Source organism: Heterodontus francisci, chromosome 1 (genome assembly GCF_036365525.1).
Source record: "Heterodontus francisci isolate sHetFra1 chromosome 1, sHetFra1.hap1, whole genome shotgun sequence".
NCBI classification, from domain to species: Eukaryota; Metazoa; Chordata; class Chondrichthyes; order Heterodontiformes; family Heterodontidae; genus Heterodontus; species Heterodontus francisci.
The window spans coordinates 123,217,241-123,348,279 of NC_090371.1; the positions used below are offsets into that span (position 1 = coordinate 123,217,241).

At 43.3% G+C, this 131,039-nt stretch overlaps 1 protein-coding gene across 8 annotated transcripts; it reads right to left on the reverse strand.

Moving 5' to 3' along the window:
* Positions 1-23,392: 23,392 nt before the first annotated feature.
* Positions 23,393-91,762, reverse strand: pdgfra (platelet-derived growth factor receptor, alpha polypeptide). 8 transcript variants are annotated; one of them, XM_068035242.1, is made up of 25 exons: positions 91,465-91,762; positions 73,703-73,904; positions 70,196-70,283; positions 68,198-68,509; positions 65,454-65,720; positions 63,903-64,033; positions 52,971-53,145; positions 51,098-51,287; positions 49,681-49,796; positions 46,760-46,886; positions 46,312-46,508; positions 43,915-44,009; positions 39,822-39,954; positions 38,771-38,875; positions 37,988-38,098; positions 37,598-37,751; positions 36,254-36,420; positions 32,281-32,399; positions 32,018-32,140; positions 31,520-31,631; positions 30,410-30,509; positions 30,193-30,298; positions 29,138-29,382; positions 26,368-26,511; positions 23,393-25,515 (listed from the first exon to the last, which is right to left on the reverse strand). In XM_068035242.1, exons 3-25 carry the CDS (start codon positions 70,266-70,268, stop codon positions 25,482-25,484), a joined length of 3,336 nt encoding a protein of 1,111 aa, XP_067891343.1. In that variant the 5' UTR covers positions 70,269-70,283; positions 73,703-73,904; positions 91,465-91,762; the 3' UTR covers positions 23,393-25,481. The 8 variants fall into 8 exon arrangements, with proteins under 8 accessions (XP_067891343.1, XP_067891352.1, XP_067891388.1 ...); XM_068035251.1 differs by lacking the exon at positions 91,465-91,762 and adding an exon at positions 90,675-91,444; XM_068035287.1 differs by lacking the exon at positions 73,703-73,904 and having other exon boundaries at positions 70,208-70,283.
* Between the last annotated feature and the right edge of the window lie 39,277 nt (positions 91,763-131,039).

Here is a 131,039-nt window from a genome sequence, read left to right on the forward strand (position 1 = left end):
TGAGGATCAGCCATATCTCCTTGCTGTTGGTTGAAATATAGGGCTGAATTTAATGAGGATGTTTGGAGCAGGAATCGAGTTGTGGGGGCCGGAGAATACCATTGGACGCGTCCGCCCAGAAACCCAACGTCATGATGTTGATTCTGGATTTAGTCAGCGGCAGGAATGCTCCAAGGCGGCATTGCTATGACAACGCAATGGGACTGCAATTTATATTGCTGAACAGGTAGATATAATGCATTTGCATGCAGTTGACACCAATTCAATGTGGGGCTTGGAATTAAATGGATGACGGGCAGCCCACACATGCCTTCGGATCTCTGGCTGTTGAAAGGCAGCAGCATTGTAGCATGGCCTCAGTGCTACCAGGGGAAGGCAGCCATGATGACCACTGGATCAGGGAGGGGGGAAAGCGGAGGCCATTGTCAGCCTGTAGTCCTGTCAACTCTGTTCGGGTGGGCTTGGTCTCGGGTGGCTTTACTGGGTGGGCGTGGTCTCAGGCGATCTGCAGGAGTGACAATACTGCTGGGTGATCTGCATGGGTGGCCACATTATTGGATAGAGGATTGGATTTCAGCAAGGGTGGGCACCGAGGGCCATTTGCGTGTAACCCGAGAGGTGTAACAAAGGCAAAGTTGCCAAGACAAGTTCGATTCTGCAAGGACTGCAAGGACTGGAGGGGCACAAATATCCTGGCTGCGAGGTTTGCTAGCGTCACTCGGGAGGGTTTAAACTAGTGTGGCAGGGGGGTGGGAACAAGAGCAGTAGGACAGCAAGTGAAATAAATGAGGAGGAACTAGTGAATAAGGCCAGTAAGACTAAGAGGACGAGCAGGCAGGGAGATGTTGCGGAGCACAGCGGGACTGGTGGTATGAAGTGCATTTGTTTCAATGCGAGAAGTATAACAGGTAAGGCAGATGAACTTAGAGCTTGGATTAGTACTTGGAATTATGATGTTGTTACTATTACAGAGACTTGGTTGAGGGAAGGACAGGATTGGCAGCTAAATGTTCCAGGATTTAGAAGCTTCAGGTGGGATAGAGGGGGATGTAAAAGGGGTGGGGGAGTTGCATTACTGGTTAAGGAGAATATCACAGCTGTACTGCGGGAGGACACCTCAGAGGGGTCGTGCAGCGAGGCAATATGGGTGGAGCTCAGGAATAGGAAGGGTGCAGTCACGATGTTGGGGGTTTACTACAGGCCTCCCAACAGCCAGCGGGAGGTAGAGGAGCAGATATGTGGACAGATTTTGGAAAGATGTAAAGGTAACAGGGTTGTAGTGGTGGGTGATTTTAACTTCCCCTATATTGACTGGGACTCACTTAGTGCTAGGGGCTTGGATGTGGCAGAATTTGTGAGGAGCATCCAGGAGGACTTCTTAAAACAATACGTAGATAGTCCAACTAGGGATGGGGCCGTACTGGACCTGGTATTGGGGAATGAGCCCGGCCAGGTGGTCGAAGTTTCAGTAGGGGAGCATTTCGGGAACAGTGACCATAATTCCATAAGTTTTAAGGTACTTGTGGATAAGGATAAGAGTAGTCCTCGGGTGAAGGTGCTAAATTGGGGGAAGGCTAATTATAACAATATTAGGCAGGAACTGAAGAATTTAGATTGGGGGCGGCTGTTTGAGGGTAAATCAACATCTGACATGTGGGAGTCTTTCAAACGTCAGTTGATTAGAATCCAGGACCAGCATGTTCCTGTGAGGAAGAAGGATAAGTTTGGCAAGTTTCGGGAACCTTGGATATTGTGAGCCTCGTCAAAAAGAAAAAGGAAGCATTTGTAAGGGCTGGAAGGCTAGGAACTGACGAATCCCTTGAGGAATATAAAGACAGTAGGAAGGAATTTAAGCAAGGAGTCAGGAGGGCTAAAAGGGGTTATGAGAAGTCATTGGCAAACTGGATTAAGGAAAATCCCAAGGCTTTTTATACGTACATAAAGAGTAAGAGGGTAACCAGGGAAAGGGATGACCCACTCAAGGACAGAGATGGGAATCTATGTGTGGAGCCAGAGGAAATGGGCGAGGTACTAAATGAGTACTTTGCATCAGTATTCACCAAGGAGAAGGACTTGGTGGATGATGAGCCTAGGGAAGGGAGTGTAGATAGTCTCAGTTATCTCATTATCAAAAAGGAGGAGGTGTTGTGTGTCTTGCAAAGCATTAAGGTAGATAAGTCCCCAGGGCCTGATGGGATCTACCCCAGAATACTGAGGGAGGCAAGGGAAGAAATTGCTGGGGCCTTGAAAGAAATCTTTGCATCATCATTGGCTACAGGTGAGGTCCCACAGGACTGGAGAATAGCCAATGTTGTTCCTTTGTTTAAGAAGGGTGGCAAGGATAATCCAGGAAATTATAGGCCGGTGAGCCTTACGTCAGTGGTAGGGAAATTATTAGAGAGGATTCTTCGGGACAGGATTTACTCCCATTTGGAAACAAATGGACTTATTAGCGAGAGGAAGCATGGTTTTGTGAAGGGGAGGTCGTGTCTCACTAATTTGATTGAGTTTTTTGAGGAAGTGACGAAGATGATTGATGAAGGAAGGGCAGTGGATGTTATCTATATGGACTTCAGTAAAGCCTTTGACAAGGCCCCTCATGGCAGACTGATACAAAAGGTGAAGTCACACGGGATCAGAGGGGAGCTGGCAAGATGGATACAGAACTGGCTTGGACATAGAAGATAGAGGGTAGCACTGGAAGGGTGCTTTTCTGAATGGAGGGATGTGACTAGTGGTGTTCTGCAGGGATCAGTGCTGGGACCTTTGCTGTTTGTAGTATATATAAATGGTTTGGAGGAAAATGTAGCTGGTCTGATTAGTAAGTTTGCGGACGACACAAAGGTTGGTGGAGTTGCGGACAGTGATAAGGATTGTCAGAGGATACAGCAGGATATAGATCGGTTGGAGACTTGGGCGGAGAAATGGCAGATAGAGTTTAATCCGGACAAATGTGAGGTAATGCATTTTGGAAGGTCTAATGCAGGTGGGAAGTATACAGTAAATGGCAGAACCCTTAAGAGTATTGACAGGCAGAGAGATCTGGGCGTACAGGTCCACAGGTCACTGAAAGTGGCAATGCAGGTGGATAAGGTAGTCAAGAAGGCATACGGCATGCTTGCCTTCATCGGTCGGGGCATTGAGTATAAAAATTGGCAAGTCATGCTGCAGCTGTACAGAACTTTAGTTAGGCCACACTTAGAATATTGCGTGCAATTCTGGTCGCCACACTACCAGAAGGACGTGGAGGCTTTGGAAAGGGTACAGAAGAGGTTTACCAGGATGTTGCCTAGTCTGGAGGGCATTAGCTATGAGGAGAGGTTGGATAAACTCGGATTGTTTTCACTGGAACGACGGAGGTGGAGGGGCGACATGATAGAGGTTTACAAAGTTATAAGCAGCATGGACAGAGTGGATAGTCAGAAGCTTTTTCCCAGGGTGGAAGAGTCAGTTACTAGGGGACATAGGTTTAAGGTGAGAGGGGCAAAGTTTAGAGGGGATGTGCGAGGCAAGTTCTTTACACAGAGGGTGTTGAGTGCCTGGAACTTGTTGCCGGGGGAGGTGGTGGAAGCAGGTACCATAGAGACATTTAAGAGGCATCTTGACAAATACACGAATAGAATGGGAATAGAGGGATACGGACCCCGGAAGTGCAGGAGGTTTTAGTTTAGGCAGGCATCAAGATCGGTGCAGGCTTGGAGGGCCGAATGGCCTGTTGCTGTGCTGTATTGTTCTTTTTTCTTTGTTCTTTGACTCTACAAGCATTCTGGAGGCCTACTGATCAGCTGGGTCTCTTACACCCAGTATGGGGTTGAAGGTGATTTAGAGCTTTGGATCAGAAATTGGCTAGCTGAAAGAAGATAGAGGGTGGTGGTTGATGGCAAATGTTCATCCTGGAGTTTAGTTACTAGTGGTGTACCGCAAGGATCTGTTTTGGGGCCACTGCTGTTTGTCATTTTTATAAATGACCTGGAAGAGGGTGTAGAAGGGTGGGTTAGTAAATTTGCAGATGACACTAAGGTCGGTGGAGTTGTGGATAGTGCCGAAGGATGTTGTAGGGTACAGAGGGACATAGATAGGCTGCAAAGCTGGGCTGAGAGATGGCAAATGGAGTTTAATGCGGAAAAGTGCGAGGTGATTCACTTTGGAAGGAGTAACAGGAATGCAGAGTACTGGGCTAATGGGAAGATTCTTGGTAGTGTAGATGAACAGAGAGATCTTGGTGTCCAGGTGCATAAATCCCTGAAGGTTGCTACCCAGGTTAATAGGGCTGTTAAGAAGGCATATGGTGTGTTAGCTTTTATTAGTAGGGGGATCGAGTTTCGGAGCCACGAGGTCATGCTGCAGCTGTACAAAACTCTGGTGAGACCGCACCTGGAGTATTGCGTGCAGTTCTGGCCACCGTATTATAGGAAGGATGTGGAAGCTATGGAAAGGGTGCGGAGGAGATTTACTAGGATGTTGCCTGGTATGGAGGGAAGGTCTTACGAGGAAAGGCTGAGGGACTTGAGGTTGTTTTCGTTGGAGAGAAGGAGGAGGAGAGGTGACTTAATAGAGACAGATAAGATAATCAGAGGGTTAGATAGGGTGGATAGTGAGAGTCTTTTTCCTCGGATGGTGATGGCAAACACGAGGGGACATAGCTTTAAGTTGAGGGGTGATAGATATAGGACAGATGTCAGAGGTAGTTTCTTTACTCAGAGAGTAGTAGGGGCGTGGAACACCCTGCCTGCAACAGTAGTAGACTCGCCAACTTCAAGGGCATTTAAGTGGTCATTGGATAGACATATGGATGAAAATGGAATAGTGTAGGTCAGATGGTTTCACAGGTCGGCGCAACATCGAGGGCCGAAGGGCCTGTACTGCGCTGTAATGTTCTAATTCTAATTCTAATTCTAACACCCTGTCATTGAGGACCCCTGTCATTTCATGCAGCACCTCTGATGGAGGGAGAGCCAGGAGGCAGCTGTGCCTGCCCATGAAGCTGCACAACAACAACCTCAGCAGCCAGCCATGCCAAGAAGGGCCCATCTGCGCCAAAGCATGTACCGAACATGAGTCAGCTACCTTCAAATGTCCAAGCAGCATTGTCAGCAAAGACTGCAGTTCTTCAGGGAGGCTATTACCAACTTATGCACCATGCTGCAGGATGAGTTGCAACCTGTGGGATTTGGTGGTCACACTATGCCTGTGGCCTTGAGGATCACTGTGACATTTAACTTTTACGCATCTGGATCATTCCAGGGATCCACCGGGGACAAGTATGGGGTCTCCCAGGCAGCAGCCCACCACTGCATCGAAGGAGGTGACCCTGTTCAATCCCTGTTCACTGGACTATGTGCACAGCCACCCGCTCTAGTAGTGCACAATGGGTCGTGTAATTAGAGGCCAGAGAAAGGGTGCAGGCTCCGTCTTTAAAGCCCATGTGAAACACAGGAAAGGTCCTGCAAAGTTGAGAGCTGTGGACTTTGCTGAACGTCACGGTTACGTCAAGGGTATTGTCAAGGATATAATTCATGACCTAGGTCGTGATGCTCCTTTAGCAAAGGTGGTGTTCCATGATCCTTACAGGTTCAAAAGAAGGACTGAGCTGTTCATTGCAGTGGAAGGTATTCACACTGGTCAGTTTATCTTGATGACAAGATCTCCTTAGCTGCTGCCTTGTATGAGAAAGGTCTGCTGATGACTGAATATCCTCTACTGCCTAAGAGGGACTGATCTTTTACTTGGAGCTGGACCTTTTAAAAGAGTTTCATCTCCAGTTATAGTCTATTACAAGTTAGCATAGAATTGTTCATTGTACAAACTACTTTAATATCAAATCTTATTGCTACAGTTATTGTCCTGCTATTTTACGGTTTTAAAAATTGCTGGTAAGAGCACACATAAAAATAACGGAATGGGAAAGAAGAAACTCAAACTCCACAAACTTTATGGTTTTATTTTAATTAAAAAAAGTCAACAGATGAAACTCTCCGCCGAACAGTCAGACTGAAAGGGCCATTGGATTCAGGGCCAACAATGGCTTTCCCCAGGTGCAAGGTGACAGATTGTACGGATGTGGCCATCAAGGCTCCTATGGTCCAGCCAGCCCCCTTCATCAACAGGAAGGGCTTCCATTCCATCAATGGTCAACTGGTCTGTGACCACCGAAAGCGTTTCCTACTTCCCGGGAAGCAGTCACGCCGCCTACGTATGCTGACAATCCCAGGTGCCGCAGCTTTTCAGGCCCCCCACTTGCCTTCAAGAATGGATTCTCGGGGACAAGGGCTTCCCACTGAAGACATGGCTACTGACACCTGTGAGGAACCCTCAAAATGCAGCGGAGGAGAGAGGTACGCTTGCCATGGCTCCACCCGAGCAACCATTGAGAAAGTCATTGGGCTGCTGAAGTTACATTCCCAGTGCCTCGATCGATCTAGTAGAGCCCTGCAGTATTCCCCAGTGAGTGCCTCATGTATTGTGGTGGTCTGCTATGCTCTGCACAATCTAGCAGTGCAGAGTGGGGAGGCACTGCATCAAGAGGACATGACTGTGTGACATTCTTCCACCTATGAGGAGGTCACAGAGGAGGGAAATGAACAGGCAACACTGGATGTTGAAGCCGTTGTTCCGGAAGCCAGGCATATTGAGCGACAGGCCAAAGAGGCAAGAGACAATCTCATGCTCACCTGCTTCCAGCCACCATGATGGCCTGTTAGAGTGAACTCAATAAAGACTACTTTAATGCATTCAGTCTGTTGCCTCCTTTCTGTCTGGATTCGGTGCCTAGTACCCAGTTTACCCATGCACTCTGGCACATCTGAGGCACTTAACAAAGGAGGCTGTGCTTACATTGGCAGCCCAGTGAGGGATCAAGAGAGAAGGTAGCATCTCACAATTAAGGCATGAAAGAACAAGCATTTTCCGCAATGAATGTGAACTGCAATAAGAATAGAATTTTATAACACAAAACAAATGTCACAAGTCAAATACCCATGAAACCCCAAAGTCTGGATTGTGTTGTCCCGCCGCCTCTCACAGGAGCGGGTGCAGAAACTGGCGGCCACCCCACACAGAACCTGCGCCACCACGATTCTGCGATGGGCAGCCACTTAGCATATTGTCAGGCAAGCCCCCCCCACCCCCCCACACCTGCCAAGAATGAGGAAAATTAATTTCGCCACATGAAAATTAAACTTAAAATTGCAAGCCCCTGCCTGGAGCGAGATATTAGCATATCAACAGACAAGTACTTCAAAGGACAAAGAAGCTAAACCCTGCTCCAATTTAATCCACAATGGACTTTTGATTACCAGACATTGAAAGGGAAAGGCTAGCATTCCAGGTTAACTGCTAAGATGGCCAAATACACATACAGATGTAGTCACACCGGTTTGGTCATTCGTCTTTTGAATTTTGAATTTGAGCTTCCAACAAGGAATTTGAAATCAGAAGGCTGCTTTCTCCTGCACTGAGAACACCTCTTTCCTGTCTGCTCTCACCTCGCTCTCACCAGCTTTGGAAACCATTGAAGACGTATGAACCCCAAGAGATAAAAGTCTCCGACAATGAACAAGGCTTAAGAAGAATACTGGGCCCCAATGAAAAGTAAGAGCTGTTTACAATCAAGGACTCCAGGGGGAGCTAGAAACACAGAAACAGGAACAAGAAACCCCCTTTTCGAGACTGCCTCAAACCTGTCCATTTTATTTTTCTTCTGCTCTTTTCTGTCCCTCTTTGCAAGTGTGTATCACGTGTACATGCTGGAGTGAGCACGCCGTATATCCATAGCTGTTAACCATATTAGAGTTTAAGTTCAAAGTTTAATAAATTTCACTCTTCTTTAAACCTAAAGAAAACCTGTTGTGCTCATTTCTTTGTCTTATAATTGGAAAGCTGTGAACAAGGATTCACAAAAGGGGAGCTGAAAACAAGTGTATTTAAAATTAAACCCTGTTACAATAAGACCAGGTGAAGACGGTAAACAATCCCCAGACATCTTTCTCACCTGGTCGTAACCATATTCACGGCGGCTGCCCACCACCCCCCACCACCACCACCCCCCCCGCTCCCCCCCGCAGTTACGTGGCGGGGGCAGTCTAGGCGACACCATTCACGGCATCACCTGTTGAAGGAGCTGGTGATGCCACCATTTTTAAAAGGCTGCCAGCCCTGCAAAGAGCAGAACATAACACAAAGGTGACCCCCCACACCCATACAGTACAATAGAATGTAGTGTTCATCCCTTCCCCTTCCCCCCCATACAGTACAACAGAGTGCAGTGTTCATCCCTTCCTTCCATACAGGGATCTTTGGGAGAGATAGAGGAGCAGATAGGCAGGCAAATCTCAGAGAGATGTAAAAGTAATAGGGTAATAATAGTAGGGGATTTCAACTTCCCCAATATCAACTGAGATAGTCTTAGTGAAAAAGGCTTAAAGGGGGTGGAATTCTTAAAGTGCATACAGGAGAGCTTTTTGAGCCAGTACATAGAAAGTCCTACAAGAGAAGGCGTAGTACTGGACCTAATCCTAGGGAATGAAGCTGGACAAGTGGTAGAAGTGTCAATGGGGGAGCATTTCGGGATAGTGACCATAACTCTATCAGATTTAAGGTAGTTATGGAAAAGGACAAAGATGGACCAGAAATAAAGGTCCAGAATTGGGGGAAGGCCGATTTCAATATGATAAAACAGGATTTGGCCAAAGTGGACTGGGAGCAGCTACTTGTAGGAAAGTCTACATCAGACCAATGGGAGTCATTCAAAGAGAAAATAGTGAGAGTTCAGGGCCAACATGTTCCTGTAAAGGTGAAGGGTAGGACCAACAAGTCCAGGGATCCCTGGATGTCAAGGGATCTAGAGGATTGGATAAGGGAAAAAAGGAGGCTTATGGCAGATTCAGAGAACTGAAGACAGCGGAGGCCTAAGAGGAGTATAGAAGGTGTAGAGGGGTAGTTAAAAAAGTAATTAGGACAGCAAAGAGGGGACATGAAAAAACACTGGCGGGCAAGATAAAGGAAAATCCCAAGGCATTTTATAAGTATATTAAGGGCAAGAGGATAACCAGGGAAAGAGTAGGGTTCATTACGGACCAAAGTGGCAATCTGTGTGTGGAGCTGGAGGACCTAGGTGAGGTTTTAAATGATTACTTTTCATCTGTGTTCACTATGGAGAAGAACGATGTAGGTGTAGAGATCAGGGAGGGGTATCGTGATATACTTGAACAAATTAGCATTGAAAGGGAGAAGGTATTAGCTGTTTTAGCAGGCTTAAAAGTGGATAAATCCCCAGACCCAGATGAGATGTATCCCAGGTTGTTATGTGAGGCAAGGGAGGAGATAGCAGGGGCTCTGACACAAATTTTCAAATCCTCTCTGGCCACAGGAGAGGTACCAAAGGACTGGAGGGCAGCGAATGTGGTACCATTATTCTAGAAGGGTAGCAGGGATAAATCAAGTAATTACAGGCCAGTCAGTCTAACATCAGTGGTAGGGAAAATATTGGAAAAAATTCTGAGGGACAGGATTAATCTCCACTTGGAGAGACAGGGAATAATCAGGAATAGTCAGCATGGCTTTGTCAGGGGGAGATCGTGTCTAACTAACTTGATTGAATTTTTCGAGAAGGTGACTAGATGTGTAGATGAGAGTAAAGCAGTTGATGTAGTCAACATGGACTTCAGTAAGGCTTTTGATAAGGTCCCGCATGGGAGATTGGTTAAGAAGGTAAGAGCCCATGGGATCCAGGGCAATTTGGCAAATTGGATCCAAAATTGGCTTCGTGGCAGGAGACAGAGGATGATGGTTGAGGGTTTTTTTTGTGAGTGGAAGCCTGTGGCCAGTGGTGTACCACAGGAATCGGTGCTGGGACCCTTGCTGTTTGTAGCGTACATTAATGATTTAGATGTGAATATAGGAGGTATGATCAGTAAGTTCGTAGATGACACGAAAATTGGTGGTGTCGCAAATAGTGAGGAGGAAAGCCTTAGATTACAGGACGATATAGATGGGCTGGTAAGATGGGCGGAGCAGTGGCAAATGGAATTTAATCCTGAGAAGTGTGAGGGCGGACTAAGTGGGAGGACTAAAAAGACAAGAGAATATACAATGGATGGTAGGACCCTAGGAAGTACAGAGGGTCAGAGGGACCTTGGTGCACTTGTCCATAGATCACTGAAGGCAGCAGCTCAGATAGATAAGATGGTTAGGAAGGCTATGGGATCCTTGCCTTTATTAGCCGAGGCATAGAATATAAGATCAGGGGGGTTATGATGGAGCTGTGTAAAATGTTAGTTAGGCCACAGGTGGAGTACTGTGTACAGTTCTGGTCGCCACACTATAGGAAGGATGTAATTGCACTGGAAAGGGTGCAGAGGAGATTCACCAGGATGTTGCCTGGGCTGGAGCATTTCAGCTATGAAGAGAGACTGGATAGGCTAGGGTTGTTTTCCTTAGAGCAGACAAGGCTGAGGGGGGGACATGATTGAGGTATACAAAATTATGAGGGGTATTGATAGGGTAGATAGGAAGAAACATTTTCCCTTAGTGGAGGGGTCATTTACCAGGGGGCATAGATTTAAGGTAAGGGGCAGGAGGTTTAGAGGGAATTTGAGGAAAGAATTTTTCACCCAGAGGGTGGTTGGAATCTGGAACACACTGCCTGAAGAGGTGATGGAGGCAGGAACCCTCACAACATTTAAAAAGTATTTAGATGAGCACTTGAAGCATCATAGCATACAAGGCAATGGGCCAAGTGCTGGAAAATGGGATTAGAATAGATAGGTGCTTGATGGCTGGCACAGACACAATGGGCCGAAGGGCCTGTTTCTGTGCTGTATAACTCTATGACTCTTTGACAGTACAATAGAATGCATTGTTCACCCCTTCCCCCCACCCCATACAGTACAACAGAGTGCAGTGTTCACCCCTTCCCCCCACCATACCCAACCGAGTGCAGAGTTGACCCTTCCCTCCCGCTATGCCGAACATAGTGCAGAGTTCACCCCTTCCCCACCTCAGTGGCGCCAGCTTTCCCTGGATGGGAAAGTGAAGTATGTGAGTGCCGCACGTCGTGCTGAAAATTGGGAACTGAATGTAAGATCGCCACGTTACATTTTAACTCATGTAAAGATGTACTTTAAATATGTAAACTTGGGTCCCATCGTACAGTGGCAGAGTGGCCACCACGGAGCTTCCCCACCGTCGGGAAGATGGGGCCCAGCAATCCTGGCGTCGGGTTCCATGGTGGCTGCTGCCGCTCTGATTTTCCACATTCCCCCCCACCCCCTGCCCCCCACCACGAAACTCGACTTCAGGCTGGGATCAACATCCGGTCCCAGGTGTTTCTAGGTGGTTCTGACTGCCTCTGCCTCTGACTGCCTGAGGCCTAGAGGGTCCGAGTTGCCTGAGGGTTTCCTGCACAGGTGCAGGACTGTCCTCAGGCATCGTGGCTGCTGGAGCTGGGCTCACAGGCGGAGGGGCTGAGGAGCCGTTGTCCACACTCAAAGCACTCTGAGGGGAGCTGCCAGCTGTGGAGGGCAGCCTCTCCTCCTCCCTCTGAAGGCTCACTTGAACCTGTCTGCTCACCAGAGAAGGATGAGGAGCTGGAGAAGACTCCAGGGGCCTCGGTCTTCTCTCGCTTTGCCACTGCTGCATTGAGCTCATGGCCAAGGCGATGGTGTGCAGCTCTGCACACATCTGTGGGATCTGGCTCTCCATGAGGGTCACCAACATTGCAGCAGTCGTGACATGAATGGACTGCTCTGTCATCCGCTCATGACTGCACATGGCCTCTGGCATCTCTGCCAGATGTTGGCTTACCTCTCTCTGCAACTCCTGCATGCCCTGTGCTGTCGACACTAGAGGCTCGTCATCAGCCTGGGGCTCAGTATGGGCCTGGCCACCCAGAGTCTGCTGTCTCAGCCTCAGCCAGCTGCTCAGGCACGTGTGTGGTGCACTGTTTATGACCCTGATTTTACAACCAAGCATAAACCCACCGAGGTGAACGTATCAGCACAGATGGAAGGTACAGGAGAGTCAAGTGATGGTGCATTCTCTGAGTGCTGCTCCTTAGATGTTGATGGATGTCCCCCTTCAGTTGGAGGCTCTTGTGGATGCTAATCAGCATGAGAGAACACAAGCATGTGTGGGTTAGGCATTATATCCATGTGTGATGTGGATCTGTAGAAGTGTTGTGGATGTTAAATGAAGACAATCCTCACTCTCTTGCGCAGAGACTCCAGTCTCACCATCCTCTATTGAGCAGCCACCCTGGGTCCCCACCAGCTCCAATGCCTCCTTCTCAGCAGTTGACAGGGGCTGTAGATCTGGAATTCCTCCACCAGTCCTTGAGGTCTCCCTGTTGTTATGGGACCGCTTGTCCTGCAAATGGAAGGAGGCAGATAGTGAAACTTCGCAGGAAGAGCAAGATAACAGTGCTACCAGTGGCAGCCCCTCGTCCCCTGCCGGGGTTTCCATATAGCACATCCCCATTTCCGCTCTCAGGGGAGTTAATGGAGGTGAGCTGTGAAAGAAGGTGGTCTGTGGCCGAGATGCAGTCATGCATCTGGTAGGATCTGGTGATGCCTAACCCACTATGCCAACGCCTTTGTGGTGCCTCCCTCCCCATGTCACGCTGACTCCCATGTAGCCACATGCAAGCCCCAAAGAGGAAAGCGGTATGGGGCACTTACCTTGGCAAAACGAAAGAAGTCATTGGCTCTAATCTGCACTGCACCCATGTTCGGGGGTGATCCCATGGTTGCTGGCCTCCTCTGAGATCTCCATCCAGGTTTGCTTGGCCAGGCAGGAGGACATCTTCTTACCATCCCTGGGGAAGAGGACCACCCGAGTTTCGCTTGCAGCCTGGCAGAGAATCTCCAGGGAGGTACCACAAAACCGTGGGGCCACCCGATGTCTTGCCTCCGCCATCCTGCGGCATCCTTTTCCGGGGGGTTTGGTGATGTGGGGGGAGGTGGTGTGTGTCCAGGAGTCACTCCAACACTGGGTTTAGCAGTGAACAGCAAACAGTAAATGATTGAAAGCCAGTAACGAAAGCAGGGCTGGCAGGGCTTTAAATATGGCACCAGCACCTGTTCTGGAGACATCTAACACCACAATCAGTGCCTCGGAGCCCACCCCATTGTGTAATTGGGCAGGCCCCATGCCTCTGTTATGATAATTGGCCTCCCACCACATGATTGCGGTGGGTTAGCCACACACATGACGAGCATCAACAGCGACCACTTATGGATCCGCTGCCAGAATCCGTGACGGGTTCATGAAATTCAGTCCATGTAGTGCAAAATATGATGATGTCTTATGTTTATTTCTAGCAGTTGGTCTCCTAACTCAAAAGCATGGGAAAGTTGTGGAGTTCATCGAGAACAGCAAATGCTTAGGGTTATTGCACTATTCTTCTGATATGGTGGGGGAATTGTAACCTTAAAAAATTAGATGCATTTGTGTTGAGTTGGATGGTGGGTGGTGAGTGAGGGGTGTAAAAGTCTGAAAAATCTGTTTCTTGATCCAAACCCACCTCCAATCTACCCACTTCCAGCTTTAACTGAGGCTGTAAATGGGCGTGCGACCAACCCACTCCATGGAGGTGGGTGGGTACTTTAAATATGATAATAAGGCTGCGAGTCTAATTGTTATCAGTTTTTCAACTTTAACTCTGGTCGGTCGGGTTTCCTGAGGCTCAGGAAACCCAGCAGCTTCACCGAGGTGAGGACTTGGCAGATTCAGGAAGTGAGTGACTTTATACCTGCCTCCTGGGTCAAGGAGTGGAGACAAACGGAAATCCCTTTGGAGTGAAAAGCAGAACTTCTTCAAGGTGGACATTCCTGGAAGAGAAGTGGCAGTGAATTAAACACTAAAATAAAAGCAAAATACTGCAGATGCTGCAAATCTGAAATGAGCTAGGAGAGAACGGTCCCTTCAGAATGCTGACAGGAGAGTCTCTTTCACCTTGTTCACCTTCATTGTTTTCTATTCGCCTCCTGGTGTTCGATAAGGTGTCTACCAAAATGTGTTTTCACAGCCACATCTCCTTCCTCAGTGACTGTCTACAGCTCCAACTTACTCCACATGGATTCCAAGTGAAATTCCATCCTTCATGTTTCGAATCCACCCAGGATTATTGGTACCTCTGAGAAATACAACATTCCTCGACAGTTGTTCTTGCCGCATCCAGAGAAACACATTCAGTGCTATGCACTGGCACATGTACACACTTGACCTCTCTGTCCAGAAGCACTGACTCACCCTATCTCAAAGCTGTCCTGGTCCGCAGTTTCATTTCATCCTTCATTTTATCTGATGCATTAACAAAAACTTTTTCTCTTCCTTTCAGTTGTTAAGGACCAGTTCTGATAAAAGGTCACAAACCTGCAATGTTAACACTGTTTCTTTCTCCACAGATGCTGCCAGACCTGCTGAGTGTTTCCGGCACTTTCTGTTACGCCACCACCAAAGACATTTTCCCTTCCCCTTCCCTGTCAGCATTACAAAGGGACCATTCCCTCCACACTCATTTCAGAGTTCCAGCATCCACAGTATTCTGATTCTGCCTGAGAAGCCTCTGAAATTGGGTACCCCGCCTCCCCCCACAGCCCCAACAACCAATACCCTCCACTAGGCCTCTGATCCCCACCACAAGGTCCCCGAACTCCAGCCACCACCAGGCCTCCAAACCCCCACCTAAACCACCATCAGACCGCTGATCACCTCCGGGATTGGCAGCCCACCTGATCATTCCCTGCCTTCCCGATTGACGCCACCTCCCCCACTCCAAGATCACCCCACTCCAAGATCGCAGCCCAACCAATTGACCACACTTCCCACCCTCCAAGACCACCCGCCACCCCAGCACAGACTTACCTAATTCTGCAGTCTTTCCTCGCTTTGCTCAGTTTACAGGGGAAATGCTGTACAACAAATTTGTGTTTTCAGAACACAAATTGCAAATCCGCAGTGAAGAGAGTGATACGATTCTTCAGAGTGCTTGGATAGAAATTCTACTTCGGTAGTTTTTTAAAGAACATTGTTTAAATAATAATTTGCAGTATGCATAAAAAGATGATGGTAGAATTCAATTGTATACATTGTATTTTAAATTACGAGTTAGGAATTTGAAACTGTTTTCATTTAATCATCTTCTACACAGATGAATGTCCACAGATCTCTGAAGGTGGCAGGACAGGTCGATAAGGTGGTTAAGAAGGCATATGGAATCTTTTCCTTTATTAGCCGAGGTATAGAATACAAGAGCAGGGATGTAATGCTGGAACTGGAAAAAATACTGGTTAGGCCACAGCTGGAGTATAGCATACAGTTCTGGCCACCACATTACAGGAAGGACATAATTGCTCTGGAGGGAGTACAGAGGAGATTTACAAGAATGTTGCCATGGCTTGAAAAATGCAGCTATGAGGAAAGATTGAATAGGCTGGGGTTGTTCTCCTTGGAACGGAGAAGGCTGAGGGAAGATCTGATTGAAATGTACAAAATTGTGAGGGGCCTGGATAGAGTGGAGGTGAAGGGCCTATTTACCTTAGCAGAGAGGTCAGTGACTAGGGGGCATAGATTTAAAGTGGTTGGTAGGAAGATTAGAGGGGAGGGGAGGAAATGTTTTTTCACCTAGAGGGTGGTAAGGGTCTGGAACTCACTGCCTGTAAGGGCAGTAGAGGCAGAAACCCTCAACTCATTTAAAAAGTGTCTGGCTATGCACCTCAAGTGCAGTAACCCGCTAAGGGCTAAGGAGCAAATGCTGGAAGGTGGGATTAGGCTGGGTGGCTCAGTTTTCGGCTGGTGCAGATACTATGGGCCAAGTGGCCTCTTTCTATGCCATAAACTTTCAATGATTCTTTAATTCTATGCTTCTAGGTAGTAATTTACTTGAGCAATTTAGACACCAAAAGCCATGACAGCTTCACAACAGTGACTACATTTCAAAAGTATTTCATTGGCTGTAAAGTGTTTTGAGATGTGTCATGCTAGGCCCCCACCTGCCAAGAATGAGGCACATTAATTTTATCATGAACATTGATTTTAAACTATTACTGGAGTGAAGAAGACTTGTGAAACAGATCAGCCAGGGCTGGAAATGACGTTTGCATATTAACAGACAGTGTTTGGAAGGACAAAGCAGCCATTCCCTGACATTCAACCCACTGATCACCAGACGTTGAAGGTGAGGGAGCTCGTATTCCAGGTTGACTGCTAAGATGGCCGAATGCACAAACGGACATGGTCAGACCAGCTAGTCATATGACTAACCTGCTGGGCAACTTGAGTTTTTGAATTTGAACAAACAGTTTGGGCAGAAAGCAGAATGCTCCTGGACTGAAGAAGACCTTCTGTCTGTCTGCCTGCTCCCATCTCTTTCTCATGGAACTCCAAATCCACTGAAGACACACGAACCCCAAGAGAGAAAAGTCTCTTACAGCAAACAAGGTTTAATAAGAATACTGGGCCCCAATGAAAAGCAGGATCTACCTACAATCAAGGATACTAGTGAGCTCGAAGAACCGTAACACAAAAAAACCTCCTCAGATATTGCCTCAAACCTTCCCACTTTCGTTTTCTTCTGCTCTTTGCTGTCTCAATTTGCATTTGTGCATCACATTTGCAGCTAGTGTGGGGCATGTTGTGTATCCATAGGCATTAACTGAATTAGAGTTTAAGTTTAATAAATTTCAACTTTTCTTCCTTAAACCTAAGAAAGCGTGTTTGTGCTGGTTTCTTTTCCTTATAATTGGAAAGCAGTGAACAAGGATTCACCAAGGGGGAGCTAAAAACACGGTGTATTTAAAATTAAACCCTGTTACAGTCAGACCAGGTGAAGGCTGAAAGGGACCCCTAGACACATTTCTCACCTGGTCGTAACAGGTGGTCATGAAAAGCGCTATATAAATGTAAAATGCAAGTCAAATAAAATCATAGAATCTTGCAGCACAGAAGGAGGCCATTATAAGAACATAAGAACTAGGAGCAGGAGTAGACAATTCAGCCCCTCGAGCCTGCTCCGCGATTCAATACGATCATGGCTGATCTTATCTTGGCCTCTACTCCACTTTCCTGCCCGTTCTCCATAACCCTTCAACCCATTACTAATTAAAAATCTGTCTATCTCCTCCTTAAATTTACTCAATGTCCCGGCATCCACCGCACTCTGGGGTAGTGAATTCCACAGATTCACGACCCTTTGAGAGAAGTAATTTCTCCTCATCTGTTTTAAATCTGCTACCCCTTATCCTAAAACTATGACCTCTCATTCTAGATTGCCCCACCAGAGGAAACATCCTCTCCATGTCTACTTTGTCAATCGCCTTAATCATCTTATATACCTCAATTAGATCTCCTCTCATTCTTCTAAACTCCAGAGAGTAAAGGCCTAAACTGCTCAATCTCTCTTCATACGACAAGCCCCCCATCTCTGGAATCAATCTAGTGAACCTCCACTGAACTGCCTCCAATGCAACTACATCCTTTCTCAATTAAGGGGACCAAAACTGTACGCAATACTCCAGGTGCGGTCTCACCAATGCCTTGTACCGTTGCAGCAACACTTCCCGACTTTTATACTCTATTCCTTTAGCAATAAATGCCAAAATTCCATTTGCCTTCCTTATCACCTGTTGTACCTCCAAACTAGTTTTCTGCGATTCATGCACGAGGACACCCAGATCCCTCTGCACCGAAGCACTCTGAAGTTTCTCTCCATTTAGATAATAATTTGCCTTTCTATTCTTCAGACCAAAATGGATAACCTCACACTTATCCACGTTAAAATCCATCTGCCAAATTTTGGCCCATTCACCTAACCTATCCATATCCATTTGTAGATTTCTTATTTCTTTATTGCAACTTACTATCCCACCTATTTTAGTGTCATCTGCAAATTTGGCTATAGTACCTTCTATCCCTGCATCCAAGTCATTAATATAGATTGTTAATAGTTGGGGCCCGAGGACTGAACCCTGTGGCAGCCCAATAGTTATATCTTGCCAACCAGAAAAAGATCCATTTATCCTGACTCTCTGTTTTCTGTTGGTTAGCCAATCCTCTATCCAAGCTAATAAATTGCTCCTAACCCCTTGTGAACTTAACATTCTACTCATCGTGCTTGTGCAGGCTCTTTGAAACAGCTATCCAATTAGTCCCACTCCCCTAGTCACCCTCCATAGCCCTGCAAATTTCACCTTTTCAAGTATATATCCAATTCCCTTTGAGAAGTTACTATTTAATCTGCTTCCACTGTGTTTTCAAGCAGTGTATTCCTGATCGGAACATCTCACTGTGTAAAATAAAGTTCTCATCTCCCCTCGGGCTCTTTTTCTAATCATAATAAACTATTATTTAAATCCTGAAGTAAGATTATAGCATGGAAATCACTGTTCACACTTAAGTCAAAGCAGTAAAAATCACCAGACTGATGTTCCTCCATTTTCCCTGATGCACATGTTATGGTAGAAACAATGGGCAATACACTATTTGAAGGCATCCAGACTAAAAAGTTACTGATTGTGATATAATGCATAAAGATTTATGTACAGATCATCCACAGCCGATTACCCAATAATATTGAAGTCAACGGACCAATTTTGGCAGCCTTTCCTGGTGATAACAAGGTTGTAACAGCCTAAAGATAGCACTGGTAGCCTGAGTGGCCTGTTAACATTGGCACTGCCACCAGCTCCATTTTCAAAGGGGCCTACCACTGGGTGTCCAATGTGGCCACCTATTTCAAGCAATCGGCCCATTTCAATAGGGATATTGGGGTCCTATGATGTAGGATCCTGATTCCCATTTTAGTTTGAAACGGCTAGGAAACCATGCAGTGCAGGCTCTGACAAGTTCCACAGTCGAAAGAACCAAAGAGGCTAGGAAACCTCTTGCTGATTACCACCTACTGCCCTCCCTCAGCTGATGAATCAGTACTCCTCCATGTTGAACACCACTTGGAAGAAGCACTGATGGTGGCAAGGGCACAGAATGTACTCTGGGTGTGGGACTTCAATGTCCATCACCAAGGGTGGCTCAGTAGCACCTCTACTGACCAAGTGGGCCAAGTCCTGAAGGACATAACTTTTTTAATCGTTCATTGGATGTGGGTGTCGCTGGCTAGGCCAGCATTTATTGCCCACTCCTAATTGCCCTTGAGAACGTGGTGGTGAGCTGCCTCTTGAACTGCTGCAGTCTTTGGGGTGTAGGTACACCAGCAGTGCTGTTAGGAAGGGAGTTCCAGGATTTTGACCCAGCGACAGTGAAGGAACAGAGATATAGTTCCAAGTCAGGATGGTGTGTGACTTGGAGGGGAACTTGCAAGTGGTGGTGTTCCCATGCATCTGCTGCCCTTGACCTTCTAGGTGGTAGAGGTCATGGGGTTGGAAGGTGCTGCCGAAGGAACCTTGGTGAATTGCTGTAGTACATCTTGTAGATGGTACACACTGCTGCCACTATGCGTCAGTGGTGGAGGGAGTGAATGTTGAAGGTGAATAGTGTGCCAATCAAACAGGCTGCCTGGTCCTGCATGGTGTTGAGCATCTTGAGTGTTGTTGGAGCAGCAGTCATCCAGTCAAGTGGAGAGTATTCCATCACACTCCTGACTTATGCCTTGTAGATGGTGGACAGGCACTGGGGAGTTAGGAAGTGAAATAAAAACAAGAGGACTTCGGTTTGAATCCCATCATGGCAGATGGTGAAATTTGAATTCAATTAATAAATCTGGAATTAACAGCTAGTCTAATAGTGATCATGAAACCATTGTTGACTGTTGTAAAAACCCTTTAGGGAAGGAAATCTGCTGTCCTTACCTGGTCTGGCCTACATATGACTCCAGTCTCACTCTCTGAAATGGCCTAGGAATCCACTCAGTTGTATCAAACCACTACAAAGTGTAAGTAAAGGAATGAAACCAGACAGACCACCCGGCAGCGACCCAAGGCACTGGAAACGACAATGGCAAACCCAGCCCGGTCGACCCTGAAAGGTCCTCCTTACTAACATCTGGAGGCTTGTGCCAAAATTGGGAGAGCTGTCCCACATGCCAGTCAAGCAACAGCCTGAGATAGTCATACTCACTGAATCATACCTTGCAGACAATGTCCCAGACATCACCATCCCTGGGTATGTCCTGTCCCACTGGCAGGACAGACCCACCAGAAGTGGCAGCACAGTGGTATACAATCGGGAGGGAGTTACCCTGGGAATCCTCAACATTGGCTCCGGACCCCGTGAAGTCTTATAGCATCAGGTCAAATATGGGCAAGGAAACCTCCTGCTGATTACCACCTACTGCCCTCAGCTGATGAGTCAGTACTCCTCCATGTTGAACACCACTTGGAAGAAGCACTGAGGGTAGCAAGGGCACAGAATGTACTCTGGGTGGGGGACTTCAATGTCCATCACCAAGAGTGGCTCGGTAGCACCACTACTGACCAAGCTGGCTAAAGGACATAACTGCTAGACTGGGTCTGCAGCAGGTGGTGAGGGAACCAACAAGATGGAAGAACTTACTTGACCTCGTCCTCATCAATCTATCTGTCACAGATGCATTTGTCCATGACTGTATTGGTAGGAGTGATCACCGCACAGTCCTTATGGAGAGGAAGTCCCGCCTTCACATTGAGGATACCCCCTATCGTGTTGTGTGGCACTACCACTGTGCTAAATGGGACAGATTTCAAACAGCTCTAGCAATTGAAAACTGGGCATCCATGAGGTGCTGTGGACCATCAGTAGCAGCAGAATTGCATTCAATCACAATCTGTAATCTCATGGCCTGGCATATTCCCCCGCTCTATCTTTACCATCAAACTGGAGGACTAACCCTGGTTCCATGAAGAGTGTAGGAGTGCATGCCAGGAGCAGCACTAGGCTTACCTAAATTGAGGTGTCAGTCTGGTGAAGCTACAATACAGGACTACATGTATGCCAAACAGTGGAAGCAGCATGCGATAGACAGGGCTAAACGATCCCACAACCAACAGATCAGATCTAAGCTCTGCAGTCCTGCCACATCCAGTCGTGAATGGTGGTGGACAATTAAACAACTAATCAGATGAGAAGGCTCCACAAATATCCCCAGCACATGAGTGCAAAACAAAAGGCTGAAGCATTTGCGACCATCTTCTACCAGAAGTGCCGAGTGGATGATCCATCTCGGCCTCCTACTGAGAGCCCCACCATCACAGATGCCAGTTTTCAGCTGATTCAATTCACTCCACATGATATCAAGAAACATCTGAAGGCACTGGATTCTGCAAAGGCGATGGGTACCGACATAATCCCAGCTGTAGTACTGAAAACGTGCTGCAGAACCTGCCATGCCCCTAGCCAATCTGCTCCAGTACAGCGACAATGTGGAAAATTGCACGGGTATGTCTTGCCCACAAAAAACAGGACAAATCTAATCTGGTCAATTACAGCCCTATCAGTCTACTCTCGATCATCAGAAAAGTGATGGAAGATGTCATTGAAGGTGCTATCAAACGCCACTTAAACAGCAATAACCTGCTCACTGATGCTCAGTTTGGGTTCCACCAGGGTTACTCAGCTCCAGATCTCATTAAAGCCTTGGTTCAAACATGGGCAAAAGAGCTGAACTCAAGAGGGGAGATGAGAGTGATTGCTCTTGACATCAAGGCAGCATTTGACCGAGTGTGGCATCAAGGAGCCCTAGCAAAATTGAAAATAATGGGAAACGGGAGAAAACTGTCCATTGGTTGGCGTCATACCTAGCAGAAAGGAAGATGGCTTTGGTTGTTGGAGGCCAATCATCTCATTCCCAGGATATTGCTGCTGGAGTTCCTCAGGGTAGTGTCCTAGGCCCAACCATCTTCTGCTGCTTCATCAATGATTAACCCCCGATCATAAGGTCAGAAGTGGGGATGTTTGCTGATAATTGTATGATGTTCAGTACCATTCACAGCTCCTCAGAAACTGAAGCAGTCTGTGCCCAGACGCAACAAGACCTGGACAACATTCAGGCTTGGGCTGATAAGTGGCAAAAATATTCATGTCACAAGTGCCAGGCAATGATGATCTCCAACAAGAGAGAATCTAACCATCTCCTCTTGACATTCAACGGCATTACCATCACTGAATCCCCCACTATCAACATCCTGGGAGTTACTATTGACCAGAAACTGAACTGCACTAGCCACATAAATACTGTGGCTACAAGAGCAGGTCAGAGGCTGGGAATTCTGAAGCGAGTAAATCACCTCCTGACTCCCCAGTGCCTGTCCACCATCTACAAGGCACAAGTCTGGAGTGCGATGGAATACTCCCCAATTGCCTGGATGAGTACGGCTGCAACACCACTCAGGAAGCTCAACACCATCAAGGACAAAGCAGCCTACTTGATTGGCATCCCATCCACCATCTTAAGCATTCATTTCCACCACCAATGCACAGTGGCAGCAGTGTATACCATATACAAGATGCATTGCAGCAACTCACCAAGCCTTCCTTCAACAACACCTTCCAAACCCGCACCCTCTACCACTTAGAAGGACAAGGGCAGCAGACACAAGGGAACACCACCACTTGCAAGTTCCCCTCCAAGTCACACACCGACTTGGAACTATATCGCCGTTCCTTCACTGTCACTGGATCAAAATCCTGGAACTCCCTCCCTAACAGCACTGTGGGTGTACCCACACCGGATGGACTACAGCAGTTCAAGAGGCAGCTCACCATCGCCTTCTCAAGGGCAATTAGGGATTGGCGACAAATGCTGGCCTTGCCAGCAACACCCACATCCCATGAAACAAATAAAAAAAATCCTCCTGGGACCATAAAAATAACCTGGCCCGTAGCCACTTGGGACTGAATACTCTGGGTGGCTCCTCTTTATAGCCACCCTGGACTATTCTTAGACCTTAATCCAGCAAGCTGCACTAGGACTCCTGCTTGGCACCCTGCAGCTCACCTGCCAGATTTATTTGAGGCCAGGACTCGGAATTGAAGGGGCCTCTTCAGCACTGGGATGGGCAGCCAACCAGCACGTTCCACCAGTCAGTCACCCAACAGTCAAAATAGACCCCAATATAGATTATATTCTTCGGTCTATGTGTGAATGTTTAAATGCTCAATACCATTTGCAAAATGAACTGTAACAATGGGGGAAGTTTTGCTCTGTGAATTAAATTTTTTTTGTACACAAGGCACACAGAGAACAGCTTTGCCTCCCCCCACTCTGAATGTTATTGCACAGTCACAATTCATTGCCTGTCACAGATTTCAGGCATTGTGGAGGTGACATTATTATGGAGGAATCTTACTCATGGCGCACTGATCAGAAGTGGGTAAGTATAACATTAATTTTACAGCAAGAGTGCAGGAAAGATGGTACAAGCCCAATAAATAAATTCATCTGAATTTATTGAAATAGAGATTCTGAGTTTAGACAATGTGTATTTGATGTAACATAAAGAAATTTTTTTTAAAAAGGTCTTTAAAACTTTATGTAATTTCATCATAATAAAATGTTTGAGACTTTAACCTACATACAGTCCAGCATTCACAATTCAATCCCTTTGAAATCATTTGTTTTTTTTTTAATTTTAAAATATAATTTTTCTTTAGACATTCAAAAGTGCAACATGTAACGTGCCTGTGGAATACATCACAGTCAAAAATATAAACATAGGCAGTGATACAGCTAGACATAAATGTATGGCAGTAACTCAGATGACTACACTGAAGTACATATATATATATACAGAAATGATGTATAACATCATTATATATTTCCAATGTCTCTTGTCACTTAGTAAGACCATTGGATAAAAGTTTAACCACATTTTAACATTCAAGCCACTCAAAGATAAAGTCATGTTTCCTGGGTAATGCTACATCAGTTTGTTCTGCTGCATTAACTTGATCATTTAAGGTATTGTCTGAAATCCCTCTTTAAATGGAAACATTGAACAATCTAGACTGCAAAATTACATTTCATTTTCTTTACAATTTATCTTACATTTTATAAAAAAAACTTTCATAGGTATTCCAATTGTCACCTAATGTATGTTATTTGTTTTTATTTTAATACTGGATATGGAGGAAAATGTTTTTTGATTTCTAACATTGGTCTGAAAATTGAGCAATGGGTCACTGAAGTCAAGATATGTGCCTTGACAACTGGAAGCAGTTGGAAAAGTAGTTTGTGGTCAGTTTCCCTTGTAATTATTCTTTAATGCCACAGTTAGTACAGGAAGTATAATGTGCTATGGAATGTATATTATATTGCAGTAGGTTAATACCTCAGCAGATAGAATACATCAGCCCCACCTACTGGATCTGTTGTATATTGCATAACAAGTTTCATCCTGGACATCAGAATGCAAGAAAACACAAAAATAAAAAGTTCAGAAACAATGATGTCTTACTGACAGTCTTTGGAACTGGGAAGACTTATTATGCACTTTGTTCAATCACAAATAGATGTGCATGTATAGTGTCTCACCAAATTAGGAGCAAGCCAAATAACTAATGAGGCACTCTCAAAGTGGAGTCTACCAATCTTCAAGCCTACCCCAGTGACAATATTTATATGAAGACATTCATGAGGGAAAATGTAATGATTAGTTTGAATTTAAAATCAACAGATTAGAAAGTGGTTATGTAAATGATTGATTTGAGTTGACAAATATTTTCTCAGAAGGGTTCAAACTAATGAACAGCTCTAGAAGTTTCCATGGTATCTACATACACTTATTTGATGTATACAGAAAATCAGAAAACTTAATCCAGATCCTGGATGGATTATAAAGGCCTTCGCTTACAGTTCACAAACTAAAACTCAATGATTCTTGTTATACCTTGAATCTGCTGTTTGTAAATGTCAGGAATATAGACTAGTTATCAACATTAGTCAATGTATACTGTCCTTAAATGAGCTACCATCAAATTATCCAATGCACTAGTCATTACAAGAAAACCATTCAATAATACATCTGTCACTCCCTGATTTTATATTTAATCAGACAGTACAAGGTCCACCACGAATACACTGTAAAGATTTTAATTCCATATTTTGGGATATGTGTCATTTCTCCAGCTCCTGTCTCTGGATTGTTTATAGGTCCCTTCTCCTACTCCAGTGTGATATCACATCACTACCTCAATCAACATGTTACAGTGCCTGGAAACCAATCGACTTTCTGTACATCAGACGGTATGACTGCATTTACAACATTCACATATGGAATTCTGGGCTTTGTGGCATCCTCGTTCAAATTATAGAATCATTGCAGACAAGGAATCTCTTGAAGATGTTTGACTCTTTCAGTGTTGGTACCATTTGTTGACACTTAAAGCAAAGAGTTCTGTTGCCTGATTTGTCCATCGGCTCCTGACTCAAAGAGGCAACTTTGCTTTTCCTTTCAGCTCGCTTGAAAGCGAATCTTCTTCATCAACAATCCTCTTCACTATTCCTGACGTACCTTTGTCACAATCCTACCAGGTCACGTACAGCTGGTCGACCCACATCAATTTTTCAAACTTGGTAAATCCTTCATTATCCTATAGCAGATGCATTAACAAACAGGTCAAATTAGACTTTGGATCAATCCACTGGCCTGGTGATTACAGTCGATTCCAAAGTCGTAACTTTTAAATGTAGGTTGCAATAGGTCTGTTCCACATTTGTAGTGTTTTATGTATCACTGGTTTGTCTGAATTTGCATAAACAATTGAAACAGTTAAGTGTAGAATCTTGCAATGATGCAGTGTGTTCTGTACATGTAGTAACTTCCAAAAATTGTGCTTTGCAAACGAAACGTCATAATTCATCATGAGTAGGAAGTAAACACTGAAGAGAACACGTGTTAGGTGATGATGTGCACTGGCGTTTGAACACAGTGACAAACAACTTATTTTAACCCACCTGGGGAGCAATGTAGTCATTGTCTTTCTACTGCTACAGCGATAATAACATGATACAACAACAGGTACACAGCATACATTCGCAGTAATGGTTATCATTATCTATGTAAAAAGCAATCTGCTAAAGTAATAAATGTAGTCAATTATCTGAATAAAGGAACCATCTTCCATGTAGCAAAGGGCCTTTGAAACACACAACTAACTTTGTATGGCCTTATGTTTAGTCCTTGGGAATGGCAGTGTGTACACACACTAAAAAACACACTATAGAGAGTACCATAATAGAAAAATAATGCACTGAAATATGCTCATGATATGTACTACAATAGGAATCATTTTGTTTTCCCTGGATCTCTCTCCAAGTTGGGCCCTGTTATAATTTCTGCCTCAAAGTTCTTTCCTTGGCGATGCCTCAAAAAGTGGTTATAGAGAAAGTCATGTCTGTAATAGGATGAAGTTTAATTTCCCACAATAAATGCAGCTGCTTACAGGAAGCTGTCTTCTGCCAGGTCTGAGTGATCAATTGCTACATCATCCATTATTTCCATGTCTTCTATGGTTTCATCCTCGCGCTTTATAAAAGTCGAGCTGCTGGAACCTGTCTCTATCGCACTTTCTTCGGATGTCTGGGAACTGCAAAGGAAAAGGAATGTCAAAATAAAAGACAAGCGAGAGTAATATATGAAAACATCCAGCTGGTGCTGGTACCCTGTGCTGAGCCATGGACTGGCATGATGTGGTCAATGTGTGAGAGATAGTGAGCTCTCAATCATCTGGCTGCAACAAAAAATAATGAAAGTCTTCTTGGCATTATCCATTAGCAACAGATAACAACATGATATTTGAAGAGGATAGGAAACAGATTGCTTCCTGCCCTTTAAACCAGGAATGATGCATCATATCCTAAAGGAAAGGGGAAAGGAAATTTAAAAATTTGGGAAAACATATATTTAAATTCCATAAATATTTGTTGAGTTCAGCTCAAAATTTATTTTTCTGAACGATCAAATAGAACTAGATTATGAACTTTCCTCTGATACCTTTGGTAACTAAGATTCTTTCCTTTACATTCCAGACTGTTCCCAGTAATTTTTTTGTGTGTGAGAACAAAGTGAATACCTATCAGATACAGAAACAATAGCATTGCTGAACATTTAAGCAATGCAGTACTTTAGGCTAGAATTAACCCACAAGCAGCACTTCTGCACTGGGCCTTACATGAATTGAAAACTGCTAGTTTGGAGATGTGCTCTTATACTGCCACAGTGGATGAACATGTATTACAACTGCTGTTTCATTCCCCCTACAATGGGCTGAATTTTATGCCGCCCCAGCGGGTTGGATGGTGGCGTGGGGGCGGATGGGGGCGGCATATAATTGAGCAGGAGGCCTTCCCACCCCGCTGCTGCCTCCAGCCAATTTTACAGCAGTCGGGCTGGGGTGGGGGGGGGGGTGGGGAAACGGCCACTTATGGCCCTCACCTGCCTCCATGGGTATTTTACCCGTGGCAAGCGGGCACACTGGGAATGTGAATGGCCGCCCAGCGATAGCTGCCAGCCTTTCCGTGCGCCGGGGGGGTGCCATGGCAGTCGGGTACTGGGTGCCCGATTGAGAGCCACCCCCGCTTCCTGACCCACCCCCGGGACCCAAGACACCCTCCTTCCCCCCAAATGACCACCCTTGCCTTGCCGGGGTGTGCCAGATTCCCTCGGCGAGGCATCGACAACCTACCTTGGATCCCGGCTCCACGGCATCCTCTTCGGTCAGCTGGGTTGCAGTCCGCTCCCGGTGGCACTGCTGGGACTAATTGGGGCTGATTGGCCGGCAGCTCACTGAGGCGGGACCTCCTCCCTCAGGCATGTGAAAGTCCAGCCTTGGGACAATTAAAGCCTGGGGACCCGTAAAATGCGGGTCGGATCCCCAGGCTAGGCGGAAGCGGGTTCGCCACCGACTTTTACTTCGGTGGCAAAGTCCCGTCCGCCTATGGTAAAATCCAGCCCAATGTCTCACCTTTAACAAAGCATCACTACAACTAGTTAACAGACATTATTACTGGAACACCAGGAAGCATCTCTCTGACTTTCTCTGCAATCGGGCGGGGGGGGGGGGGTGCAGGGGATATTAGTAGTTTTCCTTATTTTCCTTCCTGCATCTGCCTGCAGAAACAGGGGTCGGCCATTCAGCTACTCAAGCCTGCTCCACTATTCCATTAGATGGTGGCTGATCTGTATCTCAACTCTATTTAGCTGTCTTTTTTCCATATCACTTATTCCTTAACCTAGCAAAAATTTATTTATCTCATAATTGAAAGCACCAATATCCCAAGATTTTAAGTTTCCTTTTCCCCCTTCCTTTAAGATGACATGCATCATTCCCTGATCACAGCTTTTTTGAGAGAATTCCAGATTTTCACTACTCCTTATGTGAAGAAGTGTTTCCTGATCTCACTCCTAAACTGGCCTGGCTCTAATTTTAAGTTTATGCCCCATTCTTCTTGCTTCCACCACCAGAAGAAATAGTAGTTTCTCTGTATCTGTCATATCAAATTATATATCATTTTAAAGACCTCAATTAGATCACCCCCAATCGTCTAAAAGCAAGGAAATACAAGTTAGGTTTATGTAACCTGTCCTTGTAATTTAACCCACTATCATTCTGGTGAATCTGCATTGTAGCCCCTCCAAGGCCAATATGTCTTTGCTGAAATGTAGTGCCCAAAACTGAATGCAATAGTCCAGATGTGGTCTGACTAAGGCTGTATATAATTGAAGCATCACTTCCTCACTTTTCCATTCCAACCCTCTTGAGATAAAGGCCAACATTCCCATTTGCCTTTTTGATTTTTTTTTTTTAAGACCTGTGCACTAGCTTTCAACAATTTGTGTACAAGAACATCTAAATCCCTTTGCTCTATATTTATTATTTTATTCAATCTCGGGATATGGGCATCGCTAGCAAGGCCAGCATTTATTGCCCATCCATATATAAATATATATTCCACCACTGCACATTCCAATTTGGAAAATATTGTCATTATGGCAGACTCATTCTGAAGACGTTCTTAATACTAACAACATACACACATTAATTTTCTGGGTGTTGTTCTGCTCCAAGCTGTGTTATGGGAACTGATTAAAAGTTTAGTTGCAATGCATGATAGAATGGTCCAACTGACAGACTTGTCCAATTTACAGTGAAACAAATGAATTTTTTCAGCCATGCTAGAACATGTTTCATCTCAAGGTACATGTTACTATACCTGTACCTGTGCCGGTTTCTTGAAGAGCCAGGTTCATTGTCTGTGACCGGGTCAATATCAGGCAGTGGGATGATATATCCACTGTCAGCACTTAGCCTCTGCTCATCAAATCCACTCTCCCGATCTTTCTTTTTATCTTCATTGGTGTAGGTAACTCCAATGTAAGAATCACTGGATTCCGCACGCATGCGAGCAACAGCGGGATGATCACTCTTCAGAAAGTCATCGTTCATCTGTTTGTAGCTCTGTTCAGTTAGAAAAAAATAATTAAAGGGCTTGTAAACAAAGTTTATGTCTGCATAATATGAGCTTCTGCACCATGGGATTATTGACAACAATGATAAATAGGGCGCACTGAGTCCCTAGCAACGAGCAATGTCTAGATTTGGCCTACTTGATGCCTATCAAATGCCTGGTCAGATCATTTATAACTGTCAGGTAGCATTCCACCCATTAAGGACGTACTGTCATAAACAGACCTTTTCACAATCAACTGGATGGTTCAAAATGGTAGCAATTGCCTGAATCCTTAAGGCACAAAGTATTAGACGATATAGCCCAATGAGTGGTAGTTATGAGGTCAGCTCATGGATGAAATAGTTTCTATGACTGTTGCAAATCACTGAATTATTCTCTGTGCATCAAATAAAATGTGACACTACCAAATAAGCATTGGCTGCAGCACAGAGACTGTGAAAGTAGAACAAGGAGACACAAGTTCAAACTAGTAAAAGGTAAAATTAGGCCAGATAGCAAGATGTTCTTTTTCACATAAAATGTGGTCAACACATGGAATGGACTTCAACGTAGAATAATGGAGGCAAAAGCCTTGAAACCATTTAAGAAATAGTTCAATATAGTAATGGGGGCTTTATGATCTTTCTGGATGGATGAGCCAAGATGGGGTGAATGGCCCTCCTCATTTGTATCTATCTTGTGATCTAGTAAGGACTATTTCATTTTAGGAAGGCAATAGCCAAGGTTCTTTCCTCAATGATCACGATGGCTACTAGTAACTAAAACTTTGGTATTGTACAACAAGCAACAGAATGTACCTTCCTGTAGTTCTCTGGTAACAAACGGCCAACAATTTCAGCCAGATGTGTAAAAGAAGGCCTCTTCTCGGGCTCACTATTCCAACACTTCACCATCAGGTCATAGCTACATTGGGAGGATTGAAACAGGAAACACAAATTTAACTTTAAAATTCAAGGCAGTTATTATTTCATGTTAATGTTTTTAAAACAAACAGCATGGCAGCTGGAAACATACACATCTGAAGAAGCATGTTCTGGTTTAGTCATTCTGTAACCACTCTTTATCTTGTTGTAAAAGTTGGAGTCCACCATCATTCCTGGATATGGTGTGCCACCTACAACAGACAAGATAATCCAGTTAGAAATAATGAGAGATGAGCTTATCTTACCTGCACAGCACTAGCACAGCAATTCATATATGACACTAAAAACATAAAAGTGACTGCTACAATCCTTTCAACAGTTCCCATGGATCATGCAGAAAACTGGTCTTAATCAATTAAGTTAAAGCTGAATTTACTGTTTCCTCGAGGGGTCACTTATGAACTAAAAATACAGAATTACTGAAGTTAGAAAAGTTTAATATCAAAATAATAGAAATTCATATTTGAATATAGTGAACATTAGACTGGGTGGGTCATTTTGCGGCCGGCGCAGACACGGTGGACCAAGTGGCCTCTTTCTGTGCTGTAAACTTTCTATGATTCTATGATTAACACCCTAGCTATTTAACACAGCCGAAAACTATTTCTAATTAAATCACAAAATCTTTCACAAAGTATCCTGAAGTGATTTCTTCAGTCTTTTAATTTGTGAGCAGTCCATTAGCAATGGTAACAACAGAGTTTAGTAGAGTAAGAGTAAGACCTAGCTATATTGATCAGACCATTAGCAGGAGATGTAGAGTGATGGAAAGGTGCTTCCTTAACAAAAAGGGAGGCGTCGATTCCTGGGATGGGTCAGCTGCTGAAGCTAGCAATAACTGATCCCTAGAAACCAGATGTCCCAGGTTCAAATCATGGTCTATGTTGAGTTACTTGTTCTCAGTCATGCCAGTGGTAGAGGTACTACAATTGCACTCAGTGACCATGGGCTAGGAAGCAGCAAGGCAGCCAAGGATTCTTGGGCCTTATCGCTATCCACTGACTCTTGTTGGAAGATGTGGATATTAGGTGGCCAATAGATCAGGTTCCACTGTGATCTCTCTCACTCAGTATTTAACTATCCTTACTCTGAAAAACATGGATTATACATTGAATACGATTCCATCAAAAAGCTGTTTATATAAAGTAAATCTTTGTTAAGATGTAAGGAAATAAACATCATTTACATAGTTTGCACCTACCTAAGGAGAATATTTCCCACAGAAGAATGCCATAAGACCAGACATCACTTAATGAAGTGTACAAGTTGTCAAATATGCTTTCAGGAGCCATCCATTTCACTGGTAGGAAAGTCTGAAAATATAGATTGAAAAGATCCAAGTTGACTTTAAAAGTGATAATATAATCATTGAAAGGGGTTATTGTTAAGATAATATAGAATGGTTATAAGAGGGGAATAAACAATAGTTTAGAACCTAAGATTAAGACTTAACAATGGAAGTGTAAGAAGTTATACTGCAGCAGTTGCATGGGATGCCTAGCTCAGTGCAGCCTTTGCTCTTGCAGTCACTACAATAGCACAATAATAGAGATTTTACAACGGCTGATCTAAGACACGAGCATGCTCGAACAATCCTAAAGCTAGACCAGCCATTGTTGTTTACTCTTTTTTTCTTTTCTGATTGCAGAATTCTTTTTGAAAGCATTTTCAGATCTGAGATGACTTGTCTGATACTCACGCTGCCTTTGGAAACATAGTTGGAGTCATGCATAATGTCTCGTGCCAGACCAAAGTCGCAGATCTTGACAATCTTTCCTTGTGCTAAGAGAACATTACGAGCTGCCAGATCACGATGTACACACTGTGTGAAAACAAAGAACCAAAAATGTCAATTTTACTACACTATAAAGCCAAATCATGTGAGATTCCCCTGTCAAAGTAAAATGAGAGTATTTGTGGATCTGCATTGATAGTTCTTCTTGTAAAATAATCCACACGTACATTTTTAGAAGCCAGAAACTCCATTCCTTGTGCAACTTGGAAAGTGAAGCTAATTAGATCCATAAAAGCGAGGCCCTCTGAGATGTCATCTGAGAGAGGGTTCCAGGTGTCAGTCATCTCTGCAGAATAAATGGTAAATGTTAGCCGTAGGACATGATCAATAGCTTGCATTTACTTGCATCATAATGGTCAATAAACAATCTGAGTGAGAGATTTAATGTAAAAAAGCAAGAAAGGGGAACTGGATGATGCAGTGAGTTAGACGCTGGCTTTTCACTTCTTGGACCTGGCAGTAAGTGAAATGAGTTTGGGCAGACTCCATTCAGTTACTAATGGGTATGTGCTTGCAACATGATGCAGCACTTAATTCAGCACTAATAGGAGGAAAACTGTCAAAACAATTGTGTGAAAGTTCTATCATGAGAACATCATTTGCAAGTAATGCAGTGATGTATTTCAAGGTGATTTATTTCATTACATCTTGTATTTATAAACAAAAATGGAAACAATATGTGAAGCATTTTCCATGCAGCCTATGCCTCTTTAAATTCTTAGAAATTGCATTACCTTGCATAAAGAAACATTATTCAAATAGCCAGTAGCCCAACTATGCCCCTGCCTCAGCTTAACTGCTGCTGAAACTCTTATCCATACCATTGTTACCTCTAGATTTGACTATTCCAATGCACTCCTGGCTGGCCTCTCATCTGACAGGCTCCACAAACTTAAGTTCATTTAAAACTCTGCTGTCCATATCCTAACTTGTACCAAATCCCATCCCCCATCACCCCTGTGTTCACTAATCTATATTGGCTCCCAGTCAAGCAACATCTCAATTTTAAAATTCTCATCCTTGTTTTCAAATCCTTCCATGACATTGCCCCTCCCCTATCTCTGTAGCTCCTCCAGCCCTAAACCCTCTGAGATATCTGCATTTCTCCAATTCTGGCATTTCATGTAACACCAATTTTAAACAAATAAAAGCAAAATACTGCGGATGCTGGAAATCTGAAATAAAAACAGAAAGTGTTGGAAATACACAGCAGGTCTGGCAGCATCTGTGGAGAAAGAAGCAGAGTTAACGTTTCAGGTCAGTGACCTTTCATCAGAACTGGCAAAGGTTAGAAATGGAATAGGTTTTAAACGAGTAAAGTAGGGGTGGGGGGAAAGAGAACAAAAGAGAACAAAATAGGACAGAGGGCTGGAGAGATTAACTGAAAAGGAGGTCATGGGGCAAAGGCAAAGAAAATGTGCTAATGATGTGGTGAAAGACAAAGTACTAGTGCAGAGGGAGTGCTAATGACAGAATAATGAGCAGCCCTAGCCAAAAGCACAAACATGAAAAAACCAGGAGGCAGGCACATGGTAAAATAACAAAAAAAAATGGAACAAAACAAAATAAAATTAAAATTAAAAAGGGCCTGTCATGCTCTGAAATTATTGAACTCAATGTTCAGTCCGGCAGGCTGTAGTGTGCCTAATCGGAAAATGAGGTGCTATTCCTTGAGATTGCTTTGATGTTCACTGGAACACTGCAGCAGGCCCTGGGCAGAGATGTGAGCATGAGAGCAGGGGGTTGTGTTGAAATGGCAGATGACAGGATGCTCGGGGTCATGTTTTCGGACTGAGCGGAGGTGTTCCGCAAAGCAGTCACCCAATCAGTGTTTGGTCTCCCCAATGTAGAGCAGACTACATTGTGAGTAGTGAATACAGTATACTACATTGAAAGAAGTACAAGTAAATCGCTGCTTCACCTGAAAGGAATGTTTGGGGCCTTGGATAGTGAGGAGAGAGGAGGTAAAAGAGCAGATATTACACCTGCTGTGATTGCATGGGAAGGTGCCGTGGGAAGGGTTGTTGTGGGTAAAATGTTGGAAAAGGTTATAACAGACAGGATTTATAATCATCTTGAAAAGAATAAGTTCATTTGCGATAGTCAGCATGGTTTTGTGAAAGGTAGGTCGTGCCTCACAAACCTTATTGAGTTTTTCGAGAAGGTGACCAAACAGGTGGATGAGGGTAAAGCCGTGGATGTGGTGTATATGGTTTTCAGTAAGGCGTTTGATAAGGTTCCCCACGGTAGGCTATTGCAGAAAATACGGAAGTATGGGGTTGAAGGTGATTTAGAGCTTTGGATCAGAAATTGGCTAGCTGAAAGAAGACAGAGGGTGGTGGTTGATGGCAAATGTTCATCCTGGAGTTTAGTTACTAGTGGTGTACCGCAAGGTTCTGTTTTGGGGCCACTGCTGTTTGTCATTTTTATAAACGACCTGGATGAGGGTGTAGAAGGGTGGGTTAGTAAATTTGCGGATGACACGAAGGTCGGTGGAGTTGTGGATAGTGTCGAAGGGTGTTGTAGGGTACAGAGGGACATAGATAGGCTGCAGAGCTGGGCTGAGAGATGGCAAATGGAGTTTAATGCGGAGAAGTGTGAGGTGATTCACTTTGGAAGGAGTAACAGCAATGCAGAGTACTGGGCTAATGGGAAGATTCTTGGTAGTGTAGATGAGCAGAGAGATCTTGGTATCCAGGTACATAAATCCCTGAAAGTTGCTACCCAGGTTAATAGGGCTGTTAAGAAGGCATATGGTGTGTTAGCCTTTATTAGTAGGGGGATCGAGTTTCGGAGCCACGAGGTCATGATGCAGCTGTACAAAACTCTGGTGAGGCCGCACCTTGAGTATTGCGTGCAGTTCTGGTCACCGCATTATAGGAAGGATGTGGAAGCTTTGGAAAGGGTGCAGAGGAGATTTACTAGGATGTTGCCTGGTATGGAAGGAAGGTCTTACGAGGAAAGGCTGAGGGACTTGGGGTTGTTTTCGTTAGAGAGAAGGAGGAGGAGAGGTGACTTAATAGAGACATACAAGATAATCAGAGGGTTAGATAGGGTGGATAGTGAGAGTCTTTTTCCTCGGATGAGGATGGCAAACACGAGGGGACATAGCTTTAAGTTGAGGGGTGAAAGATATAGGACAGATGTCAGAGGTAGTTTCTTTACGCAGAGAGTAGTAGGGGCGTGGAACGCCCTGCCTGCAACAGTAGTAGACTCGCCAACTTTAAGGGCATTTAAGTGGTCATTGGATAGACATATGGATGTAAATGGAATAGTGTAGGTCAGATGATCGGCGCAACATCGAGGGCCGAAGGGCCTGTACTGCGCTGTAATATTCTAATTCTAAAAAAAAAAGGGGACGAGGTGTCGGGGGTAATGGAGGAGTAGACCAGGGTGTTGCGGAGGAAACAAGCCCTTCGGAATGCTGACAGGGGAGGGGAGGGGAGGGGAAGATGCATTTGGTGGTGGTATCATGCTGGAGGTGGCGGACATGGCGCAGGATGATCCTTTGGATTGTAGGCTGGCGAGGTGTAAATTGAGAACAAGGGGAACCCTCTCGCCATTCTAGGAGGGAGGGGAAGGGGTGAAAGAAGAAGTGTGGGAAATGGGTTGGACACTGTTGAGGGCCCTGTCAACCACAGTAATCACTCCACCATTGGCAGCTGTGCCTCAGTTGCTGAGACCCTAAGCACTGGAATTCCCTCCCTAAACATCTCTGCCTCTCTATCTCTCTTTCCTCCTTTAAGGCACTCCTTAAAAGCTAGCTGTTGACCAAGCTTTTGGTCCTCTGTCCTAATATCTCCTATGTGGTTCAGTGTCAAATTCTATTAATAATGCTCCTGTGAAGCAGCTTGGGAGTTTTGGTTTGTTAAAGGTGCTATCTAAATGCAAATTGTTGTTGTAGAGAATTTAAGACAATTGCACAAGTGAGGTTCAGAAGATTCAGCTGCAGCAAAATATCACCTCACTATATTTTGAGAGGGGCTAAACTTCTACAAAATGATCAGTACTGATTCAGAAGTCATTACCAATCCAATGTGTTATTGGGCTCTACTCTTCTTCTTCAGTTGGATGTGCTCTGCAAGTCTACCATGCTTTGAGTATCATTGAATAAAATAGCACAGAATAGCTGGTTCTTACCTGTCAAGGACTTATTTTTCTGTAATGGTGGGTGGTCATACATGTACTGCTGTATGTCGGTGTATTTGGAGCCACCTTTCCTTTCCAACATTGGCACATACTGGGTGCTTTCAGCCTGTTTCATGTCCATGTAGTCCCCATTGTTCTCAAAGGACAAGATCACATAACTACAGAAACAAGAGCATAGCATTAATCTTCAGCACACAAGCAACTTTCCTAATCACTGAACCTTGTTCTAGAAATTGCACTGTAATCATTAGGCGTTTTGTATTCACATCACTACAGGATCTTTTCCTCCATATATTTGGATCATGGTCCTTGTTGTAATAGCTGCAATTTTGGAGGTGAAATTGGTCTTCACCAGTAGCTTAAAATACAATCAAAGCGCATTGGCTAAAAAGAAAATTGACCATGTATACAACAGGCTGTCACTTCACTATGAGCACATTTCATGCTACTGGCAAAGATCATTCTTACCATCTATATGTCTGTTGTACTCTTCATTCAATTTTAAAAAGAAGCATTCATTTAGCATCTCATCAGGTCTTTCAGAATCATCTCATGTATAAAATACATTCAAGTGCTATTGTGTAGGTCAATGCAGCAGCCATTGTATGAACAGCAGGATCCCACACAGCTATGGGAGGAATGATCAGTATAATTTGCTTTTTGATTATGTTGGTTGAGAAGGAATATTAGCCATGACATCAGGAGAACTTCCCACACTTCTCTGAATAATGCTATGGTATTGGAAACATTTATTTGAATGATTGGAACAAGCAGACAGGCTTTGGTTAACATCTTACTCAAATAATAGCATATCTGACAGAACAGCACTCCTTCAGAAGTACACTAGAGGCTCAGTCTAGATTATATGCTCAAGTCTTCAAATGGTACCCAAGTCCATAACCATAACCTTTTGATTCAGAAGTAAGCATGCTATTTACTGAGTCAAGCTGCTATTTAAAAGTTTTGAAGTTAGTTACAGGTCTTGAAAAAGACTACTGATTAATTTTCTATACATTCTGACATATTTTAATTAACTTGAATTTAATAGCAGTTAAATGGAAATGTTAAATTTATCAATCATCTATTTTTCATGCTTTTTATTTAATACTTTCAAAAAGCCCATTCAAGATATGATAAAAGTAACACTGTTATGAAGAGCTTCCATTAGGTCTCCCACATTACTATTTAAATGCATGCAATAGGATCAAGTGTTATCATGGTTCTTTTAAAGAGAGTACTTTGTTAAGATAATACATTGATTTGATTGATCTTAATGTAATCTAGTTATAAAGTAAATTATAAGAGGCTGCATTCCTATTTAGCCATTGAACTCACCTTCTTGTGGTTTCATCAGCAGGGTTTATACCAAAAATATCCACTTCCTTTTTTCCTTTTTCAGAGTATCGATTTATAAAGCTGTCTCTGTTCTTATGCAGGTAGTTTACCAGATCTCCATAGAAACAGTATTCAGTAATAATGTAGATAGGACCTATTAAATAGAAAAATAAAATTAGTACTGTGCATTTCAGAATGAAGCAAATTTTCTTCAATGATATGTTGTGTTGTACAAATATGAATTGGTTGGAAAAGAGAATTTGAATCTCTTCACACCCTGGTAATGTTTACAGTTCCTATTCTAAAGATGGATCCAAACAAGATTCAGAGAACAATATATTGAAAAAAGTGAGAAAAAATAGAGGAAATAATATGAAAAACAAAACTCACCTGCTTTGGTACAAGCTCCTAGCAGGTTGACAATGTTTAAATGTGGACCTAGATGAGTCATTATCTTCAGCTCTGACATCAGGGCCTGCTTCTCACTGGATCGAGCTGTAGCTGTGAAAACATTAGAAATACAAATCAGTTATAAATTGCTAGTTGAAAATGTCACTGTTAATAACACAATTCAAAATTTGTAAGATACGTACTTTTCATTAAAACAGAATCATAAATTTATCAAAGTACCTTACTTTTTTAACAGCAAATAACATGAAATGGCAGCCTGTATATTTTAGATCACTTTTTAAAAGAGTGTTTAACATTATTTTCTTTCCTTCCCATTTGTCAGTCTCCTTGTATCAACCATTATGTGTTAGCTGCTCCTAAGTCTCTACCAATTCTATGGCAAGGTACACTACAACAGTTTAAAATAGCTCTAGTCTTCCCTCCCAACACGAAAAAGTGTGTTTTCCACTTGTCTATTCACCATGCTGGCACAGCACTTTACAGTTTTAAGGGTTCTTGTACAAGAAGGTTTTAGTCATAGCGAGTCATTTTAACAGTGCTAATGTATTGTAAAGCCTCTGAGGTACCACTACAAAATGCAACAGTCTTCTATGAAATATTTATGCTTGCGAACTGGCACCTCCCATAAAAAAAATCACATTCATTTCACATATACCAAAGAATCCAGATAAAAATGTATTGCAACAATTTGCAAAATTTCCTCAAAGTAAATTGATGTCAGGCCAAGCCCAGCTATGCAATATATAACACAGGTTAACTTACGCTTCAACATTTTTACAGCAACTTTCATAACAGGCTGTGAGCGACTTAAGCCGTACGCAGTTCCTTCAACTACCTTTCCAAAGGCCCCAGACCCAAGAATGCGCCCTTAAAAAAGCACAAGGAATATAATAATTAGTGTGACATGAAGAATTTTATCATGAAAACAGCCTGGTTCTGGACATTATCAAACTACCAGAGATGACAGAACAAAAATGTCAGGATGGTCAAATTCCATTCTAGATTGTAATTAAGCTTGCATATTTGTTTTATAACAAAAAAGTATGTATAATGGTGTACTTAATATTCTAATTTTCAAGTGAAACAGTAGTTTTCTTCCAGCTAGGAAGCTGAAATTTAATTTGTTTAGTACGAAGGGTACCATAGAGATGGACTGGGGGTTGGGGTGCCTGCTATTGTTTCCTTTAATCCTGCTTGATCATTGTCATCTTTGAGGTAATTACAGGAAGATTCTATGTTGCTGATGGCATAAAAAGAAAGGAAAGGACTTGTATTTATATAGTGCCTTTTATAACCTCAGAGTACTTTATAAATAACGGAATACTTTTGAAGTGTGGTCACCATTGCAAAGTGGGAAATAAGGCAGCAAATTTGTGCACAACAAGGTCCCACTAACAGCAATGAGATGATGACCAGATAATCTGTTTCAATTCTGTTGCTTGAGATATTGACCAGGAGACCAGGGAGAACTCCTTTGTTCATCATTAAACAAAGCTATGGGATCTTTTACATTCACTTGAGATAGGCCCTCAGTTTAATGTCTCAACCTAAAGACAGCCCCTTTGACAGCATCAACCTAGATTTTGTGTCTCTGGAGTGGAACTTGACCCCCTGGCCTTCTGACTCAGAGAGTTCTACCAATGAGCCAAGCTGAAAAAAGTGAAAAGGACACTTTACTTAAAAGGATTAAGTGGCATTCTACATTATAGTTTAACAGTCCTGTAGCCTTACATCTGAGTAATTGTAGTTAGTTGCTAGTACGGTTCATGTTTAAGCCAGAATGCCTCTGAGCTCCAATGCAATGAAGACTTACCCAAAACAAGTCCATCCCTAGGAAACTCCCATCTTGTATCATACGGAAGTTGCATGGGGTCAACATAAATGTATTCATGCCCATCTGGACTTATAGATTCAATGACTCTCCATCTTATTTCATATCTTGGTTTCTGTACAAAACAAAAGATCAATGTTTTACATTATTGGAATGAGGGAATCTTCTAACTCCTATCTTAAGCAGACTATATTTTCTTCTTTGGCCTCCTTATCTCGAGAGACAATGGGTAAGCGCCTGGAGGTGGTCAGTAGTGTGTGGAGCAGCGCCTGGAGCGGCTATAAAGGCCAATTCTAGAGTGACAGGCTCTTCCACAGGTGCTGCAGAAAAATTTGTTTGTCGGGGCTGTTACACAGTTGGCTCTCCCCTTGCGCTTTTGTCTTTTTTCCTGCCAACTGCTAAGTCTCTTCGACTCGCCACACTTTAGCCCCGCCTTTATGGCTGCCCGCCAGCTCTGGCGAACGCTGGCAACTGACTCCCACGACTTGTGATCAATGTCACAGGACTTCATGTCGCGTTTGCAGACGTCTTTAAAGCGGAAACATGGACGGCCGGTGGGTCTGATACCAGTGGTGAGCCCGCTGTACAATGTGTCTTTGGGGATCCTGCCATCTTCCATGTGGCTCACATGGCCAAGCCATCTCAAGCGCCGCTGACTCAGTAGTGTGTATAAGCTGGGGATGTTGGCCACCTCGAGGACTTCTGTGTTGGAGATACGGTCCTGCCACCTGATGCCAAGTATTCTCCGGAGGCAGCGAAGATGGAATGTATTGGGACGTCGCTCTTGGCTGACATACGTTGTCCAGGCCTCGCTGCCGTAGAGCAAGGTACTGAGGACACAGGCTTGATACACTCGGACTTTTGTGTTCCGTGTAAGTGCGCCATTTTCCCACACTCTCTTGGCCAGTCTGGACATAGCAGTGGAAGCCTTTCCCATGCGCTAGTTGAATTCTGCATCTCGAGACAGGTTACTGGTGATAGTTGAGCCTAGGTAGGTGAACTCTTGAACCACTTCCAGAGCGTGGTCGCCAATATTGATGGATGGAGCATTTCTGACGTCCTGCCCCATGATGTTCGTTTTCTTGAGGCTGATGGTTAGGCCAAATTCATTGCAGGCAGCCGCAAACCTGTCGATGAGACTCTGCAGACACTCTTCAGTGTGAGATGTTAAAGCAGCATCGTCAGCAAAGAGGAGTTCCCTGATGAAGACTTTCTGTACTTTGGACTTCGCTCTTAGACGGGCAAGGTTGAACAACCTGCCCCCTGATCTTGTGTGGAGGAAAATTCCTTCTTCTGAAGACTTGAACGCATGTGAAAGCAGCAGGGAGAAGAAAATCCCAAAAAGTGTGGGTGCGAGAACACAGCCCTGTTTCACGCCACTCAGGATAGGAAAGGGGTCTGATGAGGTGCTGCCATGTTGAATTGTGCCTTTCATATTGTCATGGAATGAGGTGATGATACTTAGTAGCTTTGGTGGACATCCGATCTTTTCTAGTAGTCTGAAGAGACCACGTCTGCTGACGAGGTCAAAGGCTTTGGTGAGATCAATGAAAGCAATGTAGAGGGGCATCTGTTGTTCGTGGCATTTCTCCTGTATCTGACGAAGGGAGAACAGCATGTCAACGGTCGATCTCTCTGCACGAAAGCCACACTGTGCCTCAGGGTAGACACGCTCGGCCAGCTTCTGGAGCCTGTTTAGAGCAACTCGAGCAAAGACTTTCCCCACTATTCTGAGCAGGGAGATTCCACGGTAGTTGTTGCAGTCACCGCGGTCACCTTTGTTTTTATAGAGGGTGAAGATATTGGCATCACGCATGTCCTGAGGTACTGCTCCCTCGTCCCAGCACAGGCATAGCAGTTCATGTAGTGCTGAGAGTATAGCAGGCTTGGCACTCTTGATTATTTCAGGGATAATGCTGTCCTTCCCAGGGGCTTTTCCGTTGGCTAGAGAATCAATGGCATCACTGAGTTCCGATTTTGTTGGCTGTACGTCCAGCTCATCCATGACTGGTAGAGGCTGGGCAGCATTGAGGGCAGTCTCAGTGACAACATTCTCCCTGGAGTACAGTTCTAGGTAGTGCTCAACCCAGCGGTCCATTTGTTTGCGTTGGTCAGTGATTATGTCCCCTGATTTAGATTTGAGGGGGGCGATCTTCTTGATGTTTGGCCCAAAAGCTCTCTTAATGCCATCATACATTCCTCTGATGTTTCCGGTGTCTGAGGCCAGCTGAATATGACTGCATAGGTGCTGCCAGTAGTCATTTGTGCAGTGCCTGGCTGTTCTTTGTGCAGTGCTTCTGGCTGCTTTAAGTGCTATGGATGTTAACTCGCTGGGGGCTTTCTTGTAGTTCAACAGTGCAATGCGCTTAGCGGCTATGACAGGTTCCAGCTCTTCGTTATGAGATTGAAACCAGTCTGCATTTCTCTTCGCACGTTTGCCGTAGGTGGTCAAAACTGGCTCATAGATGGCGTCTCTGATGTGGGCCCACTTGGTCTCAGCATCCCCTGTGGGAGTGTTTTGAAGGGCTGTTACAAGTGAATTTAGAAATTTTTGTAACAGCTGTGGATGAGAAATTCTGCTCGTGTTGATGCGCGGGTGGCCCTTCTGCTTGGAATGATGCAACTTCTTTGGTCTGAGTCTAACCTTGCTGCACACCAGGGAGTGGTTGGTGTCGCAGTCTGCACTGTGGAAGCTGCGTGTGATTTGAACATTGTTTAAGGAGGCTCGCCTTGTGACGATGAGGTCTAGCTGGTGCCAACGACGCGATCTTGGGTGCCTCCATGAAACCTGGTGACAGGGTTTAGTGTGAAAGAACGAGTTGGTGATGCAGATGTTATGATAGGTACACAACTCAAGCAGTCTCTGCCCATTCTCATTCATCCTTCCAACGCCATAGCGCCCAAGGCAGGAGGGCCATGAGTAAATATCTGTTAAAATGTATCTACTTTGTACCATTATATTTATTTATAATAACACCATCAAAGCCCTGGAGTGCCATCAAATTATCTGTGATTAAAAACATTCCAGTGAAACATGATTACTTCTTTTGGGAAAACAAATTGTATGGAATTATATAAGGCTGCTGTAGGAATCATTTGAAAGAATCTTAAAAAGTATAATATGGAGCAGCAAATTTTGACATAAGTACTGAAATTCAACTACACCAGCTCTCCAACATTGATGCCGCCAAATTTGCAAAGCCTTTAGTGGTTTTGGGGCATTCCTCCCATTGAAAAGTCCAGCCAAGGGGGCTCAAGATAGCGGGGAGGTGGGGTGGCGTTGGTCCCCTCCAGAAACATTTTGTAGCTGCCTCTGTGGTCCTCTTTATAATGGGACCTCTAGGAAATCATTACATTAAAAAAATGAATTTTCAGGGTTCCGGGTCATGATTCTGGGCTAGAACTCCAGGTGGATCACATATCTACCCCTTTGTTGGCCAGTACACCTGATCTCACTAGCTGTTCCTGTACTGACCACACAATGAATCCCATAGGAGACCCTGGGTACAGGAACTTCAATGTTTAGAATTGTCAGCCCTGATCCCAACACCACCCTCCTGCCCCCCAACCTCGCGACACTGATGACCTTGTAAGGGAGGAGCAGAGGCTCTATCCACACAAAGCCATCCTGGAAACTTACACACAGATCCAAAGCTCTGCATTTTCAAGTCCAAACTGAATCCCAATAAATTATAGCAGGTGACCACCAAAATGGTTGTGGATTTTGAGTTCCATCATGACTAGCTGAGGAGAGCTAGGTTGGCCCAGAGCTAACTATTTACCCTACCTGCAAAATCAATCTTCTTTTTCAAGGTGCTGCCATGCAATGGTGCAGCAGGACCTGACAGAACTCCCATGGGCATGGAAACTTCAAGGGGTAAACAGATCTAAGTTTGAAGCCTCTGTTCTTCCGACCAGGGATCATTTGATCAACTTCTTGAGTTACTTACTTTTCACATTTAAAAATACCACAGGGATCTTTTTGAAAAAGGTGCACGTTTCTGCCACAGAATACACTTAGATTGAATGTTTTATTTGTTTCAATTCCATTTTAGGACTTGAAAAATGTATTTACCTGTTTCCAAACTATGACGAGCACTATCAGAGAAATGATCACAATAACCAACAGAACCAAGACTGCCGCAGCCACAGTCAATTCAGAATGTAGATCTGTAAATAATTTTTAAAAGACCGTTATTCCAAGTGTATACTTTATTAATGCTTTTGGTGGAAAATGTTTATCTGTAAATTAAAAGAAAAGGCAACTGTGGGGCCTTGTTTTCCATGTAAAACCTTCTTAAGGACTTCATAGCACTAGTCCTTAACAGCTATCTTACTTTACAGAGCAACTGTCAGATAATGGACTCTTCATGGAGCTCTGGAGACAGGCACTTCATTCAACTTCTTGTGAATCATGTCTACTGGCTGCCATTAGATGATCCCTGTGTGTTGCTTGAATCACAGATCATTGAAATTAACTGTCTTTTTATTTTTAGCAAAGACTGCCCTGTTTTATTATGAAGGCAGCAAATTCAGCAGGGATTGTACTAAAAAGCCAAAGTTAACTGTTGCTTGGGCTATCGAATGACTGCCTATGCAGAAATTGGTGCTGTCCAATGAGTGCAAGAGTTCCTTGCTTGATAGTGGCATGTGTTTGAAGGAATTGTCCCACTCTGGGCTTTAGAAAGGGGCTCTCCAGCAAACAAAGTACAGAAGCTGTTGATGGCGAACATTGTGGGCCCGATATTCAATAGATACTTCATGTGAAAAGCACATGTTAAATTACCTTCTTTTAAGATTATGAGGATTATCTTTCTTTTAAGATTATGAGGATTATCTTCCAAGTATCGATAAATTCACCACCAGATAGAAAATTGAATGTTGGGCAGCATCTGTGTTGTCTGTGATCATCCCAACAGCCAAAAGTCAAAAGGCTCCTATGTTTATTTGGACATGCTTTCCAAATCCACTTATTTTACCTGTTACTTTGAAGAGGATTTAATGAACTTTGAGTCATTGGGCCATGACTTTATCTTATTCGTGGAATTTGACCTATCTAATTCAGGTTTGAGAACAGGATAGAGTGGGGGGAATTTTATGGAAGTGACAGGGGTCTTGGCTCTGGCTGGAGAATCGGTGAGGGACCTACATTGCCTCCTTGGGGAAAGCCTGCCGAATGATAAGCCAATCAGGCACTTGACGGGCCCCCAGCAGGCCTTTCCCGGGAACAGGAAGTCCTGCCTGCCGACCAATCACAGGCAGACAGTTATTTTGCTCAGCAGCACCACTGAGAGGGTGGTGGCTGCTGTCAGAAGGATACCCACTGGAGGCCCAGGATCACTGAGTGACCCAGGCCAGAGGTAAGTGATGGCAACAAGCAAGGGGTGTCTCTCAGCAGGCCACCCCTTCCCGATGCCAGATCCCTTGATCACAGGTTTGCATGTTGTGCTTCCCACATGGCGACAGGCCCACCCACTGCTTGGCTAATACAAGCGATGGCAGGAAGAGGCCCTTAATTGGACATTAATTGCCCCTTGAGGGCATCAATTGGCAGCAGGGCAGGATGGTCATCCATGGGCCGTCCTGCCACGGATTAAATCAAGATGGAGGCGAAAAGGTGGCAGGGTCCCCACCCGCCACCATGCTGCCCGTTTAAATGCCCTCCCCGCCTCCAAACATGCCACAGGAGAGAGCATAAAATACCTCCCAGTGTGTCATATTGCTATTTTTCAAACTGTTTCTGATGAGACCACACTGATTATTTTAAGGAACAGTATAACATGCAAAAGGTCCCATGATCAGGCAATGTGTTTCCTGGTAGACAATAATCCAAGTTTAAGGATTTAAACACCAATAAAATTGGGGCATTACCAGAATGGGAGCCATTGTAGGTCAGATAGCTTGGGGAGGGGGGGAGGGGTGGGGGGGGCGGCAGGGGGAGTGAGCAAATGGGACCTGGTGCAAGTTAGGGTACCGGCAGCAGAGATTCGGATAAGCTCAGATTTAATGCTTTGCCAAAGGAAAACAAATCCCAGTTCATTAAACCTATCAGAACTAACAGCCCTTAAAATAGGTTTCAATTGATTGCCAACCTGACCACCAGACTTTTCTAATTGAGGGGCCCAAAAGTAGGCACCATATTTTAGATATGGGCAAAACACAGTCTTGTGCAGGTATGAATTATATTTCTAGGTTCCTATTTTATTGTCCTAGCCATTCAACGCAACACATTTGCAAAAGCCTCATGACAAGGTCATGGACCTTCAATGTTTCATGAACTACAACCCCAGGTCCTTCTCCCATGCAGCAACCCTGTGTGCACAACTTTGCAATGTATTTATATGCCTGGAAGCATCCCAGCCCAAATGAAGCATGCTGCGAGGGTCTTTATTGAAAGGCATTATGCCACACATGGGACTATTCTCCCAGATCTAGATCCACTGTATGGGATGGAATCGAAGCCATTACTTACTGTGAGCCACTAGTTTGACTTCACGTGCGACGACTGCAAGCTCATTCTTTGCAATGCATTTCACAGCCACTGTGTTATCGACTTTCTGAAAAGTCAGTTTGCTTTCCACAGTATTTTTCTTTGTCTGATGCGTCTCAATACTGATATCACTCGAATTGTTGTGGAGGACATTCCAGAGCATTGAGTCATTTGCACACCTATGGGAAGGTATAAACATTGTTAAGGCTTGTTTTTATTTCATTACCCATCAGCAATTTATTGTATCATAAGATATTTAAACCACCATTTACGAGATACTTGGAAGCAATGAGGGAAATAGTTTACTCAACTGCACCTTCTCATTTGGTTTTCCAACAGATGTGAAAATTAATAGAAATAGAAATTTTTATTCAAAGTAAGTATTTTCCTCACTTAAGTATGCTGCATGATTGAATGATTAAGTCCTCACTTTTTTAGATCCGTACAAATCAGCCATTCGACCTCTGGGCTGGGCGTCCCATCTGCAGAACATGAAACAATCTGGCCACTCGCAGAGCCATGGTGAAGGTCAACAAGATTGATGATTTTTGCTGGCACTGTAAAAGAAAATAGAAAAAGTTATGAAAAACATGATTTCTATTTGTCTGCCAAAAACAGTAGGAGACATAGCAATTTTCAAAATATTCTGCAACAACATCATCAAAGATATACATGACACAGGGTATTGCCCAATCATTACACTCAGTTAAAATGTGTCATTTATACAGAGACTTAGAATATCAGGTATCTTGCACAAGGATCAATAAGGCAAAATGTCTAAGGTCCTGGACCATTAATAGAAACATAGAAAATAGGAGCAGGAGTAGGCCATTCGACCCATCGAGCCTGCTCCACCAATCATTATGATCATGGCTGATCATCCAACTCAGCAACCTGTTCCGGCTATCACCCCATTCCCTTTGATCCCTTTAGACCCAAGAGCTATATCTAACTCCTTCTTGAAAACATACAATATTTTGGCCTCAACTGCTTTCTGTGGTAACGAATTCCACAGGCTCATCACTCTCTGGGTGAAGAAATTTCTCCTCATCTCAGTCCTGAATGGTTTACCCTGTATCCTTAGACTATGACCCCTGGTTCTGGACTCCCCCACCATCGGGAACATCCTTCCTGCATCTACCCTGTCAAGTCCTGTTAGAATTTTATAGGTTTCTATGAGATCCCCCCTCACTCTTCTGAACTCCAGCGAATATAATCCCAACCGACTCAATCTCTTCTCATACGTCAGTCCCGCTATCCCAGGAATCAGTCTGGTAAACCTTTGCTGCACTCCCTCTATAGCAAGAACATCCTTCCTCAGATAAGGAGACCAGAACTGCACACAATATTCCAGGTGTGGCCTCACCAAGGCCCTGTATAATTGCAACAAGACAACCCTGCTCCTGTACTCGAATCCTCTCGCTATGAAGGCCAGCATACCATTTGCCTTTTTTACTGCCTGTTGGACCTGCCTGCGACTGGTGTACGAGAACACCCAGGTCTCACTGCATATTCCCCTCTCTCAGTTTATAGCCGTTCAGATAATAATCTGCCTTCCTGTTTTTGCTACCAAAGTGGATAACCTCACATTTATCCACATTATACTACATCTGCCATGCATTAGCCCACTCACTCAACTTGTCCAAATCACCCTGAAGCCTCTCTGCATCCTCCTCACAACTCATCCTTCCACCCAGTTTTGTGTCATCTGCAAAGTTGGAGATATTACATTTAGTTCCCTCATCTAAATCATTAATATATATTGTGAATAACTGGGGTCCTCGCACCAATCCCTGCGGTACCCCACTAGTCACTACCTGCCATTCGGAAAAAGGCCCATTTATCCCTACTCTTTGTTTCCTGTCTGCCAACCAATTTTCTATCCATCACAATGCACTACCCCCAATCCCATGCCCTTTAATTTTGCACACTAATCTCTTATGTGGGATTTTGTCGAAAGCTTTCTGAAAGTCCAAATAAACCACATCCACTGGCTCCCCCTCATCAACTCTACTAGTTACATCCTCAAAGAAATCTAGTAGATTTGTCAAGCATGATTTCCTTTTCGTAAATCCATGCTGACTCTGTCCAATTCTACCACTGTTCTCCAAGTGCTCTGCTATAAAATCTTTGATAATGGATTCTAGAATTTTCCTCACTACTGACGTCAGGCTGACTGGTCTATAATTCCCTGATTTCTCTCTACCTCCCTTTTTAAATAGTGGGGTTACATTAGCTACCCTCCAATCTGTAGGAATTGTTCCAGAGTCTGTAGAATCTTGAAAGATGACCACCAATGCACCCACTATTTCTAGGGCTTAATGAAATAAAACTCCTGTCATATTTTGTTCTTTACTTAATAGAGTTTACTTCAACATGAAAGAGAATCTGTTTAAATGTCAAAAGCAAGTGAAAAGGTAGATCAGCATGTGATCAATTGTCAGAACTAACCAGTGGACCCATCAAAATCGATCTTAACCTTCCCTCCCTGGCAGAAACCAGGCAGGTGGTCAGTTAAAACTGAGCAGGTTAATGACCTACTCAGCGCTCACCCTTTTCCTGCCATCTGTGATCTTAGCCTATAGGATTAAGTAGGCGTAGGCCCCATGAATTTATATAAATCTGGGATAGCACCCTGATGGTATTTTAACCCAGATTCAAGCAGGGAAGCTGCTGTGGCTTGCCCACCAGCTGAAAGCAGGTCAGAAGTTTTCGGAAAGGACAAAGGAGAAGGTCCAAGATCAGTGGAGAAACTTTTTTTTTGTGTAACCTGGAGGAACAGGAGTGCTCCTTCAGGCCCCACAAGGAAATTCACAGCCTTCGCTGCCCCACATACACACAACTCCCATCCCCCATACCATCCCCTGTAACCCTTCTGAAATGTCTTTCTGACGGTTGACCTGCTTGCTGACAAGTCTTTCTTTGGTGCTGGCTGTTTCAGGCAGGTAGCTGACCAGTGGCATGTAGATGAGGTCTGGTGGTTAAAATTCCCTGGGCCTCAAAATTAGGCCAGCAAAAGCATTTTGCACTCGCCCCACCTCCACCCACCTGAAACCTACTGGGGGTTAAAATTGATCCTGCCATTTCTGAAGAATAGTCTATATCCGAAACATTAACCTGCTCCTCTTTTGAGACACTGGTGGACCTGCTGTATATTTCCAGTGTTTGAGTTTTTTTTTAAGGTTTTCATCATTATGCAGCTGTGATTTTAATCTTTTAAATTTGGAAGTACCACTACTTCAATTATTTACTACAACATAGTATAGCATTGCAAAGAAGTGTTAAAGCAGAAACGTATAGATACTACAAATATCGGCGAGTTAAAGGACACAATGGAGCTTGAGGACTTACCTTTAACCTGTAAGTAGAATGTATAAGTGGTACTATTATCTTCATTTTCAACAACAATGGTGTAAGCCCCACTGTCTTGTTTCTTTGCACGAATCAGGGTCAGATTACTCTGATACCTGGACAAAGGAAACAGCAAATAACAAGTAGGGAGTCAGTAAATTGAAGTGTCATCAAATATATCACGTTCTTAAACCTTTGTGAATTGAAAGACTTTTAGTTTAGAGTGACCTTAGGACATCATCACTGTTCAATGTAGGAAAGCAGAGCAGCCAATTTGCACACAAGATCCCACAAAGAGCAATGAGATGAATGGATAATCTGTTTTTCAGTTGTTGCTTGAGGGATATATATTGCTCAGGAGAATTTCTTGCTTCAAAATCGTGCTATGTGAACATTTACATCCATTTGAGAGGCAGATGGGTCCTCAGTTCAATGTCTCATCTGAAAGAGGACACCACTGACAGCGTAGCACCTCCTTAGTACTGCATTAAACTGTCCACCTAGATTTTGCATTGAAGTTTCAGGAGTAGAGTTTGAACCCATGATTCGCTGACTCAGAGGTGAGACTGAGCAAAGATTGATGCCCAAGGTACTCTCTGAAGTTTAGGAAAATTAGAGATAATCTCATTAAAAGACATAAGATTCTGAGAGGGCTTGAAGGGTAGATGCTGAGTGGCTGTTTTCCCCTGGCTGGAGAGTCTAGATCCATGGGGGCATAGGCTCAGGATAAAGGGCCAGCCATTTAGGATTGAGATGAAGAGAAATGGCTGTAAATCTTTGTAATTCTCTACTCAGAAGTGCCTGGATGCTCAGTCATTGAATACACTCAAGACAGAGATCGATTGATTTTGGATACTAAGAGAATCAAGGGATATGGGAATAGTGTAGGAAGGTGGAGTTGAGGTAAAACATCAGCCATGGTCTTCGTGAATGGTGCAACAGGCTTGAAGGGCCACATGGTCTACTCCAGCTCCTATTTCTCAAATTCTTATGCCACATCCCCAAACTGACAGAAAGATAGAGAAGGCACAGCAGAAGAAGCAACCACTCTTCCTTCATTATAATTTGCATGGCTGCTTTCAGGAGGTAGAAACCCAGCAGAGACAGGGTAGGTCCCAGTTTCTTGTCCCCCCTCCCCCATCCCCCACCCCACTGCTTAAAGCTACACTTCTGCCCCCAGATGGAGTAGAATTTGTAGACTGTAGTTTTTTAACCTGGTGTGACAGAAAAACATAAAGCCGAGAACTTATGCAATAGTGAATGAAAATGGAGTTGGCTGTTTAATGATGGAATTCTTGTCCTGGTGAGTATTGATCTTATCAGTGATGCAGAAGATAAATAGTTTTGTATGGATTTCTTTCCACATGTGTGGTCGACTATATATTGGGCTGGTGCTGTGGTGTGCGTTCTGCTTTACCTAATTTCCTGGGTTTTCACTGTGTTGATCATCACCTCGTTGTTATCCTCATGCAGGGTGACATTGTTTTTCAGCCACCATACAGTGGGTTCTGGGTAAGCCTCAATGTTGACCACAAACTGCTTGACTTCGTGTAGGTCTGCAAACTCTTTTGTTCCATAGTTGGGATCCAAATGGATAAATCCTTTCTCTGGGAATGAGGAAAAAAGAATAGTAAGTAAATCACATCAGCCTGGAAAGACTTGCTGTAATTCTCAGCAATAATGTTTTTAGACTGAGGATCTCGCATATTCTACTAGTTACCATTCTTATCTTCAAAGGTGGAATTACAGTAGGACTCCCCATTAAGTACCTTCAGTACTCACTGCCTCTTTCAGAAATTCTTAAATACACCACTGCAAAAAATATACTGTTGTTTCTTCCCTCTAACACAACTAATATAACATTGGTTATGATTGCACCTTAAGCTGATATCACACTCCATTCTCATTGAAATAAAGACTTGCATTTATATAGTGGTTTTCACAATCTCAAGATGTCCCAAAGCATTTTACAGCCAATTAAGTATTTTTGAACTGCTGTAGTGTAAGAAACACTGCAGCCAATTTGCACACAGCAAGCTCCCACAAACAGATCATGACCAAATAATTTGTTTTTGTGATGTTAGTTGAGGGATAAATATTGATCAGGACACTGCAGAATAATGCTATGGGATCTTTAACATCTGTCTAACAGAGGAGATGGAGCCTCAATTTGACATTTTATCCAAAAGACTCACCTGCACCACACTGACGTGTCAGCCTGGATTATTTGCTCAAGTCTCTGGAATGGGATTTGAAATCATAACCTTCTAATTGAGAGGTGAGAGTGTTACTTCAGAACCATGGCTGCCATTGTAACGTCTTGTCTTCACATGCCATAGGTTTTGGCTTTCAAAGAAAAATGAAACCGATTCTGGAATGTGACCTCCAAATCATTGGTGAAAATCCTGAAATCCCACATACCAAAAATATAGCCTTTCCCAAGAGATTGTGTGCTTAGGAAATGTGTCAAAAGTGTTTGGACTTTCACCATGTTTGGATGGGGCAGGTTTGACGGGCCAGCTAGTTTTTCCTGCCCCTCATTTTCATAAATTCATATGTTTATACTTATTTATTTACCCAATGTTGTACGGCATTGACAATCAGATTAATTAGGTGAATGTGTTCTTTCTGTTGGTTATTAGAGTGCTCTGTTTATAGCTGAAGTCATTCAGCGAGCCAACAGATAGCAGAAAATTGGCCAATTCCCATTTTAGCTCCTCCCACTTTTCCAAAGCAACCCTACTCCCACATTGTGTTTCTTTTCTTCTGCCTACTTGGCTGCAGCATGAAATCCAGATTTTAAAAAGTTTGATAAAATAATAAAATGTTGTGTTCATGCAACATTTTCATTCAATACTTGAGCATCTGTTTCCACTGCTTGCGAGTGCCAGTGGAGGTAGAGAGAAGAAATGGCTGGGATTCTTTCATATTGCCCACATGCCAATTCAGCATGAGTATCCCAAATTAGCAGAGGTTTCAACTGCCATGTCTAAGGGTTGGGCGGGGAGGGGTGTTTGGTAGTGGGGGAGACTGGGTGATTTCAGAGCTCAGGTGTTAACAGCAGTTCATTTCCATTGCATTTGATGGAATTTTAGATCTGAATCCAACATCTTTTGGAACATGAAGTGAAACATTTGGTAATGTTACAAAAATGTGCCTTATGTGACAGGCGACAATATATTAGAATTTTTTTTAAAGGGAACCTATTGTATGTGCGCTTGTGTTCGAGCGCATGCACCAGAATAAAAAAGGTAAGAAATATAGGCAAATACATATTAATTTATACGCACCACTAACATGGATGTGAACCTGCTTTAATCTCTTGGTATCTTGAGTTGCATGTAACACAGAACATTCATAGACTCCAGTATCTTCCAGAGTGGCTTCCTCGATTTGCAGGGTCTTCATTATTTTTAAGCTTGGTTGTCTTACTTCCTTAAGAACTTGGTGTGCCTCAGTTCCCTTCTGCAATGAAACAAGGAATCCATGTGAATGAACAAGAATGCTCCTAGTTTTCTGCTTTCGAATTAATAAATAGTCTTGCAACTTGTCACGCCAACTTGCTTTGTTGAATAATAATTTTCTTCAATCCACTGACCGGAAATCTGAATTTGTACTTTTTTTAAAAACATTTTTTTAAAAAACAGCTAAATGGATGACTTTGTTGGCAGGTTAGGATGGCCACCTGATTTGCAACACTGTATCCTACATTGCAAGGCTTGTGAGGATGGAGACGAGATGTCTGCTCATGCCCCAGCAAGAACCAAGACCCAGGAGGTTAAGGGAATTACCTGTTCATTTTTGCAAGAGAGAAATACTGCTAACTGCTATGTTTGAATCACTGAGTGACTGTCAAGTGACAAGCCCCTTCCCATCTGGTTTTAAGCTTGTGTCTTTCTGCAGCAGAGAAGAAAGAAGCTTCTGGACTCTGACACATAACAACCCAAGTGGTACCAACCTCCATTCCAGGTTGAAAGCTTTCAAATCCTGCTTTTTGACTGACCACCTTTGCGTACCCCAGCTACAATCAGAAACCCCTTTGGAGGAAATCATCTGCATTGCTGTCTCCACGAGACCCACAGAACTAATCATCTGCCTCTTCAAACTAAAAGCCTCAGGACTACCGAATTCAGCTAGAAGCCAGCCAAATCACCAAATGCCATAGACTGTATACCCCTTTTTTCTATGGACTCTAACTCAACCAATCTACCTTTCCCCACTCTGTGACCTATTTGTGTGTGTGTATACCTCTAGTGTGTGTGTGTTCGTGAAAGTTGGCATGTAGTTTATTATTTTCATTAGTTCGGTTTAGGTGCAATAAAATTAACCTCTTTCGTTGTTAAACTCAAGAAAACCTGTCCGGTTGAACAAAAGAACAAAGAACAAAGAAAATTACAGCACAGGAACAGGCCCTTCGGCCCTCCAAGCCTGCGCCGCTCCAGATCCTCTATCTAAACATGTCGCCTATTTTCTAAGGGTCTGTATCTCTTTGCTTCCTGCCCATTCATGTATCTGTCTAGATACATCTTAAAAGACGCTATCGTGCCCGCGTCTACCACCTCCGCTGGCAACGCGTTCCAGGCACCCACCACCCTCTGCGTAAAGAACTTTCCACGCATATCCCCCCTAAACTTTTCCCCTCTCACTTTGAACTCGTGACCCCTAGTAATTGAATCCCCCACTCTGGGAAAAAGCTTCTTGCTGTCCACCCTGTCTATACCTCTCATGATTTTGTACACCTCAATCAGGTCCCCCCTCAACCTCCGTCTTTCTAATGAAAATAATCCTAATCTACTCAACCTCTCTTCATAGCTAGCGCCCTCCATACCAGGCAACATCCTGGTGAACCTCCTCTGCACCCTCTCCAAAGCATCTACATCCTTTTGGTAATGTGGCGACCAGAACTGCACGCAGTATTCCAAATGTGGCCGAACCAAAGTCTTATACAACTGTAACATGACCTGCCAACTCTTGTACTCAATACCCCGTCTGATGAAGGAAAGCATGCCGTATGCCTTCTTGACCACTCTATTGACTTGCGTTGCCACCTTCAGGGAACAATGGACCTGAACACCCAAATCAATTTTCCCCAGGACTTTTCCATTTACTGTACGGTTGGTTCTTGTTATGATCATAATAAGTAAGTTATCAAACACCTACTGAATTGGCCAGTACATCCACTTTAAGAAAGAATTAAATCTATTGTAGTCAAACAAGGAGAGGGAAAAGAGGGAAACCCTTCAACCCTCCTCGCTTGACTATAACAAGCTACACAAAATATTCTATCTTTTTAGCAACAAGGCAGTTTTTAAAAGTCTTAGGATGCACTTACACACCAACATTAGTGTTAAATCAAAAGGTTTCCACTTCAGGGCAATGCTAAAGTTGGTATGTTAGCAGGGATTTCCCCAAGTGTTCTCACTATGGATCAGACTGGAGAAGTAGAATCCAGATATGGTCTCACCATGGGCCTGTACAATTGCAGTTAGACATTTTTATTCTTACATTCTAATCCCTTTGTAATAAAGGCTAACATACCATTTGCTTTCCTAATTACTTTCTGCACCTGCATGTTAAGTTTCTATGATTCATGAACAAGGACACCCAGGTCCCTCTGAATGTAAACATTTCATGGTCTCTCACAATTAAAAAAAAATTCTGCTTTTCTATTTTTCCTACCAGATTGGAAAACTTCACATTTCTCCACATGATATTCCATCTGCTATGTTCTTGCCCACTCACTTAACCAGTCTGTATCCTTTTGCAGTCTCTTTGTGTCCTCCTCACAGCTTACTTTCCCATCTAATTTTATATAGTCAGCAAACTTGTTTAACACTATACTCAGTACCATCATCTTAGTCATTGACAGAGATTGTAAATAGATAAGGCCCAAGCACTGAAACTTTACAGTATCCCACTAGTTACAGGCTACCAACCTGAAAACAGCACGCTTACTCCTACTGTTTTATGTCCATTAACCAACCCTCAATCCTCAATTCCACGAGCCCTAATTTTGTGTAACAATCTCTTGTGTGTCATTTTATCGAATGCTTTTTCAAAATCCAGAGACACTGCATCCACTGGTTCCCCCTTATTCCCCCTACTAGTTACATCCTCAAAAAATTAGATTTGTCAAACATGGTTTCTCTTTCATAGATTTGTATTGACTCTGCCCTATAATTGCCCTGTTATCAATTTCCTAATAATAGATTCTAGTATTTTCCCTACTGCTGATGTCAGGCTAACTGGCCTATCGTTACCCGTTTTCTCTCTCCCTCCTTTCCTGAATAGTGCTTTCCAATACAGGTAACAGTTCTAGATTCTAGCGAATTCTGGACAATCAAAACCAATGCATTCACTATCTCTGTAGCCATCTCTTATAAAAGCTTAGGATGTAGGCCATCAGATCCAGGAGATTTGTTAATCTTTATTCCCATTAATTTCTTCAGTACCTTTTCTTTACTAATACTAACTTCCTTTAATTTTCTCATTTTCACTAGAGCCTTGGTTCCCTGCTACTTCCAGAATTTTGGGGGTCTTCTACTGAGAAGACAGACTCAAAGTATTCAATTAATGTCTCTGCCATTTCTGTATTCCCCATTATAATTTCTCCTGCTTCTGCCTGTAAGGAACCCACATATACTCTTGCTAATCTCTTCCTTTTAACATAACTGTAAAAAAAATTTACAATCTGTTTTTATGTCTCTTGCTAACTTACTCTCATATCCTATTTTTCTTTATCAATTTCTTGGTCCTTCTTTGCTGAATTTCAAAATCCTCCTAACCCTCTTTTGGCCTTTTTCTTTACCTAATACTATTTTAACGTCCCTTGTTAGTTATAGTTGGTCCACTTTTTCTGTAGAATTTTTATTCCTTAAGGGAATGTATATTTATTGTGAATTATGAATTAATTCCTTATCTGTCAGGCTATCTCCAATCATATCTTTTAATGTGGTTCCCCAATCTACCTGAGCCAGCTCGCCCTTCATACCTACATAGTTTGCTTTGTTCAGATTTAAGGGCCAGAATGTTACGCCCCCCCCCCCAAAGGGCAGGAAGGTGGAAGGGGGGGCGTAAAATGGAGCGGGAGGCTCAGAGGGCCCCTCCCGACCCGCTTCTGCCTCCGCCGCCACTTTACGCAGGGCAGCGGCAGCGAAAAACAGCCTGCCGCCCCAGGCCAATCAAAGCCCTTAAGTGGCCAGTCAATGGCCACTTAAGGGCTTCCGCCCGCCGCCATGGAGATTTTACCCTTGACAAGCGGACGGCCCAGGCCCGAGAAAAGCTGCCTGTTAAAAGTGGCGGCTTTCTGAGGGCCTGTGGGTGCCCTCATGATCGGGCACTCTGTGCCCAACGGAGAGCTGCCCTCGCTGCCCTAACCACCCCCAACATGCAACACGTCCCTCGTCCCCCCAGTCGACCACCCTTGCCTTGCCGGGGCCCGACCAATCACCCCTGGCCAGGCAACAAAAACTTACCTTGGTTCTGGGGCTCCCCAACATCTTCTTGAAGCGGGGCTGCAGTACCAGCAGTAGCCACCACTCCCAGTGGCGCTGCTGGGACTAAGAGCTGCCAGCCCGCTGATTGGCCAGCAGCTCCATTAGGCAGGACCTCCTGCCTCAAGCGGGTGGAAGTCCCACCTCAGAACAGTTTAAGACCGGGGAACCGCAAAATGCGGGTCAGATCCCCAGGCCAGGCGGAAGCGGGTTCACCACCGACTGACAGCTAACAGCTCCTGTCCGCCGAGGGGAAAATCTAGCCCAAGACCTTTGTTTCTGACTTAACTAAATCACTCTCAAACTTAGTATAAAATTCTGTTATATTATGATCACTTTTCCTAAGAGGATCCTTCAATACAAGGTTATTAATTACCCTGTCTCATAGTGCAATACTAGATCGCCAATTACATGATCCTTAGCTGGTTTCTTGACATACTGATCTAGAAAACAAACCTAATTGCTGATTGCTTAAAACTCATAATACCTTGAAAGCCATGCAGTAACTATTATCTGTAGGTCTACATCATCATGTATTGCTAAAATATTAGCTGCACCATGAACATATGAACATGTGAACATACGAATTAGGAGCAGGAGTAGGCCACTCGGCCCCTCAAGCCTACTCTGCAATTCAATAAGATCATGGCTAATCTGATTGTAACCTCGACTCCACATTCCCGCCTACGCCCAAGAAACCTTCAGCCCCTTGCTTATCAAGAATCCATCCACTCTGCCTTAAAAATATTTAAAGACTCTGCTTCCACTGCCTTTTGAGGAAGAGAGTTCCAAAGACTCACGACACTCAGAGAAAAAATATTTTCCACATCCACCCTGTCAAGACCCTTCAGGATCGTGTATGTTTCAATCAAGTCAGCTCTTACTCTCCTAAACACCAGCAGCTACAAGCCTAGCTTGTCCAACCTTTCCTTATAAGACAAACCACCCATTCCAGGTATTAGTCTCAAAAACCTTCTCTGAACTGCTTCCATCGCATTTACATCCTTCCTTAAATAAGGAGACCAATACTGTACAGAGTATTCCAAATGTGGTCTCACCAAAGCCCTGAATAACTGAAGCATAACCTCCCTACTTTTGTATTCAATTCCCTTCGAATAAAAGATAACACTCTATTAGCTTTCCTAATTACTTGCTGACCCTGCATACTATCCTTTTGTGATTCATGCACTAGGACACCAGTATACCTCCACATCTCAGAGCTCTGCAATCTCTCACCATTTAGATAATATGCTGCTTTTTAATTCATCCTGCCAAAATGACAATTGCACATTTTCCCACATTGCACTCCATTTGCCAGATCTTTGCCCACTCAATTTTTTAAATTTGTTCAGGGAACATGAGCATCACTGGCTAGCCAGTACTTATTGCCCATCCCTAATTGCCCTTAAGAAGGTAGTGATGAGCTTCCTTCTCGAACCGCTGCAGTCCTGAGGGTGTAGGTACATCAACAGTGCTGTTAGGAAGGGAGTTCCAGGATTTTGACCCAGCAACAGTGAAGGAATGGCGATATAGTTCCAAGTCAGGATGGTGTGTGGCTTGCAGGGGAATTTGCAGATGGTGGTGTTCCCATACTTCTGCTGCTCTTGTCCTTCTAGGTGGTAGAGGTCGCGAGTTTGGAAGGTGCTGTCGAAAGAGCCTTGGTGAGTTGCTCAGTGCATCTTGTAGATGGTACTCACTGCTGCCATTGTGCGTCAGTGCTGGAGGGAGTGAATATTGAAGGTGGTGGCTGGGGTGCCAATCAAACAGGCTGCTTTGTGGTGTTGAGCTCCTTGTGTGTTGTTGGAGCTGCACCCATTCAGGCAAGTGGAGAGTATTCCATCACACTCCTGACTTGTGCCTTGTAGATGGTGAACAAGCATTGGGGAGTCAGGAGGTGAGTCACTCGCTGCAGAATTCCCATCCTTTGACCTGCTCTTGTAGCCACAGCATTTATGTGGCTGGTCCAATTCAGTTTCTGGTCAATGGTAACCCCCACGATGTTGATAGTGGGGGATTCAGCAATGGTAATGCCATTGAACGTCAAGGGGAGATGGTTAGGTTCTCTCTTGTTTGAGATGGTCATTGCCTGGCACTTGTATGGCACAAATGTTACTTGCCACTTATCAGCCCAAGCCTGGATGTTATCCAGGTCTTTCTGCATATGGACACAGGCTGCTTCAGTATCTGAGGAGTCACAAATGGTGCTGAACATTGTGCAATGTCCCCACTTCTGACCTTATGACGGAGGGAAGGTTATTGATGAAGCATCTGACGATGGTTGGGCCTAGGACACTACCCTGTGGAACTCCTGCAGTGATGTCCTGGGACTGAGATGATTGACTTCCATCAACCACAACCATCTTCCTTTGTGCTGGGTATGACTCCAACCAGCAGAGAGTTTCCCCCCTGATTCCCATTGACTCCAGATTTTCTCAGATACACTGTCAAATGCTGCCTTGATGTCAAGGGCAGTCACTCTCAACTCACCTCTGGAGTTCAGCTTTTTTGTCCATGTTTGGACCAAGGCTTTAATGAGGTCAGGAGCTAAGTGGCCCTGGTAGAACCCAAACTGAGCATCAGTGAGCAGGTTATTACCAAGCAAGTGCCTCTTGATAGCACTGTTGACAACCCCTTCAATCGCTTTGCTGATGATCGGGACGAGACTGATAGGGCAGTAATTAGCTGGATCAGATTTGTCCTGCTTTTTGTGTACAGGACATAACCTGGGAAATTTTCCACATTGCAGGGTAGATGCCAGTGTTTTAGTTGTACTGGAACAGCTTGGCCAGGAGCGCGGCAAGGTCTGGAGCACAGGTCTTCAGTACTATTTCCGGAATATTGTCCGGGCCCATAGCCTTTGCAGTTTCCAGTGCCTTGATATCACAGGGAGTGAATTAATTGGCTGAAGACAGGCATCTGTGAGGCTGGGCACTTGAGGAGGAGGCTAAGATGGATCATCCACTCAGCACTTCTGACTGAAGATGGTTGCAAATGCAAATGCAATGCAAATGCTTGTCTTTTGCATTGATGTGCTGGGCTCCTCCATCATTGAGGATGAGGATGTTTGTGGAGCCTTCTCCTCCTGTCAGTTGTTTAATTGTCCACCACCATTCACAGCTGGATGTGGTAGGACTGCAGAGCTTAGATCTGATCCGTTGGTTGTGGGATTGCTTAGCCCTATCCATTGCATGCTGCTTCCACTGTTTAGCATGCAAGTAGTCCTGTGTTGTAGCTTCATCAGGCGGACACCTCATTTTTAGGTATGCCTGGGGCTGCTCCTTACATGCCCTCCTGCAATCTTCATTGTACCAGGGTTGGTCCCCAGGCTTCATCGTAATGGTAGAGTGGGGGACATGCCAGGCCATGGGATTAAAGATTGTGGTTGAGTACAATTCTGCTGCTACTGATGGCCCACAATGCCTCATCAATGCCCTGTTTTGAGTTGCTAGATCTGTTTAAAATCTATCCCATTTAGCATGGTGGTAGTGCCAGACAACACAATGGTGGGTACCCTCAGTGTGAAGACGGGACTTAGTCTCCACACGACTGTGCAGTGGTCACTCCTACCAATACTGTCATAGACAGATGCGTTTGCAACAGGTAGATTGGTGAGGACGAGGTCAAGTAGCTTTTTCCCTCTTCTTGGTTCCCTTACCACCTGCTGCAGGCCCAATCGAGTAGCTGTGTCCTTTAAGACTCGGCCAGCTTGGTCAGTAGTGGTGCCACCGAGCCACTCTTGGTGATGGACGTTGAAGTCCCCCACCCAGAGTACATTTTGTGCCCTTGCTACCCTCAGTGCTTCTTCCAGTTGGTGTTCAACATGGAGAAGCACTGATTCATCAGCCAAGGGGGGTGGGTGGGCGGTAGGTGGTAATCAGCAGGAGGTTTCCTTGCCCATGTTTGGCCTGATGTCATAAGACTTCATGGGGTCTGGAGTCAATGTTGAGGACACCCAGGGTGCTCCCTCCCGACTGTATACCACTGTGCCGCCACCTCTGGTAGGTCTGTCCTGCTGGTAGGGGAGGATATACCCAGGGATGGTGATGGTGGTGTCTGGGACATTGTCTGCTAGGTATGATTCCATGGGTATGACTATGCCAGGCTGTTACTTGACTTGTCTGTGGGACTCCTCACCCAATTTTGGCACAAGCCCCCCAGATGTTAGTAAGGACAACTTTGCAGGGTCGACAGGGCTAGGTTTGCCCTTGTCATTTCCAGTGCCTAGGTCGATGCCAGGTGGCCCATCCGGTTTCATTCCTTTTCTTAGACTTTGTAATGGTTTGATCCAACTGAGTGACTTGCTAGGCCATTTCAGAGGCCATCTAAGAGTCAACCACATTGTTGCTGGTCTGGAGTCACATGTCGGCCTCAGTAGGTAAGGACGGCAGATTTCCTTCCTTAAAGGACATTAGGGAAGCAGATGGGTTTTTACAACGTTCGACAATGGTTTTATGATCACCACTAGACCAGCTTTTTAATTCCAGATTTATTAATTGAATTCAAATTGTTTTGGGATTTGAACCCATGTCCCCAGAGCATTAGCTTGAGGCTCTGGATTACTAGTCTAGTGACATTATCACTACGCCACCTCCTCCCCTCACTTAATCTATCTACTTCCCTTTGTAGCCTCCTTATTTCCTCTTCACAATTTACTTTCCTACCTATCTTTGTGTCATCAGCAAATTTAGCAACCATACCTTCAGTCCCTTCATCCAAGCCATTTATATAAACTTTAAAAAGTTGAGGCCCCAGCACTGATTCCTGCATCACACCACTCGTTCAATCTTGCCAACCAGAAAATGACCTATTTATACCGACTCTCTGTTTCCTGCTAGCTCGCCAATTTTCTATCCATGCCAACATATTACCCCCTACACCATTAGCTTTTATTTTCTGCAATAACCTTTGATGTGGCACCTTATTAAATGCCTTCTGGAAATCTAAGTACAGTACATCCAGCATTTCCCCTTTATCCACAGCACATATTACTTCTTCAAAGAACGCCAATAAATTGGTTAAACATGATCTCCCTTTCACAAAACCATGTTGACTCTGCCTGATTACCTTGAATTTTTCCAAGTGCCCTGCTAAAAGGTCTTTAATAATAGCTTCCAAAATTTTTCCTAAGACAGATGTTAAGCTAACTGGCCTGTAGTTTCCTACTTTCCGTCTCCCTCCCTTTTTGAATAAAGGAGTTACATTCGCTATTTTCCAATCTAACGGAACCTTCCCTGAATCTAGGGAATTTTGGAAATTTAAAACCAACACATCAACTATCTCACTAGCCACTTTTTTTAACACCCTAGGATGAAGTCCATCAGGACCTGGGGACATGTCATTCCGCAACTCCAACAATTTGTTCAGTACCACTTCCCTGGTGATTGTAATTTTCTTGAGTTCCTTTCTCCCTTCCATTTCATGATTTACAGCTAATACTGGGATGTTACTTGTATCCTCTATAGTGAAGAACGATGAAAAATAGTTGTTCAATTCATCTGCCATCTGCTTATTTTCCCTTATTAATTCTCCAGACTCACTTTCAATAGGGCCAAAGCTCACTTTGTTAACTCTTTTCTTTTTCAAATATCTATAGAAACTCTTGCTATCTGTTTTTATATTTCTAGCTAGCTTTCTCTCGTACTCTAATTTTTCCCTCCTTATCAACCTTTTAGTCATTCTTTGCTGTTCTTTATATTCTCTCCAATCTTCTGACCTGCCTCCCATCTTTGCGCAATTATATGCTTTTTCTTTAAGTTTGATACTATCTTTAACTTTTTTAGTTAGTGGGTCCTCCCCTTGGAATTTTTCTTTCTTGTTGGAATGTATCTATTCTGTGTCTTCTGAAATATCCCCTTAAATGTCTGACACTGCATATCTATTGACCTATCCCTTAACCTGATGTGCCAGTTCACTTTAGCTAGCTCTGCTTCATGCCTTCATAACTGCCCTTATTTAAGTTTAAAATACTAGTCTTAGACGCATTCTTCTCTCCCTCAAGCTGAATATAAAATGCAATCATATTATGATCGCTGCTTCCTAGGGGCGCCTTCACTATGAGGTCATCAATTAATCCTATCTCGTTGCACAATACTAGGTCTAGTATAGACTGCTCTCTGGTTGGTTCTAGAATGTGCTGTTCTAAGAAACTATCCCATAAACATTCTATGAACATCTAGACTACTTTTGCCCATCTAATTTTTCCAGTCTATATGTAGATTAAAATCCTCCATGATTATTGCCGTACCTTTCTGACAAGCTCCCATTATTTCTTCCTTTATACTCTGTCTTACCGTTTGGTTACTGTTAGGGCACCTATTACACCTCCATTATATTCAACAGGTAAACACTGTTGTCCCAAAAGTTGATTTTTTTAAATTTAGAGATACAGCACTGAAACAGGCCCTTCGGCCCACCAAGTCTGTGCTGACCAACAACCACCCATTTATACTAATCCTACATTAATCCCATATTCCCTACCATCTACCTACACTAGGGGCAATTTACAATGGCCAATTTACCTATCAACCTGCAAGTCTTTGGCTGTGGGAGGAAACCGGAGCACCCGGCAAAAACCCACGCAGTCACAGAGAGAACTTGCAGTACCCAGAATTGAACCCAGGTCACTGGAGCTGTGAGGCTGCGGTGCTAACCACTGCGCCACTGTGCCACCCTGATTCCACATGAAAAAACCAATTAAGCCAAGAAAAAAATATAATCAGTTTTACTTACATTTTTTCTTGGATAATTCCAGTCTATATTCACCACTTCATTATCCATTACTAGACAAGTCACAAAGATGGGTTCACCCACTTTCACCACTGTTTTATGAGCTTCTATTTCAACTTTAAGGTCCTTAGCCACTAAAACATAAAGTTCAAAAAGAAAATGTTAAAATCCATCTCAGTGGGAACAGATATAATATTTTAATTTATCAGTAACATTTGGCTGTTCAAAAATGGAAAAGATATAATTTATAATTTTTAGAAAAAGTTTCTGTTATTTGTTACAAAATTGTAGAATGCATTTATGATTTTAATACAAATGGCAAAAAGAGTAAAGACATTCTCATTATGTCAATGAAAATAAATTCAAAAGTAGACGTTATTTTATAGCCTGATAGTATCCCTACTTAAATACCATTATACAGTAGGTAATAATATAAATCACCATGTATTTGGTGATGTATGCTGGTTGATCACTATTCAATTGTACCTGCAAATTGTGTTATATACCATTTAATATCAAGATGTCAAAATTACCATAAATGTTCTTCTAATTTAGACTTCCTTAATCTTTCAGAGGTTATAAAGTTAAGTATTAATCCTCAAAAGGTAATAATAGTATTAACCACCCTTAATTGTCTTTACATTTAGTCACCAGAGGAGCAGTAATCATGTGATTATACAAAGGTTTGTGATAGGGACTAAGTGGCACAATGTGCTTACACCATGCAACCCAAGTTTGAAATGAATCAAGTCCAATGGAATGAAAACCTCTTCTATTTTTTTCACTATAAAGGACTAATTGGTTTAGGCAGTCTCCATTTAGTTCCTAATTAGTCTGGGTGTCACTCTCCATAATTTGGCAATATCAGTCAGAGAGGCTAAAAGGAAAAGATAAAGAGAAAAGACTTGCATTTATATAGCACCTTTCACAATCTCAGAACATCCCAAAGTGCTTTACAGCCAATAAAATACTTTTCTGGAGTGTAGTCACTGTTGTATGTAGTACTGCAGTACTGCACTGGAGGGTTAACCTAGATTTTTATACTCAAGTCTCTGTAGGACACTTAACCCCTCAATCTTCTGACTCAGAGGTAAGAGGGCTACCAACCAAGCCATAGCTAGGTGAGCAACGTGAGAGAAAAAATTATACTAATATAGCAGACAGCACTTTTCTGAGGCTTGAGTTCAAGCACATTATTGGACGGAGTACAGGGAGTTCATGCTGTATCTGTCTGTACTACACTGGGCCCAGGTGGGCTCAATACTTCCATTCCTCAACACTGATATCACCTACATTAAGAAAAAGATCTTTGAAAGAAATAATGAAGTTTAATTTTTTTTTAATGCATTTATTTTCAATACCAAAATCCTTTCATACTAACTAGTAGTATAGTATTCAAATGTGTAAACAAAATTTCCCTAGCTCTGGCATGAAGGTTGTTGACTGGTTTATTTTGAACTGATGACAAATAAACTTAATCCTAGAAAGTAGAATTCAGTACATCTCAGCCAATGCTGATCTAAAGAAAGACAATAAGTGCAAGAGTTGCTTCACCTTTAAATCTATTAACAATGTACTCTTCTGATCTGTGCTCCAAATCATTGATTGTTGCAATACAGATGTACGTCCCCTCTTTGAAGAGGCCACTGAACCCTTCTTTATTATTATAGGTAGCAGAGATCATGCTCTGAGTATCAACATTACTCAGGGTGACATGGACATCTGGATCGGACACTCGACATGGGATTTCTGCAACCTCACCCTCTGCCGCCATTACTATATTTTCAAAATTTGCTGGCGGGATGAAAGGATAGTTGGGATCTGAAAAAAACAATGTATTTAACAATTAATTCTGCTTCGACAGTGTTTGAAAAATAACAATTTAAAATAAATGTAATGTAAAGTCTAAAAGTATATGTGATATACTTTGCAGGGTATCAAAAAAAACTTTAACTGGAATCAGTTTATACTGGAGAGTATTTTCATTTCCCATGAGCATCTTATACTCTTTACACTCTATGACTGTCATTTTTATACTATTACACTCCTTCTGTTGGAACAAGAATTTAAATCCAATGTCCAGCAAGTTTTCAGTAAGAGTTATTATGTTTGACCTTGTTTCCACTATAGAGCTTTTCCTAAAGGGAGGCCAGCATTATTCAACTCCAGGATGAACTTATATTATGATTATAAAACTTTGTACCAGTGTCACACTAAACAAGAAGACACCCCAGTGACTTTAGTCAGAGCTATGATTACAGAAAAACCATCTAATTCAAACTGCTGACTGCTTGGCAACTAAAAGCTGATCACATCAACTAATTTCTCTTGGTTTAAATGCCTTTCAGCTGCTCACAGCCAATTTGCAGAAGGGAGGTGCAGCTTCGAGCAAAGGAAAAAGTGATGTCATCCAACTTGTCACTCATATTTTGACTTCTACCAGCCAACTACAGAGCATCCTGGAAAGCCTCCAATTCAAACTGTCCTCGCCTTCCAGATGGAGAGGTCACAGTTTTAACATAAACTAGCTGTGGAGAATGCAACATTCTAATTAGAAGAATTTTCTGCTTTTATAAATAAATCTTTGGAATAAATGAGAATGCCTCTGACCCTTGTGTCCTTCTGAGGCTACTGTTGGATTTTTGAATTGAAGCCTGCATTTCTTAAGTAACAGACATGTGACCCTGCAATATATAGCCATTCAATTAGCGTGTGAAATTTTTTTTAAAGCCTAAACATTTTAACCTACCCCGCCTGGCGGGAAATTGACGTGATCAAATCACCTGTTCTTATTTTTTAAAACTGCTGTGTTTTTGCAGTAAAGTTCGTGGAAATTCGCAATCACTTTCAGTAGGTGCATGATAGGATGGGGAATGGATTGGTGTAACTGGGGTGGGGTAATGGCAAAGCAGGGAAACTGTGGAAACAATAATGGTGGAAGCTGGAAAACATTAATGGAGTTGATGAAAGCCAGGAAGAATTGGGGACATAGTTGGCAGACCAAGGGTGGTCACTGGAATTGAGAGCATTGATGGCATGGTTGGGCCTAGCCATTGTCATCATTTATGGCTTGGGGAGGGCACGTGACACAGAACGGGGCTGCTGAGATATAGCTGAAAAGGATTGAGGATGACTGTTGGTACATAATTTAACCACACCACGGTAATATATATACATATATATAAACCATATTTTCTACACACACAAACACACAAAACATATGATATTCCAGGTACAACCTGCCTATCCAATAAAGAAAGCTGTACTTATCTTCACTCTGATGTTAGAGGTGGTGGAAGCAGGAAAACCATGCAATAGTATGGCCACCAATTGTGAAGTCCTATCACATACTTTCCTCCACCTCCCCCAAATAAAGTTCTATTCTCTTTTCACTCCATACTACAAAATCGTGAAGGATTCAAACTTCACAAAATTTGTGTTAGATGTTGACTTTCCCAATTGATTTTGGTAATCCTTCCTGTAGTATCCTTTGCACATGTTTATGTTGCATTTACCTTTATCTGGTGTTAGTTCCCTACAGTTTAATAGCCTGTTCATACTCATAGTGAGGTTCACACGTAAGTAAAATTACAGGATTTGTCAATCTGCACCTCAGAAGAGACAAGGCCTTCAGGAGAGGAAAGGAGGATAAATTCACTGAGAAAAAGATATATTTATTCTATTAGGGTTAGTACAGCTGGCATTAATTTCTGAAATAAACTTCTATGGAATCTGAACCAAAATCTGAAAAAGGTAGCCAGGCACCCAGAGATTCCCAAGTAAAAGATACGTAGCAGTAGCTCTGCTGACAGTTCAGTTAGTAAATGCAATGCCAAGTGTGGAACTCAGCCATGTAGTCCTTGGAAGTGCCAGATTCAATCTCCAGTGTGAGTTGGCTGATCTCAGCCAGGTTGTTACAATTGGTGTCTGTGCTCAAACTATAGAGGAAGAAAAGATAATCAGCCAAAGTTCCCTTTTGTTGATTGCCATCCAATAAATCCTGCTGGAAAGTGTGTGCTTATGAGGTCATGAGGTGTGGTCATGATGGAGCCCTGCAGCAATTTTTGCAAGGCTGCCAACACTCACTGTATTGGCTCACACTTAAAGAGTAACCACATGGCTGAGGTACCTAAGAGTGGTATTCCTGTTAGTTTACCACAGGAGCACAGGACTTTCCGAAGAGATGGAGAGAAAAGTAATGGCAGACGTGAAAAAAGGCAGCTAATAAAGCCACTGGCAGTTAAACCTGGTGGTTTTTTGTGTACAAAGTTGAACTGTTCCCTTATGCATGCACGCACCTGGAACGAAAACATAGATATCCCGTCCCTCAATCTCGTCATCGAGCTGGAGTGCTGGATAATAGCAGGTATACATGCCAGTATAGATTCCTGTTGCATCATGAATCTCAAGTGTTTTCACAAAGTTTCCACTGTTATTGTTTTCATCTTTTCTACTGATATTCTCTACATAAGGTTCATAAAATGGCAACTCCCAATCCACTTCATTCTCCCCAGAGCATTTCAGGCTGAACGATGCATGGAGAGCAACTCTTATTTCGACTTTGTTGGGGTAAACATCTGGTAACTTTTGGCACTTGGCCAGTTGAGGCCCTAAAAGCAAGCAAAAGAAGTGCAATCATTATTCATAGAACTACTCTGCTGTGCTTAATCATCTTCTGTCAGGGTTGATTACTTCAATGTCACCACAAACAGATTAAAATTCAGTGTAAATGTTGGAATGTTCAAACAAGGAGTAATCATTTACAGTGCTCCCAAATTCATTTTTCATCCCATCCTTTGCTTGTGACAGGACCCAGTACCATTCATCAGCTGACAGGATGGGCAAGCGCCCCGGAACCAGACCTCTTACCAATCAATTTCTGTAACACTCTGCTACGTGGTTCAGGGTAGCATTTCCAAGAGTTTTCCCGCACCATGGGCAAATACCTTGCATCCACTTGGCTCAACCCCTGATGGCCTGGCTGAAATTGGAAGATCACTAAGGCACACATTGAATAACTTACAGTCTATAAGTGCACCAATACTTTATGCCACCTCTAAAAGTATTATTTTTAATTTAACTCCGAGTGAAAAAACAGCTTGAATACTTTACCATCAATATAAAGTGCATAATTAAAATGGAATGGTGGAACTAATACAGGCTGTGAAAACATACGATAGACTATTTTCCAAATAATGTGCCCAGTGTAAAACCTCTCCCATCAGAATCACATATCTGCACATTTTTAGGCACGTTCCCCATGATTTTCTGTCCAAATGGATGAAAAGTCACAGGGAGCATGCCTACTGTTTCCTAATATGCATTCCTGGAAGATGAAGCCCCAGACCCAAAGCATGCATTCGGAAAATAGAGCTAATTGTTCTTGTTATTGTATATATCATTCTGATAAGAGTGCCAAGTAAGGACCAATGTCTAGAGCCATCTGAAGATTTCAGCTCCTCTTATGAACAAGATACCTCCATTACTTTCAGTACTCCATACAACCCCCCTTTCATTTCTCCCAGTTGTCTGTGCATTGGCAGCCACACCGAAGCAACTTGCCTCAGCTAACCGACAAAATTCAATAAGGGCATCTGTTGGTTCAGTCATTAATGAATACAAAGTAAATAAACATTATGTGGTAGGTCTGGCAGAAAAACCTAGGCTAAATGATGGATGTCAGTTCGTTATGGCAACCGTTAGATATACTTGCTTTTGGAAAAGGAAGACAGAGGGGACATGATTAGTTTGACATTGTATTTCTCCTCCACTTATGACCTGATGGAAAATCCTCCCCAAGCATCTCAATCATTGACTTATAGTGATGGAATCTTGATTCCTAAAATCTGATCAACAAAGAACAAAGAACAGTACAGCACAGGAACAGGCCATTCGGCCCTCCAAGCCTGCGCCGATCTTGATGCCTGCCTAAACTAAAACCTTCTGCACTTCCGGGGACCGTATCCCTCTATTCCCATCCTATTCATGTATTTGTCAAGATGCCTCTTAAACGTCTCTATGGTCCTACAATCCTGAGTGCCTATCCATGTACCAAACAAGCGATGACAAGAAGGAGAAATGCTTTGAAAATTTGTACCAGACCATCTCCTTTTCTTCAAAGGAGGACATGTTCACCCTCCTTGGAGATTTTAATTCCTGACTAGGCCAGGACCACAACAAATGGAAGTGGGAACATTTTTTTCTGTTTCATATTAAGATTTTAAGTCAGTTTAATATTTTCAATTGTATTGCACTACCAGAGTTGCATTTTTTTAATTTTTGCTTGGAACACATACTGAGATGGTTACCTTTGAAGACTTCCAGGAAGAGACAATCCACTATCAGGAATATCTTCCAGAATATGCCCATCTTTGTGGAAAATTACTGAAGAAAAAGAGAAGAGACAGTCTGTACATTATTCAAGAAACATTGGTTGATTTTCTATAGTTTATTATTATGTACATGGTATATTATTTTCCTGCAACACACAAACAGTAAGAGCCTGTATCACTCACTTGATACCTTGTCACTGCCATTTGAGTCACAGCCATTTGCCTGACATCGCTACTGACTTGCAAAAAATGGGAGGTACGTAGAATTATATTCGCAGGGTGCATTTCTGACAATAACATTAATTCCAGTTTAAATAGTATTTTGATTTGTAGATCAGCATATTCAGAGAATACTGTTAATGAGAAAGCTTCTATAGCTTCTATACTTCCCCTTACCACTCTTTATAATATGTACTATTACAAATTTAAAATGAATCCTTTCAGCTAACACTTTATGATGGAAACCTAAATGTTTGGCTCAACCATCTGCCTCCATATTGCCCTGTTAACAGATGAGGGGACTGACTTCAATCAGTTTGACCAGAGCTAACCCCCAGCACTTTGGAACCTGGATCACTGCACTTGGTCATACCAGAGCCAATCGTCCAAGTAGGAATCATGGTTCTTCATCTTTTCAGCCAACTCGAGTTTAGACTTCTTGAGAAATCTGCTATTTTACAAGATACCCAAAACTGAACCAAACTAAACTGAACAGCCAGACCTGATCAAACAAGAACTCAGCTTCAACGAGGGCAGTTGGCCAAGAGATCATATTACTTGAGCAATTAATAAACAATTTACTGTACGCTCACTGTATTTAGGTTTTTTATTTGCTATAAAGTAACAGCTTGATATTCCTGCAAATAATATACTACTCCCTAAACTCAATGGCCTAAGATTTTCTGGAAAAATAACATTGAGTTCATGGTGCCTGCCATTGCTACTGAGTCAGAAAAAAGGCAATTTGTGGTGAAGAAGAGATAGGTCATGAGTTCCAGTTCGCCACAAATTGCTAGAAGATTTGAGCCTCACCAAAACCAAAAAAGTCACTTTGCCATGAGCGTCCCCACTGTGTGTCATGAAATTGCTGGATTGACATTGTTAATAAGAATTAATCTCACTGCAGTCATTTTGGGCTGGTAATTCATGTCATAAGGATGTGATTCACAGTCCTGACATGCCACTCAATGGGCTGAATTTTACCGGCCCCTCGACACCGCGGGTAGGGGCGCGGGAGCCAGTAAAATCCCATGGGGAGAGGGCCGCCTCGGCCTGCGACGTCGAGTAGGGCCCGCCACAAATTACCGGCGGCGGGGGGACCTTGGTGCGGCCCCCACACCGCACAGAGGCAGCACCCCAACTACAGTATGTTAAACAGTACTTACCTCTGTAGATTATGCAGCCCACCACCTCTCAATGGATACTTCCTGATTTTTCACTGAACGGGCGGCCATCACGTGCCAACCCGTTCACGATTTGAAAAGCCGGCGGGTCCACAGAGGCAGATGGTTTCGCAGCAGAAGGTAAGCTCCTTTTCAGGGATCTCACTCTGCATACTGGAAGGGAGGGGGGGGATACACAGGGGTCTCACTCTGCATTCATAAAGGGAGGGGGTCTGGGATTACTGGAGGGAAAGCTATGCTGGCATGAAGGGAGGTACCGTGTACCAACCCTCCATTATGCTCTGTGTTTGTGAGGGGGCAATGGCACACTAGGCACCCTGTGTGTGGGGAGGGTGCCAGAAAGGACAGGAACATTAACGTTTTATGGATTTGGGGGCAATCGATTCAGCTGGCAGGATCTTGATGTGGTCATGTTGTGCCACTCTGAGTGTTGGCCCAGATGGGCAATGCCATGGCACGCCACATAGTTAATCCAGGAAAGCAGCTGATGTACCCATCAACATCAATCCATGCCCTGTTAGGAACCTTTGAATACACATAGGGTTCAACTTTATTTATCACATGGAAATAGGTATGGCTCGTCCTACATTGTGTGATCCTCTGTTCGTGAGGATCGGTATGCACCAGAGGCAATATCAACTGGCAGGTGCAATCCATGTAGAGGCCCCCGGTCATGAGCAGCAGCCCCAAGGGGAGCCCGCCATTGTGACTGCCGTACATCTACAGGCCCCACATGACAGGCCATCGGATGTCAGAGCACCAGTGTCAGAGGCGATTGCGCATGTAGAGAGGGTGGTGACACGTCTCTGTGCCCTGCTCCAGGATGACCTGCAGCCCATGGGCTCCGGTGTACATCCCATGCCTTTGTTCCTCATAGTGGCAGCGGTTCTCAAGCCTGACACCTCTGCAGCCTTTTAGGGGCCCACCAGAGACCTTTGTAAGGTCACATAGTCAGCAGTACACCGCTGCATCAGGGAGATCACCAATGCCCTGCACCGGAGGGCCAGTGAGGATGTCCGCTTCAGGACGGACTCCCAAAGCCAGGCCCAGAGGGCCATTGGTTCTGGCACCATTGCTGGAGAACCATAGGTTATAATGTTCATAGACTGCACTCATGTGGCTATCAGGCCTCCCGCCAGGCTACCACCTGCAAACGTCACCATTAAAGGAGCCCTTTCAATCTAGGTGAAGCTGGTATGTGATCACCGCAGAAGCTTGCTGCAAATGTGTGACCGCTTCTCAGGCAGTTGCCATGACACCAGGCCTGGCTGACACCCCTGTTCACTGAACTGGCTGAGATGGAGGAGTGGCTTCTTGGAGATAAGGGCTATCCTTTGCAGAAATGACTCCCAACACTGGTGAGAGACCCCACCACTGCTGCAGAGGAGAGATACAACACCAGCGACTGAGCTACATGAGCCTCCATTGAGCAGGAGATCGGCATGCTGAAAGAGCACCTGGATGGATAGGGTGATGCCCTGTACTAAGGGCTGAATAGGCCAGCTCCTTTCTTTTGCTGATCTGCACAACTGCAGACTCAAAAGGGGCCAGGCCTCCTCGGACTATGAGGACACTGAGGACCTACAACATGAAAGTCGCATGGGAGGGCAGTTGGCACCCAGGCTATGCATCCAGGGCTAGCAGTGAGGTAGAGACATATGGCAGTGGCTTATCCGACAAAGGCTCTCTGCTCCATAGGAACCGACATGAGCTCTGCAAACCACACATCACCCTCGCTCACCTGCTGTGCACCAGTCTACAATCTGCAGCATCCCTGTGTAAACCACTAGAGGCAGCAGCTGACTGAGCCAATGTCCATGTCACTGCATCCGCGGAGATGCTCATGAGTAATGGTGGCATGGCAAAGTTATTGCATACGTTGGCTCTCCCGAGGGCCAACCATGCAAAGGGATGTGACATTGGCATTACATGCTGGCACACATCATTCGCACAGAGAAAAGGAGACACATGTTGGTGAGGAACATTTAGTGAAAGAAGTATTTACATTGCTGTGACACCCGTACATTCCCATTTGTGTCAGTGTGTTCTCTGTAAACCTCTGTAATACCTTTTATGGTCTATTTCAGTCCCACGTCCTGGAATGTGAAAAATTAAGATTATTCACCCAGGTGCGGCACGCCGACAAGAAGGAATGTTACACTTGAGTGGAAGAAGAGGATCGCATCTTTACAGAACACTGGGGCACAGCAGGGTAAGTATGTGGCAGCAAAGCAGAAAGTGCTGGGGTAACTCAACAGGTCAGGCAGCATCTGTGGAGAGAGAAGCAGAATTAACTTTCAGGTCTGTAAACATGGACAAGTTAACTCTGCTTCTCTTTCCACAGATGCTGCCTGACCTACTGAGTATCTGCAGTACTTTTTGCTTTGCTGACAGATTGACAGCAGCCCCACTCTTCAGTAGTCAGGTAAGTATTCTTTGACAGCTGTCAGGAAGCAGGTGCTGGGGCGCTTTAAACAGGGCTGCACAACTGTCAAAGGGTTCCTCACTGCGCTGAATGTCCCACCTCTCCCCACATAATATGGGGGTGGGAAGGGGGGGAGGCTCGGCGCAGTGATGCTAATGAGCCCCCGTGCCTAATATCGTGAGGGCTCTGCGGTGGCCGCTAAATGCGGACACCCCGCAGTGTTTAAAGGGCACCACCGCGGAGCACAGCGCCCGGATAAAATTCAGCCCAATATTGGGGAAACAGAAACTGTGGAGTCTCACTCCCACAGGTAGTAAATTTTTAATTTTTTTTATACTTTTCCTTTCTGTTTCTTTGTTCTCTTTCTCTTGGCCATTTGAGAGCAGTGTCCTTTGATGCCTTTTTTTGGGGTCACTGCATTGCCGACATCAGGCATTGCATGTTCTTATCTGAACTGGACTTTTCCTTCACTGACTGATCTGATCGGACTGGTGTGTAGCAATTTGGTTTTGATGCCGTTAGCATCACAGCCAAGAAAATCAGAGGGAAATCTGCCCATTCCAAGCAATCCTTCTCATGGGAGATGTACTGTGAGGATTTTGAACATTGCAGCTGGCATTGTATGTATGCCTTATAGCGACCACAGTTTGAAAATTAAATAAACTCAGATGTGTCCATTGATCATTTCACAAGGTGTCTCATTCTTTTTCTCATACCCACAACCCTGCTTACAGTGCCAAGAACACCCACATTCCTACTGGACGCCAGTGCAGTATTTCAGACCTGGACTGTTATTCTTTAGCATTCCGTCTGATCTGATTACATTTTACTCTACCAGGTAATTTATGCATTTTCTCACTTCACTTTCTCTCCGTCTCTCTCTCTCTCTTACTGTATGTGTGTGTGTGTGTGTGTGTGTGTCCTGGGCAGGATAAGATCAGCTCAACTCTGCTAATGGGAAATTATGAAAAATTATCATAGAGTGTAGCACGATAAAACAGATGACACTACAAAGTTGTTTTTGTAGTATGTCCTTCTTCCCTTTAGGCTTTTTACTTCTTCCTGCAACCACAAGTCTCCAACCATTTGCAGACTGTGATGTCAATGCTGGCTGGAATCAGTTGGTTGAAAGCCTACTGCAGGGATGCGGAAGAGCATGGTCAGTTTTTCCATTGGTGTGAGTCTACCCAGTTGAGATTTGATGCGTGCAGCATTACACATTCGGCAAGCTGAATCTGAGCATTGGGCTAGACAAAGGTACAACACTCCAGAGGAAAATGAAGCTATATGTGCAGAGTATTGCAGGATGGTTATGGATGTAAAAGGAAAATCCACAGGGAATGTAAATAGTCAATATGTGGACTTGTCAGGATCCCATTTGGACAAGGAGGTGTACTGTAAGCCTTCAATCCATTCATTCTGATTCTGGTGGTTATAGTCATGCCTGTCAGGGCTTTAGTTCTTAACAGCAATGATCTCAGGGTGCTCATCTCCAAACCATTTGATGATCATGGAAGAATTAAAAGCCCTCATTCCATATTATTGTTTGATTAAGAGTTTTCCTTATTTCCCTAATGATTATTAGTTGCATAACAATCAGTTCCTGGTGTCATTAAAGGATAGAAACCTAATATGGAATGCAAATTAAATGTTCAGTTTGGTAATAATAAATAATTGTTTACATTTCAATAAGATTAAGTCAAATGTAAATAATTGGCTGAGGGTTACCTACTGAAGAGTCTGGACCTCTTACTTAATGGGCACAGTGCAAACCTCAGTGTGAAGTTCCACTCAAATTCATCTGCCCTCGATGAGCGAGTTTGTGTTGGAGATGGAGCATGACCTCTATTAATGGGAGGAAGAAACTAAAGGCACATCTTGTTATGCATAAGTGACCTGGACTTGGGTATAGAAAATATAATTTTGAACTTTGCTGATGATACTAAACTTTGTAATGTAATAAATAGTGAGGAGGATAACAGCAGACTTAAGCTGCTGAGATGGGCAGAGAGACGGCAGATGCAATCTAATGAGGATAAAGGTAGGGTGATGCACTTGGGAAGAACAACACGGAAAGGCAGTATAATCTAAATGGTACTATTCTGGGATAAATGTTCACAAAGTTTTGAAGGTGGCAAGTCAAGTTGATAAGGCAGTTAAGAAAGCGTATGGGATACTTGGTTATGTAAACAGGAACATTGAAAACAAAAACAAGGAAACCATGCTAAACCTTTACAAATCTCTTGTTAGGCCTCAGCTGGAGTATTGCTTACAATTCTGGACACCACACTTTAGGTAGGATGTTAAGGCCGTCAAGAGACTGCAAAAGGAGGTTTTACCAGGATACTACCGGGGATGAGGGACTTCAATTGTGTGGAGAGATTGGAGAAGCTGTGATTGTTCTCCTTAGGACAAACAAGGTTAAAGGGAGATTTAATAGAGGTATTCAAAATTATAAGGGGTTTTGACAGAAGAAGTAGAGAGAGACTGTTTACTCTGACAAGTTGGTCAATAACCAGAGGTGATAGATTTTAAATAATTGGCAAAAATAACTAGTGGGGAAACTCGAAGAACTTTTTTCACATAGAGGATTGTTCAGATCTGGAACGCATTACCTGAAAGTGTGGTGCAAGCAGATTCCATAGGAAATTTTAAAAGGCAATTGGATGTGCACTTCAAGAGGACTAATTTGTAGGGCTATGGGGAAAATGCTGGGGTGTGGAACTAAATTGGACAGCTTTTTCCAAGAGTTGGCACAGGCACAACAGGCTGAATGGCCTCCTTCTGTGTTATCAGATTCCATGGTCAGGAATCATTTTTGGTGTTGTAAAAAGCTGCTCCCAATTCCTCGCAATTAAAGATGTAGTGTAAACGGGATAGCTGGCAGAGACAGAAGCAAGAACAGAATCAAGTAACATTGGCACCGAATGGTTATAGAGTACAGTGTAGGAATGGTTTTCGACTGTTGGCATCCCAGAGGTCAAAGTTTATCAGTGCCAAGATAACAATAATAATATATTTTTTTTAATCATTCCCTAACTTGCTGTCCTACTTGAGCTTAAAGTTTTAAATATTTATAAAAGGTTAAAAACAATTTTGTGTAACAAGCATAATGAAATCACCACTGAACTCATCGCCAACAGCACACAGAATTTTGAACTTTCCTGTATGAATGAAACTTTCAAACTCCAAGCAAACTGAGGAGTGATTCATAAAAATAAAAGCAAAATATTGCAGATGCTGGAAATCTGAAATAAAAACAAGAAATGCTGGAAATACTCAGCAGGTCTGGCAGCATCTGTAGAGAGAGAAGCAGAATTAACGTTTCAGGTCAGTGACCCTTCTTCAGAACTGGCAAATATTAGAAATGTAAAATGTTATAAGGAAGTAAAGCGGGGGTGGGGCAAGAGATAACAAAGGAGAAGGTGTAGATAGGCCAAGGTCACAGAATAGCTGACCAGAAGGTCGTGGAGCAATGGCAAACAATATGTTAATGGTGTGTTGAAAGACAAAGCATTAGTACAGATAGGGTGTTAACCGACTGAAAATTGAACAGCCACAAGTACAAACATGAAAAAATGTGTGTAAGCAAATTGAACAAACTAAGATGAAATAAAATAAACTAAAAAAAAATAGAGAAAAGGAAAAAGAAAAAAATAACTAAAAATAAAAGTAAAATGGGGGGCCCGTCATGCTCTGAAATTATCGAACTCAATGTTCAGTCCGACAGGCTGTAGTGTGCCTAATCGGTAAATGAGATGCTGTTCCTCGAGCTTGCGTTGATGTTCACTGGAACACTGCAGCAATCCAAGGACAGAGATGTGAGCATGAGAGCAGGGGGAGTGTTGAAATGGCAAGCAACTGGAAGCTCAGGGTCATGTGAGCAGGACACCGAGCTTCCGGTTGCTTGCCATTTCAACACTCCCCCCTGCTCTCATGCTCACATCTCTGCCTTGGATTGCTGCAGTGTTCCAGCGAACATCAACGCAAGCTCGAGGAACAGCATCTCATTTTCCGATTAGGCACACTACAGCCTGTCGGACTGAACATTGAGTTCAATAATTTCAGAGCATGACGGGCCCCCCATTTTACTTTTATTTTTAGTTATTTTTTCTTTTTCCTTTCTTATATTTTTTTTGTGTTTATTTTATTTTATTTCATCTTAGTTTGTTCAGTTTGCTTACCCACTGTTTTTTTTTTCATGTTTGCACTTGCGGCTGTTCAATTTTCAATCGGTTAACACCCTATCTGTACTAATGCTTTGTCTTTCAACACACCATTAACATATTGTTTGCCTTTGCTCCACGACCTTCTGGTCAGCTATTCTGTGACCTTGGCCTATCTACACCTTCTCCTTTGTTATCTCTTGCCCCACCCCCGCTTTACTTCCTTGTAACATCTTACATTTCTAATATTTGCCAGTTCTGAAGAAGGGTCACTGACCTGAAATGTTAAATCTGCTTCTCTCTCTACAGATGCTGCCAGACCTGCTGAGTAGTTCCAGCATTTCTTGTTTTTATTTAGGAGTGATTCACTTTAAATTCAGTCCATAGCGTAAGAACAGACTCTGAGGAGCTACAATCCCTTTTAGTTGTTGATAAGACTGTACCAATGGCAGCAGTGGCAAAGTCTCTGGCCGAGACTCCCCAGCTACTATATAAGACTTCTCATTCGTGACTCCTCAGATACCGAAGCAGTCCGTGTAGAAATGCAGCAAGACCTGGACAATATCCAAGCTTCGGCTGATAAGTGGTAAGTAACATTCGCGCCACACAAGTGCCAGGCAATGACCATCTCCAACAAGAGAGAATCTAACCATCTCCCCTTGACATTCAACAGCATTACCATCGCTGAATCGCCCACTATCAACATCCTAGGGGCTACCATTGACCAGAAACTGAACTGGAGTAGCCATATAAATACCGTGGCTACAAGAGCAGGTCAGAGACTAGGAATCCTGAGGCGAGTAACTCACCTCCTGACTCCCCAACGCCTGTCCACCATCTACAAGGCACAAGTCAGGAGTGTGATGGAATACTCTCCACTTGCCTGGATGGGTGCAGCTCCAACAACACTCAAGAAGCTCGACACCATCCAGGAAAAAGCAGCCCACTTGATTGGCACCGCATCTACAAACATTCACTCCCTCCACCACCGACGCACAGTGGCAGCAGTGCGTACCATCTACAAAATGCACTGCAGCAATGCACCAAGGCTCCTTAGACAGCACCTTCCAAACCCCCGACCTCTACCAACTAGAAGGACAAGGGCAGCAAATACATGGAACACCACCACCTGCAAGTTCCCCTCCAAGTCACACACCATCCTGACTTGGAACTATATTGCCGTTCCTTCACTGTCACTGGGTCAAAATCCTGGAACTCCCTTCCTAACAGCACTGTGGGTGTACCTGCCCCAAATGGACTGCAGCGGTTCAAGAAGGCAGCTCATCACCACCTTCACAAGGGCAATTAGGGATGGGCAATAAATGCTGGCCTGGCCAGCGAAGCCCACATCCCATGAATGAATAAAAAAAAAGACTGCAGGTTTATACAAACACTGGTAAAAGGCTCAGCTGCCTGGAGCTCCATTGAAATCATACGAAATAGTAGCAGTACTAAAGCAATAGATTGTGAACACCAGATGTACAAAACAAATTGGCTTCCATTTGCCTTGACTGCCAGCCAATTCTGGTTGGTATGTACTATCAGGGTGCTTTCTGATGCATTTACACACCAGTGACTGAGCAGTTTCTAAGCAGTTAAATTAGTTCCAGGTGGATTTAATGCTGCACTGAAGTTACACTAAATGTGGTCGCAAACACAAATGACATGAGACTGTAGTCTCTCAAGACTCTAACTGCACTTCTACTTGCTTTGCACCAACATTACTAGGCTCAACCTTTAACTGTCCTGCTTAGACAGAACTCTTCACATGCATGTCAGAGTTCCAGCATTTGCAGTATTTTCCACATGTAGAGCTCCTCTTAAACAGCTATAAACCTAAAAGTTTGTGGGGTGGAGGCAGGATTCTGGGAAAAATCTCTGACCTCTAAACTTTTCAAATTAAGGTTGTGTGGGTTTGTAAGTAGTCTATAAGGTCCAAAGGTCTCCCTGAACACTTTGCAAACCTCATTTGACACTAATTAATTAATACTTTGAGTCTGTCTTCACAAAAGAAGGTGACAAAGCAGATATTGTCATTAAGGCAGAGAGTGTAAAATATTGGATGGTACAAGCATAGTGAGAGAGAAAATAGCAAGGAGTTTAGCATCTTTGAAAGTGGATAAATTGCCAAACCCAGAGGAAGGGAGGTGGTGGCATAGTGGTAGTGTTGCTGACCTACTAATCCAAAGGCTCAGGCTAATGCCCTGAGGGTATGGGTTTAAATCCCACTATGGCAGCTGGTAAAAATAAATTTCAATTAGTTTAAAAATCTAGCATCAATAGCTAGTCTCTAATGATAGCACAAAACTATCACTGATTGTCATTAAAAACCCAATTGGGTCACAAATGTTTTTTGGGGAAGAAAATCTGCTATCCTTAGCTGGTCTTATCAATATGTGACTCCAGACCCACAACGATATGGCTGACATTTAACCGCCCTCTGAAATTGCCTGGCAAACCATTCAGTTGTACTAAACCACTACAGAAAGGTCGAAAAGGGATGAAACCGGAGGGACCACCCACCATTGACCTAGGCACTGGAAATGACAGTGGCACATTCAGCCCTGTCAACCCTGCAAAGCCCTCCTTACTAATATCTGGAGGCTTGTGCCAAAATTGGGAGAACTGTTCCACAAACTAGTCAAGCAACAGCCTGACATAGTCATACTCACAGAATCATACATTACAGCCAATGTCCTAGGCACCACCAACACCACAGACCCAGCAGGTGGTACAGTGGTATATAGTCGGGAGGGAGTCACCCTGGAAGTCCTCAACATTCACTGGACCCCATGAAGTCTCATAGCATCATGTCAAATATGAGCAAGGAAACCTCCTGCTGATTACCACCTGCTGCCTGCCCTCATCAGTACTCCTCCATGTTGAACACAATTTGGAGGAAGCACTTTGTTTTAATTTTTCATGCAATGTAAGTGTAGCAGGCAAAGCCAGCATTTATTGCCCATCCATAATTGCCCTTGAGAAGGTGGTGGTGAGCTGCCTTCTTGAACCGCTGCAGTCCATGGGGGGTAGGTACACCCACAGTGCTGTTAGGAAGGGAGTTCCAGGATTTTGACCTAGCGACAGTGCAGGAACAGCGATATGGTTCCAAGTCAGGATGGTGTGTGGCTTGGAGAGGAGCTTGCAATAAATGGTGTTCCCTTGCATCTGCTGCCCTTGTCCTTCTAGGTGGTAGAGAATGTGGGTTTGGAAGGTGCTGTTGAGGAAGCGTTGGTGAGTTGCTGCAGTGCATCTTGTAGATGGTACACACTGCTGCCACTGTGCATCGATGGTGATGGAGTGACAATCAAGTGGGCTGTTTAGTCCTGGAAGGTGTCGAGCTTCTTCAGAGTTGTTGGAGCTGCACTCATCCAGGCAAGTGGAAAGTATTCCACACACTCCTGACTTGGGCCTCATAGATGTTGCACAGGCTTTAGGGAGTCAGGAGGTGAGTTATTCGCCACAGAATTCCCAGCCTCTGACCTGTTCTTGTAGCGACAGTACTTACATGGCTGCTCCAGTTCAGTTTCTGGTCAATAGTAACCCCTAGGATGTTGTTAGTGGAGGATTCAGCAATGGTAATTCCATTGAATGTCAAAGGGAGATGGTTGGATTCTTTCTTGTTGGAGATGGTCATTGCCTGGCACATGTGTGGTGAGAATGTTACTTGCAACTTACCAGTCCAAGCCTGGATATTGTCCAGGTCTTGCTGCATTTGGACACGAACTGCTCCAGTATCTGAGGAGTCATGAATGGTGCTGAACATTGTGCAAAAATCAGCGAATATCCCCACTTCTGACCTTATGATGGAGGGAAGGTCATTGATGAAGCAGCTGAAGATGGTTGGGTCTAGGACACTACCCTGAGGAACTCCTACACTGATGTCTTGGGACTGAGATGATTGACCTCCAACAACCACAATCATCTTCCTTTGTGCTAGCTATGACTCCAAGAAGTGGAGTGTTTTCCCCCTTATTCCCATTGACCCAGTTTTGCTAGGACTCCTTGGTGCCACACTCAGTCAAATGCTGCCTTGATATCAAGGGTAACCACAATCTGTAACCTCATGGCCCGGCATATCCCTCAGTTTACCACTACCATCAAGCCATGGGATCAACCCTGATTCAATGAAGAGTGTAGTAGGGCATGCCAGGAGCAGCACCAGGTGGACCTAAAAATGAGGTGTCGACCTGGTGAAGCTACAACACAGGACTACTTGCATGCCAAACAGAGAAAGCAGCATGCAATAAACAGAGCTAAGCAATCCCACAACCAACGGATCAGATCAAAGCTCTGCAGTCCTGCCACATCAGTCGAGAATGCTGGTGGACAATTAAACAACTAACAGGAGGAGGAGGCTCCACAAATATCCCCATCCTCAATGATGAAGGAGCCCAGCACATCAGTGCAAAAGACAAGGCTGAAGCATTCACAACCATCTTCATCCAGAAGTGCCAAGTGGATGATCCATCTCGGCCTCCTCCTGAAGACCCACCATCACAGATATCAATCTTCAGCCAATTCAATTCACTCCACATGATATCAACAAACTCTGACAGCACTGGATACTGCAAAAGCTTTTGGCCCTGACAACATCCCAGCAATAGGAATGAAGACTTGTGCTCCAGACCTAGCCACATCCCAAGCCAAGCTGTTCCGAGTACAGTTATAACACTGACACCTACACGACAATGTGGAAAATTGTCCGGATGCGTCTTATCCACAAAAAGCAAAACAAATCCAATCCGACCCCAACAGTCTACTCCTGGTCATTAGCAAAGTGATGGAAGGTGTCATCAGCAGTGCTATCAAGCGACACTTACACAACAGTAACCTGCTCACTGATGCTCAGTTTGTGTTCTGTCAGGGCCACTCAGCTCCTGACCTCATTACAGCCTGGCTCCAAACACAGACAAAAGAGCTGAACTCAAAAGGGGAGATGAGAGTGACTGCTCTTGACATCAAGGCAGCATTTGACTGACTGTGGCATCAAGGAGCCCTGGCAAAAATAAAGGAATGGCGATATAGTTCCACGTCAGGATTGTGTGTGGCTTGGAGGGGAACTTGTAGGTGGTGGTGTTCCCATGCATCTGCTGCCCTTGTCCTTCTAGGTGGTAGAGATCGCGGGTTTGGAAGGTGCTGTTGAAGGAGCCTTGGTGAGTTGCTACAATGCAGCTTGTAGATGGTGCATACTGCTGTCACTGTGCGTCGGTGGTGGAGGGAGTGAATGTTGAAGGTGGTGGATGGGGTGCCAATCAAGTGGGCTGTGGTCTGCTTTATCCTGGATGGTGTGAAGCTTCTTCAGTGTTGTTGGAGATGTACCCATCCAGGCAAGTGGAGAGTATTCCATTGCACAACTGACTTGTGCCTTGTAGATGGTGGACGGGCATTGCGGAGTCAGGAGGTGAGTTATTCGCCGTAGAATTCCCAGCCTCTGACCTGCTCTTGTAGCCACAGCAAATATGTGGCTGGTCCAGTTCAGTTTCTGGTCAATGGTGACCCTCAGGATGTTGATAGTGGGGGATTCAATTATGGTAATTCCGTTGAATGTCAAGGAGACGTGGTTAGATTGCTATGACCAAGGTGGGAGTAATGCACTGTTAATTCAGTTCCACTACTCCACAGGTCACAGGATATCAAAAAAGTTTCCTACCTACCGAAGATTGGCCAAATTAGGCACTCTATTTGTCCCCGAGAATAAAACACTCCAAACCAGGTTTCTTTAAACAATAACAGCATTACCTGTCTATTAGAAAAGAAATAACAAGTCTTAAACAATAATGTGATAAATCTATGTATGAAAAGATTTTTTAAAACTCCTTATTCTTCCCAGCCCATCATGCACACACATACATTCAAAAATCGGTTAACCAGGGAAAAAGGATTTTTTGGTTTACAGGTGTTTCTTAGGAATAAAAAGGAAAAAATAAAATGATTGAGTTTATCACATTCTGGTAGGATGTTTTCGGTACAGTGAGGTGTTCCAGAGTTGAATAGTCAGATGTCACTCAAAATCTCTCCAGGCAAGGTTGATGAACAGTCTTGGATGGGTAGACATTCATGGCAATTCAACTACAGCAGGCGTCACATAGGTCTTTCACTAGGGGTGCAACAACCAGTCTGCTGAGAACTCACAGCAACAACACAGCAGTTGAAGCTTTGTTCAGGTTTCAGGATTTCCCAAAACACAGGAGGCAACAGGAGCCACACTGGATGCAGGAATTCTTCAGAGACAGGAGGCAATAGGAATCTGCCACCTTTCAAATGCAGATTTCTTTTCAAGAGATGCAAGTCTCCTTTACAGAGAGAGGTCTTTTTTGCTAGTCTCCAGGCAAGTCAGGTATAAGTTTCAAATGCCTGCTCTTTGTCCAACTCACCGGTCTTTTCACAATCCAAAAGTGAAACTAAACTTCAATAACCAAGTCACATGGGAATCATAAATCTTGACCTATCATTCCCCTGCTGACTTTAAAAAGTTTTTAAAAACACACAGAATTCTAAGTTTTCAATACAAAAGCAAAACTCCTGTAACAAGATTCTCCCTTGTTTGAGATGGTCATTGCCTGGCACTTGTGTGACGTGAATGCTACTTGCCACTTATTGTTGTCCAGGTCTTGCTGCATATGGACATGGGCTGCTTCAGTATCTGAGGAGTTGGAAATGGTGCTGAATATTGTGCAATCATCAGCAAACACCCCCACTTCTGACTTTATGATCTTAATAACACAAGTTTGAATATAGTGTCTGCAGGCGAATTGAGAAAATTGCATCCTATTAAGTTGGGGAGTGAATTTTCTAGTCCTTACCTGTGGTAAAATCTAAATAGCTTCATCCAGATTTCCTAGCAAAATTGTAACCTTTTAAGACGTGATTCTACTTCACTAGAAATACTGACAAACAAGGCCCTCCCCCAGTTCTAAATGGGGTGTGAATTTCCTCTCATTCTCCTCTCTTGACTACCTGCTGTGACACTTCAGATTACCACAAAAATATGACTTTTCCCCCCAAAACTACAACCTGTACAGATCGTACTTGTCAAATTAAAATTATAGCTTCATCTATAATGATTTCGCAAATGATCCATAAATGGAAGGAAAGTCTCTGTCATTGAAAGCCCATTACAACTGGCAATATACTGACCCTCAGACGGAACACCTACAGGCAAGATAAAACACAACCACCGTCCGCAAACGCTGACTGTGCATCTTCCAAATCACTCCATCCATTCTCACTCTGATCTTAAAACACAGTTGCAAAATAAAACCATGGTCAAAATCTCAGTTAGATTGCAGCACCTGGCAGTCAAATGCAGGTTAATACCCAACTTGGGCAATATTCTGTTGTTTTGATGCTTCATGCTGCTTTTTTCCAAAAAATAAATCTGAATTCAGAATTTTGGATTTGTATTCGTGTGTTGCAATGGGAGATTGGTTTAATCTAATCCGTTGGGCACAAATATCTTGAAGTGTATCCCATCTAAAACAAAAGTCCAAGCGTTGTGCAGTTGTGGGAGTTCTACAGTTCAAAACAGGGCTGGACTGAAGGCATCTGCTGTAATATTACAGAGAAAAAAATCTTGAAGTCTTTATCTGAAGAGAAAAAAATTGCAAGGCTACAGAAATGATGGGGGAGTGCGACTAGATGAGTTGCTCTTTCATAGAGCCAGCATAGAAATGATGGGCCGAATGACCTCCTTTTCTGTGCTGTAACCATTCTATTATTCCCATGAATTTATAAACTCATAGAGAAAGAAATCTATTTAAATGGTAATTCTATCATTGATATATCATATATAGTATCAATAATTCTTAACCAAATCGCCCTTTCTTTACCACACGTTTAGTAAATATGCCTTAATTTCACCAGCCAGGAGCGACAAGTGAGGGTTTGGCACTAAGTAGATATCGATTTCTTACTTTTTAGCAGCTGGATTTTCAGTCAAATTATCCTAAAGTTAGAACGAGCTCAGTTACTTACAGATTGATTCATTTAAATAATATTATTGATATTAATTATATTGATTTATGATATTAATATCAATGACAGAATTATCATTTAGTTAGATTTATTTCTCTATGGGCTTATAAATTCATAGAATCATAGAATGGTTACAGAACAGAAGGAGGTCATTCGGCCAGTCGTGTCTATGCCGGCACTATGCATGAGCAACTCACCGAGTCCCACTCCTCCGCAGTTTCCTGTAGCTCTGCAATCTTTTTCTCTTCAGAAATTATCCAATTGCCTTTTGAGAGCCACGATGGAATCTGCCTCCACCACACTCTCAGAGAGTGTATTCCAGATCCTAACCATTCGCTGCGTAAAAAATGTTTTCCCTCAAGTCACCTTTGCTTCGAATTATGTTCCACCAGAAAGCAATAGGCAGTCTATTTGAGAACTTTGCTGGAAAAGCCGGTAAAGGAAAGGTTAACAGTGTGAATGTTCATACTGTGGGAGATTGTCCACGAGGGGGAGCTGTGTCTCCATTGAACAGCAGCCTGCAGCAGGGTGTTGCCTGAACAGTTAGGGTACAAACCCACCTCCACCCTATCATTTAGACAGGCAGGAGACGCATAAAACTCCTTTGCACAGACACAACATCCTACCCTAACTGTATATTTTTCTGTATATATTTACTTCCAACACTGTAATTTTGTACTTTTTCCAAACTTGGATATCCTACTGTATTTGCAGCCTGGAACCTTAATCTCTGAAAGGGGAAACAACCCGTCAACGTGCTGCATTGTTATCCAAATAAATCTATATAACTCCGATCCAGAAAAAAAGTCCTAAAGCAAAATCTCCACACTGATATTATATTAACGGCAGCATATTAAAGAGAATTCCAACGCCATAACTAGAATGCGTTTACCTTAAATTCTAATTAATCCGTTTAATCATTTTGAGGATTATTTAACCTATCAGATTAACGTAGTTTTGACTTTTCCAGACAAAATAAACAGACAAAAGGCCACTTTTCATTCTCAATCTCTGTAACAGATGATTTATAGCGGGAAACCATTGCACCGGAAAGTAAAAAAAACAAACCATTCTTGAAAGTTCGTTTGTATAGAAAAGGGGTTTTCCTAATACATGAGTGATTTGCCTTTAGGCGTCGGGGTAGCAAGATAGAACAAGCAGAAATGATTTTTTAAATCCTGAGAAACGGAGTAATCTTACGACAAACTAAACTGCCAGATTGCTGAACTAAATTTAAAATAGGAGCCAGTGTATAAACATTCCCAGGATTTTAATCCTGCAATTTAGTTTTTGGATAAATGAGAGTATTTCCCCATTCTAAAACACAGGTTCGGAGAGGAAGCATAAATGGCTATTTTAGTTTAAAGATATACTGTGTTCCTCAAATGAAGGCTAACTAAAAGCGGTAAGCACGTAATAAGCATGATTGTTTACAAACACTAGTCCCTTTGGGAGACTGTGGCGCTATGGAATTACCATCGAGGTGCCCACATTACATCGTCAAACCAAATTTTGGCTCTCAATACATCTGAAAACAAATAATTCTCACAACACCATTCAAGCAAAGGCTAGTGAAGCACACCGGATTTTAAAATTTCTAATACATCTAATCAATGTCTGTTAAATAAAAACAGAAACTGCTGGAAATACTCAGCAGGTCTGACAGCATCTGTGGAGCGAGAAATAGAGTTAACGTTTCGGGTCAATGACCTTTCATCAGAACTGGGAAATGTTAGAAATGTAATAGGTTTTAAGCAAGTGAAAGGGGGGAAACGAACAAAAGGGAAGGTTTGTGTTAGGGTTCAAGACGAGAGATATTAAATGGCTAAAAAGTTGGTGGGGCAGAGCCAAAGGGAGTAATAATGGAACAAAGTAAAGAGACATAAGATGTGCCCAGGGAGGTGTGAATGGCGGAATAATGAACAACTATCATCCGAAAGTAAAACAAGAGAAAACAAGATTAAGACCGAAACATGCAAAGGAAAGAAAATGGGAGCAGAGATTATGGTCTGGAATTGTTGAACTCAGTATTGAATCCAGAAGGCTGGGAAGTGCCTAATCAAAAGATGAGGTGCTGTTCCTCAGCAAGCTCTGTTGTAACTCGCCAGAGCATTGAGGGCACCGAACCGAATAGCCGGATAATGTATAAGTGTCCATTTGTGTGAATAGAAGGCCGGGTGTGTATCACCACCACCACCATCCCCCCCCCCCCCCCCCCCCGCAATACAGATATGAGTAGCAATCTCATTGCGATATCAGACAGACAACAATGACTGGAAACAATCCTTGTCAATTCGATTACCTCGGAAATGTCACTTCCTGAAAACTAGTTATTGCTATTTATTCCCAGACATCAGGGAACGAGGAGGACGTCTCAATAACAGAACATTTTTGTGAAATCCCATCTGCAATTCTACTCTAGGTATATAGGGGGAGTGACAGATGCACATTTGGGGTTTCTATTTACATATATGTAAACTCATATTCTATGTACTTGTACAGACATAAGTGCGCTGCTGAACTCTGTTGTACATATACAAAGAGATACACACATTCTGTTATCTTAAAATTGTGAACAGTATCAGAAAAAAAGCCCACCATCCGTGTATATCTGCTGGATGCCCCCATTTGTCTTATTGCTGTGACACTTTTAAACCTCTTTTAATGATTGCAAGATGTGGGATGAACATAAAGTGATATATTCAGCATTTAAATTATTTATCCAATATTCTTCATTTCAAACTACATGCCCTTTGGAGAAGACAAAGAACAACTTTGTAAATACTTTATTTTCATCCGTGCTACAAAGAAATACAATAACCAAATACCTATAGGCATTAATCTTGCAGGGCCACAGGGTCGATGCCACTCTGTTGTACCTTTTGGTTGTTCAAGCCTGTACAGATTGGGGTTTCTGATTTGGAACCCAATAACTGATGATTTGTAGTGAAAAGATTGATCCTTATCCACGCCATTCACAGCTTGTCGGCCAAAAGCTTGTCAGGGGAAATGAGTTTCACAATATCTGTGCACAGTGTAAACCCAAATGCCTTTGTAGACTACATGGGTTCCACCAAAAACATTACACAGCCTACTGTAGTAAAAGTCAGACCATTCCTGTAGCGCATTGATTTATCAGATTCTGCAAACCGTCTTTAATGTCCAATTTCTGGAGTCCATCAAAAAGGGGAGCAGACTCCGGGCTGACACGACAGAACCAAACCAGCATTCACGAGCCTTGTTGCAAAATCCTACATTCAATGCCTTACAAACTGAGTGAGGCGATTGGGCAAAGCGCCTCTCTCGTGTTACAAATGAAGGAAGGTCTGTTAAATGAAAGCCTTCCTGCGCTTATTTGAGCTGGCAACTTGACTAGGTCACCGAGAAACACGGCTCTCCAGTACTAACATCTCCGCAGCTGAGAAAAATGATTTGTATCACTCGCTGCTTTGAGTCCTTGTTAGAAATCTTTCTGAATACAACCAAGAGTTAATAAATGATTGAATTCGTCGCACAGAATGAAACTACATGACCACAGGATCTTACAATAAAAGACCAGGTTATAATAGTTGAGAACAGTCGCCTCAAGTTTGTCAAATAAAGGGATTAAACTGAGACAAACAGAAAGGATTTCCCTGTGACAGAAATTGGTTTATCAAAAGATAGTCTTACAGAAGCTCCATTGTTTTAGACTTTACATATCTAAATAAAGCAGCACGGTGCTGCTCCTTAAAGTGCCAGCTACCGACAGAGCACGGATGCCAGCTCTCTGTGCGGTTTCTTTAATCGACTTGGCTCACATTAACCGTTTCAGTGCCACCGAGCACAGCCCCGGCTGCTTCGATCTTCCCGCTGGCTTTTGGCACTTGGATAAAGAGCTGTGACAGCTTCAAGCCAAATGGTTGCTCGATCGCCCGTCTGCTGCTTTTCAATCTCCTGTGTGAAAATCTGGCAAAATGTGGGGAGGGTAAGAGAAAAGGAAAAGGAGGGAGATTGCACCGAGACTATCACAGCAAGGAAAGGGGAGCGGTGGGACTGGGGAAACGGAGCTGGGGAACTGCCAGCTCAAATGCTGTTTTAGAAAAATCCACAACTAGAAGAGCAGGGGAGTTTATAATGGACTACAGATGTAATACAGAGAGGCGGGGAGATGAGGGGAGAGAAACAGAGAGAAAAGAGAGGATAGAGGACGCGCGAGAGAGAAAATGATAAAGAAAGAGAGAGGGGAAAGAGATAGAAGAGAGTAGGAAAAGACAGCAACTCGGGGATAGGAAGGAACAATGGAACGGGAGAAAAGTTTTAACATTTTACTGATCAAAACAGATCGATATGGAAAAAGGGTTTATGAAGGAGAGGATTAAACGAATTAGTTAATATATTGAGTGGGATATGAGTGTAAATAGAGCGAAGGGATGAGGAGAGAAACGAATAGAAAACTAACAAAGGAACTGAAATAAATGTTTGATTCCTACCTCGATTGCCTCTCTTCTACTTTTCCTTTTCGCCCCAGCGAAATTTGTGCAGAAGCCTCCCGGTATCGCCTCCTTCACAGACTGTCCAACTTTCCTGGCACACTTCTTCTTTCCTTCCTGTTTACGTGATTCATCCGCATGGCAGAGCTCTTGAACAATCCCAAAATCTCTCCCTCCGCCACCCTCGATCCCAGGACAGCGGAGTCTTCCCAGAAAAAAAGCCTCTATTTCGTTCGAAATTCCTTAAATCCCTGACGCAGGCACCCGATGGCTTCCACATCCACCGCCAATGTGTTTGTCATTACAGAATTTACGCAATGGAGCCATCATCTAAAGGATTGTCCAAGTAAAATGCAGCGGGCGGGCTGACGTGACACAACACGGTCCAGCGAACCGCTCAATAGCAATATAACACAAACATACTACAATCCCAGATAAGCATTTAACTTCCAACCACAAACCCTCATCCAAGTCAAAGAAATACGCGATTTTCACATACAATTTCTTGCCAAAGACAACAATCTTCTGCGAACAGTCGGCGGTATTAATACAACCAGCTAAAACCTCTCAAAGAATAACGTCGAAACAGCTCTACAAGTGTTTGGATGTTTGAATGCATCCCTACTGGAAGAAGCAGCGAAATAAGTGGAACGGCGGCCAGGCAGGTCTGGTTACAATCTAGGTACCCCGTTCCTCCACTGGAACGCCAGGTTTCTTTACTAAATCGGTTACAAACGGAGATAAAACAAACTACCATCCCTTAATAAATCTACATCTCGTTACGCCTTACCTTGCGTAAAGTGGTAAATCCACAAACTCCTATTTCAAAGAGGGCCAGCATGTACGCTTAACGCTGAACCCGGGCTCAGATTGTTAATGGGCGCAAAGAACGGCGGCTTGTAATTGATTCAATGTTGCAGTCCATCCTTCCAAAAAAACTAATCATCTGCTTTAAGTAAATAACTGTCAGGAAATGAAGCCCCTGTGGTCTCTTCAGAATAAGAGTCGGCAGCTCTCAGTCTGCGCCTGGAGTCCTGCTGGCTTCACACTGTGGAGGTTGGGCCTCCTAAACTCTTATCCACACAGGGCACAGTCACATCTAGGGCTGTCTTGCTCAGAAATTTGCCATATGTGCTTTTTTGAAGGAAGTTTTATATGGAGGAAAATGTTTTTCTCTTTTGCCCCCTCTTCTGAGAATGCGCTCATGGAATCTTCTTTATGAATGGATTTTCATCTCAAGCTAACTGTTGTTGAATTGCTCGACTTAACTGTTCAGTACAAACATTCCCTTAAAGAAAGAATTTGCATTTGTGGTGTTAGTTTAACTAAAATGAAAACGGTTTAGTGTTCAGAGGAAATTGGGTTTTTTTTTATACTGGGGCAGGAAACTGCATAACAAGTTTTTATTTTTCTGAACGCTGTCAACCACAATAAATCTGCAGAGAGAAAAAAAAACTTTTTAAGGGTTATAGAAAAGCAGAAGGCATTTCTTAACGCTGGGTATAATTATTTTACTATGTTGTAAACTGATCCTTTCGAGTAATGACATAAAATAATTTCCACCAGTGAAAGAAGGAGGCGCCCTTACTCTGTTCCTCGGGGGTTATCGCCCAGCTCTGAGGTGATGCTGACGACTGCCTCGTCTTTTTGCACAAAAAATCCTCATCGGATGCATATAATAAGGTCGTTGTGTCTGGCAGACCCAGTCTCTGTCCCTCTTCGTTATGAGCAGATCATCGCTGGGGCAGAAAACAGCCGAAGGGGTGGGGGAGAGGGGCGTGTTGGGGGGAACGGGCGGGGAGAAACATTAAAACAAGTGTGGGAGTTGTAAACGGGTGTGTAAAGTATATGCCAGCTCTGGGTCTCTGCTGGAAAGAACGGGTTTGATCGTTCTCCTGTTTTTTTTTGTTGCTCTGTGCTGTTTCTCATCTTGCCTGCAGCCGCTAGCTGTAGTAATATATCTTCGGCGCTGTAAGTGTACAGGCCAACTATTACTTCCACATGTGCTTCAGGAAATCATTGGAGGCAACAGCGAGGCCAATCTGGGGAGCTTCTTATTTCTGAATGCTCACAGATACCGTATTACCCCGAAAGAAACAGTCGAGAGTATCCTCGTTATCTGGGCAACATTTGAATGTTTTTGATGTAAACAAGGGCATGTTATAAAGTAATAGTGTTATTGACTGTGCATGTGCTGATCGAAAGACTGGGATTTCAAACGGGAAAAGTTCTAGTTCTTTGTATCTATGTTTTGCTCTCTCACCCTCCTCCTCTCTTGCTGGTTACCTTTTCTAATCCTTTTTGCCTCCTTTGTAATTCGCCGTGAGTTTTCTTGCTCTCTTTCTCCCAGCTTGTCTAGACCTGGAAAGGTGGGCTGGTCATTCGGCATAACCCCTTATGTTCGTAAGTGCGCGTGTTTCAGTTTGGTTTAGCTATCTTTATACCCGGAAATTAACTAAGTTTATTTTAGCTGCCTTTTAACTTATAGGCAATAGGTTAATGATAATAAACTATTCTGCTTAGAATGCAGTTCTATTTACGTTTACAAGTCAGAGCCTGGTATATCATTGGATTGACCGAGTGAGACTGCGTTTGCAATTGAGTGAACTTGTTGCATTCTGAACGCCATTGCTGGTCCTTGGAAACAAACCAATCATCGACTTAGTCGGGATGATGCCTCCATCGATGAACGCCAAGCGCAGAGCAAACTTGATACAAAATGAAGGTGGGCATCTGTTGCTGAACTACTATAACAATGCAATTTAACCGCACTAGATTACCCCCTGCACGTCGACCTAAGTCCATCTCCCTCCGTGCACTGCCCTGCAGGATTGTCTAGAGCAGGTTGGAAGAGTGCCATCTCCAGTGACCAGCCCACCTCTCCAGATCTTGACAATGAGCCTGGCTAGATGGTCAATCGCCATCAGATAATGCAGGCCTGTCTGATTTGAGTATCGGTTTACCCATCTGCCATGGAGGATCCAGTTTCAACTTCTCACCACAAAACATGTCATCTTGAATGAAGGCAATTCAACACTAGAGGAAGGCCATTAATGCCCCTCCCTCAGGGGGATGCTCACGATCTGTTAGAGTGGATGAAGGCAAGAGCTGGCGAGATTAGTCGGGGAAATAATTTGCCCCATGATGAGCTTAGCTGAGGTTCTTCCTGGCCCTGGCGTAGAGGAGCCCTCACACCTGCTGGTGGGCATCTGAACTCAAACAGCCAGGAACACAGCGGAATGGTGTAAAACCATCTCTGTCCCTGTTACAATGTTGCCATCTAACTCCAGAGTAATACTTCCACTTTTGAAGGGGACTTTTTTGTACCCATACACAAACTTGTCAGCGTAGTATTCGCCCAGATTGGATTGCTTTCTCCAAAGATAAAAGGGAAAGATAAATTGAATCCCAGCGTTATTGTATACACGAACAATCCACATGTGTATAGATACACTATAGATACGCTATAGATAAAGGAGCCAGATTTGCAAAGGTTTATCTCTTGACACAAACCGACAACAGCATTGCCCTGTAAATATTTGAAGATGACAGTCTAATTTTACACAAATAACCCGAATGCAAGCATACTCCACCTCAAGGTTTATTCTTAACGTTACAGTACAGTCATTGCTATTATATACAAGTCTGGGTGGAGGCGACGCCATAAATTTCATTCTATTCCATGTAATAACATGCCATTTGCTGCAGCATTCTGCACTCCAGCGATTACTTTGTGTTTATTTTCCATTTGTATTGTGACATAATTTTGATGTGTATCCTTTAAGCAAGTAAATCAGTCCCAAACAACAGCATTACAGATCGGAAATCAAAGAATCGATCTGTTTATGATCGGACAGTCGATGAAGCTTCAGTGCATCCGTGGGACAACAGCCAGACAGCGGAGCTTGTCACTCACTGGAAAATGAGGAATGACCCCGGCTGCTTTTAGCCCATCTAACAGTAATTACTAATCTCATTCCAATAATCTCTGGTTTGAGCTCGTTAACAAACATTTACCCAAAAAAAAGTTCCCTTCTTTGAGAAGTTATTTGCAGATCTTGGAGTTTGGCGGAAGGACTGGATTGGCTGTGCAAAGCCAGCTTTGTGCCTGAAACGCAATTACCCCTCACTTTGTAGCTAATCTGCTTAATTTAATTTAATGAGAGAAGACAAACTCTTCATTCGATTTCCTCGACTTTATTAGGGCAGTATCGATGTAAATATCACTGAGACCAAGCAAAACATTTCACCAGGTGGAACACTATTTGCGAATCCCTTTATTTAAAGCAACCTTTAGCTTTTTGTTCCTTTCTGTGCCTTTTGCCTGGCGTGGTTTGTTAAGTAAGTCGAAGCAGCTGGACTCTGTTCCTTATAGTGGACTGAATAAATCTGCCGGGAAAGGCAATTAAAGAAACTGCCCAGCAAGCAGGTTGGCTCTGTGTGGTCCTAATGGGTAAAAGGAGGGTAAAAATGTCTCCCAAATTGACAGGTCTGTTTGTTTATTTGTTTCTTATCAGGCTATACGTCTGATAGAAAGCGTTAAAATGCACACCATATGTGTCCCTCGATGGCTTGCTGAGGGTCCCCAGTCACCTCAATGCCAGCTCCCCTGGCCATATGTCACACAGTGCTGGGAGACAAAATGACTTATCACAATGATAACAGGCTGCTATCATTCCCAATGTGTTTGTCGAATATTTAGTAAAAACATTAGCTTCCTGCACAAAGCTTGTATCTGTTCAAAGTGAGCACTAGTAGAGTTCAGGCTCTGTGATGTGCCCACAGCCCCTGCAGTGAGTGCTATTCGTCTTTCAGGACAAATCATTTGCTTCATATGAATAATGGCTGAATCTGGGTTTTTTTGGTGGGGGGAGGAGGAGGTGTTTTTGAAGTTGTAAACTATATGGGCCGAGTCTGTGAGTAAATGTAAGCACAGTTGCTGACGTGTTTGATGTAGCCCGTGACTCCACGGCAAACGCAGACTTTCTCTGGTTTTCGATCCCATCTTAAAAGTACAGTTTTACAAGCTGATGCTCGTCCATGCTTAAAATTTACAACAAATAGCGCAATTATTTCCAATGCGCGAGCTTCGTTTTATGACCATAAACGATCGGGTTTGTTTTGGAGATCGGGTGGTTTGTCAAGTCTAGGGTATCTGGAATTAAATGTTGAGTGGTATTGTGGCTTTAGCAGTTCAAGACTCGCTCCTGAAAACAAAAGTTTGATTAATTTCCGGTGGCACAGTACCACTTTCTCGACCTTATCTCTTTAGTTCATGATAATTTAGGAATACATTAACATTTTCATCAGAAAGAAGGAGTTTTACGAACAGGCAAAAACATCTTGACGGACCAGCTGCACCTACTGGTCTTCTAACTGCATTCTTCAACCCCTTTTTTTTCTGTAGAAAAGCATTTAGGCTGGAAGTCTATTCCTACTGACTGTTCTAATCAGGAGTATTCTTAAAACAGTCAATAGGAGCATGGCCAGAGCCACTAACTCAATTTTTAAAAGCGGCTCCGTTTAATGTCATCTCAGAACACAAGTTGTATCATTTTGGGTAGGGATTGGGGAATGAGGAAAGGCCATATCCCACTATATCCATCTACCTCATTCTACTATGATCCCGAGCACAGTTTAACTCATTAATATAAATTAGTATATCATTCGTTAACACTATTCTCTCTTCAAGTGAGTTTTTATTCAATATTCAGACTATTATTTCTAGAACATATGCATATAGCCTTTACACTGTTGAAAGTTTTGTGGACTGCAAATTGATTTGGGCTTTGCATTGGGACTAATCGATAGTATAATTCAAGAATCAGATCCCAAAGTATCCCCCTTAGTGTAATAAAGCCAGATAGAGAGACCTCCCCCAACCACCCACAACCGGACCAACCCCCAACCACCCCCCACGCCTCCCTCCATTCCCTTCCAGGAGGCTATCTCGTCTTCAGTTGGGTTTGTATAAATCCCGATTTTAGAAAGTGCTGAAATAATTATCGGGCGCTTTATAATCTTAGCATTGAGCTGTTGGTGAATTTGCTCAGAAAGGTAAATGTAAACTTTTAACCAAGTGGAACTTTGTGCATGAATGTGTAGAGCTCTCCCTCCGTTGACGGAGTGCAAGTCACAGCCTGCAGTATAACTCAGTACTTCAGACTCGACTTATACCGGCTTCACACTAGTAGCGTGATGTAACTAACTGCAGTTTTAGCTGTATCCGGACTTGCAGATCTGCTGTTATTCTCAGATGTAGACTGAGTCCTGTACATCCTTGATACTTATCCGAGGACCCAGTAGTGATTTAATGATTTCAAGCATTACCGAACAAGCTCGAAGCCTGTCCACAAATGGTACAAAATGAAGCATTACAGAAAATACTTATCGAAAAACAGCAGACTGAATACTGTTCTGAGCTAAATGGGAAAGTAAACAAGCAGAAGGCACCAGAATGTATGTGATATATATATATATATATGTAGGTAGATAGATCAATAAGTGATAGCCAGAGCTAGATAAGAAGAGATAGACAACAGGGAGACTGACAGGCAGGTAGAAATAATGAAGGAACAAAAGTTGCTTAATGTCGTAGTGGCTATCAGACCGCGCATATAGAATATTTACTAAAACTGCGAACAAACATTGCTCAAGCCGAAAAGAACAGCGTTAGTTCATTTAATATCAAAGCCAGGAGACAAATCTGGCTTCGTTACAACGTGTTGCCTAAGAATACAACGATCTTTGTTTAAAAGACATTTTGTACTGTCTCACTCGTGGTGTCATTTTTATAAATAAATATATAGAGCGAAATATTAGCAAAATGATTAAGGATAGAGCTATAAACCCGTGTTCACAAAAGCAAGACCTGTTTAATAGAGCAGTAACTGTAAAGTCGAGAGCCTGAATGAGCACTGACAAGACAATGGCATTGCTGAGCTTGGCACATTTCTGGGTGACTAAAGAGGATATGTCTCCCTCCCTGAACAATGACATTCTGACCTTCGAGCTCTACATTTGTTTAATCTGCTATTTTTCAATGGAAGAATCCCGGCTGGGGACTAACTCTTTTACCAAGTACCTGTGCAATAATCATCACAAATACTAGGAACTTTAGGCTAATTACATAAACTTGGCAATGGCCTATTGTTCTTTCACAATGATTTTTACGCGAATTGATGTAATTAATCCAGTTATGCAATGGGTGAATCCATTTAGAAATTATGTTTACCCTAGTGCTTTGCAAAGTCAAATCCAACAAAAGAATTAGATGAGACACCAGACAGCTGATAAGGAACCCAAGTGGTCACATGTATTTTAGCTTCTTTTCTATTGTAGTGTGTATATGTGGAATGTTGAAAGAGAGTCACTCACCTAACCAGTTAAGGAGGTTGCGATATGGATTTTAAAGCATTTGATCAGCCTCAGAGGCATATCCCTATGTAATAAGCAATGTATTTGCGTTGTTTCATCTTTTAAAGTACAGAGGCGATAATGCACAAATTGCGACTTTATAACCATGGAATTAGGTACATAAGAAAACAATTTATTGTATAACAGAGAAAATGGATAAGTGTATCATGAAGTGTCCATTGCACGTCTTTATACTTTCATGTTCGTGTTTATTCGATTGTTTTTCTTTATTCTACTCTGTCCTTTTTGTCGATCCTAAAACGTATGACTTTCGCTGTGCTGACTTCCTCACGGTTATTAAATAGCAGAAAAAAACGACGAAACGAACAGTCGCAGTTGTGTTTAGTAATCCTCGGGTGAAATCGCCCCAGGTCCAATAGTTGTAGATTAGTAATGAAGGAGTCGGATTGAGTTTTCCCAGACTGCCAGATCGCTGGCGGCTGCTGCAGACTCTGTTGAATGTGGTCAGATTACAGCCAGCAGACGGCGCAAGAGTCCGGCAGAGACAGAGCTACCCAGCGGGGGCAGCACAAAGCGCAGCACAGCGCTGTGGTGTCGTGGCACGAGGGTCCTTTCCAAACTTGATTGCACATCACAGCTCCTTTCTTAAATTATAGGAGGGACCTGTAAAAGTTGAATGGATATTTGAGCATTTATGGTTCAGACTCCAATACTCAAGACGTGTGTATTACTGCAACTATTCTGTATGCTATAACAAGGGCAAATGATGCGGTGACTAAATATTTGATCTCATGCTATCAAATGTGTTGCTTTGTAATTAGTTTAATCCATATATTTATCAAACATCGATGAAAGAAGTGCTTAATGTTGTTCACAACTGTTTAAACTGCATGAGCCTGTTCATCTAAAATTGAACTCCAGTGGCGTTGCGCACGAACACAAACAGGAATTATGTCTCTCTTCTATGTTAATTATGAGATTAACAGTTGTTAGCCACGGTGTTTGCGCTTTACTTATGTCAAAGATATATTGTTCTCTGATTATTTTAGGTTAATTCTCGGGATGTGGGATATTGCTGGCAGGGTGAACATTAATTGCCCTTGAGAAGATGGTGGTAGACCTTCCAATTGAAGTGATGCAGGCCAGGAATCTACGAGTGAATCTTGTGGCCTACTCAGTTAGTTGGAGCAAATACTGATGCTGAATTACTGTGAGGGTTGGTCTCCATCTCTTGCCTGAACGGCCATCTCCAGGAACTTCTTATTTATGTTTCTTGTTATGGGAAGTTCAAGACCTGAATGTCTTTCAGCTGTGTTGGATGTAACAAGTTGAGGCTTTAGATGGTTAGAGATCAAACAAATCATGAGGAACAAGATTCTCAGAGGTTTTTGTAACATCTCTGGAAGATGGACGAATATCAATCATTGCCATTACAGTATAAACCATTGACTGCAATGTGTCGAAATGTCACAATCATGATAAAGTAAGGACATTTCCAAGATATTATTATAACTAGTGAATCTCTAGTGGTGCTGCACATGGGGAATCAAAGCCAAGTGCAATCTTCAAGTCAACTGGGTTTAGTCAGGAAGGGGGTGAATGGACTAGGGTAAAGAGAAGACTGCAATGGTGGAGGTCACAGGGGGAAGTAGAATGGTTTGGAGAGGAGAAGGTAGGGCAGGGTTAGTGGGATGAGAGCAAGTGCATGACTCAATGACTCTATGAACAAATTGCAGAGTCAGGAGAAAGCAGCAGTAGGCCCAAAGGAAGTAGGCCAAAGCCAGCAACAGCCCCAGGAGCTTTTGCAAGTGGGCCATTCAGAAAGAGGGGGACAAAGAATGGCAGTGATGGCAGACGTCTGTTTCCTCTTGTGCAAGTGAGCGGGCAATGGGCATAATTCTGGTTCTAGGTAATCATTTCCTCTGATGTAGGGGAGCAGAGAAGCCAGAAGATCAACAAGGACCAAGGGATTTAGCAAAGAGTCAGGATGTTACTGCTATGGTAAACAATCACAGACAAGGTTCATCAAATTTAAAATAAAGCCTAACAAGCGATTGTAAATTGGTAGATCAACCTTTGTAGTGCCCCAAGTGCAACTGTTGGCTGAAAGGTGCAACTGCATGGTGACAATAAAAAATATGGACACAGGAATTTATGATGGAAAATTGACACAGAAACACAGACACAAAAGTGTGGCTAAAAAATACTGAGATCAGAAAGTAAGGTTTACTGAGCAGAAAATACATGCAGATGTAAGATTTTTTAAAATTATATATAATAATTAAATAGATATACCTTTAAAGCAGTGGTTTTGTCAGTTAAGATTTCCAGTGATGAACATGAAAAGCACTTTAAATCACCATTTTATGAAAATGACAGGAAATGTGATTCACAGAGAAGTACATGGAAGATGAAATACAAACTTCCTGTTATTGCACTGACAAAGGGCTCAATTTTCTTTTTTAACAAAAAATGTGTCTTCTGAAATTAACAAATGCTTCAAAAATTCTGGACCACAAAGCTTTAAAACATGAAATGTAATTGGCTGGAATAAAAGATAGCAGGCAAGCCTGATGCACCTTCATAAGAATGATCTTATAATGCTTCTCAGGCAACTAACCAGTCACTTAAATACTGCACATATTAGATAGATTGTTAATCCAACTGGAGGGTGCACAATTTTTGATGAAAATGACTGAATGGCAATAGAGACTGAACAATCATTTGCAGCTTCTCCAACAATGCCCTCCATCATATATATCAATGTACAGGCAATTCAGTTCACTCACTGATAGATTCTCCCATCACTTCGACAGATGAGTGTTCAGCAAGGACACTGGTTGTTCACTGTCTAGGTTGGTGTCGTCTCATATGCAATGTTAAACCAAATCTTGATTTGCAGATCTGATTGCAGATATTACATATGAAATCACTGTTGGAGGGGTAGATGAGGGCACAGGCTTTGCGGTAGGGACCTGACTCTGTTCTCCACAAATGTCGAGATGCTTGATGACAGAGACTTCTCCATTTGGATCTGTTCATGGTTGTTTTTTTCCCCCATGTAAAGCAGTCCATCTCACAGGTTCTGAGATTGGCTTCCAGCATGTCTTTGTATCGAAGTTTGGGGCATCCTATGGGGTGGGTTCCCATGCTCAGCTGGCTGTAGAATACCACCTTTGGTATGCAGGAATCCTCCATGCAAATCACATGGCTGACCCAGTGAAGCTGAGCTCTGGTGAGCATGCTCTCAATACTTGGTGTGCGACACCTTGCAAAAACTTTAGTGTTAGGGATTTTGTCCTGCCACTTGATGTTGCAGATAGATCTTAAGCAGCGAAGATGGAATGCATCTAGTTGCTTTATGTGATCCTGTAGGTTGTCCATGGCTCACAACCATAGAGAAGTGATGTAGGAACCACTGCCTGGTAAACTTTGATCTTTGTTTTGAGACAGACTCCATTCTGTCTCCAAAGCCTGTGTCTGAGCCTGCTGAATGCTGAGCTTGCTTTTGCCAGGCGATGGGTGATTTCTTCGTCCAACGTGGTGGTGTTGGAGAGGATACTCCCAAGATAGCAGAACTTCTGAACTGAGTTGAGGGGTGTATTGTTGATTGTGACTGTGGGGTCTTGGAGTTTGTAACCAGGGGCAGGTTGGTATAAGATCTCTGTCTTTTTCAGACTTATTGTAAGGTTCTGATGCTTGGGCAAAGCTGTTAACAAACAGCTGGATGTCCTCCGGAGTGTATGCTATGAGAGCGCAGTTGCCGGCAAGCAAGAGTTCACTTAGTTCTTTGATCTTTGTACGAGGCTTGAGCCTTTGCAGATTGAAGAGGTTGCAATCTGTCCTGAGTTGAATGCGTACTCCTATGTTGAGAGCTTTGAGTGCACACAAGAGCATGGCTGAAAAGTTGATGGCAAACAGAACTGCAGCCATTACGCAGCCTTGCTTGGTAACCATCATGCCATCATGAAATGAGCAGATGGCCCTGATCATCTTTTCAGGGCAGCCATATTTGTACGGCACCATCCACAGGCCTTCACGGTTTACTGTGTTGAAGGCTTGGTCAGGTCAACAAACACCATGTAGAGGTCTTTGTTCTGTTTGTGGGACTTTTCTTGAATTTGGTGTGGCGCAAAGATCATGTCAACCATTTCTCATTCAGCACAAAAGCCAGACTGTGATACTGGGTACACCAAGTCTGTAAGATGAGTGACAATCCTGATGAGAACAACCCTTGGAAGAATTCTTCCCACTGGGGAGGGAAGTGAAATATCACGATGATTGTCACAGATGGACTTGCTTCCCTTTTGTTTGTATAGGTGAGTTATAGAAACATCCTTGTACTCTTGGCACAATGCCCGGTTCCATATTAAGCCGAAGAGGCTAGTAAGGTTCCAAACCACGTGAGTTCCTCCATACTTGAATACTTCAAGAAATGCCTTTTGCCCCCTGGAGTTTTACCCACAGACAGTTGCTTTATGGCCTTGGTGACTTTGGTTCAGATGGGTCGAGGGCAAACTCATCCTGAACACGATGCTGTGGAAGTGATTCAATGGTGTCATCACACACTGTGGATTCTTGGTTCAGGAAATTGTTAAAATGCTCTGCCCAATGAGAGAGAATCTCATGCCTGTTTGTTAGGAGCTGATTGCCATCTGCTGAAAACACTGGCCACAGCAAAGACTATGCGTCCTGATGACAACCAGACTGTAGTGCAGAAGACCTGTGAACCATAACTAGCTGTCCCCTGGCCAAGGTATTCCAGTATACTACTACACTGGCATCCACCAGACTATGTGAAAAATTGGCTACATATATCCTTTCCACAACAAAGGAAATCACTGGGTGCTAATTGGCCAGCTTTGATTTATCGTATCAGCCTCCTCTCAATCACCAGTAAAGTGATGGAAAAGGTGATCATTATGTTATCAAGCAAGATTTACTCAGCGATAACCTAGTACTGATGTTCAGTTTGGGTTCTTCCAGCACCGCTTATTTCCAAACATCATCCAAACCTTGATCCAGACATGAATGCAAGAACGGAATCCCTGAGGTGTGGTGAAGGGAGCTGCCCTCAATATCAAGACTGTGTGTGGCATCAAAAAGCCCTAGCAAAGATGAGGTGGTGAAGAGGAAAATCCTTCAATAGCTGGAGTCATATCTGACACAAAGATAGTTGTCGTTATCAGAGGCCATTCATCACAGTCCAGGGTATCACTGCAGGAGTTCTTCAGATCAGGGTCCTAGGCCCAACCATTTCCAATTGCTCTATCAATGACTTTCCCTCTAACATAAAGTCCATAATGGTGCTGTTCACTGACAGCTTTGCAGTGGTCAGTTTCATTCACAACTCCTCTAATAAAAGAATCAGCCGCTTCCAGTATATTGCAACGTATAAATAATCTCCAGGCTTTGGCTGACAAGTGACAGGTAACATTTGTACCACATAAATGCCTGGTAATGACTATGTCAAAAAGGAAAAGGCTCAAACACCCCCACCTTCTTCTTCATTATTGTATCATAGAATGGTTACAACACAGAAGGAAGCTTTTCAGTCTGTTGAGTCCATGCCGGCTAATTACTAGAGCAATTTAGCTGGTCCAACTCCCTCACCCTTTCCCTGTAGCTCTTCAAATATTTTCCCTTCAGGTGCTTATCCAATTCCCTTTTTGAAAAACACAATTGAATCTGCCTCCACCACCCTTTAAGGCAGTGCATTCCAGATCGTAAGCACTCGCTGCATAAAAAAAAATTCTTTATGTCACCTTTGGTTCTTTTGCCAATCACTTTAAATTTATGTCCTCTGGTTCTCGATCCTTCTGACAATGGGAACAGTTTCTCTCTATTTATTCTGTCTAAACTGCTCATGATTTTGAGCACCTCTATCCTCTCGACCTTCTCTTTTCTAAGGAAGCCTCAGCTTCTCCAATCTAAAATCCCTCATCCATGGAACCATTCTCATAAATCTTTTCTACTCCCTCTCTAAAGCCTTCACATCCTTCCTATAGTGTGGTGTCCAAAATTGGACACAATACTTCAGTTGAGGCCAAACCAGTGTTTTACAAACATTTATCATAATTTATTTTCTTTTGTACTCTATGCCTGTATTTAAAAAGTCATTTTAAAATCCAATATGCTTTCTTAAATGCTTTCTCAACCTGCCTTGCCAATCTTCAATGATCTATGCACATATACCCCCAGGTTCCTCTGCTCTTGCAGTAGGGATGATGGTGAGGTTCTCTAATTGTCAGGATGTGACCAGTGGTGTCCCTTAAGGTTCTGTGTTAGCACCACAACTATTCATCGTATTTATTAATGACTTAAATGATGGGATAGAAAGCCACATATTCAGATTTTCTGATGACACAAAGATAGGCAGCATTGTACATGGCAGCATAAAATTACAAAGAGCTATTGATAGAATAAATGAATGGGCAAAACTGTGGCCAATGCATTTCAATGTAGGCAACTGTAAGGACCTAAAAAGGATAGAGAAGGGTACTTTCTAAATGTGTAAAGCTAGAAACAGTGGAAGTCCAAAGAGACTTAGGGGATCCAGTTACATAGATCATTAAAATGCCTTGAGCAAGTGCAAAAAATAATCAAAAAGGCTAATGGAATGTTGGCTTTTGTATCTAGAGGACTGGAATACAAGGGGGTAGAAGTCATGCATCAGCTATACAAAGCCCTGGTTGAACCACACCTGGGTTGCCATGAACAGTTCTTGGCATCACATCTTAGGAAGGATATATTGCCCTTGGAGGGAGTGCAGCGTAGGTTTACCAGAATAATACCTGGACTCCATGGGTTAAGTTATGAGGAGGCAATACACAAACTAGGGTTGTAATCCCTGGCATTTAGAAGGTTATGGGATGATTTGATCTAGGTTTTCAAGATAATAAGGGGAACAGATTGGGTAGATTAAGAGAAATTATTTCTACTAGTTGGGAGTCTAGGACTAGGAGGCATTGTCTAAAACTTAGAGCCAGACCGTACAGGAGTGAAATTATGAAACACTTATACACACAGAGGGTGGTAGAATTTTGGGACTTTCTTCCACAAATGCCAATTGATGCCAGGTCAATTATAAACTTTATGTCTGAGATTGATCGATTTTTATTATCCAAAGGTACAAAGGGATACAGGGAATAAGCTATGGAGTTAGTTTGCAGATCAATCGTGATCTTATTGAATGGTGGAACAGGCTTGAGGGACTAAATGGCCTACCCCTCTTCCTCTGTTCCTATGTCCCGGATGTCAGCAGAGGACCTCTAAACAATATAGTGGACAGTGGACTTCCAACACAGAATGACAATGCACATGCTACCTATCATATTGGACTCGTAGGCGCCCATTTTATGTCTGCAAAATGGGCACAGCACAATCCAATTTTCAGGCCCTTATGTCAGCTCACACTTCCTGTCACTTCTCTCTGTAAATTCTTATGCACTCTCTTCAGGGGAATCTGTTTGCACCTGGTGCAGAGAAGCTGCTCTGCTCCAAAGATCTTTACTTCTCTACTCTGTCATGCAGGCCCCCACCTGCCATGAATGAGGCACATTACTTTCGCCACATGGACATTAAATTTCAAATTGTTGCTGGGAAGAAGAGAAAGCCTATTACAGCAGGCCCCTGGCTGGATGGACATTTTTGCATATTAGCAGACAGTGTTGGAACAAAGGAGCTACCCCCTGTTCCCAATATACAGAACAGACCTGGTCAAGCCCGTCGGTCACGTGACCACCCTGCTAGCCAACTTGGGGATTTTTAAATAGTAGAGACAGTGTTTGAACTGGCAGAAAGCTCCTACCTCCTGGATTGAAAAGAGCCTCTCCTGTCTGCTCCCATCTTTTTTTCACCAGCTTTGGAATCCATTAAAGACACATGAAGCCCAAGAGAGAAAAGTCTCCGACAGTGAACAAGAATTAAGAAGAATACTGGGCCCCAACGAAAAGCAAGATCTACCTACAAGCAAGGACTATACAATAAGCTTGAAGACCCGTAACAAAAAACACTTCAGATATTGCCTCAAACTTTTCCACTTTATTTTTCTTCTGCTCTTTTCTGTCCCTATCTGCATGTGTGTATCACGTATGCATGCTAGCGTGGGCTGCGGCGTGTATCCGTAGGCGTCAACCGAATTAGAGTTTTTAGTTTAAGTTTTAACAACTTTCACCTTTCTTCTTTAAACCTAAGAAAGCCTGTTTGTGGTCATTTCTTTGCCTTATAATCAGAAAGCAGTGAACAAGGATTCACCAAGGGGGAACTCAAAACACGGTGTGTTTAAAATTAAACCTTGTCACAGTAAAACCAGGTGAAGGCTGAGAGGGACACCTAGACACCTTTCCCACCTGGTCATAACAGAAATCTGGGTGCTAGCGTCCGGAATTGACCAATAGACAAACAAGAGAAATTGGAAGTGGGAAGCAAAATTGTTCCCAATCAAAAAAAAAGAGCAAGATTAATACAGGTTTTCTTGTGGTTGTGTGTGCTTGAATACTAATATGTTTGCAACTGAAGCTAACCGCTCTCCAAGCCAGGGTGAAGTAACTTGGGATAAGTTAAAAGCACTGTCTATGGAAGAGTTGAGAAAAATGGCTGAGCAGTGTGGGATCACTGTACGTGGAATGGCTAGGAGGTCTCAACTCCTAAGACTAGTGGCCAACCATTTTTCCCTTGAATCTGAAGAAGCAGAAGCAGTTTTAGAAGCAAACTCCGACAGGGTAGTGATAGCAAAGATACAATTGTAACAAAGAAAACTTGAATTTGAGGAAAGAGAGAGGGAGAACGAGAGAGCCTTCCATAAACAACGTGAAGAAAACTAAAAGACAAGAGAAAGAAAGAGAGAGGCAGGAGAGAGAGAGAGAAAGAAGCTTCCAGAAAGAATGCGAAGAGAGTTGAAGCGGCTTGAGTTAACTCGGGGGCGACAGAGTAACCCCAGTGAAAGCATGGCCAATATGGGGGAGCATAATTCAGGGCTGGGTACAGAATTGTTAAAACTCGCTCAACTAATTCCAAAATTCAATGAGGAAGATGTGGAGACATTTTTTGTGTCTTTTGAGAAAGTGGCAAGGCAGCTAAAATGGACAGCCGAGACCTGGTCTCTTTTACAAAAAAGCAAGCTAACTGGAAAAGCCCATGAGGTTTATTCTCTGTTGCCAGATGAGAGTTTATCAAATTATGAACTGATCAAAAATGCTATCCTCAGGTCTTATGAATTAGTACCCAAAGCCTATCGCCAAAAGTTTAGAACCCTCAAGAAGCAGGCAAATCAAACTTATCTGGAATTTGAAAGAAGTAAACAGCTGACTTTTGACCAGTGGTTGAGGGCTCTTAAAGTACAGCTCAGCTATGAGAATCTCAGGGAAGTAGTTCTGTTAGATGAATTTGAAAACTCTCTCCCAATCTCCATAAAGACCCATGTAGAAGAACAGCAGGTTCAGAGAGCCGGTCATGCGGCCATTCTGACCGATGAGTTTGCTTTAATTTATAAGTCGGTTTCCCAGGAGAGAATCTTTCCTAATCACCCCCACAAATCTGAAAAGGACAAAGGGTGGGAAGGTGATATCTGCCCAAGCAGTCCAAGGGGAGAAAGGAAAGCAGGACACACAGGGGGCCCTCCTCCAGCCAAAAAGGAAGGTGCTGTGAGCAAGAGTGAGACCCGGAGACCTGTGTGCTTCCATTGTAATAAAGCAGGGCATTTAAAGGCTGACTACTGGAAACTAAAGGGAAAACCGGTGGGGTTAATCAGGGCATACCAGCTCAGTGAAGATGGGAACCTGATGTAAAGCACAGCAGAACAAGCTGTGGATTCAACTATAGTAAGAGTGAGACCCGGGAAGCTTACAGCTGCAAGTGCAGGAATATTTAATAGAACTCTTGAAGGCTATCAGGGTTTTGTGTTTGAAGGGAAAGTAACCCCATACCCCTCGAGTGGGGCCAGCAAGCCCATAGTAATTCTCAGGGAGACGAGGGCCACTGGATCCCTTTTACTGGGAAAAAGCCTGACCTTTCCCCCAGAGCAATCAGTGAACACCAAAATGGTGGTGAATGGTATTGGAGGGCGGTGTATGCCTGTACCTGTACACCAGGTGTACCTGGAGTGAAACCTAGTTTCAGACTGGTGACCATAGGGATTGTCCTGTGGATGGGGTTGACCTGCTCCTATGTAATGATCTGGTGGGGGTGAAGGTGGTACCCTCCCCAGTAGTGGAAGAAAGACTGCAGGAGGTCAGAGAGTCGGGGCAGTGGCAGGAAACGGTCCCCTTAGTTTCCCTGAATGTGTGGTGTATCAGGTCATGATCAACCAGCTCCCCCAGAGGAGACTGAATTGGTGCTGCAGGCAGATGACCATGAGGTCTGCCTGTCCGAGACTTTCTTTGGAAAGTTAGGAGACCCAGGAAAAGAATTAAATGGATTTTCCCTAGGTGAGGCTCAGCGAGCCGACCCAGTATTGCATGAGTTAGCACAGGCTGCCCAGTCTGAAAGTGAAGCAGAGGGAGGCCCTGATTGTTACTATTTAAAGAATGAGGTACTGATGAGGAAATGGAGTTCTCCTCACAGACCTGAGAGCAAGGAGTGGACAGTAGTTCACCAGTTAGTGGTGCCGCAGAGGTATCGGAGAGAAATATTTAGAAGGGCCCACGAGACTACAGTGACTGTACATGCCAGTATATGAAAGACCAAAATCCACATAAGACAGCAGTTTGACTGGCCAAATCTCCACAAAGATGTGGTAGAGTACTGGAAGAATTGCCACATGTGCCAGGTTGAGGGGAAACCCCAACCTACAATGAAACCTGCACCCTAAGTCCTGTACCAGTGTTAGGAGGACCCTCCAGCAGAGGGCTAGTGAACTGTAAGGGACCCCCGCCGAGAACAAAAGGGGACAGGCAGGCACACGTCTGGCAAAAGACAGGGAAGGGGAAAAAGTGACCAAGAGGGCAGGTTAAAGGAAGTCCGGTAGGAATCCCGGATGAAAACCCTTACTTCCGGTCAGCCAACCCCGAAATATTTGAAAAGTTAGACCCCACATCCTCCTACGTAAATGCAGACTCGAGAAGCACCCCACCAGAGTTGCTAACAGCATTTACAGGAACCTGGAGAAACTAAGAAAGACCTCAAGCGGGCAGAGAAACTGTGAGAGTGATGCCTCACCTAGTCGAAGTGCTGCAGAGGAGTGCAGCAGAGTCTGCACAAATACCTGCAGGTGGGAATGTCCCAGAGAACAAAGGGGAGATTAATAAAAAATCCTTTCTCACAGTCACAGATAAAGGGAACCACCCAGCCCCTGAAGTCAAAAATCTTTGCATGCCTCAGCAAAGCACTGAAAGAGAGTTCAGGATAGACCCGCCTACTACTGACTCTCCTGAAAAAAAATGACCTCAACAGGAACAAAGACCCGAGGCAGTCATGGCAATGGACAAACTGAAGAACAACTTCCCCAAATAGCCACATGGCTACTGGGATGCCAAAAAGGGGGGAATTAAAGCAGCACTGGCACCCAGAAAAGATCATTTTAATAAGCTTTAAAGATTTATGAATGAATGGAAATGAATGAGAGAAATGCATGGTTTTCTGTATCATATATATTCTCTCAACCTTTCTAATGAAATGCGCCTTTTTTTCAAATCACATTTCATTTCCCTGGCTGTGGAGGGGTCATGCAGGCCCCCACTTGCCAAGAACAAGGCACATTAATTTCACCACATGGGCATTAAATTTCAAATTGTTGCTGGGAAGAAAAGAAGGCCTATTACAAGGGGTTGCAGGCCCCAGCTGGAAGGACATTTTTGCATATTAGCAGACAGTGTTGGAACAAAGGAGCTACCCCCTGCTCCCAATACACAGAACAGGGCTGGTCAAACCAGTCAGTCATGTGACCACCCTGCTGGCCAACTTGGGGAGTTTTAAATTGTAGAGACAGTGTTTGAACTGGCAGAAAGCTCCTGGCTCCTGGATTGAAAAGAGCCTCTCCTGTCTGCTCCCATCAATTTCTCACCACCTTCGGAATCAGAGATGCAGAGGGATCTGGATGTCCTAGTGCATGAATCACAAAAGGTTAGTATGCAGGTACAGCACGTAATTAGGAAAGCTAATAGAATGTTATCGTTTATCGCGAGGGGAATTAAATACAAAAGTAGCGAGGTTATGCGCCAGCTATCCAGGGCATTGGTGAGACCACATCTGGAGTACTTTGTACAGTACTGGTCTCCTTATTTAAGAAAGGACTAAATGCGTTGGAGGCAGTACAGAGAGGATTTACTAGACTAATACCTGTCTTACAAGGAAAGATTGGACAGGCTAGGCTTGTATCCCCTGGAATTTAGAAGAGTAAGAGGCGACTTGATTGAAACATATATCCTGAGGAGTCTTGACAGGGTGGATGTGGAAAGTATGTTACTTACCCCTTGTGGGAGAATTTAGAACTAGGGGTCACTGTTTAAAAATAAGGAGTCATCCATTTAAAATTGAGGTGAGGAGAAATTTTTTCTCTCAGAGGGTCGTGATATAAAAATAATAAACAGAAGACATCTCAAAATACAAATTGTATTTCAGCCACTGTTTCTAGGCAAAAGGCCTGCTAGGGGAATAAGAACAGAAATTGCTGGAAATACTCAGCAGGTCTGGCAGCATCTGTGTAGAGAGAACCAGAGCTAACGTTTCAGGTCAGTGACCCTTCATCAGAACTGGCAAAAGTTAGAAATGTAACAGTCTTTGAGCAAGTGAAAGGAGGGAGGGGGGGGAATGGAGAACAGGAAGGAAGGTCTGTGATAGGACGGAGGGGGGAGAGATTAAATGACAGATGTCATGGAACAGAATGCAAATGGAGTGCTAAATAGTTGTAGCAAAAGACAAAGCATGAGTCCAGAGAGAGTGCTAATGGCAGAATAATGAACAGCTCTGTACAAAAGCAAAAACATGAAAAATAAGTTTAAGTCTGGCATATGGATAAAAAAAAAAATTGGAAAAAATAAAATACATATATTTAAATAAACAAAATAAAAATAATAAATAAATAATTTTAAAAGAAGAAATACATATATGAAAATACATGAAATAAAAATAATAAATGAACAAAAAATAATGGGGCTCATGGTCTGAAATTATTGAACCCAATATTGAGTCCAGATGAGGTGCTGTTCCTCAAGCTTGCATTGATGTTCACTGGAACACTGCAGCAGGCCGAGGACAGAAATGTGGACCAGGGTGTCGCGGAGGGAACGATCCCTTCGGAATGCTGACAGGGGAGGGGAGGGGAACATGAGTTTGGTGGCATAATCACGCTGGAGGTGGTGGAAATGGTGGAGGATGATCCTCTGGATGTGGAGGCTGGTGTGGTGGAAAGTGAGGAAAAGGGGAACCCTGTCACAGTTCTGGGAGGAAGGGGAAGAGGTGAAGGCAGAAGTGTGGGAAATGGGTCATACACGGTCGAGGGCCCTGTCAACCACAGTATGGTTGAGTAAAAAGAAGACATATCAGAGGTGCTGTTGTGGAAGGTTGCATCATCAGAACAGACGTGCGGAGACAGAGAAACTTGAAGAATGGAACCTTACAGGAGGCAGGGTGTGAGGAAGTGCAGTCAAGGTAGCCGTGGGCTTCAAAAATACGAGTGAACAGCCTATCCCCAGAGATGGAGACAGAGAAGTCGAGGAAGGGAAGCAAAGTGTTGGAGATGGACCAGAGAAGGGTGGAAATTGGAAGCAAAGTTGATGAGGTTTTCCAGTTCAGGGCGGAAGCAGGAAGCGGCATTGATACAATCATCAATGTACCAGAAAAGAGTTGGGGAAGGGGGCCTGAGTAGGAATGGAACAAGGAATTTTCGACATACCCCACAAAAAGACAGACATAACTAGGACCCATGCAGGTACCCATAGCAACACCTTTTACTTGAAGGAAGTGAGTGGAGTTGAAGGAGAAGTTGTTCAATGTGAGAACAAGTTCAGCCGGGCGGAGGAGGGTGGTGGTGGATGGGGACTGATTGGGCCTCTGTTCAAGGAAGAAGCGGACAACCCTCAGATCATCTTGATGGGGGATGGAGGTGTATCTGTCGAAATGATGTAGGGCATCAGAAGAGTCACGATGTAGCTGGGAAGAGACCGGACAAGGGAAAAAAAAATAGATTCCAGATAGGAGGAAATATGTTCAGTGGGGCAGGAACAGGGTGAAACAATGGATCTACTGGGACAGTCCTATTTATGGATTTTGGGAGGGAGATGGAAGCGGGCTGTCTGGGGTTGTGGGACTATGACGTGGGAAGTTGTAGAGGGAAGTTCTCTGTAGGAGATGAGGTCAGTGACAGTCCTGTGGACAGTGGCCTGATGTTTAATGGTGGGGTCATGGTCCAGGGGGAGGTAGGAAGAAGTGTCTGAGAGTTGGTACTCAGCCTCTGCAAGGTAGAGGTCGGTACACCAGACAACAACAGCACCATCCTTGTCAGCAGGTTTGATTACAATGTCAGGGTTAGACTTGAGAGAATAGAGTGCAGCAAGTTCAGAGGAAGATAGAGTGAGTGAGGCGAGCAGAGAAATTAAGACGGCTGATGTCACGCCAACAGTTTTCAATGAAATGATCAAGAGCGGGCAAGAGGCCAGAGGAAGGGGTCCAAGTGAAGGGAAAATACTGGAGGTGGGTGAATGGGTCTGCTGGTCGAGGGGAGGATTCCTGAGGCCAAAGGACTGAGCCCGGAGGCGAAGACGATGGAAGAAAAGCTCAAATTCATGTCATGCGTGAAATTAATTGAGATGGTGGCATAAGGGTATAAAACTGAGTCCTTTGCTAAGTACAGATCATTCAGTGTCGGAGAGGGGAAGGTCAGAGGGTACTGTGAATACACGGCCAGGAGTGAGATTAGAAGAAGGGATGGGGTCGGAGGGAAGGGAAGGGGAAGAAAGATCTGGAGGGGCATTGGTACCCCTCAGTTGGTGGAGCTTGCATTCCTTAACACTTGAAAGGAAGAAAAAAAGTTTTTTGTTAATGCGTCGGAAAAGATTAAATGAAACTGTGGAGCAGGACAGCTTTGAGATAGGGTGAGTCAGTGTTGCTGGAGAGAGAGGTTGAGCGTGTACATGTGATGGCGCATGGCACTGAGTGTGGATCTCAGGATGCTGTGAGAGCAGCAGTCTGATGAACATTGTATGTCTTGAAGATACCAGTAATCCTGGGTGGATTCGAAACATGAAGAATGAAACTTCAGCTGGAATCCATGTGGAATAAGTCGGAGCTGGAGACAGTTGCGGAGGAAGGAAATATGGCTGTGAAAATGAGTTTTAGCAGAAACCTTATCAAATACCAGGAGGGAAATGGAAAGTAATGAAGGTGAGCAAGGTAAAAGAGATAAACAGAAATCCCGTTGGAGAGAAGAACAGGACTTTTTCAAGGTAGGCATTCCTGGAAGAGACGTGGCAGTGAATTAAACACTAAAATAAGAGAAAAATACTGCAGATGCTTGAACCCTGAAATGAGAACAGAAAGCATCGCAAATACTCAGCAGGTCGGGCAGCATCTGTGTAGAGAGAACCAGAGTTAATGTTTCAAGTCTGTGATCCTGCATCAGAACTGGCAAAAGTTAAAAACGTAACAGTCTTTGAGCAAGTGAAAGGGGGGAGGGAAAAGAAGAACAAGCAGCCGGAAGCTCAAGATCATGCTTGCGGACCGAGCAGAGGTGTTAGAACATAGAACATAGAGCAGCACAGTACAGGCCCTTCGGCCCATGATGTTGTGCCAAACCTTTAACCTACTCGAAGATCAAACTACCTACATACCCTTCATTCTACTATCATCCATGCACCTATCCAAGAGTCGCTTAAATGTCCCTAATGTATCTGCTTCTACTACCACCGCTGGCAGTGCATTCCACGTACCCACCACTCTCTGTGTAAGGAACCTACCTCTGACATCGCCCCGAAACCTTCCTCCAATCACCTTAAAATTATGCCCCCTGGTGATAGCCCTTTCCGCCCTGGGAAAAAGTCTCTGGCTATCCACTCTATGCCTCTCATCATCTTGTACCCCTCTATCAAGTCACCTCTCATCCTTCTTCATTCCAATGAGAAGTTGAACTATAGGGCATTCTCAGTCCCTATGTATGAATGAATAGCAGACAGTTACCCTCTTATATGAATGGTTTACAATTTCTCACTGTATATGAATGGAGGCTATATAATTGCTTTGTGCATGAATTAAAGGTGTACAATTGCTTCTTCTGTATAAATAAAAGATGCACAACTTCTGATTCATCAGTGAATAAGATACATTTGTTCTGGTTGATGACAGAATGTTGTAGAATTTTTCCTTTCATATGAATGGACAGCAAGTGATATCCTCCACGAAAATATATTACAATTTTCCCTTGTATAGAATTGTCAGGAATTGAAAATGTACTTTTGCCCTTGTATAAAATGGGAAATAAAGAATTTATATAATTTCTTTCTCATGCTTAGGAGATTCCAAAGCACTTCACAGTCCATATAGTACCTTATGAAGTGTTATAATATAGGCCATTATAACAGCCAATTTGCACACAAGATGACCCCAAAAACAGCAAGTGTTAGTTGAGGGATGAGAGTCCATCAGAACACTGAGAGACTTCACTGCTGTTCTCCAGTTAGCTCCATGGGATCTTGTATGTGCACCTGAGCAGGCAGACAGGCAATGGGTTAACTTCTCAGGGTAATTTTAATGAAATCCGCTTGGTGGGAGAAAGATGAGACTGGATCAGTCAACAATTTATACTTTTACTCATTGGATGGTTTGGGTTAAAATCTAAAATGGTCCCAACTGATTGGAAGTTAGTAAATGTAACACCGCTATTCAAGAAAGGAAGGAGAGAGAAAACAAGGAACTAAGTTAGCCTAACACCAGTCATCAGGAAAATATTTCAATCTATTATTAAGGAAGTTTTAGCAGTACACTTAGAAAATCATAGTATGATCAGACAGAGTCAACATGGTTTTACAAAAGGGAAATTGTGTTTGACAAATTTGGTAGAGTTTTTCGAGGATATAACTAGGAGGGTAGATAAAGGGGAGCCAGTAGATGTAGTATACTTGCATTTCCAAAAGGTATTTGATCAGGTGCCACACGAAAGGTTAATATGCAAGATAAGGACTCATAGAGTTGGGGATAATACATTAGCATGATAGAGGGTTGGTTAACAGACAGGAAGCAGAGAGTAGGGATAGATGGGGCATTTTCAAGTTGGCAGGCTGTGATTAGTGGAGTGCCACAAGGATCAGTGCTGGGGCCTCAGCTAATTGCAATCTATATTAATGACTTAGACGAAGAGACTGAGAGTAATGTATCCAGGTTTGCTGATGATACAAATTTAGCTGAGAATGTAAACTGTGAGAAGGATACAAATAGGGTGCAAAGTGATACAGATCAGTTAAGTGAGTGGGCAACAAAGAACAAAGAACAAAGATAATTACAGCACAGGAACAGGCCCTTCGGCCCTCCAAGCCTACGCCGATCCAAATCCTCTATCTAAACCTGTCGCCTATTTTCTAAGGGTCTGTATCTCTTTACTTCCTGCCCATTCATGTATCTGTCTAGATACATCTTAAAAGACGCTATCGTGCCCGCGTCTACCACCTCCGCTGGTAATGCGTTCCATGCACCCACCACCCTCTGCGTAAAGAACTTTCCACGCATATCCCCCCTAAACTTTTCCCCTTTCACTTTGAACTCGTGTCCCCTTGTAATTGAATCCCCCACTCTGGGAAAAGGTGGCACATGGGGTATAATGTGGTGTAGTCAGAATAGAAAAGCAGAATATTTTTTAAAAGGTACGAAACTTGTAAATGTTGATGTTCTGAGAGACTTGGGTGTACTTGTACAAGGAACACAGAAAGTTAGCATGCAGGTACAGCAAGCAATTAGTAAGGCAAATGGCAGTTTGGCTTTTATTGCCAGGGGATTGCTGTACAAGTACAAGGAAGACTTGCTACAATTTTAAAGGGCTTTGGTGAAACCACCCCTGGAGTATTGTGTGTAGTTTTGGTCTCCAAATCTAAGGAAGGATATACTTGCCTTTCATGAGAGGCTGAGTAAATTGGGCTTATACTCTCTAGCATTTCGAAGAATGAGAGGTGATCTCATTAAAATGTGCAAGATTCTGAAGGGGTTTGACAGGGTAGACGCTGAGAGGTTGTTTCCCCTGGCTTGGGTACCTAGAACATGGGGGTCAGAATAAGGGGTCGATCATTTAGGATTGAGATGAGGAGAAATCCCTTCTCTCAGAGGATTGTGAATCTTGGGAATTTTCTACCTCAAAGGTTTATGGATGTTCCATTATTGAGTATATTCAAGGCTGAGAAGGTAGGTTTTTGGTCACTCTGGGAATCAAGGGATATGGGGGAGAGGGCAGGAAAGTGCAGTTGAGGCAGCAGATCAGCCATGATCATATTGAATGGTGCAGCAGGCTCAAGGGGCCATCTGGTCTACTCCTGCTCCGGTTTCTTATGTTCCTATGTTCTTAGATTAGTTTAACTTTTCTTATGATTTATTTCTTCATGTTCATTCTAAAAACCCACAATGAATGCTGACAGGAAAGGTAAAAGTTGCTCCCCAAATTACTTGCAAAGATTTATTTATTCATGTAGCTGTTGTTGTTTTAATTTATGTTTTTGCAATGCTAAGGAAAATAATGTGGAAAACAAGGAAAATCCATGAGCTGTGAATCCAGCAGTAGCTAGACTGTTGTTGTCCAGTGCTGACCCCACCAGAATATGCAGGTCAGTCGGAGTGCACTTCATTTGGATGGGGCAGGCAGGTGGACTATAAATGCTTACCAGTCCCATGCTGCTGGAAACGCTGGCAAGTGGCTATCATCTGGAGGACTGCCTGTGCATCTCTCACTTACGCCCCACCACACAAGAGAAATCTCATCTGCTCTTCCATCGGACCCCAGAGGCAGTTGTTTTGAATTTGTACTCTCCATCAGGGATCTAACCTAATTCACTGTCCTGGATCCATCTAGTGAGGCCAATTTTATCCTTATGAAGGCTTTCGTCCCACAGATCACAACAACAATTTGCATTTATATCGACTTTAACATAGTTAAACATCCCAAGGCACTTCACAGATTCATTAGTAAACAAAATTTGACACTGAACCTGATAAGGAGACATTAGGACAGGTAACAAAGTGCTTGGTCAAAGAGGTTGGTTTTAAGGAGCATCTGAAAGTAGAAGAGAGAAGCAGAGAGATGAAGTGTTTTAAGGAGGGAATTTCAGAGCTAACAGCCTAAGCAGCTGAAGGCATGGCCACCAATGATGGTACAATTAAAATTGGGAATGCCCAAGAACCCAGAATATGATAAGCAGAGATATCTCAGATGGTTGTGGGGCTGGAGGAAGTTACAGAAATAGGGAGGGGCAAGGCCATGGAGGGATTTGAAACCAAGGCTGAGGAATTTACAATCTAGGTATTGCCAAACCAGGAGCCAATGTAGGTCAGCGAGCACAGGGGTGATGGGTGAACGGGACCTGCAATTTAGGATACAGGCAGCAGAGATTTGGATGACCTCAAGTTTATGGAGGGTAGAAGGCGGGAGGTCAGCTAGGAGACCATTGGAATAATTAAGCATAGAGGTAACAAAGGCATGGATGATGACTCCAGCAGCAGATAAGCTGAGACAGGCGTGGAGCCAGGCAATGTTAAGGAGGTGGATATAGGTGGTGTGGACGATGGAGTAAATATGTGGTGGAAACTCATCTTGGAATCAAGTGTGACACCAAGGTTGTAAACAGTCTGGTTTGGCCTCAGACAGTTGCCAGGGAGAAGGTGTCCTCAGTGTACATGTAGAATCTGACATTGTATTTTTGGATGATGTCATCGAGGGACTGCATGTAGATGAGAAATAGGAGGGGGCCAAGGATCGATCCTTGGTGGAATCCAAAGGTAATGGTGCATGAAGAGAAGTTTTACAGGTGATTCCCTGGTTATGGTAGGATAGGTAAGAATGGAATGAGGAGAGGGTAGTCCCACCAAGTTTGATGACAAAGGAGTGATGTTGGAGGAGGATGGTGCGGTTAATTGTTTTAAAGGCTGAAAACAGCGCAAGTAGGATGAGGAGGAATAGTTTAAATGTGTCACAGTCACAGTCACCAGCCTCCAGACGTAAAATGGGTCATTTGCGGGCTTCAAAAGTAGGAACACCCAAAGCAGGGAGTCTCTCCCCTTCTGTGGCTCTCCTCCCTCTCCATGTCAGTGGTCTGGCTAGGAGTAGGCAGAGACTCCGACCCTTATAGGGCCAAGTGGGAATTCCCAGATTAGGTCAGAACCTATGAACCTCTGTCCCAGCTTGGTTTCAAGTCGTTCTGCCAAACTCCTGCCTGGGTTATAGTGGGAGTCATAGACTCTAGGGAGTGTTTTGGACAGCCAAGAATATTTGCTCCATTACAGGAACAACCAGTCAACTTTTTACCCCAACTGCCTTTCCCACTATAGGCACACATTGGAAATTCAGGCACAATTGTGCATGATTTTCCAACTGTTTAAATGAATGATTTGAAAATCAGGTGCATCACATGGTCAAATTTCTGATATACATTTTGCTGGACATGTTTTCCCATTAGCAGTGCAAAGGCAGAAAATGACCCCGGTGTATTTCCAAGAAACCAATCCAAGAATGCTTGATTCAGCATATTCATGCAAATCTCTCACAAACTTCTCTCCAAAACATTTCAGTGGAGATATACACCTCTTCCCACTTCCACATTCTAGCACCCCACCCCTACAATAATATAACTTCCAGGCGACCATGAGCAATGCCATGCAAAATATGCTAGTACTTCAAATAAGGACTCCTAATGCTAAAACATTCCACTGAAGTATTTTATAAGCCAAATTGTGATCTACTGTTTTCAGACTAGAATGACTAATATTCCTCCACTGGACTTCCAAGCAACTTTCAGTTTCATGAATCAATAACATCTTTATAAAATCACTTTAATGCACAATTTTGTTTCATACCCCACATTTATGATGTTAGGAAGTGACGTGTTGACTGTTTGTACTTGTATTGGGGAAGGTGCTATTGCTGTATACATTCGAAGAGTGCTCTCTTGGAACATAAGGAATTGTCCCTGTTCAATGGTCTCAAGAGTTCTCAAATCTATCAGTGCAAGTGTACTTTGAAACCTCAGTCCTCCTTAATATGGCGCTCAAATCAAATCATTCATCTCCTACCAGGTGCTTTGGTGTGTGTTGTTGTGCGTTGCTATGTGAAACTGAATATTTAACATCTATCTTTAGCTGCATAGTGTTGGCTTTTCTGTTTACACAAGATATGAGGGCAAAAGTCAGCCTTGTTCTGCAACTTTTATTTGGCATCAGCTTTCAGTCACTGGACAAGTCAGCACTGAGATACAAATGGGTATTGTATTTTATACATAGTAAACCTGTTTCATAAACATATCTCTGACTTGCATGTAAAACATTATCTCTTAACTAACTTGTCAATAATTATTTAATAAAGTTGTTCAAAATATCCTGTTTAACTAATTCCACCCTTCCTGACAAAGTGAGGTCAAAGCTCTAACTCACATTGACGTAGGTTTTTGTGAAGGAAAATATCATCTTGAGTATTGCAACATACAAGCCAGTTATACCCCAGTTTTTGTCTTAACACTGCAAACATTGTTATGTGCCATCGCAGTTCTGTATAATTTGGGTATAATGTCACTAATGCAAGAGCAATTCAAATTCTGAAAAGAGTCAAGCAACATCTTGATTTTAAAATTCTCATCCTTGTTTTCAAATCCCTCCATGATCTTGCCCCTCCCCTATCTCTGTAATCTCCTCCAGCCACACAACCCTCCAAGATATCTGCATTCCTCTAATTCTGGCCTCTTGTGCATCCCTGATTTTAATTGCTCCATCATTGGTGGCTGTACCTTCAGTTGCCTAAGCCCCAACCTCTGGAATACCCTCCCTACACCTCTCCACCTTGCTTTCCTCCTTTAAGACACTCCTTAAAACCTACCTCTTTGACCAAGCTTCTGGCCATCTGACTTAATATCTCCTTTTATAGTCAGTGTCATACTTTGTTATATTATGCTCCTGTGAAGAGCCATGGGACATTTTATTATATTAAAGGCACCATATAAATGTAAGTTATTATTGAAGAGGATAAGGAAGCACCTCAAGAAGGTAATCTCATGTGCATTCACATTATGTAACAACTTCTAATGAACCCTTATAACTAGCAAGCAAAGGTAACTTCTATTCCATCACTCTAGGCTAGATTTAAATCTAGGACCAGAAGTGAAAAGCTACTGTTCCAGCCAATACCACATTAAGACTAAAATCCACAAGATCATATTCATATTTTAGTAATAATAAAGAAGTGGCAGGACTCCCTCCCATGGCATTAAAAATGCCACCAGTAGTCAGATACTAATGACTGGACCTCTGCACATGTGTTTAAGTCCTCACAAGCAGAGGGTTAGTGGGCCCAAATGGCTCCAAATGTTGCAGTATAACTTGTTGCTGCCAGGTCAAACTGCTCAAAGTACAAATACTGGTGTTAATTGGTGCCATTTAAAAGCATTAATAAGGAATATTGAATGGATGTGGCAGTCTTTCAATACAATGATGACATTAGATGGGAGATTTGTGAAATTGCACTCCAAAAAGAGAGTTCCACACATCAGATGTAAATATCAGAAATTCAGGGTATGGATTGCCCATGATTTTTCATCCATTAAAACTCTGGATATGTGAGGCTTCCGACTAGGATAGCTGTATTGTATAGAAAGGGGAATAGGTTCCAGTAACCAGAACCAGTGAAGCAAATGCATTTTTGTTCTATATACAATGAGGATTAGTGATGTTATATATAATTTTGTTAATGATAAGGTGAAACCAGAACCCTTTCATAATACATAGGGAGTAAATACATCAGATGGTATGGTACTAAGCCATACAAATAAGTTGATTCACTGGTCAGTACTAAGTTGGCTGCTTTCAGTCAAAAACCCTCAAGTATGGTTAAACTCAGTCTCAAAGGCAAAACTGGCTGAAATTCTCAATCCTGATGGCAATCTATTGATGATTCCTGGTAGTGTGTTTGTATAGGTGCTGGGGTAGCACAGAATTGGTTGGAACCTCATGGTGGAATACCCATCCAACAGGCTTACATGTACATATGTAAAGGATGGTCAATTGGATCTGCAAAAGTCAAATTTTCAGGAAAGGAAGAGTGAAGTGAAATGTAGGGGAGAGGTAAGATGGAATCCAAACAAGGCTATGTGAAAAATATCCATTGTCTGGAATTATAAAGGGATTCCATCGATTTTATGGGCTGTGTGCACAAATATATTTTTTAAATCTTGCTTACGTACATGCCCACAGAATGTTGAGTCAAGGCTTTATAGTTTTGAAAGTGGGTATAAATATTTAGTTTTCAGTTATGATGAAAAGAGGCCGTTGTTAAATGAGTGATGATTAGTTGTGGAGGAGTGGGTTAAGTTTTTTTTAATCCTATAGTTTCCAGACATATAACAGATATATCGAAGTGACTATCTACATAATTGATCCCCTTTATAATTTTCATGCCTGGAAGAAAATATGAATCAAATTTAAACTTTTTTGCTTCCCTCAATGTCTCAGAAAATGTGTATTTAGTGAATAGCTGAGCGATGCATGAAGGTCCCAGATCCATCCGTGGCCTGTGCTGAATTAATAGACCTGAACTGGGATGGAGGTAGGCCCAGTACGATCTCCTCTTGGTGACAACCTGTTATAAAAATAAACATCCTGCAATACTCCTGTTAGAAGTGTGCGGAGGACAGGACAGGTTGCACTGTACTCCTGTCGAGCTTTCCAAGTGCCCAGAACCCTTGGGAATGTACAACAATTAAGTTAATATTTTCAGGGAAGAGGAAATGACCAAAGGGGATGGGTGCGGAACAGCACGCCGAGATCCCCTGGTGTTCGAACCATTCCCGACATTTACACAGTCCTAACCAGCGAAAAAAGTCAAGAAAAAGTCTCGTAGGGTGAAAAGGATATTGATCTATTTCCTCGCGGGCATATCAGTCCAATTGATATCTGCCAGAGTAAAAGATTGCAAGCTGAAATCTTAAAGGTTAGTTTCGGTGAGTAGCCGGTGCTCAAGGACTCGGTTGAACGATGATCTGCTCTGTGATCACCACTGGACAGGAAATCCCGATTTTCATTGATACACTATTGTTAAAGTATTAAATGGGATTTAATGAAACCTTAACCGTCACTTCTATGTCTCAGGAGAGGGCAGTTCTTCAAACTCTCGGGGTTGTTTCTTGCCGGATTGAGTTCAGGAGTATTGCAGGATGTTTATTTTTATAACTAGTTACTTCCGTGATTGTAGTCCGCTCACCTGGTCGTGACGGTTTCAAGTGCTCACCTAGATAGAGTGACTCATATCCTTGAAAGTGCTTTACCTGTTCCACATCCAACTCGCTGTGCAATCCATTAGCCTGAAATTATTGAATTTAAGTGCTACAAAATACATTAGAAAATTGGCATGTTATTTATTGCGGGATTAGGCCCCTCATCAAATTAGAACACTCATTAAAAATTGAAATTTCATTGAGTTTCTTCAGTATTGAAACTGGGTGCATTCCAAATCCCAGCGCCGAGCACCAGATATTTAATCGCCTTTACATTAACGAAAATGTTGTAATCCATTCTTTCTTTTCTTTTGGGCCTCCTTATCTCGAGAGACAATGGATACGCGCCTGGAGGTGGTCAGTGGTTTGTGAAGCAGCGCCTGGAGTGGTTATAAAGGCCAATTCTGGAGTGACATGCTCTTCCACAGGTGCTGCAGAGAAATTTGTTTGTCGGGGCTGTTGCACAGTTGGCTCTCCCCTTGCGCCTCTGTCTTTTTTCCTGCCAACTACTAAGTCTCTTCGACTCGCCACAATTTAGCCCTGTCATTATGGCTGCCCGCCAGCTCTGGCGAATGCTGGCAACTGACTCCCACGACTTGTGATCAATGTCACACGATTTCATGTCACGTTTGCAGACGTCTTTATAACGGAGACATGGACGGCCGGTGGGTCTGATACCAGTGGCGAGCTCGCTGTACAATGTGTCTTTGGGGATCCTGCCATCTTCCATGCGGCTCACATGGCCAAGCCATCTCAAGCGCCGCTGACTCAGTAGTGTGTATAAGCTGGGGGTGTTGGCCGCTTCAAGGACTTCTGTGTTGGAGATATAGTCCTGCCACCTGATGCCAAGTATTCTCCGAAGGCAGCGAAGATGGAATGAATTGAGACGTCGCTCTTGGCTGGCATACGTTGTCCAGGCCTCGCTGCCGTAGAGCAAGGTACTGAGGACACAGGCCTGATACACTCGGACTTTTGTGTTCCGTGTCAGTGCGCCATTTTCCCACACTCTCTTGGCCAGTCTGGACATAGTAGTGGAAGCCTTACCCATGCGCTTGTTGATTTCTGCATCTAGAGACAGGTTACTGGTGATAGTTGAGCCTAGGTAGGTGAACTCTTGAACCACTTCCAGAGCGTGGTCGCCAATATTGATGGATGGAGCATTTCTGACATCCTGCCCCATGATGTTCGTTTTCTTGAGGCTGATGGTTAGGCCAAATTCATTGCAGGCAGACGCAAACCTGTCGATGAGACTCTGCAGGCATTCTTCAGTGTGAGATGTTAAAGCAGCATCGTCAGCAAAGAGGAGTTCTCTGATGAGGACTTTCCGTACTGTAATCCATAGGCAGTGATTATTGTATAAACTCTGAATGAAAATAATCCATTTTACCCTTCCAGTCACTGAGTGTAGTTCTCTGATCAGCTTGTTGTCCCTGCCTATATCATTGTCCTCTCCCATTCTCTCAGAATTGTGCTTATACCTCCATTCAAAACTAAAGAAATGTTATGCGTATTTTGAAGAAACGGCCAGATTTGGTTGAATTCCTATTTCACATAATGTCAGTAACTGGCGTCGTGCAAGATGATACGCCAATATTAAGTCCTCAAACTATCAGTGACCATCGCTCATCTTCTTCATGCAATTAACATATTAGCGCTTCCGATATGTGTTCCTTTTTCCTCAAACAAGATCCCCTCCCCCCGCCCCGACCCCCGCGACTCCTCCCCCCACCCCCCAACCTGGTTGACAGGGCCCTCAACTATGTCCAATCTATTTCATCCACTTCTGCTTTCACTTCTTTCCCTCCCTCCCAGCACCATGAGAAGATTCCCATTGTCCTCACCTACCACCCCACCAACTCCATTAACAACCGATCATCCTCCGCCATTTCCTCCACTTCCAGCGTGATGCCACCACCAAACACATTTTCATCTCCCCTTTCACCATTCTGAAGGAACCATTCCCTCTGTGACATCCTGGTCTATTTCTCAGTCACCCCAACACCCTCTCCCTTTCCTGCAGCACCTTCATGTGCAACACTTGCCCTTTTATCTCCTCCCTCCCACCGTCCAGGTCCTCAAACACTCCTTCCAGGTGAAACAGTGATTTACTTGTACTTACTTAGTTTAGCATATTGTATTCACTGCTCACAATGTGGTCTCCTCTTGATTTCTGAAGAAGGGTCACTGACCTGAAATGTTAACTCTGCTTCTCTCTCCACAGATGCTGCCAGACCTGCTGAGTATTTCCAGCATTTCTTGTTTTTATTTATTGTGGTCTCCTCTACATTGGGGAGACTAAACATAGATTGCGTGACCACTTTGCAGAACATCTCCACTCAGTCCACAAGCATGACCCCGAGCTTCCTGTCGCTTGCCATTTCAATTCCCCACCTTGCTCCCCATTCTGACCTTTCTGTCTTTGGCCTGCTGCAGTGTTCCAGTGAAGCTCAATGCAAGCTTGAGGAACAGCACCTCATCTTTCATCTGGGCACTTTACAGCCTTCTGGACTCAACACTGAGTTCAATAAATTTAGATCATAACCTCCGACCCCATTTTTTTCTCATTTCATTTTTTTGTTGGTTCACGCACCCCGCCCCCCCCCCCCCCACCCCACCTTGTTTCTTTCTTTGTGTTTGGACGGCTGCTATTCAGCCATTTACACCTCATCCTGACACATATTTTCTTTCTTTACTTGGCTTTGTACCATGAAACCGTTTGTCATTTAATCTCTCCTGCCCTCCACCTTATTACAGACCTCTTTTTTCTTCTTCTTCCCACCTTCCCCCTTTCACTTGCTCAAAACCTATTACATTTCTAACTTTTGCCACTTCTGATGAAAGGTCACAGACCTGAAACATTAACTCTGTTTTTCTCTCCACAGATGCTGTCTGACCTGCAGAGTATTTCCAGCATTTTCTGTTTTAATTTCAGTTTTCCAGCATCCGCAGTATTTTGCTTTTGGATTAACATAAAGTATGTTAACTAGGGCATTCATACGAACATACATAGAAACAGAGAAAATAGGAGCAGGAGTAGGCCATTTGGCCCTTCGAGCCTGCTCCACCATTCATTATGATCATGGCTGATCATCCAACTCAGTAGCCTGTTCCAGCTTTCGCCCCATACCCTTTGATCCCTTTAGACCCAAGAGCTATATCTAAATCCTTTTTGAAAACATTCAATGTTTTGGCCTCAACTGCTTTCTGTGGTAGCGAATTCCACAGGCTCACCACTCTCTGGGTGAAGAAATTTCTCCTCATCTCAGTCGTGAAAGGTTTACCCCGTATCCTTAGACTATGACCCCTGGTTCTGGACTCCCCCACCATCGGGAACATCCTTCCTGCATCTACCCTGTCAAGTCCTGTTAGAATTTTATAGGTTTCTATGAGATCCACCCTCACTCTTCTGAACTCCAGCGAATATAATCTTAACCGACTCAATCTCTCCTCAATCCCGCCATCCCAGGAATCAGTCTTCGCTGCACTCCCTCTATAACAAGAACATCCTTCCTCAGATAAGGAGACCAAAACGGCACACAATACTCCAGGTGTGGCCTCACCAAGGCCCTGTATAATTTGAGCAAGACATCCCTGCTCCTGTACTTGAATCCTCTCGCTATGAAGGCCAACATAACATTTGCCTTTTTTACCACCTGTTGCACCTACATGCTTACCTTCAGCGACTGCATATTCCCCTCTCTCAGTTTATAGCCGTTCAGATAATAATCTGCCTTCCTGTCTTTGCTACCAAAGTGGATAACCTCACATTTATCCACATTATACTGCATCTGCCATGCATTAGCCCACTCACTCAACTTGTCCAAATCACCCTGAAGCCTCTCTGCATCCTCCTCACAACTCACCCTTCCACCCAGTTTTGTGTCATCTGCAAAGTTGGAGATATTACATTTAGTTCCCTCATCTAAATCATTAATGTATTTTGTGAATAGCTGGGGTCTTAGCACCAATCCCTGCAGTACCCCACTAGTCACTGCCTGCCATTCGGAAAAAGACCCATTTATCCCTACTCTTTGTTTCCTGTCCGCCAACCAATTTTCTATCCATCGCAATTGGTAGGTAAATTGGCCATTACAAATTGTCCCTAGTATAGGTAGGTGGTAGGGAAATATAGGGACAGGTGGGGATGTGGTAGGAATATGGGATTAGTGTAGGATTAGTATAAATGGGTGCTTGGTGGTCGGCACAGACTCGGTGGGCCGAAGGGCCTGTTTCAGTGCTGTATCTCTAAACTAAACTAAACTAAACTAAATACACTAGCCCCAATCCCATGCGCTTTAATTTTACATGCTAATCTCTTATGTGGGACTTTGTCGAAAGCCTTCTGAAAGTCCAAATAAACCACATCCACTGGCTCCCCCTCATCAACTCTACTAGTCCTCGAAGAATTCTAGTAGATTTGTCAAGCATGATTTCCCTTTCGTAAATCCATGCTGACTCTGTCCGATTCTACCACTGTTCTCCAAGTGCTCTGCTATAAAATCTTTGACAATGGACTCTAGAATTTTCCCCACTACTGACGTCAGGCTGACTGGTCTATAATTCCCTGCTTTCTCTCTACCTCCCTTTTTAAATAGTGGGGTCACATTAGCTACCCTCCAATCTGTAGGAACTGTTCCAGAGTCTATAGAATCTTGGAAGATGACCACCAATCAATCCATTATTTCTAGGGCCACTTCCTTAAGTACTCTGGGATGCATACCATCAGGCCCGGGGGATTTATCGGCCTTCAATCCCATCAATTTCCCCAACACCATTTCTCTACTAATACTGATTTCCTTCAGTTCCTCTCTCTCACTAAGCCCTGTGCTCCCAACATTTCTGGTATGATATTTGTGTCCTCCTTTGTGAAGACAGAACCAAAGTATGCATTTAGTTGGTCAGCCATTTCTTTATTCCCCATAATAAATTCCCCTGTTTCTGACGGTAAGGGTCCTCCATTTGCCTTCACCAATCTTTTTCTCTTCACATACCTATAGAAACTTTTACAGTCAGTTTTTATGTTCCCCGCAAGCTTGCTCTCATACTCTATTTTCCCCTTCTTAATCAATCCCTTGGTCCTCCTTTGCTGAATCCTGAAATGCTCCCAATCCTCAAGTCTGTTGTTCATCCTGCCAAATTTATATGCCACTTCCTTGGATCAAATGCTATCTCTAATTTCCCTTGTAAGCCATGGTTTGGCTACCTTTCCCGTTTTACCTTTGCGCCAGACAGGGATAAACAATTGTTGCAGTTCATTTATGGGCTCTTTAAATGTTTGCAATTGCCTATCCACCATCATCCCTTTAAGTAACGTTTCCCAATCCGTCATAGCCAACACGCGCCTCATACCTTCGTAGTTTCCTTTACTAAGATTCAGGACCCTTGTCTCAGAATCAACTACGTCACTCTCCATCTTGATGAAGAATTCTATCATATTATGGTCGCTCGTCCCCAAGGGGTCTCGCACCACTAGATTGTCAATTATTCCTCTCTCATTACACAATACACAGTCTAGGATGGCCTGTTCTCTAGTTGGTTCCTCAACGTATTGGTCCAGAAAACCATCCCGTACACACTCCAAGAATTCCTCCTCTACGGTATTGTGACTAATTTGATTTGCCCAATATATACGCAGATTAAAGTCACCTATAATTACAGATGTTCCTTTATCGCATGCATCTCTAATTTCCTGTTTATTGCCATTCCCAACATCACCACTACAGTTTGGGGGTCTATATACAACCCCCACTAACGTTTTCTGCCCCTTAGTGTTTCTCAGCTCTACCCTTACAGATTCCACATCGTCAGAGCTAATATCTTTCCTGACTATTGTGTTAATTTCCTCTTTAACCAGCAATGCAACTCCACCACTTTTTGCTTTTTGTCTGTCCTTCCTAAATACTGAATATCCCTGGATGTTCATTTCCCATCCCTGGTCACCTTGCAGCCATGTCTCCGTAATCCCGACTATATCATACCCGTTTACATCTATTTGTGCGATTAATTCATCCACTTTATTGCGAATGCTCCACGCGTTAAGGTACAAAGCCTTAAGGCTTGTCTCTTTAGCATTACTTGTCCTCTTCCCAATATTTACAAATAGGATCAGGAGTAGGCCATTCGGCCCCACAAGCCTGCTGCACCATTCATAAGATCATGGCTGATCTGATTGTCACCTCAACTCCACATTCCCTCCTACCCCCAATAACCTTTCACCCCCTTGCTTATCAAAAATCTATCTATCTCTGCCTTAAAAATATTCAAAGCCTCTGCTTCCACTGCCTTTTAAGGAAGAGAGTTCCAAAGACCCAGAACCCTCTGTTATGATCACATGAGAAGGGGTCTAGAGGGTTCCCTCTCAGCGTTTGCCTGGTTTAACAGTAACAGAGTTTAGTTTGAAAACACCATGTTTTTCGTTCCCCCTTAGTGAATCCTAGTTCACTGCTCCAATTGTAAGGCAAAGAACTCAAACAGGTTTCCTTAGATTTAAACAAGAAAGGTAGAAGTTTATTAATCTTAAACTCTAATCCGATTAACGACTGCAAATATAAGACCCGACCACACTAGTGTGTATATGCGATAAACACACACGCAGATAGAGACAGAAAAAGTAGAAGGAATAAAGGGGAAAAGTCTGAGGCAATATCTGGTAGTTACAGTCCTTTAAGTTCAATGTGAGTCTTTGCTTGCCAGTAAGTCTTGCAATTTGTTGGGGCCCAGTTCACACTTCAACTTGTTCCGATGTTGGAGTCTTTTCTCTCTTGAGGTTTACACGTCTTTCGTGGGTCTGGTGGCTTGGGAGAAAGCAAGAGCGAGGGAGACAGCCAGGCGAGGGACTAGCTTGTTTCACTTTCAGTTGCACACTGCCTTCTGAATTCAAACTGTCCTGTGGCTAGTTCAAAAAACCGGGACCAGCCAGTTAGTCATGTGACCAGCTGGTTTGACCAGTCGTGGCTCTGTGGATTGTATCATCTTGCAGGGCTTGGAATGCATTTTGTTACACCTTCAATGTCTGGTGATCAAAATCCATTTGGGATAATTGGAACAACGAGGAGCGTCTCTTAGTATGCAAATGTCCTTCCAGCCCAGTGTCTGGTGATCTTAAAAAAGTTATTTCTTCACTCCAGCAACAGTTCAAAATCAATTTTCATATGATAAAACTAATATGCCTCATTCTTGGCAGCTGGGGGTCTGCATGACACCTCTGAGAGAAATAAATTCTCCTGATCTCTGTCTTAAATGGGCAACCCCTTATTTTTAAATAGTGACCCCTAGTTCTAGATTCTCCCACAAGAGGAAACATCCTTTCCACATCCACCCTGTCAAGACCCCTCAGAATCTTATATGTTTCAATCAAGTCACCTTTTACTCTTCTAAAGTGCAGTGGATACAAGCCCAGCCTGTTCAACCTTCCCTCATAAGACAACACGCCCATTCCAGGTATTGGTCTATTAAACCTTCTCTGAATTGCTTCCAATGCATTTACATTCTTCCTTAAATAAGGAGACCAATATTGTACACAATACTCCAGATGTGGTCTCACCAATGCCCTGTATAACTGAAGCATAACCTCCCTACTTTTGTATTCAATTCCCCTTTCAATAAACAATAACATTCTATTAACTTTCCTAATTACTTGCTGTACCTGCATAACCTTTTGTGATTCATGCACTAAGACACCCAGATCCCTCTGCACCTCAGAGCTCCGCAATCTCTCACTATTTAGAAAATACTCTTTGTTATTCTTCCTGCCAACATGGACAATTTCACATTTTCCCACATTATACTCCATTTGCCAGATCTTTGCCTACTCATTTAACCTATCTATATCCCTTTGTAGCCTCCTAATGTCCTCTTCACAATTTACTTTCCTACCTATCTTTGTGTCATCAGCAAATTTAGTAAGCATATCTTCGGTCCCTTCATCTAAGTCATTTATATAAATTGTAAAAGGTTGAGGCCCCAGCACCGATCCCTGTGGCACACCACTCATTATATCTTGCCAACCAGAAAATGACCCAATTATGCCTACTCTCTGTTCCCCTGTTAGCTAGCCAATCTTCTATCCAAGCCAAAATGTTGTCCCCAACACCATGAGCTTTTATTTTCTGCCATAACTTTGATGTGGCACCTTATCAAATGCCTTCTGGAAATCTAAGTATAGTACATCCACTGGTTCCCCTTCATCCACAGCACATGTAACTTCCTCAATGAACTCCAATAAATTGGTTAAACATGATTTCCCTTTCACAAAACCATGATGACGCTGCCTGATTACCTTGAATTTTTATAAGTGCCCTGCTATAACGTCTTTAATAACAGCTTCCAATATTTTCACTATTATAGATGTAAAGCTAACTAGCCTGTAGTTTCCTGCTTTCTGTCTCCCCCCCCCCCCTTTTTGAATAAAGGAGTTGCATTGGCTAATTTTCCAATCTAATGGAACCTTCCCTGAATCCAGGGAATTTTGGAAAATTAAAACCAAAGGATCAACTATCTCACTAGCCATTTATTTTAAGACTCTAGGATGACGTCCATCAGGACTTGGGGACTTGTCAGCCCACAGCTCCAACAATTTGCTCAGAACTACTTCCCTAGTGATCGTAATTTT

Bases quoted from the DNA above. Each gene is read 5' to 3' on its own strand.
- pdgfra (XM_068035261.1), bottom strand. From the start codon at position 70,268: ATGGGCATATTCTGGAAGATATTCCTGATAGTGGATTGTCTCTTCCTG. The intron at 32,400-36,253 runs GTAAGAACCAGC...TTTATTCTGCAG, and splicing joins GAAAAATAAGTCCTTGACAG to AGATGACTGACACCTGGAAC. The intron at 30,510-31,519 runs GTAGGTGCAAAC...TGTCTGTTGTAG, and splicing joins GTGGGAAATATTCTCCTTAG to GTGGCACACCATATCCAGGA.